Source organism: Centropristis striata, chromosome 6 (genome assembly GCF_030273125.1).
Source record: "Centropristis striata isolate RG_2023a ecotype Rhode Island chromosome 6, C.striata_1.0, whole genome shotgun sequence".
NCBI lineage: Eukaryota > Metazoa > Chordata > Actinopteri > Perciformes > Serranidae > Centropristis > Centropristis striata.
The window spans coordinates 4,606,080-4,750,258 of NC_081522.1; the positions used below are offsets into that span (position 1 = coordinate 4,606,080).

The window sequence follows — 144,179 nt, forward strand, 5'->3', positions numbered from 1 at the left end:
ATGGAAAATAAATAATTTATTAATGTTTAACTAACTACATCATTTATAAATGGCTAATAGATGATACATTAATGTAAGTTTATAGTTACTTTACCATTAACAAACAATTAAATTATAATTAATAGATTATTAATAGTTTTAGTTTCACTCATTACATTTTTAACACCATATTTAGTATGATAATGATTTTGAAATGATTCATAAACCTTTAAGAAATTGGTTGAAACCATTTAAAGATTAAATATGTATAGCACTTTGTAAATGGTTAATAATTGGTTTATAAACCATCTATAAACATTACTTAGATGGTTATTGTAAAGTGTTACCAAGTAAAGCCTTAATATTACATTTTTAGACATTTGTCCCTCATTGAAAGTCAGTTTTCTCATGATTTTAAGGTCAGAATGTCACGATGTGATGTATAAAAACTTTGAATCAATAAGTAAATGTGAGCTGAATCCCTGGTGTGAGCGCTTTTCTCTGCTCTGCTGAGCATGATATAAACTCTTGATTAATTTGCTAATTAGAGCTGAATAATGAGATCGTTTTCTTAATGACCCTCTCCATTAGAGACGTTACTGCTGATGAATAGGCAGCTCGCACAGACAGAAGGGAAATCTGCCGTCAAACATTCCTGGCTGCTGCAGATTGAAAACCAAACAGTAATGAGCATGTTTGTTTCTGAGCATGTTTGTTTCTCTTCACAGTTTCATCTCGTGTGGAACCAGATAAAGTCATAATGCACGGCTGTCAGTGAGAATATCATTTTGCAGCCGTGTTTTCACCTGATAGCGGTGATGTTTTCATGCACACGCCATCCAGAGACAGATGGGTTTAATTCCAGGATGCTTCCCAGCATCCTCGTCTCAGCACGCTCGCTACTCGCTGCAGCTTATTACCAGCACTGCCTGCAGCGGTAATGAGCAAAAAACAAACATAAAAGCAGAGCATCTGCAAGTTCCAGCAAGATAAAACTCTGGAAAATCTTGTTATTCGCTGAAGGAAATGTAAAAATAGCTGATGAAGTAAAAAAACAAAACAAAAAAACAAGAAATTCTTCACTTAGTGGAATCAAACTTGCTTTAAACATTTGCATCTGCAGCTGTAATTAACACTTAAACATGAAGCAACATGTCATGGTTTCAGACAGTTCACTGTAATGTGAACTTCTGATCACTGATCAGACTAGAGCAGCATAGACTACCATCTAGTGGACGAACAGAGAACAGCATACACGACTGAAATATAATATTTACAACCCTGATTGTGTAAAATGTAAATAAAATCAAAATTTATCAAATGCAGAATTCAGATTTTATACTTACAAACACAAAAGTATGTTGTAAGTTTAAACATTAACTGGACTGGACTGGATCAATAACAATAAACTGATCTTGAATGTGTCTAAAACAAATTGTATCATAATCGGTACAAATCATTCTTTAACCCATAAGAACCCAGAGCCAGTTATCCTTAAAAAGGAAAATTATGGGGGATATACCATAGACCAAGTGGACCTTATGATATATCTCATTTTTAAATGAATAAACTAGACAACTTTTCTGCTTAAAGAAACACAATTTTGCCTTTTTCTTTGCATCTCCACCACATATATCAAAATTGTGACATTAATAGTGCTGTTAGACAACAAATTCCATTTCAGATTTGTTTTTAAGTAACAAAATAATAATAAATTGAGAATAAATAAATATAAATAACACTGCCTTACTGTATTGGACGGCTTCTCAACAAGCTACTGTAGCTGTAGAACACTAAAAAACACACTTATGTACTTGAGAAAACATACATGAACATTACTAGAACATTTAAAATGTTTGTGACACCCATGTCACCATGGGTTCTTATGGGTTAAGTTCAAAACCAAAGCTTAATCTCACAATAAATAAAACGGTGATGAAGCAACTAGAAGAAGTTAAACTTCTAGGAGTCATCATTGGCAATAAGTTATCATGGGATAAACATAAAAGAAGGTTGTGACTAAATGGTAAACGGCATATCCATAATCAAAAAAATGTGGTAAATATTTAACGCACCAACTTGTTATGCAAGTGATAGTCTTTGGTTTTGTCTAATTTAGATTACTGCTCTATAGTCTGCTCCACTACTTCATTGAATAATATAAGGAAGTTGCAGTTGGTCCAGAATAAAGCAGCAAGAGGAGTTCTTTATGTGGATGGAGAACTAATGTTATTAAATGCACAAATCATTAGGTTGGTTAGATGTAAAAACTAGATTTTTGTCATTACTGATGGTTTTTAATAAGAATGTCATAATAACAAAACCACCTCTTATTTATAGAAATTTCTCTTTCAGTTCAGAGGCACATAATTATTCAACAAGTCATGCAGTTGGAGGTATTCTGATGCATTTCATTGGCCAAGAGACCGAAAATAGGTGGAAAAAATGACAAATACTACAAAACAACATATCTGCTTTCTCGGCTTTAATGGTAGAATAACGCAACAGTGCCCCGGTTTTAATGGTAGAAATGCGGTGATGCTTTCCCGGCTTAAATGGGTTAAAGGAGTACTTTTTTATTGTGGTACTGTGACTTTTACTTAAAGGATCTAAGTATTTGTTACACTACTGGCAAGTAGTATCCAGGTAAGGATGCCTCTGCTGTGCCAGTATGAACAGTTCTTTCATTTTTCTCTACATTTTGTGCTTCCCAAAACTTTCCAGAAGTGCATCAATGAATCACTGCTGATGGTACAGACAGTTTGCTACTTTTCCTACCTGAATCAGCAGGTTTCAGGGGAGTGTTTAAGTGTGCTCAAACAGTCAAACAGTGCAGTGATGTGTATAAACCATGCCTCCATGGTTGAAAAAGGGCACTAAAGTGCCCTCTAGAGTGGTGAAAACGGGAGAAAGTGCCTTATTGGCTGCCCTTTACACATGAAAAAAATGATTGGGTGCCCTGTAGGGTGCCCCTTCATACAATAAATTATTATGATGTGCCCTCTAGTGCAAAAAAAAAAACGATTATGTGCTTTAATGAGTGCCCTTCTGGTGCCATGTTTCCTCTCTTTGGTAGCCGACGAATGGGAAATGCGAAAGATGTTGCTTTCATGTGACGAACAGCTACATCGAGTGGTACTAAAATCCGCAATGGATAACAAAGCAAAAAGCGGATTAATAGTATTAATAGTCTGCCTGTACCCGTAGTAGAAAAGTGCAATTAGATGCCAAGTTAGAAAACATGATAAAGTGGTGTTGCAATAGTGCGAAAAAGAATCTCAGTGAAGAAAATGATCTGCAGTGATACAAAAATGTCACAGTAGGATATCAATAAAGATTCTATAATACAGTATCACCCAACTGTGAAAAATGTTATGTGAGGTTTTTGCTCTCATTTAACTCTCAAAGTGCACAAGATTGATGTATTTTACTTAAAAATGTACACATTTTCTGCCCCGGACTCCCTTACATGGTTCGGTTTGATGCTTTTAATTGTCAGTAACATATCATTAATTACTTTGAACTGGATCTCCTTTTAACTTAATGCTAATTGTAATCAAGGATGAGGACTATTCCATCAAACATGATGCATCAGAGCTTTTTGCGTGCTGGTGGGGCCCCATGTGGTGCAGAATGGGCCCTTTTTATTTTTTCCCCCCTGCCCTTCAAACAGTCTGAGTCCGCCACTGAGTCAGTGTGCATATAAAAACGAGGATGTTGGTGAAGAAGCTCGAGGAACATCTCCAAAAACAAAAACTAACAAAAAAAAAAAAAAGTAATTATAATTTAAAAGGCGCATAGATTTGCAGCATTTGATGAAAGCGACTGCTAAACAGAAAGATAGAAATGGTCTTATGTAATTTCTTACAGTGTGACTATATCATACTGGGAATATTTTGGACAGTAAATCTACAGTTTTTAATTTGTCTTTGACATTTATTAAAAGAGAAACAGATTATATTCATTATTTTGTGAGAAGAAAATTATTGGATTTTAATTCATCTCCACAGAAGATAGGTTAGAAAAGACAAAGAGTTTTTATAAATAGGTGATGTGCATTGGCAGTATTTCAGTTATCGGTCCTGGTCTCCTCATGAGAGATGCTGAATGACACACGTCAGTCAGCCAGTCAGTCAGCCAGTCAGTCAGTCAGTCAGTCAGTGAGTCAGTGAGTCAGTGAGTCAGTGAGTCAGTCAGTCAGTGAGTCAGTCAGTCAGTGAGTCAGTGAGTCAGTCAGTCAGTGAGTCAGTCAGTCAGTGAGTCAGTGAGTCAATGAGTCAGTCAGTCAGTCAGTCAGTCAGTGAGTCAGTGAGTCAATGAGTCAGTCAGTCAGTCAGTCAGTCAGTCAATCAGTGAGTCAGTCAATGAGTCAGTGAGTCAGTGAGTCAATGAGTCAATGAGTCAGTCAGTCAGTCAGTCAGTCAGTCAGTCAGTCAGTCAGCCAGTGAGTCAGTCAATCAGTCAATCAGTCAGTCAGTCAGTAAATTTTACAGTGGATTTTCAAAAAGAAAATGTAAAAAATACTGTTTTGGCTGATACATACATGTATGGTGTTTCATTGTTACTGAAATTGAATTAAAGCATTTATCATTTTAAATAAATGCGTTATCAATTTATGGTCACTAAAAGTCTTGATTTTCTGCAGCTGACAGGCTCAGATTTTATTAAAAGCGTCTGACAGTCAATCAGACAGTCAGTCAGTCAGTCAATCAGTGATTCAGTCAGCCAGTCACTCAGTGAGTTAGTCAGTGAGTCAGTCAGTGAGTGAGTGAGTCAGTCAGGCAGTCAGCCAGCCAGTCAGTCAGTCATTAGTGAAGCAGTCAGTCTAGTGATCATCTGGCCAGCCGGTCGCTCAGGTAGCTGGAGGTCTTGGCGTCCTGCAGCAGCGTCTTGGTGACATCATACAGCTGGTGCTGGTAGGCCAGCCTGTAGCGGCTGTACAGGTCATCACAGTGCGTCAGCAGGCGCTTCACGTTGGGAGTGACGCTGCTGGGAGCGCCGTCCAGTCTGCAACAACAACACACACATGAAATGAGTTCAAACTTTCATGATGCGGTTTCAGGTTTTCCCCTGATGGATAAGCAGCGTTTTTTACTGACTTACTTCTTAAAAATGTCCTCAAACAGGCTGGAGGTCAACGGGCGGTGCCGTTTCAGCTCCTCCAGGTAAGAAAAGTCTCCGTTCAGGATCACCTTCTGGTACAAAATCTCTGCCCAGTCTGGACTGTAGCTGTATGCCTCCGATACCACAAACACCTGAGACAGAACACATGGGATGTAATCTGCTGTGGGTATGAAGGTAGGTCAGTTGTAAAGCAACACGTTTTACAATGGTGCTCATATAGAATCAATAAAATACAATCCATAGCTGTCTTTAGTTGTCTTAATCTTTAATTTATGCGGCATTTATAAAGTATTTTCTTGTCAATTATATGGCAGAACAGTGTTTCTTTTGATGGAAAAACTTAATTTTTTAAGGTAAAATATGGAAAAAATTGGCAATCTTAAATGTGAAATCAACAGTGCTAATATCATTTTACCATAATATTAAAAAAAGTTGCACCGTATTTATTACGGTAAACTTCTGGCAACCACAAACAACAGTTTTTTTTTTTTTACAGTGTAGACAAAGCACTGAATAGGACAAATTACTTTGTTTTGAATGAGTGCGGGTAGTTTAACACAGCTACTCCCAACCTTGGGGTCCCGACCCCAATTGGGGTCGCGAGATGATTTCTGGGGGTCGCCAAATTATTTTGGAAGTCAGCTCTGTCTCCACTGTATTAAAGTGTTCATGTGTTAATGTGTTTTAGTCTTTTTGGTCACTTAATGTCTTTTTCTGGTCATGTTGTGTCTTTTTTTTTTGGTAATTTTGTGTCTTTTCTGGTCAATTTGTGTCTTTTTTGGTAATTTTGTGTCTTTTTTTGGTCATTTTGTGTCTTTTTTGGTCATTTTGTGTCTTCTTTGGTCATTTTGTGTCTTTTTTAGACAATTTGTCTCTTTTTTTGGTCATTTTGTTTCTTTTTCGGATAATTTTGTGTCTTTTTTGCGTCATTTTGTTTCTTTTTTGGGTCATATTGCGTCTTATTTTGGTCTTTTGTGTCTTTTTGGTCAATTTGTATATTTTTGGGGTCATTTTGTGTCTTTTTTTGATCTGAACTGTGCACATGAAATTCTGTTCAGTGAGCGGGGGTCCCAGACAACATGCATGTTAAATTGGGGGTCGCGACTCAAAAAGGTTGAGAACTACTGGTTTAACAGACCTGGTAGCATCGTGGCAGCGCTGTGATGGCGCTCAGCAGCTCTGCAGGTTTCAGGTTGATGACACGCAGCTCTGAGCCCTGGTTCAGGAAGTGCAGCTGCAGAGCAACCAGCTTGGCTGTCCGAACACACCGACTCGCCTGACGCACGCACGAGTCCTAAAACACACTCAGGGTTAATGTCTTATCAGGGTGTTAAAGGTGAAAGCGGCTAGAGGAGCTCAGGTACCTTGGTGAAGCTCTCTGCAGCGTCCTTCAGCAGCGCCAACACTTTGTCCAGTGAACTCTTCAGATCAGGAGTGACGACTGAAACAAACACAGTACGGATGAGACAGGGATCACACCAGATAGAGAAGTGCACTGAGTTTGTTGTATATAGGGTTGTCAAAAGTATTGATACCCAAAAAAGTATCGATACTAAAACGTTGTATCCGGATCAAGAGGCAATCTCCGTGCCTGAGCATGGAGGCCACCAGGAAGTGCAGAAAGCCTGCAATTCACCGAAAATTCCAGTAGGGGGTGCTAAGTTTGGCTGCAAAAGAAATCTGCCCATTCATTTCAGTGCTAAATTTGAAAACTTCTCACTTGATTTATTACCTCAGAAAATTTTTTCAGGGACAACATTATGGTCTCAATCACTAGTAAAAAATCTTCTTCAAGACAATTTGATGTTAATAGTTCTAATAATGGCCCCATTTAGAAGAAAATAGAAGATAAAGAATCGTATGATTTGGGGCATGGCTACCTTTGATTGACAGGTCACTGACGAGGCGAGCCGTCACCAGGAGAGAAGCAGAGCAATGCGTATCCATGGAAACGTGTCAATAAAGTTATATATAACGTTATATAGATAGAAAAGAGGACGTTTACCGATTTGGTCTCATAACTTTGACCCTTTCACTGTATTTTCACTTAATGACAGTTTATTTGAACGTTTTGTTCAGTAAAAATGTCTTGTTCAGCGTTTGGTTGGACTAACAGACACTCCAAGGAGTCGCTGCTCAGTTTTCTGAGGTAAGAAAGATACATTTTGTTTTTCTTTTTTGCCAAAACTAACATCCCAGTTAATGCTCCAGTTAATGCTAACATGAATTAGCAGCAGCTTCTCTCAGTCAGGTTGAGGTGTAGAGAGGCTGTAGTCAGTGATCAGATCCCTCTCCTCCTCCACAGTCCAAATATGGTCTGTTTCCTGTATCAGAAACAAGATGGTGACGCAAGATGGCGACGAGTATAACGCTGAACTCGATGCTTCCAACGGGTCACAAACCAATGGGTGACGCCACGGTGACTACGTCCATTATTTATATACAGTCTATGATCCGGATACAATACTCATTTTCAAAAGTATCGATACCCCCCCGACCTTTCGTTTCAAACTGACCTATTACTGATGTTATCGTGGCCGGTGGCTCGCATTAATGTTGGCCGTGTTATTATTAGCCATTAGCCGCAGCTAGCAATTAAAGGCTAAAGTCACGTTAATGACTAAAAACAATGTAAATAAATAAATCAATAAATGAGGCACATAGTATGCCCATATAACGTTTATTGACACAGTGTCAGTATACATAAGCATAGAGTTAATAAGTTTATTTCAATGTTGGTGACTGAAAAGTGTTATTTTCTCTCTTGAAGTCCCAGAATGAAGCAGAGAAAAGTCGACTTATCAAGCTTGCCTAATATTGTGCACAGCATACAACCTCAAAATATTGTTCTAATTGTTATTGTTTATTGTATTTATTCATTTTTTGCACTACCTCAGACCTGAAGCTTGTTATCATAGTTGCAGTTTCTGTTTTTTATTATTAATATTTAACCCGTGGTTCTGTTCATTTTTACATGTTGCGTTTTTCTTGTTAATCATTTTAGGGTCTTTGTTTTTATCCTGGTGGTATTGAAAATGGTATCGAGTATCGAATATTTTCCTGAGTATCGGAAATCGAGTTTGAGTTGAAAATGTTACTATGGTGACAACCCTATATTCTTGTGTTGTGCTAGCTGTTAGCCACCAGCTGGCTCACCCCAGGCCTGAGACTCAATGATCTTCAGCTGCGTTCTGGCAGCCATCTCGTGGTTTTCTCCGATCTCCCTCCTCATGCTGAAGCACAGCGCCACCATGTTGTGTTTCTCGCTGTCTGCGGGGAGGCAGCGCTTTATGTAGTCCAGCAGAGCCGTCTTCAGACTGGAGCTCTGCAACAACAGAGAAGGACAGGGATGAGAACACATTAATACAGAGGAAAGACATGTTAAAATGTGTCTAAACTTCATCAACGTACACTACCGGTCAAAAGTTTTAGAACACCCCTATTTTTCCAGTTTTTTAATGAAAATCAAGCAGTTCAAGTCAAATGAACAGCTTGAATTGTACAAGTAGGCCTGTTTCAGGGAACAAGAAATAGGTTAACAACTTAACTCTATGGAGTCTTGGGCTATTTTGTCCATTTTTTAATTCTTTTCAAGTCTTTGTAAGTCATTTTGTGTCTTTTTTTGGTCATTTTGTGTCTTTTTTTTAGTCATTTTGTGCCTTTGGGGTCTTTTTTGTCATTTTGTGTCTTTTTTTGTCATTTTGTGTCTTTTTTTAGTCCTTTAGTCCAACATAAAATGTGATTTTGAATCTTTTTTTTACTTTCAAAACAATATCATGCTCAATAAAGAATTTTAAATGTTGAAAATGTGCATCAATTTCAGAGTACACTGAGACATTAAACTGCATCATTTTCAATTAAATTCTGGAAAAGTTGGTGTGTTCTAAAACTTTTGACCAGTAGTGTAAATCTCACACATTTATTTAAATGGCTCACATTGTTAGGTTATCATAATAACACTGGAATAATTTCATTAATAGGTTCGCCAATCATTTTCTCTACTTTTAATAATTCGGGCTCGGTACACAATCGCAGATAGAATGGAGATAATCTGCACAAAAGTTTTTAAAACTTTATTAGACTGACAGTACAAAGAAAGTTTTGGGGCATTAAGATATGAAAACTGTCGGTCATTCCCACCTGTCTTCTATCAGTGTCCACCTTCTTCCTCAGCAGCATCTCAAAGCGATGGTTTTGATGCAGCAGGTCAAATATGTATGTCATCTCATTATACCTGCCGATACCTGTCAGCAGACGCACCTGCACACACACACACACACACACACACACACACACACACACACAAAAGTTTTGTTACTTTATTGTCATTATTTTTTAAGTGTTTGTTTCAATTAAGGGGGAAACACATTGGTACAGACACCTCTTAGCATCATTCAGTTAATATCAGATTTATGTCTAATTAACAAAAAACAAGGACATTTATGTACAATTTAAGAGCTGGAGACAAACATCAATGAGTGAGTCAGAGGGCGGGGCTTACCAGCAGGCTGTAGTGCTCTCCCGGGGCGAGGTAGGCGTGGCTCAGGTGACGGGCGGCTTGGAGCACTCGGACAATCCCCTCCATGTTACAGGTGAGACTGAAGCAGTCGTGAGCCACGATCAGCAGCTCCACAACTACAGGAGTCAGAGAAGAGAATCTTTTTTAGCTCAATTTAGATATTTTTTAGCTCAGAGCCCACAGCCATAGAGGACGCCGTCACAGAGACCACCAGGACCCGGGGAGACCGGGGCGGACTCAGCACATGGTGCAGAGCCGCCTAGTCCCCCGGGCCCAGGGAGTCCCCAAGACCACATCCCCATGGGCAGACCCAACACACCCCCCAGTGAGGAGGCCCCCATGAGGGAACACTGGAGCTAAAAACTAAAAGACTAAAAGACAACAGGACAGGATAAAAACTAAAAGACTAAAAGACAACAGGACAGGATAAAAACTAAAAGACTAAAAGACAACAGGACAGGATAAAAACTAAAAGACTAAAAGACAACAGGACAGGATAAAAACTAAAAGACTAAAAGACAACAGGACAGGGTAAAAACTAAAAGACTAAAAGACAACAGGACAGGATAAAAACTAAAAGACTAAAAGACAACAGGACAGGATAAAAACTAAAAGACTAAAAGACAACAGGACAGGGTAAAAACTAAAAGACTAAAAGACAACAGGACAGGATAAAAACTAAAAGACTAAAAGACAACAGGATAGGGTAAAAACTAAAAGACTAAAAGACAACAGGATAGGGTAAAAACTAAAAGACTAAAAAACAACAGGACAGGATAAGATGTGTATTTGCTTTGGTGCAGTTCACAAAAAAAAACCCTCCTCTAGAATCACTGACACCTTCTACACTAACAATTGTCGGCTGCAACAGAAAATACATCATAAAAAAGTCACCACATCAGTCACTGCCAAATAGTGAGTGAGTGTGTGTGTGTGTGTGTGTGTGTGTGTGTGTGTGTGTGTCTGTCATACTGCAGTTCAGGTCTCTCAGTGGAACAGTGTTGAGGTTTTCCAGTAGTTTGACTCCCACCAGGTTCGGATCATCACACAGTTTAATGAGCTGCACCAGCGAGTCCCGGCCCTCCGACGGCCTGTACACCTGCCTCTCTGTGGACAAACAAAGTGAAATCTGATTTAAGGAACATACAGGTACATCTCAAAAAATGTGAATATCATGAAATAGTTCAATATCTTTTGTCAATCATTTCAGAAAGTGAAACTCATACATTATATAGATTCATTACTCATAGAGCGAAATATTTCAAGCCTGTTTTTCTCGTAAGTTTGATGATTCTGGCTTAGAGATAATAAAAACACAAAACTCAGTGTCTCATAAAATTAGAATATTGTGAAGAAGTTCAATAAGTGAGTCCTGGGTCAGTGGTGGTTTGGGTCCATGTCCTCTGCTGCTGTTGGTCCACTGTGTTTTCTGAAGTCCACAGTCAACATAGCAGCCATCTAGCAGGACATTTTAGAGTCTTCATGCTTCCACAAGCTCTTTGGAGATGCTGAATTAATTTTCCAGCAGGACTTGGCACCTGCCCACACTGGAAAGGTACCAAAAGCTGCTTCAATGACCCCATAGGAGTCTATGGGCTGGACTGGCCAGCAAACTCTGCTGACCTCAACCCCATAGGAGTCTATGGGCTGTTGTCAAGAGGAAGGTGAGAGACACTAGACGACCTGAAGGCTGCTATAAAAGCAACATGGTGCTGTAGGCTGATCTCCTCCATGCCACCAAGTATTAATGCAGTAATTCATGCAAAAGGAGCCCAACCTAGTATTGAGTGTATAGAAACTTTTCAGAAGCATGACATTTGTGTTTAAAATATCTTATGTAATATTCTATTTTCTGAGACACTGAGTTTTGGGTTTTTCCAGATTCATCAAAATTACAAGAAATACAGGCTTGAAATATTTCACTGTGTAATGAATCTATATAATATGAGTTTAACTTTCTGAAATAATTGACAAAAAATATTGAACTTTTTCAAGATATTCTAATTTTTTGAGATGTACCTGTATTATAGTTCTGATGCCACAGAATAACTCTTCATATATTTTTATTAGCTGATGCTGTTGACTTTAACATTAATAAAATGAAAAAACTGAGGCTAGCAGCTTATCTCATTATTACTTTATAGCATTGTAAAAAATGTTTTTTATTTACTTACTGTGTATTTTATAGTGAAGCGCAAGGACCAGTGCCACAAACGACTGCATTTATAGCCTAATCAAGTTAGCAATGCCTGTCCCTAAATGGGCTTTTATAAACATGAACAAAACTCAACTTTATTTTAAGATTTTTGACTGTTGGTTGGACAAAAGCTTTTTAAAGTTAGGAACATGTGACCAGCAGTCATCTATCTCCAAAGTAGAGATGGGCTAGTCTGGCTATGTAAACATCAATTTCTGTCGCTCTACATACGTCATCTGGTATAACTGATACGATTGGCTAACAGCTACATACAGACGCTTATGATAGACATTCATAGCGCCCAATAAACGGCTCTGGAGGATTGTAAACCACGCCTTTTCGTAAAAATGAATTGGTAGTATCTAGACTATATCTCATTTGTGATATAGTCTGGTGTTAGCCAGGCTAGCAGTCATCACTATTTTCTGATATTTTATAGTCTAAACAAACAAAAAGATGTGAGATCAGAGAGCAAGTGCTTGCAGAAATAAGCTTTTTTACAATTGTATTTATCGTCCACATAAATAATTCCTACGGTTGCTTGAAAGTCAAGCATTCCAGCAGAGAGCATGATGACTGAATTGTCAGAGATCATTTCAAGAAGTCTGGTAACTAAGAGGAAGCCAAAAAATGTCAGTTTGTACAGAAAGCTCTCAGACAATCCACTGTCTTTCCATAATACGATTCAAAGCATTTGAATCTCACCGGGCTGCAGCTCCTGGGTGGAGGCGAGCAGCGCCTGCACCACAGCGGAGGACACCAGCTCGGCCACAGTGTCTGCAGAGAGACCCTGAGCCTTGATGAAAGCCTGAGCCTTCCTGAAGCGCTCCGGCTGCTCCGACAGCAGCAGCTTCTCCAGCACCAAGCGAGGCTCCTCGCCGTAGATTTCACCGAAGGAACACTGCAGCTCCTGGATAGGACAGACGGACACGGATAGAAGAACATGTATTACCGACAGTACAGTTTATCCTGTCCATTGTGAGTTTTTAATGGGTTACAGCGTTCAATATGGTCGGGGGACACATGTTCCTTATAATGGTGCAATATTAACCCATAAGACCCCACGGTGACACCTGTGTAACAAACACTTTAAATCTTCTAGAATCTCCCATATTCAGCTTTATGCTTCACATTAACTCATTAAATCCCTAAGTGACGTATACTCAACATCCTGGTGAGGTGGTCATGTGACTGTGACAAGAAGTGACTTCTCCAAAATGTGGGTGTGACTTCAAACAAATGTGAAAAAGTAGCTGATATCAAAAAGCTTATTTTTTGTTACGAGGCCAAGTTTAACAATTCTAATCCGTTAATAGAATGTCCGGTATTGCATTTTACTTCTTCTGACCATATTTCCTAAACAAATTAAAGTCACAATTTTGATAAATGCAAAAGAAAAAGGCAATTTTGTGTCTCTGTAAGCAGAAAATGTGTCTATTTTTTATTTTATTTTAAAATAAGAAATATTATAAACATAAATACCATGAACGCCCATTGTAACATCACAGATCTTTGACATTTAGGGGTAGTTTTTTTTTTTTTTTTTAAACATCAGAAATGTGTTCTATGTGGTCCACCTATAGAACACACCCTTTAAGGATAACTGGGTCTGGGTTCTTATGGGTTAAGGTGGACTGGCTGGTACCTTGGACAGCTGGTAGAGGCTGAGGACTTGTTTGCAGTAGTTGCTGCCATGGCGACACTGGTTGACCAGTTTCTGGAGGTGGACGGCGACATCGTCATCAGGGAGGGGGAGCATCACGAAGGACGAGAGGCTGCTGAACGAGGTAGCTGGAAGAGATAGAGAGGGTTGTTGCATCCATTGTTGCATTTGTTTGAATTCTTGTTTGAATTTTACTTTAATTCTATCTGTACTGTTTGGCTTAACCCATTTAAGGCGGGAAAGCATTATCACATTTCTACCATTAAAACCGGGAGCGATATTGCGTTACTCTACCATTAAAGCCGGGACAGTGGATACGTCGTTTTGTAGTATTTGTAGTTTTTTCCACCTATTTTCAGTCTATTGGCCAATGAAATGCATCAGAATACATGTGGGAGTGTCACAATGCAACATTGGACTTTTCCAGAACTTTAAATCACGGAGGAAGGCGACTATAGCGGAGGAGCTCAGCAGTAAGTGACGGAAGAGATCTTGATGAAAACAGCACCGATGATTTTATTGCTGATCTGGACTTTGAACCCTCGGAACCAATCGACCGGGATTTATGGATGAGGAATATGTTTTTAGACAACATATTTTCACCGAAGAACGGACAGATTTGTGGCCATCTGGACCTAATAACAATAATAATACTAATTATTATATATAGTGATGATGATATAAGAAATCATGACTGTTTATCTCTTATATTACTTTATGCGTCATTGAGGACCCTAAAAAGTGCAATTTAGATAAAATGTTTTATTATTATTTATTATTATTATTATGATAATTCTTTTTTTTATTAGAGTAGGCTAATGAGAACTATGTCTATTTCTTCCAGTGGTCATATCATGTTTGCATCTTGCTAATGGGCATGTATTAGTATTATGCATAGGATTTTTTATTCAGTCAAATGTAACATTTGCTGAGTTTGTTGATTTTTAAAAAGATTTTATTGAAGGTTTGGACAAATAAACTCAATCTCATGAAAGCCACGGGTATAAGTTCTCAAATACTTTTTGAATTTAATTTCAATCTGCTACAGAGGCTGAAAAATCTTCTGTTGAATTTCCAGAAAAACTTTTTTTTAGGTTTTAGGGGGTTCTTTCAAAATCGGCCAGAGGTTTTCCAGGCATTTTGTCCAGGCGTTTTAGGCCTTAATGGTAGCCTGGGTATACCCAGACTGCCTTGCGCGCTCGATTTCATTTCGAACTGCCAAGGGGTCTGGAAACCAGAGAGGTTTCTTAGCCCTGTTTTAGGGATCCAATCACAGAGCGGGGAGGGACGACAAGACGATGACGCGTACTACTCGGCAGGCGGAAGCTTGTAGTTTTCTTACGGATCCAACATGGCTGCTGCAGACGCGAAACTCTCTTTAGCTGTAGATGGTGTTTTAAATAGTTTAGAGCGAAAGTTGAAAGGCGAAAGGTCTCTCGCCGGCTCCGCTGTCCCCCGGCTCGTAGCCAGATCACCGGCGTTATGGTACCGGGGCTAATAGCGGTAGCGCTACGCTACCGTTACAGCGTTAGCGGTAGCTATTGCCCCCGCTATTGTAACGGTGGTGATCTCGCTACCAGCTGGGGGACAGCGGAGCTGCCCAGAGACCCGCAGCAGCTTGTTTATTGCCTATAAAATCAGTGGATGTGTGTGGCTGAATGACATGAGGGGGAATAAAGCGTGAAAATAAATAATCTTGCAGAAAGCGAGAACTGGAGAAGCAAAGCAGCAAGCAACACTCTCTCACAGACACACACACAACAAACATCCATTTCTGTTGCTCTACTACGTCATCTGGTATAACTGATCTGATTGGCTAAGAGCTACCTACAGACGCTTTTGATAGACATTCTAAGCGCCCAATAAACGGCTCCGGAGGATCGTAAACCACACCTCCTCTACGGAGAAATGAACGGTTGGTTCCCAGACCAGATCTCATTTGAGATTAGTCTGGTGTTAGCCAGGCTACCTAAATGGGTAAATAACGAAATAAATAATGTATTATTATAAGTCAAAAATTCAGAGGGAAGCTTACAGCTGGCAATCCTCTTCAGAGCCTCTGAGTCCTCCTCTTGTGGTTCAGGGTTCAGCTCTCCAGAGGCCAGCCCTCGGCAGCGCAGCACCACCCACATGTCCGGGTGATACAGGGAGAAATACCGGCAGACCCGGCTGGCTTCATGGATGCTGCCTTCATTTAATAACTGACTAATCAGTGCAGCCAGAGCGCTTCTCTCCTCTGGACTAAACGGTGAGTCTGTGTTCAGCTGGTCCTTCTCCTCAGAGGGACCTGGGAGTCCCTCCAGACTGAGACACTTCTCCGTGTTCAGGTCTGATATGTTGGAGAAGGAGAACTCCTTCATGAGGACTTCGTACGTGTTCATTTCAGGCGCGATGGCGGGCGGCGGCAGGTTGAAAACGCTTTCCTTTTCTATGGCTACAGCGAGGACATGCTGTCGCACCCGGCTCTTCCACAGCCGTTTCTCCAGGCTCTCCAGAGTGTCCCCAGGAGCCGGGCTGAGCAGGGAGAGCCAGTGAGCGGCGAGGCAGAGCAGCAGGCAGCGTTCCTGGACGTCCAGCAGCTCGTCCTGAGCCCCCGAGGCTGCGGAGGAGTCTGGGGTCTCAGTTCCAGCCTGTGACAGGAAGAACTGGGAGGCTGATTCTGGATCAGAGCTGTCAACCTTTAACTGCTCATGACATTTCCTCCAGAGACTGACTCGGGTCTCCAGCCTTCTCCACTGCCGCTTGGACTTCTGGGACTTTACTTCCTGGAGAAGCTGTATGGAAGACAGAAATGTACATCTCATAAAACAACATACACTATTGGTCAAAAGTTTTAGAACACCCCAATTTTTCCAGTTTTTTATTGAAATTCAAGCAGTTCAAGTCAAATGAACAGCCTGAAAGGGTACGAAGGTAAGTGATGAACTGCCAGAGGTAAATAAAAAAAGGTAAGCTTAACCAAAACTGAAAAATAATGTATATTTCAGAATTATACAAGTAGGCCTTTTTTCAGGGAACAAGAAATAGGTTAACAACTTAACTCTATAGAGTCTCGGGCTATTTTGTCCATTTTTTAATTCTTTTCATGTCTTTGTAAGTCATTTTGTGTCTTTTTTTGTCATTTTGTGTCTTTTGGTGTCTTTTTTGTCATTTTGTGTCTTTTTTTGTCATTTTGTGTCTTTTTTTAGTCCTTTAGTCCAACATAAAATGTGATTTTGAATCTTTTTTTTATTTTCAAAACACTATCATGCTCAATAAAGAATTTTAAATGTTGCAAATGTGCATTAATTTCAGAGTACACTGAGACATTAAACTGCATCATTTTCAATTAAATTCTGGGAAAGTTGGTGTGTTCTAAAACTTTTGACCAGTAGTGTATGTTTTGGATTTTTGGGTTAAAGTATAGGCCAATATATGTAGGCTTTTTTGTTTCTTTTGTAAAACTTGATGGTGGATCAGACCTGGTTGAGCAGCAGGCGGTGGATGGGAAGGCCAGCCAGCAGGGCGACCTGCCTGGCCTGGCTGAAGCGCCCCCTGGCCTGCAGAGCATCAACTGCAGCCTGGAACTCCTCCTGCTGGACGGACGGAGAACTGCACTGCAGCAGCCTGGGAGACAAGCTGACCTCTGACCCCTGCAGCAACTGACTGAGCTGACTCAATTTCCTGAAGTCTGGACCTACATGCATGCACAAAAACAATTAATCTTGTATCACATTCAAAATCATTTTAAAAAACGGGATGTTTTGGTGTGATGTACAGTACAGGCCAAAAGTTTGGACACACCTTCTCATTCAATGTTTTACCTTTATTTTCATGACTATTGACATTGTAAATTCATCAAAACTATTAATGAACACATGTGGAATTATGTACTTAACAAAAAAGTGTGAAATAACTGAAAACATGTCTTATATTCTAGTAAGCAAAGGGTGGTTACTTTGAGGAATCTAAAATACAAGACATGTTTTCAGTTGTTTCACACTTTTTTGTTAAGTACATAATTCCATATGTGTTCATTCATAGTTTTGATGCCTTCAGTGAGAATCTACAATGTAAATAGTCATGAAAATAAAGAAAAACGCATTGAATGAGATGGGTGTGTCCAAACTTTTGGCCTGTACTGTAGCTGAATGAAATTGGTTTGTCAAGGTGGTAATCAAGAGGTGGGCTCCTGAGCTGTATCTGACAGATTCTGACAATTTTTTGAAAAGACTCCAGATCTCACCGTTTGATTTGAGGAGTTTGTCGACATCAGCCAGCAGCTGCAGCAGCCGGTGGAGGTCGTACTGTGAGGAGCAGCGCTGCAGCATCGTGAGGAGCAGCACTGATGCCTGGCTCTCCACCCACTGCAGCGGGAGGCCACCGGAAGGTGCTGGGCCTCCGTTTCTCAGCTATATCAGTAAAGAAGAGAAGATGCAGATTAGAGAGATGAATGCTGCTTTCATACTTAAGACCTACCTGCATTATCTTAACCCTTTGATGCACAACATGGGTCTAAAGTGACCCGACAGAGTTTTTATGTTCTATATCTTTACAATGAATTATTTTCATCATTCAGTATTCCAGGTTTCCCTCAATTAGTTTGTTTTTGATCATCAAACATCCTAATTTTTTTTTTTTTTATAAAATCCCTCTTTGTGTCACTACTCTTCTAATGTAACCTGGCTAACACCAGACCAAATCTCATTGGAGATTAGGTCTGGACACCTTCAATGCTTTTCTCCGTAGAGGAGGCGTGGTTTACGATCCTCCGGAGCCGTTTATTGGGCGCTTAGAATGTCTATCAAAAGCGTCTGTAGGTAGCTCTTAGCCAATCAGATCAGTTATACCAGATGACGTAGTAGAGCAACAGAAATGGATGTTTGTTGTGTGTGTGTCTGTGAGAGAGTGTTGTTTGCTGCGTTGCTCCTCCAGTTCTCGCTTTCTGCAAGATTATTTATTTTTTATTTATTTTTTTTACTTTATTCCCCCTCATGTCATTCTGCTAATAGCCCCGCTACCAGTGATCTCGCTACCAGCCGGGGGACAGCGGAGCCGCCGAGAGACCTTTCGCCTTTCAACTTTCGCTCTAAACTATTTAAAACACCATCTACAGCTAAAGAGAGTTTCGCGTCTGCAGCAGCCATGTTGGATCCGGAAGAAAACTACAAGCTTCCAAGTGCCGAGTAGTACGCGTCATCGTCTTGCCGTCCCTCCCCGCTCTGTGATTGGATCCCTAAAACAGGGCTAAGAATCCTTGCTAGTTTCCAGACCCCGCCACAGTTCGAAATTAAATTCGAGCGCGCAAGGCAGTCTGGGTATACCCAGGCTACATCTAATGCACAACATGGGTGAAAAATGACCCATATCCATTTTTTAGCTAAGTAGCTTGCTAAGCTAACTGCTTAGCTAACTTCTTGGCTAAGTAGCTTGCTATGCTAACTACTTAGCTAACTTCTTGGTTAAGTAGTTAGCTTAGCAAGCTACTTAGCCAAGTAGTTAGCTATGTAATAATACAAAAACGTTTTTCTTCATAAAGTATGAGAAGCAAAATGGAAATAATGATCTGTTGTTCTCAAAAACAAGATATTTAAAGAATACTTGGAATATTAATTTTTTATTTATTATAAAATAAGTTGATATCAAAAGATCACAAGAGCACAGAAACACACAGCAGCATTAAATAACATGAGATATTAATGCGGGTAATTTGTGACCCATGTTGTGCATTAGAAGGGGGGGTCAATATGTTGTGCATCAAAGGGTTAAGCAGGTTTTAAGCCTCTGCAAACTGATTTTTGGAAAAGTGCTGTTCAGTTTTTAATACTGTTGTTGACTTACAGTGATGAGGGTCCTCTGAAAGTCCAACAACTTTGCTTTGGCCTCAGAGAAGTTCCTGTAGTCACAACACAACTCAAACATCCGTAACACCAACACCAGAGGACAGTCCTGAGAGACAAACAGAAGATATCGGTTATTGATTTATCAATCAAGCAAAATCATCTTTAATCTCTTTCCTTTTATGCAATAATCATCTGACCTTAATGAAAATTAGGTAGAATACATTCAAAAATCTGAATATAAAACTTGAAAGAATCCACCAAGACAAGCCAGATATTATGTTTGACTTTCAACATTCAAGTGGGAAAAAAAGATAAATCCCTGAAGGTCCAGTCAAGGAGCTAATATGATTTTTCTTATGCAATATACTGCATATTAACAGTGTTTCCAAAATAAAAAATGTAATATATTCTGTGAGAAAAGCTGTTTCTTCCTGGCAAGACTGCAGTGTGGAAATATACTGTCCTAATATAGTATGAAGGAAGCAGCTCTGATATAGTGTGTATCATCCTTTCTGAACTCTTCCATACAGCCCCTCATCTGAATGAGTAAGGCCTTCAAACATCTAATGCTCCTCAAAAAAACAACAACACTGTGGTGCACTGATATATTCAAAACTCTCTCTCTAGTATAATTTTCAATATCTTGTTTTTTTCACATCATCTCAGGTTTTTACCCTCTGGAAGAGTTCAAAGCCTCGGAGCAGGGGCCTGACCTGGCCCCGCCCCAGCAGTGTCCTCCAGATGATTGACAGGTCATGCAGGGTCCACTCATGGTGCTGGGGAGCTTCGACCAGGTGGGAGGTGCCTTCCCCAGCTGTGACATCATCAACGGAGGTCAACACCCACACACAGAGGCATGGCAGCAGCTCCGCCCCCTGTTGGTGTGACAGTGATAGTTAGTGATTAGCATTTCTAACATCATTGTGCAGAATCTGTTTCTTTACAGACTTACCTGTTGACAGGCAGCCATAACAGCTAATGTTGGGCAGCGTTGCAGAAGCGCCTCCTGCAGCAGGTACCTGCAGGGAGCCGCTTCCTCCTGGCTCTGCAGGAGGACCTGGAACAGATCCCTGGGGTTCTCCCGGCTCCCAGGGGCCACCTCCTTGTTCAGAGACCCTGACTGCTCCTCAGAGCCACAGAGCCACCTTCTCTGACTGTACACCTGAAGGTCCTGAAATGCCAGACTCAGGTGGGCCTGTAGGGCAGGACCAAACTGAGCTGCCAACGACCTCACCTGGAAGAAAACCCAAATATCACATCAAATCAAAATTACTTTGTTATCCCCAAGGGGAAATTCAGTTAGTCTGTTAGCTCTTCTGTAAATTATTGATGAATTAGACAGCATGATTGGTTTTAGGAGTGAAGGATCTTTTAAATCCTAAAGCTCTGAGGTCTGCAAATGAGTCCTACCTGGATGTGCCTAAATGCAGGCTAAAAACTAGTGAAAGACTGCAGTAACAATGGTGGTGCTAATGAGTGTTGGTGATGCTCTGACAGAGCTTTAATGTAAGGATGTTGTACAGTCGATGCTGTATTCACCTGCTGTGGTGGGAAGTTGTGCAGCTGGACAAACAACAGGAAATGGATGAACTGTCCGTCATCAGTGCAGTGGGCGGGGTAAACAGAGCTGAGCTTCAGACTGTGGAGCTGACAGAACTGAACAGGCAACGCCCACTCCTGAGACGCCTCGTAGGACGACCTAACACACACACACGCAGATTCTTATATATATACACTACTGGTCAAAAGTTTTAGAACACACCAACTTTTCCAGAATTTAATTGAAAATGATGCAGTTTAATGTCTCAGTGTACTCTGAAATTAATGCACATTTGCAACATTTAAAATTCTTTATTGAGCATGATAGTGTTTTGAAAGTAAAAAAAAAAAAGATTCAAAATCACATTTTATGTTGGACTAAAGGACTAAAAAAAGACACAAAATGACCAAAAAAAGACACAAAATGACTTACAAAGACATGAAAAGAATTCAAAAATGGACAAAATAGCCCAAGACTCCATAGAGTTAAGTTGTTAACCCATTTCTTGTTCCCTGAAAAAAGGCCTACTTGTATAATTCTGAAATGTACGTTATATTTTACCTTTTTTTATTTACCTCTGGCCGTTCACCACTTACCTTTGTACCCTTTCAAGCTGTTGATTTGACTTGAACTGCTTGATTTTCAATAAAAAACTGGAAAAAATGGGGTGTTCTAAAACTTTTGACCGGTAGTGTACATGTTTGGTTAAATTAGTTTGTATTAAAAATGTTTTAATAGTAAATAAAAATAGGAGCAAAACAATAAAAACACAGAAACGTATTTTTAAGATATGATGAAATACACAAATAAAACAGGATCATTTCAGAATAAAGGCCTATCTCAAATATAAGCCAGGTCAAAAGAAAGGTCTGGTTTTCGCTGTGGTAGATAATATTTTAAAATTAAGAGTAGCTTGATAAAAGATTAAACAAAGATAAATAATGAATTTGCAATTCTGATATCTAGTAGATCTAGTATCTAACAAGATACTAGAATGACAGAAAAGACTAAAATGTAAAGGCTTATGATGACATCATCGCGTGCAGAGAGGGCTAACCTGCTGATGCCCTTCTGCTCCAGGCTGTCTGTCACTGCAGCTTCCAGGTAGCCAATCAGCTCCTCTGCTGCTGCAGGCTCCGCCTCTGCCAGCTTCAGACCTTTAGACAACAGTTAGATGTTAACCCAGAGTGTGTCGATGCTGTGTTGCAGTAGAGTGTGTGTTGTGTTTACTAGGGGTGTGCATTGGCACTGCCCTCACAATTCGATTCGATTATGATTCACCAGGTAACGATTCGATTCAATTCGATTCTACGATCACAATTATACTGCACACAACAAGGGACATTTTTTGTCAGTCATGAGGCAATACAAGCAGTCAGATAGGCCTAATAACAATAGATTTTATTGGCTATATCTAGAAAAGATGGCAAAATGAATCTCTTGCCTGAGTTCATCTAAAAGTAAGGAAAGAGAAATGCCTCCTCCTGCCATAAAAAAGGAACCTGCTGAGGTGAAATTTACATTAGCTAAATGTCGAGGTAGGGAGGACGTTATCGCTATCCCACCTAGCTAGCTATCGCTAGTTTTCATGACGCAAAAATGTAACGTTAACGAGTCGACTATAAATAGGCTAATACAATGGTAATTACCTATCAATAGTACTTTCTATAAAAACGTAAATGTTAAGTTCTGTCAAATACTACCACATACTTCAGTCACAACATATCAAAACAGCTTGTCCCGCTAGCTTACCTGTGCTGCATCAACACATGGCTCATTAGAATATTCAAATGAGCCATGTGTTGATGCGCACACTTCTCGAAGGACGGGGAGTGGGTCGGGTTAGCGTTGTGTTTACTGGAACTTTGACAGGGGCGCAAAGGCCACCTTGGCCATAAATTGAACATTTTTTCACAGGGCATAAAGGCCAGAGTGTGGGGAATTCCCACCCTGTCCCCCACAACTTTCCAATGGAGGACAGGAAATAAACATAATCGATTATGGCACTTTGCCGCATCGATGCTGAATCGTGCATGCCCCGCATTGCGATGCATCGCCGAATCGATTATTGTTGACACCACTGGTGTTTACCCAGAGTCTGTAGATGCTGTGTCGGAGAGGTGTGTGCGTTGTGTTGGTTCCAGTGCTGCAGGATGGTGTTCATGACTCTGATATCGACTCTCAGCTTGAGGCTGCAGACTCCCAGGAGCTCAAAGAAACAAACGGCCGCTGATGACACGGATGGCACATTAAACCACTGCAGGGCCAACCTGCACACCTGCTGACAGGCCTGCTGCAGTCTGAAACATGCACAAACACAAACACAAACACAAATTACACACGTGTAGCAGAAATCTCCAGTTTCGTGATCTGAATCAGTGTAGTTAAGTGTCTCCTACTCACACCAGTGTGACGTCACTACAGCCACCCAGCTGCTGGATGAGGAAGGTGGCGTATGCAAAGGATGGTCGGCCATGACGGAGGTAATATAAATAGTCCAGGTTCTCCACCAGCGCAAACCTGTTGACCAGGTGAGGGCTGGAGAAATGAGGCAGCTCTGACGTTTCTGTGGAAGACAATCAGAATAAGATTAACGCACACACCTGTAGACCAGTAGTTCTCAACCTTTTTGAGTCGCGACCCCCAATTTAACATGAATGTTGTCACTGAACAGAATCTCACACACACAGTTCAGATCATACAAACTCAGTTGATACGATGAATTTTGGACAAATAATGAAGCAGACAACAACTAAAACATCTCTCTGTCTGTGCATTTATATATTTTTTTATTATATTTTTATTGTTACTTTTAATCTAAGTCCTTTGCTATAAGTTTAAAGGTCCATTCTGACCTCCTGAGTGTGTAAAGACACAAAGATAAAAAAAAAGACACAAAATGGCCCAAAAAAGACCTTAACACATGAACACTTTAACACAGTGGAGACAGAGCTGACTTCCAAAATGATTTGGCGACCCCCAGAAATCATCTTGCAACCCCAGTTGGGGTCGAGGCCCAAAGGTTGAGAATAGCTGCTGTAGACCACGGGTCCTTGAGCTTTGTTTTTGTGCTCTTATTTATCATTTTGTGAGAAAAGTCAACTAAGTGCAACTGCCACTAAGATACAACAATAAAAATGTTTCACGTAGTATACTATTGAAACAAGAACAGAATCTGAATACACATCAGATAAAAGCATGTCAAAGCAATTCCATTAAAATAATTAACAAGTCTAGTAGTCTACAACAATGCTAGCAGCTCTGAGAGGCTGTACTCAGACACATTGGTGCTTTAAGCTAAATGCTAATGTCAGCATACTAATATGCTTGTGCTTTGACTATAAAGAGTATAGCATTAATAAGCTATAAGCTGCAGGTGAGTGATTTCATAACCGAACCATTGCTAAGAATATAAAACCCTTGATTGTGTCATATTGTTAGGATATTGAGCTATTGAATGCGGATACGCTCCTTAGCACAAAGTATTGGTCACATTAAAATGTTGACCTCAAAATTTCACTGGAAGAAAAGTCAGAGGATCACCAAAGTTTTTACAATTCACCCTGAGGAAACATGAATGTCTGAACTGAATCACATGGTTATCCTTCCAACAGTTGTTGAGACATTTCTCTCAAGACCATGGCTACGTTTACATGAGGACGGTCTGAACAGAAGACGCAAAAGTGGTGTCACGTCTTTACTTTTTATTCCGCGTTTAGACGAGCGTTTTTGGGAGGAAATCTGCGTGCATACGGTGACGCAAAAGTGTGTGGATTTGGATTGTATGCAGCCAGGCAGCATCACTTAAAGCGATAAGAGCATCTTTGGGCATGCAGAAGTTTTCACGCCACACATTTTCATCAGCTACTCCTTCCACAAAGTTCTCCACCATCACTAGATCTCCCAGGTCTCGTTCACAGCCGTCTGGCTCGCCTCCGACCAATTGCTGCATCCAAAATGGTAAATGGACCTGCACTTATATAGCGCTTTTCTAGTTGCTTTGCGACCACTCAAATCGCTTTACACTACAGACTGCGCTCATTCACCCGTTCACACACACATTCATACTGGTGGCAGAGGCTACCCTAAACGGTCCCACCTGCCACCATTGGGAATTCATTCACACACTGATGAACACAGCACATCGAGAGCAATTTGGGGTTCAGTATCTTGCTCAAGGATACTTCGACATGTAGGCTGCGATGGTCAGGGATCGAACCACCAACCCTTCGGTTAGGGGCCAACCTAACCGATCGCTTTAAGTGATGCCGCCTGGCTGCATACAATCGACTTTCACACACTTTTGCGTCACCGTATGCAGCAGATTTCCTCCCGAAAATGCTCGTCTAAATGAGGAATAAAAAGTGAAGACGCGACGCCACTTTTGCGTCTTCTGTTCAGACCGTCCTCGTGTGAACGGGGCCTAAGAAGGCGTTTTTTCATCTGAGCGTGATGCTGGTTTTCAGAGCTTACCGGTGGAGCTGAGAGTGTTTGCCACCTGCCAGCCGAACAGCCTGGATGGGTCCAGAGGATGGAGCGCCTGGAAACACACCAACAACAGAATGTGCTTTTTAACTTGACTTCCAAAATGACAGGCTAAAATGTGATTGTATTTCACCAGAGGACTGTTCTCATCAGCAACAAGCAGAATGACAGAATGTTAGAGGGCTCATTAAGACCAGCTTTGCGGGAGAAGAGCAGCATGATGACAGGATGAACAGGGTGCTTACCGGCTCCTGTTAGTGGAGTATTTTAATGAGGAGCACAGCTGATAGGTGTGAGCTCACCTGCAGGAGGTGGTAGACGGAGATGTCAGAGGACGGGCTGTTTCCTCGGGGCCCGGCGGGGAACAGGGCTGCCCTCAGTTTGGGGTGAGCAGCCAGCGCCATCTTCAGGACCTGGGGGTCAACTACCCTCTCTGACCTGCCCGACCTTTCACCCTGAACCACCACCTGCACACAGGGAGCACATAGAGGACTGTTCAAGAACAAAGCTAACAAAGACTGATGTTAACAGGGATTAACATCTTCCCTTTGTTGTTATTTCTTCATATTTTTCTCCATAATTTGACAGTACTGAAAAAATCATTAAAAAGGTATATTTTTCAAAGGAAATTGGTTACCAGTGATGGTAATTAATTACAACAATAAAAGTCAAGCTGATCGAACACATCTCCTTTTTCACCCTGAAATATCCACATATATATACAAACACTTATAAATACAAAGTACACACACACTTTCACACACACTCACACACACACACTCACACACACACATACGCATCTGTAGCATTTACATAAAATTCCCCCATTGGTCTGTCTGTCTGTCTGTCTGTCTGTCTGTCTGTCTGTCTGTCTGTCTGCTGATTTGCTTATCAGCATATATTTATGGCCACACAATAACCCTCCTCATACCTATTAACTATCAGAAATCAACGTAAACAACAACTGGTGTTGTTAATATCTACTCTTTATTTTTATCTTTTAAATTTTTTACCTTATTTTCTGTTTAAGTTGTTTGACCTTTTCTTGTTATGTAAATAAAAATAAAGTTGTCCTCCAAAAGTGGGGGGATGGTGGTGGGCCAAAAAAAAAAAAAAAGTCAAGCTGATCAATATCAATAATTTCAACCTGTGACTGATTATTCCACTTGCTACTACTCTATAAATATCCACATGTCCTGCTGGGATCAGACTTTTTTACCTGGTCTATTCCTCCAGGGGCGAACATGATGGCAGCCAGAGCCAGCAGACTGTGTCCTTCCAGCAGCAGACTGCTGAGAGACGCCTGGCTGCCTGGTAACAGCACTTGAGAACTGGTTAAACTGGCCTGGAAGACCAGACCTGGATCTGGTACAGAGACACAGACAGTTTACAGTTATGCAGAACTCAGCAGGTGTAAAGCTTCCTTTAACATTGAATGTACTTCAGGAAATGAAACGAAATATATTGAGAAATCTTCAATAGCAAAAATGGCATTCAGTACAGCGTGTTATGTTTGTCTTTTATTAGATTAAAATTAAATGAAAGTAGCTAAATTGAAGTCAGCATAAAACCACAATTCATGATTTACTTATGATCATCAATTAATCTAAAAACTATATTTTTTCAAATACTCAGAAAATTCAGAATCAGAAGAGATTCAATTTACAATAATATATATCTATAAAAGCAAGAAGTATCTGTGTGTGTGTGTGTGTGTGTGTGTGTCTAGGGTATATCTCTCTGACCGTTAGTCAGACTGACCTAAAATTTCGTATGTGGCTTGTGCATGGCACGAAGGTGTGCATCCTCGATTTTGAAGATTTTTTAATTCACTTTTCAAAATATCATCATTATTTACGTAGGATCTGTTTCGGCATTGCACTGTTTCTGATCAGACGCCTTTTAGTGGAGCTCCGCCCCATTGTGTGATAGGCCTACACCTGGTCAGTAACACAATTCACTCTGGATTTACACCCTGACTCATCTCATCTGGAAGTCTATTTAGCCTACCTATGTTTCAGAGTTTTAAAGTGCGCTACAAGGTTCAATTTTCCCATAATATTAAAATAGTTTCCAGCGAATATCAATGTTCAATGTGTATGTGCTGGATGGTGTCGTACCTTATGAAAAGTAAGTGTGTTATGGAGTTGCAGACGTTGTAGTGGTCTGCATGTAATGTGCAAATTCTGTTATTCACGATTAGCATGCTAAGCGGAGATTTAGCTTTATTCACTTCTTATGTTGCATTACTATGTAATTCAGGGATGACATTCATGTTGCTTAGCGTAATGCCCATAATCATTTGATATGAGATACTTACATGCAATATAGTACGCATATCAGCTAATTGGGTTCATGTTTATGTACTTTTAGTGCAGCATACTGCATAATGTGCTATCTCACGATTAGCATGCTAACAATACATACTTCCTACGGGCGCTGCACTAGTAAAGACAAAAGCATCAAAGTGTTACATCTTAATAGCTGGAAATAGTTTGTTTTTGTCATTCTTGTTTGTTTTAGTTTGACCAAAATAATTAATTGGCTATCAGAAAAACTTGTCCTAACACGAACCAGCGCTGTAGAAGCAGAGTAGAGGTTTCTGACATAATTTCACCCTTTTCTAAAGAGGAGATTAAAACTCTGAAGAGGTCAATCTCCAGAAACACTGAACTATATTGCACTGAACTATATATAGAACTAATTAACTGTCAGAAAAAATGTAATTCGGCCCGTGGCTTTCTTCAGGGTCATCCAAACTGAGAGTCCTGCAGTAGTCTGGTACCTGACAGATCTCTGGTGATCTCCTGGATCTTCACCAGCATCTCAAACCACGGCTGGCTCTCAGACAGGCTCTGATTGGTCAAGGGGGGGCAGTTTCTGGGTGTTAACCTGTTGAGGACAGACACAGAGTTCAGATCTTCAGATGCTAATCTACTCTGGAACTCCTCCCTACTCACATCTGCAATTCAGACTCACTCCACGCCTTCAAAAATAAACTCAAAACCACCTTTTCAAAATAGCTTACAAGACCTGAACTCATAATGTCTCATCTCATCTTTGTTTTCTCTGCATTTTGTGTTTGTGTGTGTCATGATTCTGTTATGTTAAGCACCTTTGAGTACCTTTTAAAAACGCTATAAAAAATAAATGTAGCCCTTTTTTTAAATTTTATTTATTTATTTATTTATTATTATTATTATTTTTTGGAATACAGAACCAGATCAAATATGTGTAATACCCTTTACAGTGCCATTTGTGTGACAGATGAGACCCAATCTCAAGATGTTTTGATTTGTTTTCCTTTGTGATGTTAATTGTCTGTAAATGTGCGTAAAGGCAATCAAGTTAATAAATAAATAAATAAATAAATAAATAAATGTATTATTTGTTTTTTTACTCAGAATATTATTGGTGGCCTGTAAGAAATCAATAACAAAGAAATGGCTGAAGAGGGAGGCACCTAGTGCAGATGAATGGATTGATATTGTGTACAGTATCTTTGTAATGGAAAGAATTACTTTCAATTTAAGAACACAAAAAGAGGTATTTATTGAAAATTGGCAAAAATGGATTACATACATCTCTACCATAAAACCGGATTTCAGGTAATCTCAGATTGGACGATCAGAATACTTTCATTTCTTTGTACCTTTCCCCTTTTTATTTTATTTTATTTATTCATTTATTTATTTTGGGGTGTTTTCCAATCCCCTTTTGTACACTTTTACTTTATTCTTTGATATTTTCTGTATTTGTCTATAGGTCTTGATGTTGATTGTTTGTTTGTTCATTTCAAAAACCAATAAAAAGTAAATTACAAAAAAAAAAAAAAGTATTATTTGTTATTATCAGCATCTTATTAACTTTAATGAAAAACAACCTTAAAAAACATGACAAACACTGACCTGTAGTGCTCCAGGTAGGTATACAGCAGGTACTGCAGGCTGTGGTCCAAGCAGAAGGTGATGAAGAGGCTGTGGAGGTCCAGGCCCAGCGGGGAGCGGTACTGAGGGACAGGTGGAGCCAAAGACATCACCCCTCCACCCTGAGCCAGCCTCCACAGCAGCTGCTCCAAGTCTGCCAGCTCCTCCGGGATGAACAGGCCTCTCCTGGAGGAACACCACAGACATAAGGCCAGATGAAAAATGTGGGAAGCTTGAAAACTAAAAGGCAAAGTCAACAGCTTATTTAAAGTTTTGTTAGGAGCTCCGAATGGGAGGTAGAGGTGCACTGCAAAAAAGCCAACTTGTATTTTTTGGCCTAAAACAGTGATTTAAGTTGGTAAAACTTGAAAATATAAATTACTGACATTAAGGGCAATAATGTAAGTTAGCACAACAAAGGAAGCCAGTTGTCTGCTCAAAAACAAGTTAGTTGTTGTTACTTATATATTTAAGTTGGGGTTCACAACAAGGGACAATAGTTCTGCTAACTCTTATTTCTTTGTTGTGAAATTTGGTCATTAGCCAAAGCTAGTGGCTAACTGATGCTTGCGGCTAACTGATGCTAGCGGCTAACTGACGCTAGCGGCTAACTGATGCTTGCGGCTAACTGATGCTAGCGGCGCTGCTTGTTACAGCTACAAGAGTAGCCATTAGCGTATCAATGCTAACTCAAAATTGTGGTCACAACATTAGCTGACATTCATAGCGGCGTTACAATCGTGCCAGAGAAATTCAGAGTTGAGCAAACTCAAAAACAAAACTTAAAATATTTAGTTTAATTGTCCAAAATTTTATCGAAGTTTGTTGCCTTGAAATTTTGAGTTCACCCAACTTTTCTTTTTTTTGCAGTGTGACTGGAACCCATAAAATATATCTTTTTGGGATGTTAATGAATCCAACATTTCCAATAATTTATTTGAATAAAAAAAATGTATTATAAAAGCTTGCCCCTACAACCAGATGTTATATATAATATAACAAGAAGGCTGTTTCCTTACACAAATAACGTTATTAAAGAATAAAATACATTATGTTTTATTTTATAAACAATTTTTGAAATAACCAAGAAAATCACATAATATTAAATCAGAATAAATCAACATCAGTACTGTATGTTCAGTATCAGTCAATTTATAACCATAAAGAATAAATTAAAAAATACATAAGATCTATATGACATGATTTCTAAAATGCCCCACGCATCATTTTCTGCATCATATGTTCTGTAAAAAAGTTTATAAATTGGGGCATATGTTAAAACATATACACCAATATTGATGGATACCAATATGTCTATGTCAGGCGAATATCGGACGATTTATTATTCAGGCTCGAATCTTGTAATAATGATATTATTCCTTAGAAAAGAGGATGGTGTAATATTTTAGATTTACCTCAAAGTGCTGTTTATGTTTTTATTGATACTGTCAAATTGTCAATTAACTGTTCAATGTTTATAAGACAGATTCTTGGACATTTATTGTATTTTTCAAAACTTCAAAGATCACTATCTGTGGAGTTATGAACAGTCACAGTGGTGTAAATGTGCTGCTGTACCTGGCCAGCAGGTCCAGGATGTTCTCCCTCATGTAGCTGCTGCAGACTGTGTTGTTGTTCACCAGCTCAGGGATTAACTCGGGCCACCGAGACTCTCCGGAGGTCTCCTCGTTCTGGATCCAGCCGATCACCCGGCGCTGGTCGTGCAGAGCGGTCAGGTAATGCCAAAACAACGCTGAGTCACAGGAAGTCAGCACTGATGGGTCAAAAACACAGGAAGAAAGACAACTGAGGGCATGAAATCTTCCAATAATTATAAGAATAATATTTGTACTTTGCGTAAACCCAGCAGCCTGTTTTCTCTATAAGTACCAACCAAGATCAAATGCACTGAAAAGAACTGTATTGTACAGAGCTATTGTATACTGGAATGGACTTCCGTATTGCTTTATCCTTAAGTGTAAGAAATCAGGATTTAGAAGGGAATCGAAAAAAGCTGTTTTGAGTCAAGAAATTAGGTTAAATTCAGTTGACTGATGTCTGTAAAGCTGCAGAGTGCCTTATTTTTTGTTTTTTTGTTTAAACTTGTACAGAGACAGCTCTTAATGAACTGATCTCTGAATGTATCTGTGTATACACTACTGGTCAAAAGTTTTAGAACACACCAACTTTTTCCAGAACTTAATTGAAAATGATGCAGTTTAATGTATCAGTGTACTCTGAAATGAATGCACATTTGCAACATTAAAAAAAGTGTTTTGAAAGTAAAAAAAGATTCAAAATCACATTTTATTTTGGGCTAAAGGACTAAAAAAAGACACAAAATGACCAAAAAAAGACACCAAAAGACACAAAATGACTAAAAAAAGACAAAAATTACCAAAAAAGACACAAAATGACTTACAAAGACATGAAAATAATTCAAAAATGGACAAGACCCCATAGAGTTAAGTTGTTAACCCATTTCTTGTTCCCTGAAAAAGGCCTACCGGTACTTGTATAATTCTGAAATGTACATTATTTTTCAGTTTTGGTTAACCTTACCTTTTTTTATTTACCTCTGGCAGTTCACCACTTACCTTTGTACCCTTTCAAGCTGTTCATTTGACGTGAACTGCTTGAATTTCAATAAAAAACTGGTATAATGATGCATGTGAATGTTACTGTTATGTGTCTTGCTTTTTAGGGACCCCAGGAAGAATAGTTGTCACCATGGTGACAAAATCCAATAAACAATAAACAATAAACAAACAAAGAACAACTAGGGGATCTCTGCTGTGTTGCTGCTTTGATGATCAGAAAGTTGTTGGAGTCTACCTGTGTGTTGCAGTCTGGACAGGAGGATGGCGGTCTGGCAGCTCTGGTCCCAGTTCCTCACCCAGTCCAGTCTGAGGTTGCTCCAGAGTCCCCCCTCCTCTTCAGACCTCTTCTGTCCCACCAGCTCCTCTAAGAGCTCACCTCCTCCCTCCTCCCTACGGAGCATCTGAACCACCCTGTGGAGAAAGAGCCAGGTGAGCCAGTGCTTTTATGAGATCAACACAGAGATTAGACCTTGTTAAAACATCTCAAAAAAGACATAAAAAAAGGAGACATCCGGGATTAATTCAAAAGAGGAGGCTCAGATGAGTGGAAGTGGAGGTTCAAAGGAGAAGAAAGAGAGGACTTAGAGGAGTTAAAGAAGAGGCCAGGGGGAGTTAGATGCAGAGAAAGATTTTAAAGAGTAACAAGGAAGGTTGAGAGGAGGAATCTATATTATTTAAAGAAGATGGCATAGATCAGGGGTGTCACACTCAAATACACAATGGGCCAAAATTTTAAACTTGAATAAAATCGCGGGCCAACATTGAACAAATAAACCTTTTAATATATTCCAAACATGTTTTGCTTTAACATTAAATATAAAACCAGCAACGCTTATAAACATACAATATATAACTAAATAGTGTAGACATGCAAAATCAAATTTCAAATAAAAAACACATCAATGTCATTCATTTATTAAATAAAAATTAAATAAAAATCATATGCCTCTTTTCTATTTGCATCCTTCTGATTTAAATATCAAAATATAGTTTTTCAACAGGTTAATACATTTAAAAATAAAATAACAATAATAAATCTAGTATTAGCGGTAAATGCGCCGTATAATACCGGCGGGTCAGCTTTTATAGTACAATAATAAGATAATAATTTGGTATTGCCTCGCGGGCCAAATAAAATTACACTGTGGGCCAAATTTGGCCCGCGGGCCAGAGTTTGACACCCCTGGCATAGATGTTCAGATAGCCCACAGTATAATCCATTACCTCAAACTGAGATTTTGACAGGATTAAATTTATGTTGTGAGTATAAAGTGCAATCTGTCTGACTCCATTGACACTTCTGTTGTTCGGTTGTTATGGTTACATTGGTCAACTTTTTTTGCAGGACAAAACCAGATCTACAATTTATTTGATCCCAAAAGACACAGATCGCTATGATAAATCCAGCAATAAGACTCCAGCAATAAGACCAGCAACAGCAACATTCTACAAATAAAACACTGATATTTTCATTTTTTTTTTTTCATTTTATTAATTCTTCTTTTCGAACCGAAAAAAAAATAAACAAGATAAACTAAAACAGCGTAGGCTAGATGCATATACATATTCATACACATACTCACATTGACACCATTAAACAGATGTACATAAACATATAAACATTTACACACATACAGTACATAAAGCCCTATACATATACATGCATCTGCCCCGTTTAAGTAATAAGATAGAAATAAGAACCAGTTAACTTAATATTCAATATGCATTTCCTTATATCATTTTGGTTCGAAAAAAAAAAATTCTTTGTCATGTTAGCTGTGTTTGGTTAGTTACCGGTTAGTTGCTAAAACAAACAAGCATTGAAATCAAAATCCTCTAGTTTCTCATGAAATAAACTCCACTTTTAATGCCATTTATGGCAGGCACTTTCTCTGCCATTCAATGTATTCACCTTCTGTTATTATCTCACTATATACTGTAGATGTTTTCATTGTTAGTGGCGGAGTCCACCATTCCCAATTTTCGTTGCATGAACAAGGCAGCAAGAAATCCAGACTAATCTCACTGATATCAGCCTAACTGTTCACTACAGTTGTATCAGAGCTGTTTTAATTTACATTTGCATTACAACATTTTCTGTTGCTGCTGCACATTAAAAGCGTTTGCCAGCTAGTTTTCTGACCAGCCCTTGAGATGATAAAATAACTATTTTAACATTAATTTACAGCCTAATACAGAACATATTAAACATACAGACACACAAGCAGAAACACTGCACTGATGATGAAAACCAGAACTTTTACCTTTTCGATGTGGTATTAGCAGGGCAGCGGGTTGCAGGCAAAGATCCCAACTTCTCCATTTCCCTTATGAACGCCACACTCTGCATCTCCTCCTCTGGAAAGTAACTCTGCCCTGACAGCTCCTCCACCTGACCAACCAAACAATCAGAGGCCTTAAAGACTTGTAATGATGTACACAGTGAAGATGTATGACTTCATCTAACACACTTTTTCTCCCTGGCTTTTAATCAAGTTTAAGTGGACATCTTGCAAAAACAAAATTTTATTTAAATTTTTAATTTATTTTATTATATTTTTAATTTATTTTATTCTATTGTTGCACTGTGTTTATGTATTTTAGTATTTTAGTTTTTACCGTATTTCCTGCAACTGTGATATCTGTACAGCACTTTGGTCAACCCCGGTTGTTTTAAATGTGCTCTATAAATAAAGTTTGACTTGACTTGACTTCTGACAGGTAAGATACTGTCAACCACAAAGAAACATGTATTTAAAACAAAGGCAATTTTTTTTTTTTTTAAAGATTATTTTTTTGCCATTTTTAATGCTTTATTATATAGACAGATAGAAAGGGGGAGACAGAGGGGAAGACATGCAGCAAAGGGACCTCAGGCCGGATTCGAACCCGGGTCCGCTGCAGCAAGGCCTTCGTGGTAAGCGCTCTACCAGTGTGAGCCACTGGGACGCCCCAAAGGCAATTTTTTTTTAAAAATTCTATAATCTGTTTAAATGTATTTACTTATTTATTTTATTTATTCTTATTTATTTTCTCTTTTTCTTTCCTCTTCCCTCTCTTCTCGCATTAGTGCTTCTTGTTTTGTTTGCCTATTTATTTTCATTGTGTTATACATATATGTGAGCCATGTTATATATATTTATATACATGTTATATCATCTGCCTCTCATCCACATACACACACACACACACACACACACACACACACCTGTGATGCCTCTGTGCACATTGTTGTTCATTTGTGTTTTTCTTTGTTGTTGTCTGTGCTGTATGTCTGCTGTCTCTACTTGTGGTCCACATGGTGTAATCCAGAGGTGTCAAACTCTGGCCCGTGGGCCAAATTTGGCCCGCAGTATAATTATATTTGGCCCGCGAGGAAATACCAAAATATAATACTACAAGTCCCAGAATGCTCTGCTTGTGTTTTGGCTTGAACACAGTAGATCAGTGTGGAGCAAACTGAGCAACAATTAAAGTTGTCTTTATGCACTTTTTCTTGCTAGTCCAAGGCTTGAATGGTTGCACATTCATTGAAGGATATTATTATTAGTCATTTGGTTTATTATTGTTATTTTATTCTTACATTTATTTTTAGCCTGTGGAAAAAGATCTCTGTTAAATTTAAATTTAAAGAAGGCCGCATATAAAATAAAGGGACATACGATTTTTATTTAAATTTTATTTAAGAAATGAATGCCATTGATGTGTTTGTTTGTTTTATTTGATATTCGATTTTGCATGTTTGCAATATTAAGTTATATCAAGCTTTGCTTGTTCCATTTCGTTTGAACTTGTTTAGGTCCATTTTTTCAATAAATATCAATGTTGGCCCGCGACTTTGTCCAAGTTTAAAATTTTGGCCCACTGTGTATTTGAGTTTGACACCCCTGGTGTAATGTATTTGTCCCTCATGTCACCTTGTTTGTTACGTCATTTCACCAATATAAAAAAAAACTGTTCACTGTAAACTCACCACAAACTCCCTGAGGTCCTTGTCGTCGGTGTACAGGCAGATACTGTGGAGCTGCTTCTTCACACTGAAACCCTGAAAACAATCAGTTGAGAATTTGCATGTAGCATAAAAGAAAAGAGGAACTTTGATTGGTTGATTGATTGAGTGTTCTCACCATGTTGATGAGGAGCTTGTTGGCCGTCTGCAGGTCTCGGCCCTGCAGGCAGGAGAACGCCTGATGCAGACCCTCCATCCTCAGAGCCGACAGGTGCTGCTCCGGGCGGCTCTGCCTCCTCAGCACAGCCTGAGCTCTGGGGATCTGATTGGTCAGGATGGACTGACGGACCACTTCCTGCGGAAAGACACACTTAAAGTAATGAGACACGAGGGAACACAAAAACGAGACGTTTTTCTGTCTTGTGGCAAAATTTCATCGGGAAATGTCACCTCTGTCGGCAGCTGCTCCCACTCATCTCTCTCAACCTCTACCAGAACAGAATCTGCAGAGTTTGTGCTGGAGGTGTCGCCCCCTGCAGTCCACGGGAACTTCTTCATATAGGTCCTCAGTTCGGTGACGTACCGGTCCAGAACATCCACACAGCTCTGCACGCCTGGGTCCATGTCTGCAGACACAACAGAGCAGCTTTAACTCTCAGAAAATACGATTAAATGAACTTAACACATACAGCTGTGGACAAAGGTGTGTTTGTGTTGTTTCCAGGCGGCAAACTCCAGGTCTGAGCAGGGAGGCAAACCAGGAAGTGCCTTAAGCTGCATTCTACCGAAAATTCCAGCAGGGGGCGCTAAGTTTGGCTGCAAAAAAATTCTGTCCATTCATATCAGTGCAAAATGAGAAAACTTCTCACTTGATTTATTACCTCAGAATTTTTTTTAGGACAACACTATGGTCTCAATCACTAGTAAAAAATCTTCTTCAAGACAATTTGATGTCAATAGTTCTAATAATGGCCCCATTTAGAAGAAAATAGAAGATAAAGAATCATATGATTTGGGGCGTGGCTACCTTTGATTGACAGGTCACTAACAAGGTGAGCCGTCATCAGGAGAGAAGCAAAGTAATGCGTATCCACGGCAACGTGTCAATAAAGTTATATATAACATTATATAGATATAAAAGAAGACGTTTACGGTTTGGTCTCATAACTTTGACCCTTTCACACATGTGAAATAATGAAGGTTTATTTGAACGTCTTGTTCAGTAAAAATGTCTTGTTCAGTGTTTGGTTGGACTAACAGACACTCCAAGGAGTCGCTGTTCAGTTTTCTGAGGTAAGTAACAAACATTTTGTTTTTGTTTTGTGCTAGCCAAAACTAACATCCCAGCTAACGCTAACATGAATTAGCAGCAGCTTCTCTCAGTCAGGTTGAGGTGTAGAGAGGCTGTAGTCAGTGATCAGATCCCTCTCCTCCTCCACAGTCCAGATATGGTCTGTTCTCCGTATCAGAAACAAGGTGGTGACGAGTGTAACGATGAACTCGATGCTTCCAACGGGCCACAAACCAATCCATTATTTATATACTTATATATATTTATATTCAGCCAGCATCTTCACAAGGTCTTTTGCTTTTGTTCTTGGGTTGATATGCACATTTTGGACCAAAGCACGTTCATCTCTGGGACACATACACTCTATGGTTGTTTCATGATTTGTGTTGAGCAGGAGTGAGGAGTGAGGGTGGGTGTGTGTGTGTGTGTGTGTGTGTGTGTAGCCTTACAGTTTGTGTTGGACAGGACTGAGCGGATCTGTGTGTTGACGAAGGTCATGGTGATGTTGAGCAGCTGTTCAGAGAACTGTCGGCTCTGAGCTTCACTGTTTGAATCTCTGACAGCTGAACACAGCAGGTCCAACGCAGGACACAACTCCTGGACACCTGCACACACACACACACACACACACACACACACACACACAATACAGGTCATCACCTAATCTACGCACGGCTGGTATCACAACAAATACAATACAAACAGCTTAATATACAAGAACATGTGTGGAACAAATACTTCAGCAGAAATATGTAAAAAGAAAGATTACAAACGTCAAGGCAGTAATATGTCTCTGAGCTGTTTCCAGGCTTAAATAATTCACTATATCTGCATTTTAATGAACAGTCTGTGTACATACTGTCAGTTAGGCTCTGTGTGGGGGCTGCTGACTGATCGACAGCAGGGCTCAGGATGTTTTCTTTACTCTTCAGGTAGAAATCCACTGTGTCCAACTGGCGGTTCTTCAGCCCAGCCTGCAAAACAAAAAAACGCTTTAGAGAGAAAGAAACCGTAGAGGGACTGTTTTGATCCAAATTACTTCCAGCAAGGAGGGCATGTTATCAGCTCAGTCTGCTTGTCTGTTTGTCAGCAGGAATACAGAAAACTGGGCTGATGTTCAAGAAACATGGTGGATGATAGGAAGTGTGTCCTGGCTACATGTACATCATAACATTGACAGAAGATCTTGATAAAAATGTCCACTCTACGAGGAAAAATATGTAATTAAAATGTTTTTCTGTAGACATTGTCAATTCAGTGCAATAAATAAAACAGACTACAGAATAGTAAAAGCTATTATTTTGATAGTTAATACATGTATTACTTTGCAAAACCTTTGCAAAATATTTAAAAAGTTGTTATCTTTAAAAAAAAAATGTATTTCGTGAAGTCAAAGTCTGCCTTCCCTGAATGCCAGTGAGCTCCTGCAGCCAGCGGCACACTTCCTATCAGGGGTAACTGCATGAAACTAGCTGCAGAGTTCTGCTCTGAGCTGCCATGTATGCATGGTCAGAATATAAATGTGTGTGTGGGCAGGAGTGGGATTAAGAAAAAGTTTTAAAAAATAAGTCCCGTCACAACAGTCTCCTCTGTCAGTAATGAAAGGACGGTAACACTTTCTCTGAAGACTACATCTATAGTGCATTATGAGCGCATTCATAGTGAATTATAATGCTCATTATAATCAATCATAATGCATTATGACTGCATTCATAAACACATATAAAGCTTCATGATGCACTATATCAACAGTTATAAATATAGCTTATAATGACTTATAAATCCAAGTGTCTTATGAGTGCTCTTGACTGGTTATAAACTACAGGCTGACTGATGAGGCTTATAATACATTACAACTACTCATACCCCTCTATACACACACCTCAACAATCAATTGTTTAAGCTAATCATGATGTTTCATTGTTGGCGTTAAGTAAAGTGTAACACATTTTCATGCATTTAAATTAGCTATACTGCATTATAGATGCGTCTATATGAACCTCACTTTACTTAAAGCATACATTGATCATTTATTTATACTTATGGCATCCTATGAGTCCTTATAACAATTGATTGTTGAGGTGTGTGTATAGAGGGGTATGAGTAGTTGTAATGTATTATAAGCCTCATCAGTCAGCCTGTAGTTTATAACCAGTCAAGAGCACTCATAAGACACTTGGACTTATAAGTCATTATAAGCTATATTTATAACTGTTGATATAGTGCATCATGAAGCTTTATATGTGTTTATGAGTGCAGTCATAATGCATTATGATTGATTATAACGAGCATTATAATTCACTATGAATGCGCTCATAATGCACTATAGATGTAGTCTTCATAGAAAGTGTTACCGAAAGGACTGTTGCCTCCTACCTGCAGAGCGTGGATGGGGATGGAGCAGCGCCCCCAGCTGTTCAAGTGACAGACTGCGTCCACTGTCGCTGCACTGCCAAACAGCATCAGCCTGCTGAGTAAGTCCTGCTGGGAAACTGAGAACAAGACCTGGAACACACCAGCCTCTGGAGACAGACAGAAAGACAGACAAACAGAGTCAATTTGTTTTAAGTTCGTTTTTATTCCTTGTTTTGGTAAATTGATTTAAAGAAAATGGAATCCCTGCAGGCTTTTAGTTTCCTTTCAAACAAAGCCAACACTTTTTTAAAGAGATAAATACACTTAAAAATCAGACAATTACAACCTAACAAACGTCCGATTTCAGTTTGTTTTTAGTTCAGATGTTTCTCATATTTCTGCACAGTTTGATAGCTGAGTGAAGCTTTATTTCTGTAGATCACACAGAAAATGATTAATTATGTTGTCCTGTCACTTACTCTTCAGCAGCAGTCTGTGCGGTCTTTCTCCACACCACTGAACCGGAGCCGCTTGGCCCTCTGCCTGGTGGTGGATCACACTCCCAGACTCTAAATCCCATAAGGCCACTGTGGTCTGACTGTTGCCAGGGGAAACGAAAGTCATCTGGGCGGAAAACTCAGACACAGTGAGCAGAGATGGAGCGGACGACTCTGGGACAGAAAAAGTGACGGTCGCCCCACCGTGAGGGACTCTGCTGTGGGCCGAGGACGAGGCCTGGTGGGACTTCAGGTGGTGGAGGGAGGAGGACCAAGAGGTCCCGGCAGGCTGAGAGGAGGAGGAGGAGGAGGAGGGAGCTGCAGCCTGCTGGGCTCTGCTGTACATGGAGGCCAGGCGAGCTTCCCAAGAGCTAGAAAGGAGTAAACGTTTGAGGTCAGAGGTCACGATTAAAGGTTAAAAGTGCACAAACAAAAATTAAGGACACGGTATTGGGGAACTAAAAGTCATGTTGTCCATTCACCATTTGTGTTAGTGTGAAATTATTTAAATCGTTTGACCATCAAATACTTTACATGGAACCAGGGATTTTTTGGCATTTTTGCTTGAAAAATGGCTAAAACTACTGATCAATTATAAAGTTGCAAATTATATTTATGAATAATTAAGTCATCATTGCAGCTCTTAAATACTTCACTGTCTACAAAAATCATTATTAATTTAAATGTTATGTTATATACTGAAAACATTTATTTTGTGTAGTAACAATTAAAATACCATAAAAATTGCATTTCCTCACAAAATGTGGAAAAAACTTAATGTCTTAATATAATATATATATATATATATATATATATATATATATATATATATATAGAGAGAGAGAGAGAGAGAGAGAGAGAGAGAGAGAGAGAGAGAGAGAGAGAGAGAGAGAGAGAGAGCAATGCCCACAAGTGTTATCAATATTGGAAAAAGAAGGGGGGAGGGGGGGTGTCCTCTCCCCTCTGCTCTGTGTAAATAGCCAGCAGTACAGGCAAAGTAAATTTCTGTCATGTGGCTGTTACAGAACTTAATGATTTTACAAGATCTGGTTTATTTATGATTTAATTTTAAATGAGACGTTTAGAATAAAGTGCTTTTGATGAAATATCACAATTTTAAGCTTCTATTTAATTATTTAATTCCTGATGGAATTATTTGTCACACATGATCAGTTCAAGGACCGTTGGAAATGTGAAAAAATATGATAATTTCTGTTCATACAATCTCTGGCTATGATAAATGTTGTTGATTAAAAAAAAAAAAGCCTTTCAAACCTGCTGGCGTGTTCATCATCTATGATTTCAACAAGTGAAGTCTGAGTGTTGGTCAGTAGTTTACCGGTCAGTGCTGAAGGTTGATCCGAGGGTGGCGGCGCTGCAGTTGGAGCTGGACAGGCTGTCCTGGTCTCTGGGGTGCTGGGGCAGCAGAGGGGGGCGGGAGGGGGGAACAGCACACAGCAGGTGGTCTGGATACAGACTGGAAGACAGAACTTTGTTTTGTTTCATCTCTGAACAAAGTCTCTCTCTGGAACTGTGCATGATCATTTAAATCAGGAACATTCACAGCAGAACATTTGGAGATAAATTTGGCAGAAAAGAGCAACAGGCAGCGGGCCATGCCTCTGCAGAGCTCTCTCCAGCCAGAACTGTTCAATGGACACACAAATCCACATTTTTATCGTATTCGGTTGTATCTGATAGTCCTTTCACTCTGTGCCCGCAATTACTGCTTTTATCTAGCCTGGGTATACCCAGACTGCCTTGCGCACTCAAATTTAATTTTGAACCTCCATCCAGTCTGGCAACCAGGGCAGTTTCTTAGCCCTGTTTTAGGGATCCAATCACAGAGCGGGGAGGGACGACAAGACGATGAGGCGTACTACTCGGCACTTGGAAGCTTGTAGTTTTCTTACGGATCCAACATGGCTGCTGCAGACGCGAAACTCTCTTTAGCTGTAGATGGTGTTTTAAATAGTTTAGAGCGAAAGTTGAAAGGCGAAAGGTCTCTGGGCGGCTCCGCTGTCCCCCGACTCATAGCGAGATCACCGCTAGTGGCGCTAATCACCGGCGCAACCGTAACGCCGGTGATTTGGCTACGAGCCGGGGGACAGCGGAGCCGCCCAGAGACCCCGCAGCAGCTTGTTTATTGCCCATAAAATCAGTGGATGTGTGAGGCTGAATGACATGAGGGGGAATAAAGCGTGAAAATAAATAATCTTGCAGAAAGCGAGAACTGGAGAAGCAAAGCAGCAAGCACCACTCTCTCACAGACACACACACAACAAACATCCATTTCTGTTGCTCTACTACGTCATCTGGTATATCTGATCTGATTGGCTAAGAGCTACCAACAGACGCTTTTGATAGACATTCTAAGCGCCCAATAAACGGCTCCGGAGGATTGTAAACCACGCCTCCTCTACAGAGAAGTGAATGGCTGGTTTCCAGACCTAATCTCATTTGAGATTAGTCTGGCGTTAGCCAGGCTAGCTTTTATCCACAATTTCCGAAGCATTTGTGTGTTTGATTCCTGCTGATATTTTGATTAAAATGAAACTAAGCATAAAAAACAGAAAAGGAAAAAAAAGAAAACTTCCCCAAAACTTTTCCTGCTGCTGTACCTGAAGTAGTGGTTGAGGTCGACAGCGACGGCGGTGTGAGACTGAGTCACAGCAACGGCTGTACTGAGATCAGCTGACACCTGAAGGAGGCAGAAGGAGCAAGAGGAGGAGAAGGAGGGAGAATAGGCGACGAGGTCGTCCTCTGCCTGGACAGAAGTCAGGTAAGCAGGGAGGTCAACGCTGGCCAGCAGACTGCCATCAGTGATGTTATACACAGCTGGAGGTCAATGTTAAAGAAGACACTGAGGGAATGGACAGAGTTTACAAAGACAATATAAAAAATATATCGATATATTTTTAAATGTGATATGGAATTAGTCCATATATCATATATCCATATAGTTCAAATATACTTTCTTTCATTATAAATTAATGCTGCCCTTACTAGGGTTTGTCATATTTAGTTCTTTTGTAATGTTGGTTACTCTTTTCTCATATAAAAATATTTATTTCAGAGAAAGATTGGCCTATTTTATTTCATAGGCTACTTTTATTCAAGATATTTTTTTATATAAATGTACACTTCATGGAGCTTTGATTTTTAAAAAAAGAAAAAGGTAGTCCTGTTGTTATTCAGTATTTATGTTCACTTAAATAAACAGTTTCAATAAAACCACTTGTGACATGTCATATTTGGCTTTGGTGATAAAAATATCGGGATATATATCATATATCGATATTGAGCCTAAATACATCGGGATATGACTTTTGGTCCATATCGCCCAGCCCTACATCAGTCTGAGTACAAAAGGCAGCAGCAGAAGAAAATGTATTTGAGTTACTGAATTAGCATCAGAATAAATTTGGTTGTGAAGCCTCCGTCAGTTGAGGATACATATGAGCATATATTGATATTGTTAAAAAAAATGTCTTTCTTTATATATAAATGCTGTCCTTACTAGCACTTATCATATTTAGTTCTTTTGTAATGTTCATTATTCTTTTCTCATATAAATATATTTATTTCAGAGAAAGATTGGCCTATTTTATTTCATAGGCTATTTTTATTTAAGATATTTTTTTATTTAAATGTACACTTCATGGAGCTCTGTTGTATTCAGTATTTATGTTCACTTAAATAACAAGTGAGTCTCAATAAAACTATTTGTGACATGTCATATTTGGCTTTGGCGATATAAATATCGGGATATATATATCGATATTCAGCCTAAAGATTATTACGGCTATTCCTGAGTAACCACCCTGATTGTCTACTAGTTGTGAGTTTTTCTTGTGTGATTTTCTAGCATGCTGGGAATGTTTTTTATTTATCTCTGCTTAAGTGAACATATTATTAGACTTTTATTTAGCAGTGGGTGACCTATTTGTGTTTTTGTTTTGTTCTGTGTATTTGTTGTTCGCTTCCATTTTTATTTATTTAATTATTTATTTTATTTTATTTTATTTTTGGTAATTCTTCTTACTATTAGTTATTCCTTATCTGATTTCATTTTATTTTATGTATTATTTTTATTATTATTATTATTATTATTATTATTATTTTACTTGTTACACTTGACACTGTTTTGACTCTCATAATGCCATCTCTTGATTTTGTTATGTCACTGAAAAATCAATAAACAAATGTTTAAAAAAAAAAAAAAAAAAGATATTCAGCCTAAATACATCGGGATATGACTTTTGGTCCATATTGCCCAGCCCTACATAAGTCTTAGTACAAAAGGCATCAGCAGAAGTACATGTATTTGAGTTACTGAATTAGCATCAGAATAAATTAGGTTGTGAAGCCTCCGTCAGTTGAGGATACATATGAGTCCAGCGGAGCTGAGGATGAACAGGGTGTCTCTGCGGACACAGTGGTGGACGGCAGTGTGTCTGAGGCCGTCAGTCAGCTGGATGCTGCAGCAGGATAAAGTCTGCGGCTCCTCCTCCGTCTGCTGCCACTTCAGCTGCAGCAGCCAATCACAGTTCAGCAGCACGCAGCTGCAGCCGTCAGCGAACGACAACACACGCAGCGACTGCAGCTCACTCACACCTGAAAACAAAGACACAATCAGTAATATTATTACACTTTTATGCTTCAGTGCTGCTGTACTGCAGTTTCAGAGCCAGATGACAGAGGCTAGTCTGTATAAAAAAAAAAATTGAAAAAAAAATTCGTATTCTTTTCTCTTCTTTTCTTCTTTAACCCATTGAGGCCTGAAAAATCGCTGGGCGATTTTAAAATAAGCCTCTAATTTTCTGGAAATTCTGGAAAAATTCTGGAAAAAAAAGTGTCAACTCTTCTACTAAATAATAGATTTTTCAGCCTCTGTAGCAGATAGAAATGAAATTCAAAAAGTATTTGAGAGCTTATACACATACTACAAAACGACGTAAACGCTTTCCAGGCTTCAATGGGTTAACATATAGCACTCCTTTAGCGATGACAGTTAGCTCTTAAAGTTCTGTACTTACTCGATTCCTATGGTCTATGTCTAGTACCATCAGGTTGAATGCACTTATTGTAAGTTGCTTTGGACAAAAGCGTCTGCTAAATGACATGTAATGTAATGTAATGCAATGTAGTCCTGGTTCTCACCGTCATCCTGCTCTCTGACAGTCTGTAACAGGCGACCTGCAGGACATTCACACACACTGAGCACAGAGATGGAGGCCGATCGTTCTGCTTCCACCTCCAGCAGCTTCAGGTCGCACTGAGATCCAACAGCCAGCAGTCTGAAGCTGCTGACCGCACGGCCGTGGACCGACACCTCCTCCCAGGAGAAACTAGAAAGAGATTTGAAAGTGTTTATTGTTTATTGTTAAAAAGATCCCCATTAGCTGTCACCAAAAGTGGGACGAGCTAGTCTTCCTGGGGTCCAGAAGACAAAACAAAAATCACTTAACAATTAAACATTGTAGACATTATTATATACGTCATCAGAAATCATTCCGAATAAGTTATTACATTCAAATCTATTACATTAATTCTCACTTTCATACAGTAAATATGTTAATTCACTACTCACATATTTAAATAGTGCATTCCCAAGTAATAATTAAAAGATACTTTACTATTCAGTTCACGTATATTCAGTGGGCAATTATTCCAATAACTGATAGCACGATAAATAACTGTTCTCTTTAAGGCATTTGATTTTGGACATGGTAACATCATCTGACCACCATTAGCTGACCTTGTCACATAAGAATGAACCTGATCACATCTGACAATTTGGTTATATAGGAAAAGTGTGATTTGTTTCTTTGACTGTTAATGATGAATAAGCTATTTATTACGCAAAAATGCCCTTGGTCAACACATTTCTTTTGAGGAAGTGCTGTAGTTCTGTATTTTGATTTCGGTAAACTGAATATTTTTGGATTTTTTTTTTTTTACATGGGGTGAAATGTAGTAAAAGGACTGCAAGTATTGTACTTTTACTCCACTATATTTATCTGAAAGGTAGAGTTACTTTACTTTGGATTGGACTGAAGGATCCTTTATCTGTTTGGAGAAAATTCCCCCTACTTCTTAAGCTAAAAAACTCTAAACACTGGAAATGCAATCACAAAGCAGAAAACAGCTGCTTTTCTGACTTTTTAGAGTTATGTGGTTCTCACAGGACAGTGAAGCTAAAAACATATGATGATCTTATAGAACTTGATGCATTTCTGCAGATTAAACAAGACCTGAAATAATCATGAGGGAAGTGACTCATAAGATGACTTTTTAATATTCTAAACATTTATGTTTTGGTCATGCATTCAGATTTTTTGGGCGTTAAATATAATATAAATATATCAGACAGTGTATTCTGCACACAGGAAGGAGGACTCACTCTGTGTAACAGCCGTCCACTGCGGCCGGAGAAGCCTCTCTGTCCGCCGGGTCCCAGACCACCAGCTGCTCCCGGACCCCCAGGCATCCGAGCAGGGAGCCTCCCGGAGCCAGTTCAGCTTTCTGGATGTCCGCTACCTCTCCACAGTGCTGGTTCTCCGGGACCACGGACACCTCTATGGAGTTACTCTCCAGCTGCTGAGCCGCCTCCAACATCTTCACGCGTTAAATAGATAAATTATTACATATATATTATTAACAGGGAGTTCAGGGAGACATTTCTGAAGAAGACAACCAGTTAAACGCCTCAAAAAAGCGAGTAAAATGACGATAACAGACAAGTTTTAACATTTCTTCCTGTCATGTAAACAGCAGTTGGGTCGGGTAGTCACATGTCCTGTCAGCTGACCAAACCTGACCAATAGAGGAACGGTAAAATTAAGTCAAACTAATAGAAAGACGATGTGTTCGATGTCAATTCTAGTTATTCTTTTTTTTTTTTTTTTTTTTTAAACAGGATTTTGAATTAAGGTTATAATATTTTTAGTTTTAATTTCGTTGTGATTTTTTGTTTTCAAATTCAGTTAGTTTTATTGAGTATTTAGAGTGAGTTTGCTAGTTTTAATTCGTTTTTATTTTTTGGAAAATGCTTAGTTTTAGTTTAGTTTTTATAGTTAGTTTTAGTTTTTTTGTAATGGGGTATTTTTGGGTGCCAGATTAAAAAAAAGTCACAAAAATGTTGCCTTTATTTCCTTTGTCTGATCCATCTCAGCCCCAATAAGTTTATTAAGTCATGAAACCAAATAGATGAAATAGATTTCATATCAACCAGAAATGTTTACGTATGAAAAAAATTGACAAAGACGAAAACGAAGGAAGGACATTTTCACCATAATTTTAGTTAGTTTTGTAACCACACAATACAATTTCAGTCAGTTATCGTTTTTTTTAAAAGGATCACAAAAAGAAGGATGATTATGCATATTTTCAAATTTAATTTTTCACAACTGCAAATTTTCAAGTAAAAAACCAAATTTATTTTTGTTGAAGTCAGAGTTTGAACAGTATATGTCAACTCTCTCCTGTTTGCAAAACAAAAAAGCTGTGAAGACTGCCAACATATGCACTGCGTTTAATGTCTTTAACATGTAATCTTGCGTCTCTTTATTTTATTATTATTTACTTGTTTTTTTTTATTATTTTCCATTTAATTACTCTTCTATTTTTATTTATTATTATTATTATTATTAATAAATATTATTTATTTATATTTAATCTTTTACATTGTTTATTTTTCTGTAACTCATTTCTTCTTCTTTGTAACTGTGCAATGTACTGCTGTTTGAAATAATAATACAAAAAAATGTAAAAAACAGTCTATAATCATAACATAATATGTGAAAGATAACAATATATCCTGATCATTTATCGATTGCTTTTCCCTAACAACAAACTAGAGGAAGCGGAAGTGAGACAGCTACGCTCATTGGCTGAAATACAGCCCGCTGATCTCCATACAATACTCTATAGAGAGAGTGAACGTTAACTGTAGTTCCTGATAAGATGGAGATCTGTTAAAACTGAGCTACTGCTGCTGTCCTCTCTAACGGCAGACAGTCTGTTTTCCTGTCAAAGTCGAGTCGGTCCCGTTTATTATGGCGTTTTCTAAAAAATGGAAATAGTGTTCAGTCTTGTGTCGTCAACTGCCACGAAGGTGTTACAGTTTTCTGGACTGGTGGACAACAGGAATGCCCTGAAGACTAGAAAGATGGAGGAGAAAGCGTTAGAAGTTTACGGTGAGTGGAGCCCAGCGGCCTATTGTAACTGCTGTAATGTCTACTTTATGAGGTAGTTAGCGGGTTAGGACATAATGTCACCAGATAACGATAAACAGACGATTTGTTGAACGGAGTTTGGTGTCATTGTAGTCAAAAGCACGTATGAACAGCGCTGGATATAGAACTTAAACAGGCGAATATGGAGTTTGGTGGAATAAAAAGCACATACTGGGATTAACGTTATTGAAACAGAACTGAAACAAATGTTTTTTCTGAATAAAGTTTGGTTTAACTGGCGCGAGTGACACATTTTAAACGTCATACTCTACGTCATTTTTCAATTCTTAACCCTCCTGTCGTCCTTCCGGGTCAAATTGACCCAATCTGTTTTGACTATTCCTTCTTTCCTCCCTCCTCCTGCCTTCCTCTCTTCTTTCCTCCTTCCTTCTTTCCTCCCTCCTCTATCCTCCTTCCTTATTTCCTTCCCTCGCCCCTCCTTTCTTTCTTTCCTTCCTTTCCTCCCTCCTTCCCTTCTTTTCTTTCCTCCTTCCGCTATCTCCTTTCCTTTCTCTCTTCTTTCCTTCCTCCTGATTTCCTCTCCTTTCCTCCTTCCTTCCTTCTTTCATCCCTCCCGCCTCCATCCCTTCCTCTATCCTCCTTCCTTCTTCCCTTCCCTCGCCCCCCTTTCCTTCCCTCCTTTCTTTCCTTCCTCCTTCCTTTCTGCCCTCTTTTCTTCCTTCCTCCTTCCTTTCTGCCCTCTTTCCTTCCTGCCTCCCTCCTTTTCTCCCTCCTTCCTTCTTTATTTTTTCCTTCCTTTCTTCTCCTCCTCCCCTTCCTTTCCTCCATCCTCCTTCCTTTCTCTCTCCTTTCCATTCTTTCTCCCTTTCCTCCTCTCTTCTTTCCTTATTCCATCCTTCTTTCTTTCCTTCCTTCTTTCCTCCATCCTTTTTTACTTCCCTTTGCGTCCTTCCCTCTTCTTCCTTCCTCGACCCGAGGACAACAGGAGGGTTAAATAGAGTTTGGTAAGTTGAGTGAAAGGCACATCCAACAGATCTTATATAAAACTTAACTTGTCTGGTTGGTTTGTTGTGATCGGCACATATTGGAATAAGTACTGAAACATAATTTAAATAAAAGGTTTTCTGAATGGAGTTAGGTTTGTTAGAAGCGAGTGGCACGTGTTGGGACTACATGGTGCATATTAGCTGATTTCTTGACTAAAGTTTGGTGAAGTTGTAGTAAAAGTCTATGAGTACTGCTACTGCTGCTACTACTACTGCTAAATAATGGCTTTAAAGGATAGTAATTACCATAACACCCTGTTGCTACTCTTATACTTTGTCATCAAACCATTCATTATTTTTCCTGAGAACCCTGAAACAGCTCTTCAAAAATTTTTAGTTTTACCACCCAAAGAGGATATAGTTTAAGTAATTATTGACATGTTAGAGGTTAAACGATACAGTGTTATAGCAATCTGATGCATAAATCGTACAGTATTCTAAACTTTAAACTTATCATCAATGCAATTATCTAAAGTTTATCATTTCTTCTATATACTTTGTAAATATTTTTGGTTCATTTTGGATTATTTTAAAGTATAGAAGCAAAAAAAGATGGTTTCAGCTCAGTTTTATGTTTTTTTTTCTGGTATGTAAACTTTGTTTGGGTAAGGATCAAGTCAAGTCATGTCAGGTCAAGTATAGTTTTGTTGTCCCAACTTGGGCAATTTGGTTGCAGTCTAGGTGTATTAAAGACATAAAAAACAATACATTCCAACACACACACATACATACAACAGACCACAGCCTCGATATCTATAAATATATATATACACTACTGGTCAAAAGTTTTAGAACACACCAACTTTTCCAGAATTTAATTGAAAATGATGCAGTTTAATGTCTCAGTGTACTCTGAAATTAATGCACATTTGCAACATTTAAAATTCTTTATTGAGCATGATAGTGTTTTGAAAGTAAAATAAAGATTCAAAATCACATTTTATGTTGGACTAAAGGACTAAAAAAAGACACAAAATGACAAAAAAAGACACCAAAAGACACAAAATGACTAAAAAGACACAAATGACTTACAAAGACATGAAAATAATTCAAAAATGGACAAAATAGCCCAAGACTCCATAGAGTTAAGTTGTTTATCCACTTCTTGTTCCCTGAAAAAGGCCTACTTGTATAATTCTGAAATGTACATTATTTTCCAGTTTTGGTTAACCTTACCTTTTTTATTTATCTCTGGAAGTTCACCACTTACCTTTGTACCCTTTCAAGCTGTTCATTTGACTTGAACTGCTTGAATTTCAATAAAAAACTGGAAAAATTGGGGTGTTCTAAAACTTTTGACCGGTAGTGTATATGACTTATTTTTTCCATTGTTCTGTTGCTGTTTTTTTTTCTTATCTTTGTCTGGTCCTTCCTTTTTCCATTCTTGTTATTTTAATTGCCCTATCTTTTCAAAAACTGCCTATGGACAAGTGTTGCGAATTAGCACTTGTGCTAACACACTTGCAACAATGCATCCGGTCTGTCCAATGTAATTGTTATGTCCATATCAAATAAACACTTAATAAAATAAATATCTAAAAACATAACAAAACAAAACAGAAAACAATAGTGCAACAGAAGACAATTCCAGGTCAAGTGTCGACCACATAGGTCCCCATCATCATCATCATCATCATCATCATCATCGTCAATATCAAAACCATCGTCATCATCATTTATAACTACATACCGTCTAGCTTTAGCCTTAATGTTAGTGTCAGTAAAAAAATGTCTCATCTTGTTTCCTGCACTCTATCAGATGTGATTCGAACGATCCGGGACCCGGAGAAGCCCAACACGCTGGAGGAGTTGGACGTGGTGACGGAGAAATGTGTGGAGGTCCAGGAGCTCGGAGAGGACGAGTACCTCATCATCATCAAGTTCTCTCCAACCGTCCCTCACTGCTCTCTGGCTACTCTGATCGGTGAGGCACTCTGCTGATTACACAAAGGACACGAACCAGAAAAAGGCAACCAGGACTCAATGAACTAAGCTAGAAGGCTGATACTGAAACTCTTTGATTTCATATTAATAATAGTAATAGTAATACACTAATGGTTAAAAGTTTTAGAACACACCAACTTTTCCAGAATTTAATTGAAAATAATGCAGTTTAATGTCTCAGTGTACTCTGAAATTAATGCACATTTGCAACATTTAAAATTCTTTATTGAGCATGATAGTGTTTTGAAAGTAAAAAAAAGATTCAAAATCATATTTTATGTTGGACTAAAGAAAAAAAGACACAAAATTACCAAAAAAGACACAAAATGACTAAAAAAAGACACAAAATGACTAAAAAAGACACAAAAGACACAAATGACTTACAAAGACATGAAAAGAATTCAAAAATGGACAAAATAGCCCAAGACTCCATAGAGTTAAGTTGTTAATCCATTTCTTGTTCCCTGAAAAAGGCCTACTTGTATAATTCTGAAATGTACATTATTTTTCAGTTTTGGTTAAGCTTACCTTTTTTTATTTACCTCTGGCAGTTCACCACTTACCTTTGTACCCTTTCAAGCTGTTCATTTGACTTGAACTGCTTGAATTTCAATAAAAAACTGGAAAAATTGGGGTGTTCTAAAACTTTTGACCGGTAGTGTACATTAGATTTTTATAGCACTTTTAAAAGCTACTCAAAGTCGCTTGACATAACAGAATTGAGACACATACAAACACAAAATGCAGAAGAAAAAAAACTAGATGAGTTATTATGAGTTCAGGTCTTGTAATTGCTATTTTGAAAATGTGGGCTTTGAGTAGGGTTGTTACAAGATTTTCAGCTCAATACCAATACTCAGGAAAATATTTGATACTCAATACCATTTTCGATACCACAAGGATAAAAACAAAGACTCCAAAATTAAACAGAAATATTTTTATTTGTAAAACTTAACAGAACCACAGGTTAAATATTTAGAATAAAAAACAGTTGTGCAACTATGATAACAAGCTTCAGTTCTGAGGTAGTGCAAAAAATAAATAAATACAATAAACAATAACAATTAGAACAATATTTTGAGGTTGTATGGTTTAGCTGCTTAATAAGTTGTTGGAACCCAGGGTTCTCCACGGTGTAAATAGGAACCTGATCCATACATATGTACTCTGCCACAGCTCTGTTTATTTTCATAGCTTCTGGGGACTATCGACACTTTTGAAAATGAGTATCCCAAAATTTTGCATTGAAATGAATGGGACGGCCGAAAAAAAATGAGCGAAAAAGAACAATATTTGGAGATTTTTAAACGTCTACTTCTCCGGCATAATTTCACCTAGAGACTCCATTTAAACTTTAAACAGTAGACACAAGTCTTGTGTATCGGTGTATTAATCCACATTTCGATAGGTCATATAGTTTTTTATCAATCCCTGTTCAATGACCATGATAATCCGGATACAATGTTTTAGTATCGATACTTTTTTGAGTATCGATACTTTTGACAACCCTAATTTTGAGTAAATTTTTTTTTTTTTTGGGACGAAGGTTGGTGGAGGGGAGGCTGTAGAGAATGCTGTTGCAATAGTCCAGTGTGGAGGTTATGAAAGCATGAATGAGTGTTATTGTCATATTTCAAAAGGCTGTCACACACCCAGATTTCAACAGACATGTCATGTCTGCTTCTATTTTGAATCCATTTAGGTTCACTCACATCACTACAGATTATGTGAGAAGCAGTAGATCACTGAGGCTTTGGTGACAGCAAAGTTAACAAGGAAAAGCTCTTTGTTATATTTTTGGAGTTTCACTGTTGTGCCTCTTTTTAAACCAAACCAGTGCAATAGTATTAAGTTTCATAATTCAACGTATTAACCCTCTTATAACATACACCAAACTGCTGTCACTGTGAGTAAGACAGGAAAAAGATCGTATATGCTGCAAATTAGGGTTGTCACGATACAAAAAATTTCAACTTGATACCGATACTCAGGAAAATATTCGATACTCGATACCGTTTTCGATACCACAAGGATAAAAACAAAAACCCCAAAATTTAACAGAAATATTTTTATTAACAAGAAAAATGCAACATGTTAAATATTTATAATAAAAAAACAGTTGTGCAAAAAGAAACTGCAACTATGATAACAAGCTTCAGGTCTGAGGAAGTGCAAAAAATGAATAAATACAATAAGCAATAACAATTAGAACAATATTTTGAGGTTGTATGCTGTGCACAATATTAGGCAACCTTGATTTAAAAAAACAAAAACAAAAAAAACAACAACAACAACAACAGCAACAACCCACTAACTTAACTTAAGTATTCCTTCCTTGGCTAGGTATCGATACTTTTGAAATTGAGTATCGTATCCGGATACAACATTTTAGTATCGATACTTTTTTAAGTATTGATTTTTTTGTGGCAATTTGTGGCAATATTAAATTAATAAAAGCTGTGAGTTCTTCAAAACATCCTCACTACAAAACATTAGGAAAAAACATTATTATATTATATTAAAATATCCCAGAGCCTAAAAGTACTTCATCAAATGTCGTTTTTTTTCCCAAACCCCCAAAATATTAAATCTACTATAATGTGAGACCAGAGAAGGGAGAAAATCCTCACATTTGATAAACCTGGAAATATCACATTTTTGCAGTTAATTATCAAAACTGTCCATTAACTGACTCATCATTTGCCGTTTTAAAGACATTTTTAACCAGTTTTGCCATAATTTTGAAACTCGTTTACAGAGTTTTTTCATGAAAAAGCAGTTTTACACTGTAAAATGCAGAGTCTTTATGTATCTTGACCACAATAATAAATAAATAAATTGACTCTAATCAAGATAGTTTAGCTTGTGTGTCGGTTTATAAATCAATATCACATTTTTCACACTCAAGTATTGCCATAAAAAAAATCAGATATTTTATGTTCCAGTGGTTGGTCTTTTATTATGTTTGTATTTATTATTTTCTTTTCTTTATTATTACACAAGTGACCACTGTGGCCTTTAATTTTCTGCACTGCTGCACGCAATTTAGCTTCTGTAAAAAAAAAAAAAATAGAGATTAGAAGTTCTGGCTGGTGAGCTGTTCTGTTTTTATCTCTTCAGTTTAACTGGAGCTGCAACAGAAAGTTTGACTCTTCACCTCATTACTGTTGGTGCTTGGTGGCGATTAATCTAATCTGAGAGCAGCAGTGCCAGAAATAAAAAAAGAGTGCATAAAAGAGTGTGTTTGGGTCTTGTATACAAAGCTGGACATTGGAAAAGCAGCCTGTGATATCATGGAAACGCACAAAGAAAATAATACATCTTTGTATTCATATTGGGTGCTGGATAGGGAGAAAATAATTAAAATAATTCCAATGCATACATAATACATCTTTGTATTCATATTGGGTGCTGGTGTTAGAAAAATTGCATGAGGAAACCTTGAAAATTGATAATCTGTCACCAACAGAAAAAACCTCACCATTTTTCTGCGCAGATCGTTGATGGGGAAATGAAGAGCTGGAGACGTCCAAGTTCTCAGTTTTACTCAAGTTTTATTACAATACGTCAAAAAATGTGCACTTTACAGAGAATCTCCGGGTTCAAAAACTCATGTCCCTGAATACAAACAGACGGGTTTCAGTTCATGAAGTCTGAACCACGTCTCTCTCCCTGAACCCATTAAAATACTAGCATTTGTTTACAAAACATGTTGGTCGATTTCCTCCAGGAAGTCCCGCCCCCCTCACTCGCCGATTCGCCAGTCCCAATTAACACAACGGCACGTCATGCCACCTGGGCATACGATCTTGCTGCCCCGGACAAGGCCATCCTGACCTGGCTTCTTCTCCAGAACATTCAACAAAAACCTCCTGCCTTGTTATGTCTTCCAAAGATATCATGTCTTACAGAGCCAAAGGATTTTCACTTTCTCACATAGATTCTAAAAGTCTAAAAAATATGAAACAGACAATGAAATATATGTAATCAAAGTTTCTAAACCAACATTAACACACAAACATAATAATTGACCTATGGCTAAGCCACACCCCCAAACGCGATGAGCCAATCACAGTGCTCATAGCTAACTCAATACACTCGGACATTCTCTGCTTCCACATCCATTGAAATGCATTGGAGTTAGTCCGTTTTCAGTCGTTTTTATGTGTTTTTTGTTGAGATTTTAAGTTTAAAAAGGTCAAACGGTGTGCATGGGGTACATGCAACTCTGACACAAGGTATAGCCCAATAATATGGGAGCAGTAACCCGGTTCCCTATGGCAGTGATTCCCAACCGCTGTTCCGCGGCACACAAGTGTGCCGTAAGAAATCAATATCTATCAATATCAAATCCAGCGACTCCGTCTTAAAGAGCGCTAACGAGGTCGGCCGGCTCGTTAACAAGAGCCTCTTGTTAACGAGCCGGCCGACCTCGTGGCAGTTAGCTCTGTAGCAGTACAGTGTGTATGTGCTAACAGGCTAACAGTTAGCTCTGTAGCATCTCTGTTTGTTTTCAACAAGCACCAGAATGAGCGGTGTCAGTGGGGTGAAAAGACGAGTGAAAACCTCTAACCTGTTAATGAAGGCCCTTTTGGTGACTTCCAGATGATATTTCATTTTTCTGTCTCCAAAAATGATTAATTGCCTCCTGTGAAATTTCTCTGACTGTCACAGCTGCCATAGCGCCCGTCACCGAATGTTGACAGTTTGTCCGAGTGAGTGGAGGGGGCGGGGCTTAGCCATAGGTGAATTGTATTAAATCATATTGCCTGATTTAATATAAATGCACAGAGATATTTATTACACTCAAGGTTTGACCTTTGATAGTGACCTGCGTCACTCACAGAGAACAGAGACAGACAACAGAGGAGCAGAAATCAAGCATCAAATCATTTACCAATATAGAAAATAATCAATTATTTTAACACTGGATAGGGAGAAAATAATTAAAATAATTCCAATGCATACATAATACATCTTTGTATTCATTTATTAATGTCGGTGTAACTTGTTCCTTATGTTCTCAGTTATTTTCATTACTCGTGGCTGCGAAGACAAAATCTTTTGGGGAAACAAATGAAAAGTGAAGCCTGACAAACCGGAGCAGTTTTCCCTCTCAGCCCTGTTAAACGAACTGCATGAGGATAAATGTAATGCCTGGCTCGTGTTCATACACATGCACTCAGTAAATTGGATTCAGGAGTTCATTAATGGCAAGATATTAAGTGGGACCATGTCCAGCGCTGGAGCAGACCACTGACTGCAGCCAGGCTGGTAAACACATTGTTCTCTTGTCACTCAAAGAAGAAATGAGACACTTTAATTACTCGCATTTTCTGACTCTGGCATGTAGGCAACAGTTCTCCAGAAAGTTTTAGAATCATGAGCAGGATACCACTAACTATGGTGACCTTATTAAGGATTTCAAAAGTTGCCCTTTAACGGCTTGGTACACAATTCAGAGGTACATAGATTTTGTTTTCCACACAGTTTTATAATCAGTGACTTTGACTTACTTACTTGACTTAGGCCTTTGTGTTCCTTTCGGAACATAGGCCATTGATGAATCGTTTCCAACCCCGTCTGTCTTGTGCCATCCTCTCCGGCTGTTTCCACGTCAGTCCCTTCTTTTTCACATCTAGCTCTGTGCTCCTTCTCCAGTGCTGTGTTCCAATACCCGTACTTCCCATACTCACTATACTTAGCTTGAGTACGCAGGGTGTTCCGATTCCGATCGCGGTGAAAAGAAGTGTACTTAAAGAACCTGGATGTTGCACTCATAACGGTCAAAACGTTGAGTGTGGAACGATGTACACTACATGCACTCAACGGCCGCCATCTTGTCTACGTAGCGGAAGAGGCGGAGCCAGGCAGAGCCGCTCAGCTCGGAAAAAATGTTTGTAATGGCGGCCGACGACGCCGGCGCATTCTCCACATTTGCTGCGTTAATGGAGCCATATTGCCGGATTGTAGAAGTAAAGATTAAACAACACAAAGGATAATTTTTTCGCCGTTTAAAGCCGGAAGTTTTTCGCGGGTGAGCAGCTGCTGACATTGTGCACAGTTAGCGACGGCGGCCACAGTTGCATCTCCCGTGTTTAATCCTTCGCAACGATCAAAAACCATACATCACCTCCGAGTCTTGTAAATCCCTCTGGGGGCCTTCTTGTAATGGACACACGCAGAGTTAGCAGATTTTTGAGAGGGTGTGGCCTGAGACTTTCCTGGTGGCCGCTCTTCCCCCTAAAGGAAACACGGCTATTATCACAAAATCAATAAAATAATGTTGCCGTGGGGAATATAATCAAAGCACCATCTGGCTTGAATATGTAGTGGTGATCAGAGCTGATTAGAGAAGTCAATTTATTGATTAGTCAGCAGAAAAAATGACTAACAACTATGATGATTCATTAAATGTTTTATTGTCATTTTTTTGAGCAAAACTATTAAAAATGTGAACACATTCTTAGGTTGACATTCATCATGCTTCAGTTCAGTGGAAATATTGTAAGAAGTCGAGCTGAATTACCATCAGCCCAAACTGTAGAACACAGACAGATTGACTCACTTGTTATTCAGTTCGCTCTCAGCAGACGGTATTCAGGTTGAGTATGAATTAACTGACAGCTTCCCCTTCAGGAGGTTTTTTTCATAGGATAAAGAGGTGAGATATAATTGACGGGTCTCCTGCAGTGATCCTGGCCTCTGTTCACTCCTATTATGTGCCGTGGGGAAGCTTTTTGTGCAGCAGATGATTTCCTGACTAGAGGCTGCACTCTCCTCTCTCAGATGCCCCGTAGCTTCACTGAACGAGCCTGCTGGCACAGACTATTTAACACAGCTGCACTGGCTCCACTTTGGAGCCTATTTCCTGCAGCTATTATACAGTTTGATCAAAGAAAATATCTTTGACTTGACATCAGAAGCAAACAATAGGGCCTGGGGTCAGGCCCTCGCGTTGTTTTTTAAGACGGGCACAATTTTCAGTCAGAGGCACAGTGAAACAAATAAATACTTTAACAAGGGTAAGATATTACTCCTGTGGATGCACCTGTAAAGTTTGTGTAGTCATTAGGGCTGTTTCCACTACCGGCAATACCCGGAATGAGGCGAGTCTCACTCGCCGAAACGCCCCTAATTTGAATACGAGCCGTCTGGAGAGGTCTTTTGTTGGGCTTTCGAAGAGCAGGGTCTTTTTTTCTCCCCTGAAAAAAGTCAGGTTACTGATTGGTTAAATCGCTAAACAGAATGTGATGTAGTACTCAACACAACAACACAAGCCATTTGTAAAAGCCAGCGAAGCAGTGTTGCCAACTAAGTGCTATAATAAGCAACTTTTCGGCTCTTCTTAACGAGCTGCGGGGGCCGGCGGCTCGCTGTGCATAATTAGCCATGCTGCTTTGTTTATGATCAGCTGAGATGCTGTGCATAATTAGCCATGCTGCTTTGTTTATGAGCAGCTGCTGACATTGTGCACAGTTTGCGACGGCGGCCACAGTTGCATCTCCCGTGTTTAATCCTTCGCAACAATCAAAAACCATACATCACCCCCGAGTCTTGTAAATCCCTCTGGGGGCCTTCTTGTAATGGACACACACAGAGTTAGCAGATTTTTCAGAGGGTGTGGCCTGAGACTTTCCCGGTGGCCACTCTTCCCCCTAAAGGAAACACGGCTATTATCACAAAGTCAATAAAATAATGTTGCCCTGGGGAATATAATCAAAGCACCATCTGGCTTGAATATGTAGTGGTGATCAGAGCTGATTAGAGAAGACAATTTATTGATTAGTCAACAGAAAAAACAATGACCAACAACTATGATGATTAATTTAATTGTTTTATTGTCATTTTTTGAGCAAAACTATTAAAAATGTGAACACATTCTCAGGTTCCAGCCTCTCAAATGAGGACTTTCTGCTTTTCTTCATTATGTACAATGTCACCTTGGATACTGTGCATGTATTATCACAATTATCTGGACAATTCTTACACCAAAAAATTAATTGAAATGAATGAGAAATACCTTTCAGATTAAACTATAATGAATGTAATCATGAGTTACATTCCAAACAGTGACATCAGTGATTAAGTACAGTCAGTAGATAATGCCTATAACAAGCTGGAATTAAATGTGTTGCTTTAGTGAAGCTGTTCTGCAAACTTCACAATAAAACAGAAGGTCAGTCGATGGGTTAGCTCAGCTGAACATATTATAGACTAAAACTCACAGTTTCAACCTATTAGATCGAACCACTGTCCAACCCAGTTGCACTGCTGGGGTTCAGTAATGATCGGGGGTCACTGATGCTTTTCTGGACTGAAAAACAAATTGGACTCCCCTGTCATGCAGCTCTTTGGGGGCATCATTTATCTCTGTTAAAATAGCTGCTTGTTATGGAAGGAAAGAAGGAAAACACCATTATAACAGCTGACTCTTTAGTGGTGGTGTATCTCCTGCTGAAGGCGTTAAGCCCTTGCATCCATTCACTTGTGTTTTTACACACCAGGCAGCCCCCCCTGCCCTTATAAGTAGTGATGCATCATGTTATTGACAGAATAAAAGAGGCAATGCTTCTGCAAACTTATTCTGAGTTTTGGAAGACAAGAGTTGTGATTCTTAACCCTTTGATGCACAACATGGGTCTAAAGTAACCCGACAGAGATTTTATGTTCTATATCTTTGCAATAAATTATTTTCATCATTCAGTATCCCAGGTTTTCCTTGATTATTTTGTTTTTGATCATCATACATCTTTTCCTTTATTATTTCTTTTTTTAAATAAAATCCCTTTTTGTGTCACTACCCTTGTACTGCACTGGGTGAAAAATGACCCAAATGCATTTTTTTTAACCATTTTTTTATGCTAAGTTGTTAGCTAAGTACCTTGTTAAGCTAAATACTTAGCTAACTTATTGGCTAAGTAGTTAGCTAAGTAGCTTGTTCAGCTAAATACTTAGCTAACTTATTGGCTAAGTAGTTAGCTAAGTAGCTTGTTAAGCTAAATACTTAGCTAACTTATTGGCTATGTAGTTAGCTAAGTAGCTTGTTCAGCTAAATACTTAGCTAACTTATTGGCTAAGTAGTAGATTAGCAAGCTACTTAGCCAAGTAGTCAGCTATGTAATAATACAGAAATTTTGTATTTTGTCTTCATAAAGTATGAGAAGCAAAATGGAAATAGTGATCTGTTGTTATCAAAAACCAGATATTTAAAGAATACTTGGAATATTCAATCATAAAATAAGTTGATATCAAAAGATAGGGCACAGAAACACACAGCAGCATTAAATAACATGGGGGATGAATGTGGGTCATTTTTCATAACCTCTGAACTAGAACTGCAACAATTATTTGATTAATTGAACAATAATCGATTATTAAATGAATTGTCAACTATTTTAATTATCAAATAATTGGTTTGAGCAGTTTTTTTTAAAGACAATAAGTCCAAATTCTCTGATTTCAGCTTCTTCGATGTGAATATTTCTGGTTTCTTTGTTCCTTTATGACAATAAACTGAATATCTCTTTGGTTTGTGGGGAAAAAAAGGGATTTGAGGACGTCATCTTGTGGTTTTGGAAACACTGATTGATGTTTTTCAACATTTTATTGACCAAACAACTAATCGATTAATTGTTTAAATAATCGACAGATTAATCGATAATGAAAATAATCTTTAGTTGCAGCCCTACTCTGGACCTCAGATTTTAGATATTTCATTCATATTTTATACTGGGGTTCATATTCCCATGCTGTGTAGAAACAAGATTTATAAACAGTATCATGGCTATACTGTATACACAGTTGCAAATTAGTTTTAATCACTCAGATTGTCCGTTTGACATTGACCCTCCCACTTCCTGTTCTCTGCTTGTTTGTTCTGCTTTTACTGCAGCAGCATCGTTTCCCAGCAGACACCAATATTCTTCCCTAATCTGTTATTTTTCTAGTGCTAACATATTGCTGTTTGTGAGGTTTTTGATCAGCGTTTCTTTTTTGATGTGTGTCTGCAGGTCTGTGCTTACAAGTGAAGCTGCAGCGATGTTTGCCATTCAAACACAAGGTGAGTACCAGAACACTGACTTCTTGCTAAAGGGTCTATGCACCAAAATCCTCACTTCTCACACATGATATACACTACCGGTCAAAAGTTTTAGAACACCCCAATTTTTCCATTTTTTATTGAAATTCAAGCAGTTCAAGTCAAATGAACAGCTTGAAAGGGTACAAAGGTAAGTGTTGAACTGCCAGAGGTAAATAAAAAAAGGTTAGGTTAACCAAAACTGAAAAATAATGTACATTTCAGAATTATACAAGTAGGCCTTTTTTCAGGGAACAAGAAATGGGTTAACAACTTAACTCTATGGAGTCTTGGGCTATTTTGTCCAATTTTTAATTCTTTTCATGTCTTTGTAAGTCATTTTGTGTCTTTTTTAAGTCATTTTGTGTCTTTTGGTGTCTTTTTTTGGTCATTTTGTGTCTTTTCTTAGTCCTTTAGTTCAACATAAAATGTGATTTTGAATCTTTTTTTTATTTTCAAAACACTATCATGCTCAATAAAGAATTTTAAATGTTGCAAATGTGCATTAAATTCAGAGTAGACTGAGACATTAAACTGCATCATTTTCAATGAAATTCTGGAAAAGTTGGTGTGTTCTAAAACTTTTGACCAGTAGTGTATAGCCATGCAGATAATTTAGTTTTTACGTGCTGTTGAGACTAGGGTTGTCACCATACTAAAATTTTCAACTCGATACCATTTTCGATACCACCAGGATAAAAACAAAGACCCCAAAATTTAACAGAAATATTTTCATTAACAAGAAAAATGCAACATGTAAAAATTAACAGAACCACAGGTTAAATATTTATAATAAAAAACACTTGTGCAAAAAGAAACTGCAACTATGGCTACGTTTACACGAGGACGGTCTGAACAGAAGACGCAAAAGTGGCGTCGCGTCTTCACTTTTTATTCCTCGTTTAGACGAGCATTTTGGGGAGGAAATCTGCTGCATACGGTGACGCAAAAGTGTGTGAAATTCGATTGTATGCAGCCAGGCGGCATCACTTAAAGCCATAAGAGCATCTTTGGGCATGCAGAAGTTTTCACACCACATATTTTCATCAGCTACTCCTTCCACAAAGTTCTCCACCATCACTAGATCTCCCAGGTCTCGTTCACAGCCGTCTGGCTCGCCTCCGACGAATTGCTGCATCCAAAATGTGATGGAGGTAATTCCAGATCCTTCTCTGTTCACTAATACTATCTGTACATATCCTGTACATTTGGTGGAAAGACTCCTGTAAGTTTATTAGAGCTGCCAGAGCAGCTTGAAGGTCCGACACATGGAAATAATCCCACATTTGTTTATTTTCCTGTACTGGAGCATGTATGTGACGTAAACACATACGTGACGTGAGCAGATCAGATCAGAGTTTTGTGTCTTGTCAGTGTAGACGACACGCTACGGAGGAGCGTATTTAACTTTTCCACTTTGGAAGGTGGTTTCAAATTTTTTCGTTTTTAAGCCCCAAAAACGCCGTCACCGTCTAAACGAAAGGCACTTCCGATAAAATATTTTGTCGTTTTTACCCGCGAGCGTCCTCGTGTAAACGGGGCCTATGATAAGAAGCTTCATGTCTGAGGTAGTGCAAAAAATAAATAAATACAATAAAAAATAACAATTAGAACAATATTTTTGAGGTTGTATGCTGTGAACAATATTAGGAAAGCTTGATAAAAAACAGGTAGAGTCGGCTGTGTGTGTTGCTGTTTGGTTCCAGGTCGACTTTTCTCTGCTTCATTCTGGGACTTCAAGAGAGAAAATAACACTTTTCAGTCTCCAATATTTATGTAAACTTATGATATATCGATACTTTTGAAAATGAGTATCGTATCCGGATATAACATTTTAGTATTGATACTTTTTTGAGTATCAATACATTTGACAACCCTAATTGAGACATCTGCCTCCACCCCCAATTCAGAAGCTGAATGTAAAAGTATAAAACTATCTCCATTTCTCTAGACCAGCTATTCTCAACCTTATTTTTTGGTCATTTTGTTTCCTTTTTTTGGTAATTTTGTGTCTTTTTTGGTAATTTTGTGTCATTTTTTGGTCATTTTGTTTCTTTTCTGGTCATTTTTTTGGGCTTTTTTGATCATTTTTGTGCTCAATTTGTCTTTTTTGGTCATTTTGTTTCCTTTTTTGGGTAATTGTGTTTCTTTTTTGGGTGAGCGGGGGTCGCGGACAACATGCATGTTAAATTGGGGGTCGCGACTCAAAAAGGTTGAGAACTTCTGCTCTAGACGACTAGTTTTCAAACTTCACTGGTTATTATATGAAATCGTGACAACTGCTTCCCCCAAACACAGCACCCCCTCCCAAAGTGGATGGTACATTCGCCTCTCTGTCAAAAATGGTAAAATGTCAACAATAAAAGTATGCTGATTTAGATATCAGCAGCTCCTACTTGCAGTGTAATAAGGATATACTAAGAACATATATGAATGACTTTGATGCTGAAGAAAATGTGAAAAAAACATCATTATTCTCAGGCAAGTTCTGAGAAATGCCTTTTTTTCCATTTTTTAAAGTGATTTATGGTCATTTATTCACAACGGACGGAGGAGATAATGATGTCCTCCGAGAGTGTAGGTCACCCTGGCTTTCAAAATATGCAAATCATCTCTGTGAGTCCAGATTAGACTGAATTATACCTCTGTGAGGGAGTGTCTTTTTTAAAAACAAATTTTGGCAAATGGTGCCACGGGATAAGTGCTTTAAGTGCCTTAACCTCCTCCATGAGCTGGGTGTCACAGCCGATATTTAAGGTGTTTACTGTGTTGATTAGTGGCTAAATCAGCAGCCACACTGCAATCATGTTGTTTTTAGAACACAGAAAGGAGGTTCAGTGAAAATCGTGTGGTTCAGGGTTAAACGTGGTCAAAAAGGAAATTTGATTGAGAATTTATTTGAACACAAAATAAAAGATGAACATTTAAAAACAAACGAACAACAATAAATACAAGACAAGAACACAAATGAAACAACAACAAGACTCAACACTTATTTGTGTTCAAAAGGAGTGGGAAGAAGCCAAAGCTTATTAAATCCCTTCTCCCTATGTTAATTTACTATATTCAGTTATATAACAATAATATTTATATATATATGTATGTATAACACATAGTAATGTAGTTTATAAACTCATTATTACCATTATTAACACACATAACTTGTTATTAACTTACAAACACATAAGTACACATACACCCATGTAGTCATAATGAGACAACAATGAACAAACAAACAACAACAATAACACACAAAAAAGAAAAAATAGTAACACATTTAAAAAATAAAACGTCAACAATAACCACCTACTGTCATTTTACACACCCGTTTTCATCCCTATATCATGTGAAGACATGCTTTTTATATTTGAAATTAACCAGCGAGCGGTAATATCATTCATATAATTTAGGAACTTTATACCGTGTAAAACAAAAGTTTTAGTCAAACTCAAACATTAAAAAAACAATTTGAACACTTCCCAATACATTAATTAGATTTCTGGAGCTCAGTTCAGTAAGGAAATGGCTGTTATTTCATTAACTACAGTCAGAGAGGCAGAACAGTCAATTCGTTTGTTTACAACCCAGTTTTTTTTAGATAAATGGAGGGAGTTCTTGGATAGCCATCAAACAGACAGCAGTGTGTGGAGGCTGACGGAGAGCCGTGTGCTCCTCTACACCATTAACGCAGCTTCAAAAAAGCGCTGAGTAGCCTCTTGAATAGAGCAGTGTTTTCTGTCAGGAAGCTGCTGAACATCTGCTCAGCGCCAAGAACGTAACGAGCATGATGCAGCATCACACTCGGCCCTGTGGGAGGTAAAGTACCAGTATTTCAATACAAACAAGATTATTTAAATCAAGCCCACACTGTAGGCTTATTCAAGATGCGATAATCAATATTTTTCATATGGTATATCGAAGTACTTTTGCTCCTAGTTTTGGTTTGGTGGCACAATTATTGCATGGCTCCGTCTCAGTGTTTCCTGCAGCAGCAGCAGGTGTTCAGCTGCTGTAATGAACAAGCTCTGATAAAGCAGCTGTACACAAGCTGCTTGGAGCGTCTGTTAGTCCAACCAAACACTGAATAAGACTTTTTTACTGAACAAAACGTTCAAATAAACTGTCATTAAGTGAAAATACAGTGTGAAAGGGTCAAAGTTATGAGACCAAACCGGTAAACGTCCTTTTTTTAAAAATCTATACGTTATATATAACTTTATTGACACGTTGCCGTGGATACACATTGTTCTGCTTCTCTCCTGATTACGGCTCGCCTTGTTAGTGACCTGTCAATCAAAGGTAGCCACGCCGCAAATCATACAATTCTTTATCTTCTATTTTCTTCTAAATGGGGCCATTATTTGAACTATTAACATGAAATTGTCTCGAAGAAGATTTTTAATGACATGTAATATTTGACTTTGACTGAACATTTGCTCTCACTTTGCAATAAAAATATTGGGATATATATCGTATATTGACATTCAGCCTAAATATATCAGGATATGACTTTTGGTCCATACCGCCCAGCCCTATTACAGTCTCATACATGTGTTGAAATAGTCGTCCTGGCCCCCAATAAATAGGAAATAAGTGTGCCTTGATTTCCTCCTGGGCTCTAATATCAGTGAATTGTGATCTAAAGCATCAGAACTGAAAGATTAAGCGCAATATTTATGTTGGCCGCTGATGTTGGCTGATGAGGTTCGTGCTGGATTGTGTTGAGGTTAAAACGTTCAAGTTCTTCCACAACAAACTACGAAAATATTTCTTTCTGGAGCTGGCTTTGTGTTCTCTTTAAACAGGAAAGGGACAAACACAAACTGTTTACTGCAGCATGAACATTTCCCTTCACTGGAATTAATGTGCCCCCCAAAAAACCTTCAAACTGCTGCATACATGCTGTGTCATAATATACAACATATTTGTTTCTTCTTTGTACTCTGTTGTTTTGTATTGTCACTGCTTTAGTCTTTTATCTGCCTTTGTTCTCTTCGCTGCATGTGTCCCACTCCTCTGTTGTGTTATTTCCAATGTTTTATTCTAAGTTTTTTTTCCTTTAACTCTTTTACACCAAACTCACATTTAGATTGCTTTTTTACTTTGGTGTTAATTGAGTTTCCTGAGCACTTCACACAAAAGACATGCAGCGTGCAACTCTGCATTTTAACATTGGTGCTGTTTCTTTCTCTTCTCAGTTGGAAATTTACATTTCAGAGGGAACCCATTCTACTGAAGAAGATAGTAAGTCTGTCATATTTTGTTTTTAATTTGAAAGGGCAAATGGTTTTCTTTAGCTTAAGCAACCTCCTACTGAGGTAATTCTCTGTCAGTCGTGTAGGATGAACTTTGTTCCAAAAGTCAACATTACTATCTCGGAGTATACTAGCTTTTCCTTGTACAAAACAGCTACTTTATATAAAATAACATATTTATAAAAAGAGTTTCTACAATCTAAAAGCATCAAAGACCATTCAAACATACAGAGCAGTCCTTTCAGGTATCTGACTGGACACAATCAAGTTTTATGGCAGCAGAATACAACTTTACAGTATATATGCCAGTGTTTCTCCTACCATTAAATTAGACCCGCCCCCCCAACGGCACCCACCGCCCCCATCGACGATCAAGTTAATTTTATTTTCTATAATTCGCCAGATCACAACATAAGTCATTTAAGGCTACCTTTCCAATATATCTTGTCCTTTTGTTTAACTAACTAAAAAGGCTTATGTTATTTATCCTATTTACACGACGGCATGTCATTGCTGTTTACATGGTTGCGTGTTTTACGTTTCTCGCCTGCTCTCTGTAGTGTGCGCAAACACACGTGGGTCAGGGTTTCCTGTTAATTGCCGAGACTGTTTCGGCCTCCTCCGGGACATGCGTGTTTCATGCGTGCATTCACATGCGTGCGCATTCACACACGCAATGAATTTACGGAGCTGCCCACCCTGCTTCTCCGCTGCGAAACACCCTACATCATAGGTCGCCAACAGGCGGCCCGCGGGCCAGATGTGGCCCGCAAGCATGAAACATCTGGCCCGTGAGGTTGTTTGAACTATATTGAACGATAAAGAAAAATAATGAAAATAAAAATATAAAATCGGACTGACAGTCTCAAAAATGCTCTTTATTTACAAACTTCATTTTCCAAAACAGAAAAAATTCCTCAGTCTAATAATAATGCTTCATCTGGATACGAGGGTGAATACACACATTAGCGATGTGCAGCGTGAACACTCAACATGCAAAAACAAATGAAGTCATTGGACAGCGCGTGGTGCTGAAATTAGCTGAAACTAGTCCACAGGTTGTCTTTCAAACAAAGCACATAGCTAAAACACGACTTCTTTCAAACATGCCAGACATCAAACAGACTGTGAAAAGTAAAACACAAGTTTCAAACATAACGTTCTCAAGTTATTTAGGCCTGTCTGTGGTGGCACCAAAAATGTAAACTGATAACAATACAATTGCCCGGTCAAATTGGAGCAAATCCAAATGGGCCCCCCCAAAAAAAGCTGTAAACCTAGGGGAAACACTGTATGCATATCATTAACGTTTGTTTATTTAACGGCCCTCCAGATTAGTTTATAATAATGTAGCGGTGAAACAGGGAAGGTGCTGCAGTGTTTGTGACGTCTCATTATAACTCAGTGACTCACTGATTTTTGTGTCTCCAGTTAACAAGCAGATCAACGATAAGGAGCGAGTGGCAGCCGCCATGGAAAACCCGAACCTGAGGGAGATCGTGGAGCAATGTGTTACCGAACCAGACGACTGATGAAGGAGCTCCACCTACTGAAGCAAACGCCTCAGAGTTGCAGTGTGTGTGTGTGTGTGTGAGTGTGTGTGAGTGTGTATGTGCACTGTGCCTGAGGATATTTTTCAGAGGATTCCTGAGAGTCTGTCTGATTGCAGAGCTCCTGGGAGTTTTCTGGCGTTTGGAGGATTTCCTGGAGAGTCTCAAGTGAGGGGCTTTGAATACTGAGAGGTGAATAAAAAGCCAGGATGGAAGCTGGAATAAAGCCACACGTTGATGTGCTGACTTTGCAATCATTCCCTGCTGGATGGCCGCGCGGCACACGGCAGCAGGTCTTTGTTGTTGTCTGAATCAGACGCTGCAGAGGAAGTGGGCCAGAGTTCTCTTCTTTTCCTGTGCTAACTATTTTTAGAAGTCTGTACTTTTTTAAATGTAATCTTGCTGTGAATCAACTATTACAATATTTTAGTTGATTATTTTTTAAATAAATGTAATATACAAAAGAATCAAGTATTAAAAACATCCATAAGAAGCTGCTTTTGAGTCGTTTATGTTGCATGTGTGTCTCTGAATCATGAGATCAGTCAAATTTAGCAGATTTAACCCATTGAAGCCTGGAAAGCGGATACGTCGTTTTGTAGTATTTGTATAAGCTCTCAAATACTTTTTGAATTTCATTTCTATCTGCTACAGAGGCTGAAAAATCTATTATTTAGTAGGAAAAGTTGACACTTTTGTTGAATTTCCAGAAAAACTTCAGGTTTTAGGGGCTTATTTTAAAATCGCCCAGAGGTTTTACAGGCGTTTTAGGCGTCAATGGGTTAACTGCTTATTTAAATGCCACTTCTCAACACAAATACACACATTATTTTTACCCGGACAAATCTTAAAAGGGCACTCTACAGATTTAACACCTTAAGTGAGCAATAATACAGGATAGAAAATACAAGATGCAATAATAATTTGTTTTTTAGATGTTTTAGATGTTGAATGCACATCTCAAACAATGCATACATCTCAGAAGTCAAAGCACTGCTTAGTTGTAGTAATGTTGCAGCTCCACCCGTTGGGGGCGCTGTTGGACCTAATCAAAGATCCTGAGAGGAATAAGTGACAGATCTATGAAGCATGAAGTTTGCTGCTTGTATTCACATCAGTTACAATTTATGAAACTCAAACTATAAATGACATTATATTAAATTATTAAACTATACTATGAAATAAATCAGATCTGAGAGTGATCCACTGTTTGCACCTGAGGCACCCTTTGCATATACCTGTTCAGATTTAGGACTAAAGTTGGTTTTATGCACAAAAGCATTGATGGCGTCTAGAGCAGCAGTTCCCAAACTTTTTTAGCTGCGCACCCCCTTCTATGTCCAAACCGGGTTGATGCACCCCAACACCTTCAAAAAAACCCAAAATGCAATAAGCTTTTTTATCGCCATATTAAAGGCGGCATGTTTAATCATGTTCAAATGACCAGAACACACATATAATAAAATAATCACAATCACAACAATGCGATCTCACATTTGAATTCATCTGAAACACCGTTTCAAAATAATGCAACAAAGGCAGAAAGCAGATGCGTTCGGGTAAATGTTATATTTTGAGCCACATTGAACAAAAATTGCAGCAAATTTAAATGAGCGTGGACCTAACACAACCCGTCATCATAACACGAGTTGGAAAAATGGAATTATTTACACGTCTTTATTGTGTGGGCAAAAAATGTAATTGTGTAATTATCAGACCGCCATTACATTTTTCATCTCGCGCACCCCCTAGCAGCAGCCCGTGCACCCCTGGGGGTCCACGCACCACACTTTGGGAATCCCTGGTCTAGAGCATTCAAGTTCTCCATACCAATACCAACCCCCTAAGTATGGTTCTGCAAAAGACAAATGTTACACATATGACAAGAAAACAAGAATTTAGTGTAAATGTACATTTTATTCATGAATAGTTACAATTGTGATATATGTTCAGACATGAAATTTCTCAAAAAGGCCACCATACAAAGGATAAATAATTATACATAGTTAGCAGTGTGGCCTTCCTCTGTTAGCAGGTTTAGAGGGTGTTTCCAGTTTGCAGCTTGCATCAACCTTTTGGTGCTTGTTGCAGCTCAGATTCCACAGAGACTTCATGCAGTGCCATCAGCAGTTACTTTGAGCCTCGTAAAAACTAACAGGTTCTAATAGGTGCAGATTTAAATCAATATATCTAAAAGAAATGGTTACTTACAGTTAAGGGGGATGCAGATACCAGCTGTCTGTCTTAATACAGGTGTGTGTATGAAAGAAACTAATGCAGTACAGCTGATAAGTATTATATTTGAACCTCTTCAGCTCACACACAAAAACAGCACAAAGTATGAAAAACAGTGCAAAGTGCATATCTAATGTGTTGTTTGTCCAAGCTACTTCGAATGTTTTTTCTATAAGTTAAGTTATGTTTAGAAAGCACCTTGTACCAGCAGTATAATACATTTTATTCTGATAATACTGAACTTTAGTATCAGGGCTTAATGGCTCTTCATTTATTTATTTATTTATTTGGCACTGATGAACCATTATGGTTCATTATAGTGACCACGATGTATAATTTATAGTTTGCAAGAGCTTGTTGAAGAACCTTTTGTTTGCTTGTCTGGAAAGACCCAACAACACACATATGCATATTTTTCATGCTTTAATTATTTCAGCATCCTTTTTGTTCTGTTTATTGCACTTTTTACTGCAATAGAAAGTGCAAAGAAACAACACAAATGCTAATATTGTGAGTTACATTCAAAGCTAAAATTTGTAAATATTCCCCTAAAACATGTGCATGCATGTAATGTGTGAATTGCTGTAAGATGCAGCCATTACTGCGGTGGCAAGATTAAGCAAAAGACTTGACTCATGCCACAGTTCTGTAGCCAAAATAACAGAAATTATACAATATTCTGCAACAAAGGGCAATAATTAAAGAAAAACCTGAAAAAATATACAGATGCTGCTTAATAGCATTGATGCTTTAATGTTAATAATCCACTAACACAACATTCACATATCTGTCACAGACATTTTACTGCATAACTTCTTCTGCCACTGAAAAAAAGAGCCGGAAATTCTTGCTTTTCTGTGTTGGAAAGCAGAGAAAGCAAAGTGGTATGTAATGACCTCAGCCTGACTCACAGTTTGTGATCAAAGCCACAGGACAAATGCCGAGTAACAATGAGGCCTCACAACAGTGGCACATCCAGCAGTTCAGGGTCGGGACAGAGTGAACATCTCAAAATAAACTACGGCTCTTCTGACAGGGGAGGCTGAGACTCTTGTGAGAAAGCCTTTGATTAGAGACAGAAGAAGGAGAAGAGGTGATTTGCATTCAGTATCAAAACATTTTTTTTTCAGCACTCCAGAAATAAAATGAAGAGTAGGGAGAGTATAAAGACTGCTCTACTGGTTCTAATGTGGGGAGAAATTGTATTTTTTGTTTGAGTGAGTGTGTTTGTGTTTCAGTAGGGTCTCTGTCTCATTAATTTTCATAGGACACTGGCAGGAGACAGCAAAGAATCCTCTGTCAGTGTTTACAGACATCTTAAGATCTCTTTTGAGACATGCCATGTCCCAGTCTGCACCAATGCCTCCATCATCACCGCTGTCCTCCAAAAAACACAAGACTTAATGACAACTAGCCTGACAAACTGGATATGGACTGTTGCTATAAACCTGCATTGTGTCTCTCGCTTGTACCATTTCCTTTCTGTTCCGTTGTTTGTGCAATCTATCTTGCAGGAGCACCGTTGCTGCATCCGGGACCCAAGGTTTATGGCTTCTACCCTCTCCATCAGGCCTCATCATCAAGGACAGGGACCTCCTTGACACAGGCTCTTACAAGCATAGTCCTCCAATAGACACCAAATGTTACATTTGCGCCCTTTTCCAAATCCGTGCATTTCATTAAAGCATCTCATGTTAGCCTGGCTAATGCCAGACTATATCACAAATGAGATCTAGTCTGGATACTACCAATTCATTTTTCCGTAGAGGAGGCGTGGTTTATGATCCTCCGGAGCCGTTTATTGGGCGCTATGAATGTCTATCATAAGCGTCTGTAGGTAGCTCTTAGCCAATCAGATCAGTTATACCAGATGACGTATGTAGAGCGACAGAAATTGATGTTTGCATAGCCAGACTAGCCCATCTCTACTTTGGGACTAAAATGCTCAATTCTGCTTCTGCAACGTTTTTCTGCAGCATGTTCTGGCTCTGGCTGCTCACAGTCTACTTGCAGTGTTGGTGTGTGTGTGTGTGTGTGTGTGTGTGTGTGTATGTGAGAGAGTGTTGCTTGCTGCTTTGCTTCTCCAGTTCTCACTTTCTGCAAGATTATTTATTTTTACGCCTTATTTCCCCTCATGTCATTCAGCCACACACATCCACTGATTTTATGGTCAAAAGACGAGCTGCTGGGGGTCTCTCGGCGGCTCCACTGTCCCCCGGCTCGTAGCCAGATCACCGGCGTTACAGCAGTGAGTGGTGAGCCTGAAGCAAGGCTAAAACATCCTTTTTCATGGTGAAACCATAGACTGTATAAATGGGTGAAACAGGAGTGTAAAGTCAAACGTTGTTCTTCTTTTGAAATAAACTTTGGCTCTAAACTATTTAAAACGGCATCTACAGCTAGATCAAAAGAGAGCTTTGCATCTGCTGCAGCCATGTTGGATCTGTAAGGAAACTACAAGCTTCCGTCTGTCGAGTTGTACGCGTCATCGTCTTGCCGTCCTTCCCCGTTCTGTGATTGGATCCCTAAAATTGGGCTAAGAAACGGCCTCAGACACCAGACTGTCTTGCAGTTCAAAATGAAATTGAGCATGCAAGGCAGTATGGGTATGTATGTGCTGTTATTTCATTGCATTTTACACATTTTTGTATTTCATATATTTACCTTTGTAATGTTGTAATATAATATTTTCAGATTTGCTGCTGTTTTTTGTATTTCTATTTTATTTTTTGACATTTTAACTTAATTTATTTTCTTTATTTTTGTAAAGAGTGTGATGAGGACCCAATTGCAGCACACAAGACAGCAGGAGTAGTTTATAACAACTTTTATTTGCTGGATTTTTATTAGCAGGCAAAATTCAGCAAAAGGTACGTGATAGTAATGATAATTCAAAGCAATGAAGCACGTTAAAGTATCTGTGTGTTTGGGGAGGACTCAGAAAACCGAGAGAGGAGAACCGAGAACATAGAAAAGCACACACAAAAGTTCACAGAAGGGCTGGGAGTGTAGCCACTGATGAAGCAGTTGAGTAGACAGGAGCCCGACTTTGGATCCTGGAGCAAGCAGAACAAACCACAGAGGAGGACTCACTCAGTGCCATCGAGGAAGGCTGATGCGTTTACTAGGGAATCGTCAAAGCAGGGGAGTCAAAGACAAGCAGTGTCGGCACAGGAAATAAGTCCAAAAAGAAATGCTGGAAAGTCTGGCATTAATGCAATGAACAATCTGGGGCCACGTTTATACATAGCAGGGTATTTAGAGAAACTAATATTCCCCCCCTCCGTTTTCAAAAATAACATCGTACACACAACATCGCTTTCAAAAAAGTTGTCATTTACATCAACCCGCATAAATACGCCGTCAAACGCCATTATAACTATGCCAAACCTATGGGCGCCAGTGTAGGGAGAAAGATAAAGCCATGCAAGCCAATCAGAATCCCCAGAATCAACAACAACGAATAACACGAGCGACTTCCTGTTCCTTTCCAAACAACTAATATGGCGCGAGGTTCGTTTGTGTGGACAGACAGCGGCGCATAGAACGAGTGTGAGAACCTAAAACCCAGTTTCTCGCAGTTGACACGACAACACATAACCAGAGTTTTCCAAATTCTCCACTTTGCCCAGAGTTTTTAGAAATAATCGTTTTCTGTGATAAAAATGTTTTTTTTGTGCAAATGAGAGGCCAAACCGCATGGAAATATCTGCGTTTTCCCTTCGTGTAAACGGGGCCTGGCAGTGACTGTGTGTGAGGCAGGAGTCCTTATACTGGCTTAGTGATCTGAAGCAGCTGAGTGAACAGGTGAGTGGAGTTGGGCTCATGAGGTTGGAGTGGCTGCCAGGTAGAATGGAAAGTAATTGGGAGACACATGAAGTTGAACATTTTGAGCTTGTGTTACAATTTACATTTGATTCGGGTCATTTTGCATTGCAGCTTTGATCACAAAGCCACTGTGCCACCCGCACATTGACATAGCTGTAATTACACATACTTGTGTTAATGTTGAAAATGTGGTGATGTTTAAATGTAAAAAAGTCAAGTCAGTCATCGACATTAAATGCTAAACAGATAAACCCGGCTAGAGGGAAACTGGGCACATGGTGAAAGTTTCAGCACTGAGCTAGGCTCCTGTGAGACAGTAAACATGATTAACTTTAATACATAGTCTCCATGGCGGGAAAAAAAAGTATTGCAGTGATTTTGCTCTTCCATAAAGTTGGGACATTTGCAAGACATAAAAAACAAGACTCATCTGTATTACTCTTCATCATTTATCACAATTACTGCAGAAAAGCTGTATAATTTCAATGTAGAGAAACACAATGTACGATTGAGAAAACTTACAAACCTGACTTTCAAAGACAATTTCTGCAAAGAAACTTACCGTCTGTGGCTCTCAGCGCCAAAACCACTGTTTCTTACTGAAAACTTTAATCTTTTGTGTTTGATTGCTTTTTGTATCACTTTTTTAAAAGAAATCTGAATTCCCATCTAATTTGGTGTGAGGACAATAGCTTTGGCAAACAATGGAGCTCTCCGGCACAGAGAATACTCTGATACACACACAATACTTGTCTGTAGATACATTCAATGCTGCAGAGTTTTCAGAGGGTATTTGTTGATGGTGAAGGACACACCACCAACTTTACTCTTTCCAACTTTATGTGAATCAATTCTGTATGTTCTTAATAATAAATGGCATCCTTCTTTGTAGTTTTTCTTAGAGACCTCAGCTCCACCTTCTACCAACCCAGCCTAGGACTTGGATTGTGGCTCAGTGGCCTCCTGCAGGAGCTCTGCTGGGATCTGCTCAGACTCCTCATGAGCTGTGAAGTCTGAGCCAAAAGATTCATGAAAATCACTTGGGGCTGGGGCTGAGACGAAGCACAACTTGCAAGCTGAACAGATGGATGAAAAGCTAAAATTACTTTGTTAAAAAACAGCAGGCAGGGCTCGATAACAAGCAAGTTTAAAGGAGCAATAATACACAGGCAAGAAGATTAAAAACCAGAGGAGGGCTCCACAGACCCTCCCTCTGGTTTCCCCTAATATACCTACTGGTTGATTAGGGAATGAGAAGCAAGTGCACAGGTGAGTGCGGGGCTCAGGTGACAGTAATTGGTAGATTGGGAATGGCGAGATCTGAAACAGCTCATGAGCAGAGTTGGAGAAGGTACTCAGATATTTCACTAAAGTAAAACAAGTACCACAATGTAGAAATACTCTGTTTCAAGTAAAAGTTCTGCATTTTGTTAGAAGTACAAAAAGTAGAAGTTAAAAGAAAAGAAAAAAAGCTCCAGGCTTTTCCTGGGTCTTTGCACTTCAGGTGGGCTGCTGGGCCCTGGTACAGACAAAAGGTGCGGACGCTGGCGATGGAAGGGAAAGAGCTCGAGCTGACAGCCAGCTGCCTTTTTATCCAGCAGGTCCAGGTGCTCCAGATCAGGTTGATGGCACCAGATGATCACCTCGGGAACAACAATTACATCACCAGAGTGAAATAGGCGGGGCCGTCACACTCAAAATACACACAAACCAAAGGCCTCGTTCAGACTGCCAGCCAAAATCTGATTTTTAGCCCATCCAGATTGGAACTGGATGGCTTTTTTGAAGTCTGAACAGTCACAAATCACATGAAATCCGATTTTTGCAGACCGGATCGAAACCACCTTCGGGAGGTAGTTTCAGATCGCATTTGGACAGATGCGTCTCAGTCTGAACCTCCAAACACTCAGATCGGTTTTGACTGTCCGTGACGTCACTCTACGCGGCACGTGTAGCGCTGGCAGCGCGGAGACGAGGTGTCCACCGGCAGCCGCGCCCGACTCATGCGGGCCCAACGGGGGCGTCCATCTGCCCGGTTTCTCCCCTGGTGCGTCTGAGATGTTCTGCTCCTCTACTGGACAGTGATAAGGCCAATATACTGAGGTGACCTGCCTCCATCATGTTTGTTGTTGTTGTTCTTATTGCAATTATATGACGTCTGACGTTGTCAGACGCTCTGACGCCGTTACTATGGCAACCTGTCAGATCAGTCAATAATGTGGCCCAGTCTGAACAGAGCCATATCTGATTTGGAAACTTGCTAAAAACAGTGTGGACAGTCAGCCCTAAAAATCGGATTTGAGTAGGAATCTGATTTGAATCAGATTCGCCTGCAGTCTGAACGCGGCCTAAGTATCAGGTGTGCTGACTTTACCAATGCATGCTGTGGAGAATTACTAAGAATTGCAAAACCACTTCCAGACTTTTCTCTGTCTTGGCTCCCAAATGGTGGAATGAGCTCCCCACCGACATCAGGACCTCAGACAGCCTGTACATCTTCCGCCGCAGGCTGAAGACCTATCTCTTCCAACAATAACTTGGTTAAGTCATGGTCACCTAACATATATATATGTATTTTTCTTTTCTCTTCTTTTCTTCTTTAACATATAGCACTCCTGTAGCGATGACAGTTAGCTCTTAAAGTTCTGTACTTACTTGATTCCTATGGTCTATGTCTAGTACCTTCAGGTTGAATGCACTTATTGTAAGGCGCTTTGGACAAAAGCGTCTGCTAAATGACATGTAATGTAATGTAATGTAATGTAACAACGTGACTCTTTCTATTATACATGTTATGACTGTTGATTTTAACCCTAACCTGGTTGCAAGTAGGTTTTCTTCAACAAACTCTGAGTTTCTCTCTGTCTCCGCCCTCTTTCAGCGACAGACACATTTTTTATTTCCTCACTGTTCAGCAGCTGCACAACAACTGCGGCCACCTTCGTTAACTTGGTACATCGTCCACCGCTGATCGTAAACAAACCGCCGTCGCTAACTGTGCACAGAGTGTCCGGTGCTTGTTGTAAACAAATAGAGGTCGCTAAGTGAACACTTATTGCTCTGTACAGAACATACATACTGTACTGCTAAAGAGCTAACTGTGTAGCCTATTAGCACTGTGCTGCTGCTCTGTCACACGTCACTATCATCTCATTACATTACATGTCATTTAGCAGACGCTTTTGTCCAAAGCGCCTTACAATAAGTGCATTCAACCTGAAGGTACTAGACACAGACCATAGGAATCAAGTAAGTACATAACTTCAAGAGCTAACTGTCATTGCTAAAGGAGTGCTATATGTTAAAGAAGAAAAGAAGAGAAAAGAATAAGAGCTTTTTTTTTTTTTTTTTAAATATATATCTCCTCCCACCTCTTTCCGATACGCCAGACTGCTCTATGAAAGGGATTGTATACATATACATTACTTTGTTTAATATTTTAGTGTATGCACATTTGATTTCTACCTAAGGTACAACAAGTATATTTATATACATACCAACGTGCAGTTACAGTGCAGTACAAGGTGCCATCTTGCACAATTTTCCCATTTATTTTTATTTATTTATATTATTTTAATGTTTATGCCACATTACTTTGTTAAATGGTGGTGTTGCTTTCATATGCATATTTGATTTCTACTTTAGGTACATACAACATCTAGTCTTGAGCAATGAATGTAAAGAAAAGTATTATTTTTTAAAAGAAAAAGTTTCAAAAAGAAACTCTACTAAGGCTAATGCATGAAGTATCACTGCGGAGGGCACCAGGCCTAATTTGTGGAGCAGGGAAGGGTCTCTGTGGAAAGAGCAGTGTGGATTTAGTTTCTATAAGTCTTGTAATTACATTTTTCTGCTACTGCTTTCAGAGTTCAATACTTCCACTTTTCCCCTCATCTTTTGGCGCCTTCCGGCACCATCACAAAAGTGGGATATTCCTCCATGTATTTTGCTGTACAGAGAGAACAAAGATGTGATGAACATAGCATGACAAACCTCCACACACCTGCACTGTAAACAATTGTCTTGTAAATTAACAGTAAAATACTGGCAGCAGGGTTGCCAGCATTCTACTGTTAATTCTACAGTTCCCTAACTGTTATCTACTTTAAAAACCACATAGTGAATTACAGAAAAATGCTGCATTTCATTGATTCAGTATAGTGCTGAAGCTAGTTGAAATATTGTTGCAGTATACAATGCAGTCTTTTTTTGTAAATAGAGCATATTACTGTCTGAAAGCCAATTATTATGAATTAAGCGCTGTCTTCACTGTCACCTCAGTCATTTTAATAAACCATATACTGAATGAGCTAGTTAAGTTAAATACAGCCATTACAAATGTGGACAAAAAGAGACTTAAAAAATATCATATATGTATATCATATATTTTATGGGAAATAGCAAGCTAGCTACAATTATTGCCCAGAATGCATTGTTTTCTACAGCAGTAGTTCTCAACCTTTTTGAGTCGCGACCCCCAATTTAACATGCATGTTGTCCGCGACCCCCGCTCACTGAACACAATCTCACATGCACAGTTCGGATCACCCAAAAAAGACACAAATTGACCACAAAATGATAAAAAAAAGACACAAAATGATAAAAAAAAAGACACAAAATGGCCTAAAAAGACACATAATGACCAAAAAAAGACACAAAATGACAAAAAAACAAACAAAAAATGACAAAAAAAAGACATTAAGTGACCAAAAACACATTAACACATGAACACTTTAACACAGTGGAGACAGAGCTGACTTCCAAAATGATTTGGTGACCCCCAGAAATCATCTCGCGACCCCAATTGGGGTCCCGAGCCCAAGGTTGAGAATAGCTGTTCTACAGTATAATACCTTTTTAATTGAAAACAGTATGTTACTGTCACAATTTGGCTGTTTTCTTACAGCAATCTGTAACAGTGTGCACATGTTTAGACCGGAACACAGGACAATCAGCCTTCCAATGGCTCTGCTCACGACAGTAGTTAAAGCTTCCACTGCTGTCAAATTCGCGAGTCTAAACAGGCTTCACAGAATGTGCCTGGTCAGGCGCCGCGGGAGTAAGTGACCATCACAAAAAAGATGAACAAACAGAACGTTTTTCTTTTACTTCAGTGTTTCTGTATTTTCTAGTAATGGGAAAGTGTTGTTCACTTGCCTCACACAGTAAATTATAAGTATTTGAACACACTGTGCTGTATCCTGCTGCTGTAAACGTTTTTCGCTCCATTACTTCCATTACTCAGGCAGCAGGAGGACATTATGTGCAGACCGCCTCCGCAGCTTTTCTTACACACAAACTGCATCTCCACTCCCAACTACAAAGATGGTGTTTAGTGATGTTTGATTTGATCCTACTAAAAGGAAGAGTTCAACAGCTAGATGTTCAAACTGAGACCAATCTCTTGTCTGTGTGCTAAGTATGAAGTTACAGCTAGCAGCTGGCTAACGTAGCTTAGCCCAAAGACCAAAAACTGGGGAAAGGTGTTGAAATTCACCTGCAAGTTTTCTGATTAACACCTCATCTGACTTTGTTTGTCTGGTGTTTGCTGCCGAGCAGATAGCCTACAGTGGGTTTATCAGAAAAACAGCTGGGCCCTAAGCCCTCCCAACATAAGGCTGATGTCTACAGAGATTTGCTCTCCGTCACCATATCATCCGTCACATTTGGTCGGCTAAGTTCTGTGACATGCTGACATTTCTGTATGAAAGCTGAAGTTTAAACATGGTGGCTTACAGGCCATCACAGCATCCACAGCATGCTAAGCTCTGCCAGCTGTCCACACCACGTGTTACGGCTGTGGACTGTCTCTAAGGCCCCGTTCACACGAGGACTGTCTCAACAGAAGACGCAAAAGTGGCGTCGTGTCTTCACTTTTTATTCCTCGTTTAGACGAGCGTTTTCGGGAGGAAATCTGCTGCATACGGTGATGCAAAAGTGTGTGAAATTCGATTGTATGCAGCCAGGCGGCATCACTTAAAGCGATAAGAGCATCTTTGGGCATGCAGAAGTTTTCACGCCACACATTTTCATCAGCTACTCCTTCCACAAAGTTCTCCACCATCACTAGATCTCCCAGGTCTCGTTCACAGCCGTCTGGCTCGCCTCCGACGAATCGCTGCATCCAAAATGTGATGGAGGTAATCACAGATCCTTCTCTGTTCACTAATACTATCTGTACATATCCTGTACATTTGGTGGAAAGACTCCTGTAAGTTTATTAGAGCTGCCAGAGCAGCTTGAAGGTCCGACGCATGGAAATAATCCCACGTTTGTTTATTTTCCTGTACTGGAGCATGTATGTGACGTAAACACATACGTGACGTGAGCAGATCAGATCAGAGTTTTGTGTCTTGTCAGTGTAGACGACACGCTACGGCGGAGCGTATTTAACTTTTCCACTTTGGAAGGTGGTTTCAGATTTTCACGTCTTTAAGCCCCCAAAACGCCATCACCGTCTAAACGAAAGGCACTTCCGATAAAATATTTTGTCGTTTTTACCCGCGAGCGTCCTCGTGTAAACGGGGCCTAAGCCTCTTTCTGGAGGACAGGTGTGTTCTCCTCTCTCTGTGTGTTTCAGGTCCTGCCACGCCCCTCTCTGCATACCTGGTTCACTCACACCTGAGTGTGATCTGCTCGTCAGGAGAGCTGTTATCTACCTCCAGATCCACTGATCTCCCCTCTCTCTTGCCACTGACCTGCTCTGGTTGACTGCATATAGTTTGTGTTGTAGCTGCTCTGTGTTTTTGTCTCACAGCTACATATAGAGTCAACTTGTTAGAGTGTCTGGAAGCCTGCTAGTTCTCTGCCATTTCTGTTAACCTGTTTTCTCCTGTTTTTGCTTATTTAGGGAGCTTAGCATTGTCTGTTTTGTTTGGTAGGTTTAGCTGAATCTTATTTTCCAGATAGTGATTGACTTTTGTTTCTTATTTTGGCCTTGGAGACCCTGAAGATTTAGCTGCTTCCTTTTTCTGTGCTACTTAGTTGGTTTATCTCTGTTTATTCCATTTGCCTATTAATAAATATTATAATTGTTCAACTTTGAGTCCATGCAGCCATTTTTCTGCATAGTTTTATGTTTACCAAATATGTTACTTCCAGTGACCCCTAGACCTCAAACTAAGGTCGTAAATGGTAAATGGACCTGTACTTATATAGCGCTTTTCTAGTCGCTTTTGCGACCACTCAAAGCGCTTTACACTACAGACTGCGCTCATTCACCCTTTCACACACACATTCATATTGGTGGCAGAGGCTACCCTAAACGGTGCCACCTGCCACCGTTGGGAATTCATTCACACACCGATGAACACAGCACATCGGGAGCAATTTGGGGTTCAGTATCTTGCTCAAGGATACTTCGACATGTAGGCTGCGATGGTCAGGGATCAAACCACCAACCCTTCGGTTGGGGGCCAACCAACTCTCCCAACTGAGCCACAGCCGCCCATGTAACACCACGGATACATTGAACATGCATGCGCCATACTTACAAGTAAATTAAAACAAGACAACGGGATACTTATACAGCAACAAAACAAACTTCCCTCTGTTCTGTAGGAAACGGATCATCCAGGCTGTCTTTTTATCACTTCTGGATTATTCAGATGTTATCTATAGACATGCCTCTGCCTCCACTCTCACCTCACTGGACACTGTTTATCACTCTGCACTCCGATTCATCACTGGTGACAGTTACTCCACCCATCACTGCTTTCTAACAAACAAGGTGGGATGGGCACCTTTATCCGTGAGACGAGACATGCATTGGTTCCTCTTCATTTATAAAGTCTTGATAGGCGACATGCCACCATACCTCAGTACTTTATTAAACTAGCCACATAGTAATTATCCAACACGCTGTGATTGCTTAATGCTCAATGTTCCCAGGACAAACGCTGAATTTCATACATTCATCACATCATGCCTAGACTATTGTAATTCTTTGCTTGTTGGTCTTGACCAGTCAGCAGTGTGCCAGTCAGCAGTTGTCCAAGATGCAGCCGTCCGCCTGCTGACTGGAAAGAAATGGCGTGAGCATATTATCACAAACTGCCTCACCGACATAAAAACCTGGATGAACAGCAACTTTCTCAAACTAAACTACAACAAATCAGAAATCACCGTCATTGGCCCCAAATCCCGCCTCCCCTCTTCCCAGGACTTCTCACTGAACATTGATGGACACACAGTCACCCCCCCCACAGAGCCTTCTCCACTGCTGCCCCAACCCTCTGGAGCTCCTCCCTACTCACATCCGCAATTCAGACTCACTCCACGCCTTCAAAAACCAACTCAAAACCACCTTTTCAAAATAGCTTACAAGACCTGAACTCATAATCTCTCATCATCGTTTAGTTGTTTTCAGTTAACGAAAATGTTTTTTCAATTCTAGTTTTCGTTATTTCGTTAGTTCTCGTTAACTATAATAACGTTGGTTTGCTACAGAGCTTATTTTCTGGAATGATCCCAAATCCAATGCAGAAATCCCATAGAAGAATTCTCAATAGACGCCATGGCGATGCTTCCTGGTTGGCTTACAATAATACGTCATTTTGTTCCCGTCTATAATGGAAAAATGTTACTTAGAATCCACTGTTGTCATTTCAAAGTCTTCACATGTGGATGCATGGTCGCCGTTTTGAACATGTGGTTAATGTTGTGAATTTAAACTAAATTATTAGTTTAGGCCAGGGGTGTCAAACTCTGGCCCGCGAGGCAATACCAAATTATCATCTTATTATTGTACTATAAAAGCTGACCCACTGGTATTATACGGCGCATTTACCGCTAATACTAGATTTATTATTGTTATTTTATTTTTAAATGTATTAACCTGTTGAAAAACTATATTTTGATATTTAAATCTGAAGGATGCAAATAGAAAAGAGGTATACAATTTTTATTTAATTTTTATTTAATAAATTAATGACACTGATGTGTTTTTATTTGAAATTTGATTTTTGTCTGCACTATTTAGTTATATATTGTATGTTTATAAGCGTTGCTGGTTCCATATTTAATGTTAAAGCAAAACATGTTTGGTATATATTAAAAGGTTTATTTGTTCAATGTTGGCCCGCGATTTTATTCAAGTTTTAAATTTTGGCCCATTGTGTATTTGAGTTTGACACCCCTGGTTTAGGCAATAAAACTACTTGGTTAGGTTTAGGAAAAGATCACTAATTTGGTTACACAATGTATGCACTTTTTCTTTATCCGGTTCTTTAATCCTGTTGAGACCAACAAATATCAAATCAAATGTCATCTCTAGACAACACATAGTCTTGGAAATAATAATTTGTCTTATCTTAATCCGCCATCTGTGGTTCCAGAAGCTGCCAGTGATCTCTGCACAAATCCTTCAGTTCAGGTTTCACAGCGATAAAACACAGAAGCTGAGGCCCAATTATACAAACACACAGAGCAACCAACAGTGTGACAATCAAACTTCTTTTGTGACATTTTCTTGACATGCATGACCAGGCATCAGGGGAACAAAGAGAACCCTGCACTCGTCAGACGTACTGAATAAAAAACATGACAGCCTATAGAAAATGCATGATCACAACCCATTCGACAGGCTGCAGTTACTCACTCATCTTGCTGAAGCTCTGCAGCACCAGCAAAAAGTTGTGATGGATGTTCAGAAAGTTTTCAGCCCGACTCCTGTGCCAAATATTAATTTGTTTTCTCGCTCAGTTGAGCAGCTTCCCTTGTATCAGACATTCCACAGTCAGAGCCGTGATGACAACCTACCAAGTGAGTGCAGGTCCAGAGACAACCAGAAAGTTTGTTGCTTAAAAATTACAGCGTGAGATGTTTTTAGAAAGATCCATTCATCATGAGGAGCCCTGCAGACACCTGGCAGCAGTTTGAAGTAACAATGATTTCAGCCAGTTTCTACCCAGGAAACAACACGAGGGAGACAGACGAGTGTTGTTTTGTGAGTGCTGCACAGAGACAACATGAACGCATGAATCTGTGATGTCAGCCAAAGTTTCTGATGAGAAAGACCAGACCCTTACTGTTAGTGACCAGCTGAGCTGGTTGTTTATGCACCGTTCATGTTCCAGGGTTGTTGTTTTTTTTGGTCTCTTTCTTTGGGTTATGTTTTATTCATGTTCTTGGTCTCACCACATACCCTGGAGTGTGGATAAGTAGGGTTAATTGCCACACACCTGTGATTGCCACTTTCACCTGGGCTGCCACACAAAGAGCAGGTCAGGTAGAGCAGAGAAGCTGAATGCAGTTTGGTTGGTGTACCTGTTGCCATTCGTTTTGGAGGAAAGTTTGCACCCTTGGTAGGCGAAGCGAGGTATGTGGCATTAAAACAAGAGTGGCATGTGTTTTGTTTGGTTTCATATGTTATGTTATATTCATATATTGTCATATATTTGTTTGGTTTCATATGTTATTTTCATATATTGTCATATATTTATTTGGTTTCATATGTTATGTTATATTCATATATTGTCATATATTTGTTTGGTTTCATATGTTCATATATTGTCTTATATTTATTTGGTTTCATATGTTATGTTATATTCATATATTGTCATATATTTGTTTGGTTTCATATGTTATATTCATATATTGTCATATATTTATTTGGTTTCATATGTTATGTTATATTCATATATTGTCATATATTTGTTTGGTTTCATATGTTCATATATTGTCATATATTTATTTGGTTTCATATGTTATGTTATATTCATATATTGTCATATATTTGTTTGGTTTCATATGTTATATTCATATATTGTCATATATTTATTTGGTTTCATATGTTATGTTATATTCATACATTGTTATATATTTGTTTGGTTTAATATATTATGTGTGATTTTGGAGTTTTATGGTTGACTGTGGGTAGAGTGTGGGTTTTAAAGAAAACATAAACTATCTAATGAAGTAAAATGTGTGAAAATTTAATATGTGCAAATATTGATATTTTGTTATGTGTTTTAGTTTCACGGTGCTCGGCGAGGGAATAAAATTTTGTACCAGTTGAACTCTACGCTGTCTCATTGATGCCAAGGGCTGTAACACTCACTAACCGTGTTTCCATTAAAGTCAAGACGAATTTCGAAGTGACACATTAAAGAAAATGCAAAATAGGTTCGTCAACTGGTTTGGAGTGAATAAGCAAAGCTGCATCAACGTACTTTCATGAGAAGATGGCAGTGAAATGTATTGCTGTAATCCATCAGTAAACAGGAGAAGAAGCAGAGATTACACAAGAGAGAAAAAACAACAAAAAAGACGTTGCTAATGGGACGAATGGGGAGAAAATGGAGAGACGTCTTCAGGAATTTGATTCAATTTGGAAAAAGTGTTCTCAAAAAAGTTACTGCGCTAATCAGGGTGATAACAAGCGTGATGACTTTTATGTGCATTTTCAGAAGTTTAATCAAATTTTGGTGTTTCCTTCAAGCTTTTTTTTATGCAAATCTTCAAAATGTGCACTGGAGTTTAATGTCAGCTCTCAGTCTTGGTGGCTGCTGATTGATTGTAACATATTTGATGCTGCCCAAGGCTAACACCTTAATGGGAAACTACTTAGACCTTAGATTTCCCTTAAAATGCCACGACCTTCAGGCAACATCATCTAGTGGCAGCACTTTAAAGTCATTAAGTATTTAAGAGCACTTTTAACTTTACTACTTCAGCCCAAGTTTTTTTTTTATCATGTATCTGAGTAAAATACGATCCTCACTTTCATCTCTATCAACCTAAATAACCGACACCTGAATGCAAAAGCCTCAACCCTATCTCCCTCTCTAATATCCAACTTCTTGAAGATAAGTTGTAGAAATAGCTGCAGATGGAGGATCTATCTATTGGGGTGGAGCAAAGTGAAAACCTGAGAGCCTGTTCCGCTTAGGTGACAGTTTAATCTCAGGGAGTGAATGAAGAAAAATGGCCTCAAAAGTTTCAGGATTGCAAAGAAGAAGAGAATTCTTGGGGGCTGAAGGCTCGCTGGGTGCATGAGCAGAAAAATAAAGTGAGAGAAAATGTCAAATCAACTTTTAAATGGTAAATTTGTTTGATTGTATCATTTTTGGCTGTGTCTTCTACGCTTTATCACATTTTGGAGCACATACAAACCAATCTAATGCATAAAATACTTGGTGGTGGTTGCACAATCATGTCCTGTGGATGAACACAAAATATGACCCTACGACCTCTATCATCCAGTAGCAACATGGGCTCACAGGAATCGATTTCGCTACAATGCAAGTTAATGACAGTCATATCCCGTGGCTATTCCAACATACAAAGTGATTATGTACATTCACTGAGTGAATATTTAGAAAATAAAACATATATTTCTTTCTAGAAATGTGATCAAATCCATTTTTATGCAGAAACTAAGTCAAAATATTGATTTTTTTCACTAAAAATTAGAGAATGTCCGCCATGTTTTTTGTTCTGACCGCCGGGACCTTGAAAGTCACGTGACTTTGAACAAACCAATAGGAAACAATATCCATGGAATAGCCACGGGATATGACTGTCATTAACTTCCGTCAGTTTCACGAAAATTTGAGTGATTCCGTGGCTATTCCATGGATTTTGAGTTAAGCCAGGGGTGTCAAACTCAAATACACAATGGGCCAAAATTTAAAACTTGAATAAAATCGCGGGCCAACATTGAACAAATAAACCTTTTAATATATATCAAACATGTTTTGCTTTAACATTAAATATGGAACCAGCAACGCTTATAAACATACAATATATAACTAAATAGTGCAGACATGCAAAATCAAATAAAAAAAAAATAAAAATTTAATAAAAATCGTATTCCTCTTTTCTATTTGCATCCTTCTGATTTAAATATCAAAATAAAGTTTTTCAACAGGTTAATACGTTTAAAAATAAAATAATAATAAATCTAGAATTAGTGGAAAATGCGCCGTATAATACCGGCGGGTCAGCTTTTATAGTACAATAATAATATAACAATTTGATATTGGCTCACGGGCCAAATAAAATTACACTGCGGGCCAAATTTGGCTCGCGGGCCAGAGTTTGACACCCTTGAGTTAAGCGAATCCGTGGCTATTTCACGGATTCCTGTGAGACCAGGTTCCAACAGTTGGGTGGTGAACGATAAACCGATGCGACAGGATATTCGGTGTAAAAAGTGAGAGATACAGCTGTGTCGGTAGCAGCCTCCTCAATCGGTACAAATTAGTCATGAATTCCTAGATGAATGGGTTGTAGAGTCATGGATCGGGTATCGCCAGACTTGGAATCGTTTGGCGGTTTCACACACTTACAGATTGTGTCAGCGTCTCTAAAACAAAGCGACAGCTGAAGCTTCCCGCGAAACAGTTCTCGTGCAGCTCCATGGGTCTCTCCAGTCTCTCCATAGTCTCTTAGGCCCCGTTTACACGAGGACGCTCGCGGGTAAAAATGACAAAATATTTTATTATTTAAAAGACGCAAAAATCTGAAACCACCCTCCAAAGTGGAAAAGTTAAATACGCTCCTCCGTAGCGTGTCGTTTACACTGACAAGACACAAAACTCTGATCTGATCTGCTCACGTCACATACATGCTCCAGTACAGGAAAATAAACAAACGTGGGATTATTTCCATGCGTCGGACCTTCAAGCTGCTCTGGCAGCTCTAATAAACTTACAGGAGTCTTTCCACCAAATGTACAGGATATGTACAGATAGTATTAGTGAACAGAGAAGGATCTGTAATTACCTCCATCACATTTTGGATGCAGCAATTGGTCGGAGGCGAGCCAGACGGCTGTGAACGAGACCTGGGAGATCTAGTGATGGTGGAGAACTTTGTGGAAGGAGTAGCTGATGAAAATGTGTGGCGTGAAAACTTCTGCATGCCAAAAGATGCTCTTATCGCTTTAAGTGATGCTGCCTGGCTGCATACAATCGAATTTCAAAAACTTTTGCGTCACCGTATGCAGCAGATTTCCTCCCGAAAATGCTCGTCTAAACGAGGAATAAAAAGTGAAGACGCGACGCCACTTTTGCGTCTTCTGTTCAGACCGTCCTCGTGTGAACGTAGCCTTATTTTGCGTCCCCGCTTCCCTCACTTGGATGGAAATGACAAACGATGTCAAAGTGTTTCTTGCTGACAAACAGACTCTCTACTGTTTTTTTACTTTAATAGTATCCACAATGAATCTGAATGGGTGAAGTAACTGATCATGAAAGGAAAAAAAAACGTTTTCAGAGACATGAGACGTCCTTCCCTCCGAAGTCTGTTTCTTACAAGCTGCGTTCTGTATTTATAGTATGAACTGTGTCCTGTTCAGGGACATGGGAATGCCTTTATATTATATTATTTATTTATTATTTTGTTTGCCTATTATTTACGTCTGTATATAGAGATCCTGGTGATAAAATTCATTATTTAGTATCCCATAATATGATTGTGTTGTGTTTTATTAGGTTAGACGATGAAGGGAAACTGTAAATGATGTCACTCAGATCAAACCATAGACTCAGGAATGATCAGCCTCATGTGGGACTGAATGGAAATGACAAATGATGTAAAAGTGTTTCTTGCTGACAGACAGAATCTCTACTGTTTTTTTTTATTTAAAATTTTTTTTTTACTTTAATAGTATCCATAATAAATCTGAATGGGGGAAGTAACTGATCATGAAAGAAAAAAAAAAGCTTCTAGAACGATTTTTCTTTACATTATTATAAAAAAGATGTTTGTGGTATTTTTGTTGTTCAGACCCACAATAAAACAGATTTTTATCTCTATGGCGAATCAGAAGATAAATAAAATATAAAACTTGTGAGTGACATAAATATAAAATATCAACAACAAACATTAACCGTAGAATAAAAATCAAATCATATCGTTTTTATACAGCAGGGGTGTCAAACTCAAATACACAATGGGCCAAAATTTAAAACTTGAATAAAATCGCGGGCCAACATTGAACAAATAAACCTTTTAATATATACCAAACATGTTTTGCTTTAACATTAAATATGGAACCAGCAACGCTTATAAACATACAATCTATAACTAAATAGTGCAGACATGCAAAATCTAATTTCAAATAAAAAACACATCAGTGTCATCAATTTAGTAAATAAAAATTAAATAAAAACTGTATGCCTCTTTTCTATTTGCATCCTTCTGATTTAAATATCAAAATAAAATTTTTCAACAGGTTAATAAATTCTGCCTTTCTTTTCGCCATTTTTGGGAAGGGGTAGCTCGGAGACAGCTCTAGCTTGAGGTTGCTATGACGACTGTCACAGAGGAGCGTTTCTGGGTCCTGTCCTGATTGACGCGCCAAAACAACAGCAGGGCATTGTGGGATTTGTAGTATTAGCGGTAAATGCGCCGTATAATACCGGCGGGTCAGCTTTTATAGTACAATAATAGTATAATAATTTGGTATTGCCTCGTGGGCCAAATAAAATTATACTGCGGGCCAAATTTGGCCCGCGGGCCAGAGTTTGACACCCCTGTTATACTGTATTGATTTGAATCAAATCGGTCTCTAATAAAAGTATGTCGTTTTTGAATCGTATGGTAACCTGTGTATCTAGATGCGTATCAAATCGTTTATCACAGAGAGATGTGCAACCTTATCATCCAGTCTTTCAGTCAGATGTATGAATCAAAATGTCTCCCAAATATATTTTACTATAGAGCTACCATTTAAAAACACTGCTATGATTATTAATCATGGAGTTTAAATAAGATGGAGAGAAAAACAATCTGAAGACATCTTTTCTGCAAACTGTGATAATTATTCGTGATTGTAGCCCAAAGAGCAATCAGTGTCCAAGTTTAATTTTGTTATTAGTCCTGAAATGTTTTTCATTTGGAACAGAAGATTGACTGAATCACAGTGACCCTGCAGAGTGACTAATGAGTTGAGCTGTAAGATGATTGGCATTTTATTTCAGTGAAAGCCTGCTATTTGTACAGAATGAATATTGATTTTCTCAAATGACACAAATGTGTAAGATTTAGCTTTTTATGAGTTACTAAGGGTCTCTGAAGACACAGCAAGACGGCATCAATTAATTCTGAAACGCTTTTCAGTTAAGTAACTAAAATCCTGATAATGAGGGTTATGGGTACCACAATTCAAAGGACGACAAATGTCTGAAATGAACTTTACAATGACTGGTTGATGAAATCTGAAATCTGAGAAAGTGATGAAGTGATTGATTTTCTGAGGGCAACAGAGACTATTAAAATAACCTTGATATTTCACCAGTTTGTTATCTACATTAAGACAATTTTTTTTTGCATTACTAGTTTTTTTTAAATGTTATGCTTAGATATACAAATGAGGTGTGTACTCGTTAAATAAGTGCTAATTTGCATATATTACCAGGACATAAAACTGATCATTGTATAAACGATAAATAGACACCGTCAGAGTATTCAATAATTAATATCCCATACTTACCCGCACTTGGCTGGAGCCGATCCCAGCTGGCATTGGGTGAGACGGGGTACACCACTTACCAGCAATTAATAGTCAGCATTTAAACCATGTTGCATGTTTTCAGACTGTGGGAGAATACAGTTACAGAAGAAAACTGGTCAGTTTGGTGAATGTAAGTGGAGCTGAAGTTAAGATTTATGTCTCAGATCATGAGAAAAAACTCATCCTGAGAAACGGATTTCATACATTCTTAATGAAAATGACTATTTGAATACAAATTATTAAATATATTTTATAGCAACAACAATATAGAACATGTGAAAGACATAATATTGTGCAGGAGAGTGAGAGCTTCTAACAATGCCTGTGATGACGAGGTTTAGACTACGACACGCTGCAACTACTTTTAGCGAATTTAGGAAAAAATCTACGGGTGCAAATAGTAAAATATACACCAAAATGTTTGTTTTAGATGTTTTCTTTCCACTATTCTGAAAGGAAGACATGTTATGGGTGAAAAAAAGCTTCAAAAAACAGCCAATACAATTAAAAGCACTATTAAAATCTATCTTACAACAAAAGATACTGTTTAAAAGTTTACCCCCATTAATCCATAATGCAGGATCATGTTGAAAGCAATGCTTAACAAGACAGATAAATGATTTTCTCAGAGGTAGCTCTTGCTGCGGCTCTGAGAAGGAAACCACAAAGCAATAAAAATTGTTTTAAAGATGGATGTCTCTTCTGTCAGGAGAGAAATCATTCAGAATGTATTTAAAATGAGGACGATCATTCTGTCGAGTGGGGAAAATAAATAAAGGTTTCAAACTGGACTGCCAGTGAAGTTTAAATGAAAATGTTTCATTCTGTCAGCTGAGAAAAACAACAATAGAGGAGTGTAAAACAGCTAATTACATTTTTAACAGCTGTTTAACCACCTGACAGAATGAGCTGTCCATGTCTGCTGCATGTTAGAGTGAATGGCTTTTCAATGAGACTTCTTTCTGGGGCTGTATTCTCAAAAGCTTGCCTGTAACTATCATGATAAGAATGATGTATAAAACTATAACAACATTAACCTATTACCACCACCCCGTCCACCTTACGAGTTTGTACAATTTATTACACACATTTGGCTCTAAATGTTTCCTTTGTTTTACTAGAGAATTGATAAAATTGGTTAGAAATCCCTCCAACATACCACCAAGACCTAAAGGAACGCCACAGAAAGATCCATGCTGTGCTATCAAAATAGTCTGACTATTTCTGCAAGAATTGCATTTTCTGCAATTAGATGGGGAGCACTACTGTTTTTGGAAACTGCTGATAAACCCTTTTTTAATATACCTATGAAAGTGCCCATTATTGCTTCCATTATGCATACTACAAAAAAGGATAGTTAGCAAGTCAAATGCATTGGACATTATGGATCTAGTAGCATATAAGAGAGCACATGTAATATGCAAAGCAAGGAATAATTTACTACCAGGCAATATAGGTTATAATTTGAAAGAATTGTTACATTTTCCATCTTAATCATTAGTTTCAAGCTGTCTTCAATACTGCATGATGCTCATTTTTGTCATTTACGGCCCCATTTAGAGTAAAAAAGATGAAAAAGTAGAGCATGGTTTTGAGGCGAAGCAACTATTGATAAGCAGCTACAGGTGCATGTTTTTTGGATTGAAACATTTCCATTTTACAGTATTTTCACTTAATCAAAGTTAACTTAACTTACTTAACTAACATTTTGGTCGCTTGAAAAAAGTTCTTGTTGCTAATCACAACGTAGCATCATTCCAGCTATGAATCTGTGTTGCTCATGTACCAGTTGCAACAAACAACATGGCGACAGTCAGAAAACAAGATGGCTACGACAAAAATGCAGAGTTGGAGGCTTGAGGAATCAATGGGTGACGTGGTGATGACTATACCACTATTATTATAGTGCAAATGGTAAATGGAGTGCACTTATATAGCGCTTTTATCCTAAAGCTACACACTACGCTCATTCACCCATTCACACACACATTCATACTGGTGGCCGAGGCTACCAGGGCACACTGGTGCCACCTGCCACCATTGGGAATTCATTCACACACCGATGAACGCAACATCGGGAGAAATTTGGGGTTCAGTATCTTGCTCAAGCCTCCAACTCTGCATTTTTCAAGGATACTTTGACATGCAGGCTGCCATTCAATTCAAACAACTTTATTAATCCCACAAGGGGCAATTCATTTTGAGCAGCAGGTTGTTGTGGTTCATACGGCCCACATGGCCAGCAACAAATAGTCAATACATAAATAGTCGACACAACACACATCAGACAACATGGAGCTTAGAATGGACATTGGAAAATAAATAAATAGATAAAAAAGGATAAAAGAAAAATAGATAAAAGGTAACCCCATGGTAAGGGATCGAACCACCAACATTCTGTTAAGTAGGTGACCACTCTACCAACACCAACTGAGCCACAGCCAATGGCTGTAATGGTAATCAAGGCCAGGAATAAACAATTGTGCACATTCTGCATCAGAAAACACAAGCACGCATCTCATGAGCTTGTTAGAGGCTCTTCAGTATTCACAAGTTAATACGAATAATAAAAGAAGAAAAGAAGTGCACTTCCTCCAGCGTGCATTCATAAACTCTCATTAAATGTGAAGTATTTCACTTCCAGAATGTCAGCCTCATTGCTGTGGTGATAACAGCTGGTTTTCATTGTTGTGCCTCTTTTAACAGAAGATTTATCGCGTGATGTTTGAATCCTCTGGGAGACACTTGGCTCCGTTCCGTTTCTTCTCTTCTACAGACGCTGAAAGGTTTAATCAGATTTATTTAGATGTATTCACAAACTGCTGCGGCTCGGTCCTTAACCTTTATTCTGAAAGCGACAGCCTCCTTCCTCTTCTGCCATCCCCTCAGGGCTGGACCTGCTGGTTGTTTCAAATGACATCTAAGGCTAGAGAGACTGGTTTTTCTGTCAAATCCTGTAAATCCATCCTTCTCGCTCCCTCACAAACAAACAATGACATACCTCCTGGTGGCTTCATGACTCACCTGCAAGTCATCTTGTTGCTGTTTGTCTCCGTCTGCAGCATCAGCAGGAGTGACAGCACCCACACAAAATGATAAAATCCACCATGCAGATGATTTCTCCTCTCTGCTCTCAATCTTCATGCCACCTGAAGAGACGACAATTCATCTTGTGTTTATGTGTCACACCGCGGTAAGGTGGTGTTTTATTTTGTGTTCTGGTCTTGTTATTTCCTGTTTTGTTTTGAAATATTAACTCTCCTCTCGTTTCAGGTCATTTGCCCTTCCCTGTGTGTGTCGTCTGTCTGATTGTCTCCCTAATTACCGATTGTGTTCACCTGGTGCTCCCTTCCCTCCATGTGTTCCAATAGTTTGTGTTCACCTGGTGCTCCCTTCTCTCCATTTGTTCCAATAGTCTGTGTTTCCTTGTCTTGGTCCAGTGTGTTTGACTCCGTCACCATACCAGCCACTTATCTCCTTCTAGCCACAGCTTGTCTTGTTTTCGTCCTTTTGGATTCTTCGCAAGAGTGATTTTTCTTCGTAATTTATTAGTTAAGCGCAGTTCTTAGTTTATAGCTTTTTGAGTCAGCCGTTTTGCATTTCCTCATTTTGGAGTGATTTTGTGTTCTTTATTATTTCCCCCCCTTTAGTCCTTATCCAGATATTAATAGTGGTTTTGTACCTCCCTTTTTGTAGGAGTTTTTATTTTATTGTTTTCCCCTTGAGAGTTTTCCCCTTAAATTAGGATTATTTATTTAGTTTCTTAGTGTAGATAGGTTTCAGTGTTTCTCCTCCTTTGGAGCGACTTTTCTTTGTTAGATTTCTTCTCAGAGTCCGGAGTTTCATAACCCTTTTCTTTCACTCTGTGCGGTTTTCCTTGCTGCTTTTTTTTGAATAAAGAGATTTTAAATTCACCTGCTCTGCATATTCGAATGGTAGATTTCTACTGGGAAGTCCTGAATAACTTGCAGTCAAGAAGTACTGTACATGTGGATCTGATTCCAATACCAATACCTGTGCCAGCGTGATCAGTTGTTGATAGATTCAGAGGTGATAAACAGACGAGCAGTTGGACGTGAAAATGTTGATATTAGTGTGACCAGGTTAAATGTGCTAGTAGACCATTTCTGTCTCTGCAGGCTGATTTGCCCACCTAAAGGGATCTTTTTAGATATGTAAACATTTATTTCTTGAGCATTAGTAGAACACTATTTTACAGAGAGCAATGAAGTATCCACTGTACTTCTACAGTACTGTTTGTTCTTTCATTTTTCCCCCCGCAGGCCTATTATCTTGCTTTGTTGTGCTGCATGTTATTGCATTTATATTAAAAAGCGAAAGTTATCCATTCTGACGTCCTGTGTGTATGTAGTGTAGTGCGGAGTGATATAGTTCAGATATCTACATGGTTAGGAGAGCACTAAGATACTTGGTGAGTTATCAGTTGTTGTGGGCAGGTCGGTGCAAAAATGCCAAGGCTGTTTTTTTGTCCCAGTCCAGCCCTGGCAGAAGCTGGCAGCTTCCAGCTGATTTCTTCAGAAAATGCATGTTTCTAGTCAGATGCTTTATAATAACATAACGTAGCAGTCATAAATACACGAGTGGCATTATCAAGAAGTTAAATTGTGATAAATTATGTTAAATACCCTTTATGGTGTTTTTTTTTTTCAGAAAATATCTGTGACTAAATGAATACATAGTCTATTAATGAGGCGAATGTTTATGCTCTCATCTCCTAACCAAATTACTTAAATTAATCATCATATGAGATACATCAGCTCAGCAGGTGACAATGAATAATAGGTTGCTCATATTGCACAATCATATGGTAATAAATCAAAGCGGACCAACACAAGCAGGATCCTCGTATAATCTGAAATCCTCACAGGACATTTACACACTGACTGTAAAAGAGCGAAGTGGCAGACGTGCCACACCATTAGATTAGAGTAATAATGGATCGTAAATGTAATTCAGTGTTTGATGTTAGGAGCTGAAAATGTCTCACAGAATCCCTGAGAGTGATGGCTGTGATTGATCACACAGGAGGCTGCAGCGGGGAAACGCAGCCTCAGTGTGTAAGCACGATAAGCTGCTGAGTAATGCAGAGACACACAGACTGTAGCGGCGGAGAGAAATCACTCAGAAGTTTACTGAAGTAAACAGACTGATTGTTTAGAAGCACAGTGGGACAGCAGACTCCTCCCCCATACTAAACCTACAGCAAGTTTGTCTTCTCAAAACTGTTATAAAAAAAACACCCACAGCAGCCTCCAACTTTTGGAGTTAATTTAAGGCTGGACAAGCACACAGGCCTGGTTATCTGCCCTGCAGCCCCTCCACAACTCCATCGGTCTCACATAACCCAGGTTCACTAGGTGCCATCTGGTTGGAGATGATCAAACCATTTTCATTTCCCGGTCGTCAAATTGCTTGGTCATGACCCTTGGTATCGAAAGCCAACACACAAGGCAACTCTTATGCTGTGTTCCAATACCCATACTTCCATGAGTACACTTAAACGCAGTACACTATCCGCACTTACTAAGTATACAGATTTCAGCAGGTGAGTGTTGTTCCAAATCTAATACTCCGTGGTGCACTTACCGGAAATGACGCTCGCGACAGCCGCCACGGCTCGTCACCCGCGAAAAACTTCCGGCTTTGAACGCCGAAAAAATGATCCTTTGTGTTGTTTAATCTTTACTTCTACAAGCCTGCCTGGCTCCGCCTCTTCCGATACGTAGACAAGATGGCGGCCGTTGAGTGCGTATAGTGTACATCGTTCCACACTCAACGTTTTGACCGTTATGAGGGCAACCTCCGGGTCCTTTAGGTACACTTCTTTTTGCCGCGATCGGAATCGGAACACCCTGCGTACTCAAACTAAGTATAGTAAGTACGGGAATTATGGGTATTGGAACACAGCAATAGTGTCTTTTTGAGACGAGACTGGCCTCCCCCAGCTTCATTGCCACCTTCAACTTAACCCTAACCCCAACCCTAACCCTAAAAACTACCTACAATAAACCAAAGTAAACAGGAATCAAAAGATATCAAACACAGTTTACAATAAGCTGGGAAGTAAAACGTAAAGCACCTGTCTGATATAAAAAACGACTAACAATAAACCGTTTAGACGAAATTAAAGCACCCACTAGTGTTATAAACTTCCAGCTGGAATTGCAACAATTATTGGAAAACTCCAGAAGCAATGGAGCATCAAAGCTCAGAGAGGTAATGTCTATAAAAGTCTGTGGGGAGCGTCTGAAAAATGAGCGCCGGCCTGTTCACTGCCTTTGGCTCACCATTTCAACTGCAGAGTGATTAGACCAGGTGGGGTGAGTCATGGAGATAATACTTATAAATCCGAACCATTCCACCTACAGTCAGAGCTCCGGTGCAAGGCATCAGATTTCCAACAGGAATGAGTTGAGACTGGCCTCCCCAGCTTCATTGCCACCTTCAACTTAACCCTAACCCCAACTGCCCTGTGAACTCAAGTGATGCCAAAGGGTCCTGACCACAGTTTGTATAAAGATAGATAACATGGCTCAATTTTCCTCCCACTTGACAAAAATAAGCCAAATGTAGGAGTTGCCATCTCACACATTTAGAGCAGGTGACAACCTCCGGGTCTGAGCAGAGAGGCAAACCAGAAAGTGTCTTAAGCTGCATTCTACCAAAAATTCCAGCAGGGGATGCTAAGTTTGGCTGTAGAAAGATTTCTGTTCATTCATTTCAATGCAAATGAGAAAACTTGTCACTTGATTTATTACCGAATATTTTTTTTTAGGGCAACACTATGGTCTCAATCACTATTAAAAAACCTATCCAAGACAATTTGATGTTAATAGTTCAAATAATGGCCCCATTTAGAAGAAAATAGAAGACAAAGAGTTGTATGATTTGGGGCGTGGCTACCTTTGATTGACAGGTGGCAAACAAGGCAAGCCGTCATCAGGAGAGAAGCAGAACAATGCGTTAGAAAAAGTTAAAAAGTTACATATAACGTTATATAGATATAGAAAAGGACGTTTACCGGTTTGGTCTCATAACTTTGACCCTTTCACTGTATTTTCACTTACTGAAATTGAAATTGAAATCAGGTTGGACTAACAGACACTCCCAAGGAATCGCTGTTCAGTTTTTTGAGGTAAGTAACAGACATTTACTTTTTGTTTGTTGCTAGCCAAAATGAACATCCCAGTTAATGCTCCAATTAATGCTAACATGAATTAGCAGCAGCTTCTTTCAGTCAGGTTGAGGTGTAGAGAGGCTGTAGTCAGTGATCAGATCCCTCTCCTCCTCCACAGTCCAAATATGGTCTGCTCCCCGTATCGGAAACAAGATGGCGACGAGTGTAACGCTGAACTCTATGCTTCCAACGGGCCACAAACCAATGGGTGACGTCACGGTGACTACGTCCGTTATTTATATACAGTCTATGATTTAGAGTCAGAGTCTGTACAGTGATCGTCTGTGGAGCCATAATTTCAACTTCCCAACCATACATCCACCCAAACAAATTGCAATCACAATCAGAAGTCAATCACAGCCTTCAGTCATGATGTCAGAACCCCATTTTACAGCATCAAATAACTAAATAAAACCAACCTCATCAAACAAATAAACACTTAAACAACTGCATTATGAGAACAACTTCAAATGACAGAAACCTTTTTTTTTTTGCTTCGTTTCCAGGAGCTGTCAGTCTGTGGTCTTGACCAAATATCTGTGTCATGTTTGGAAAGCAAACATGTTGGTTACACATTAAGTTTCAGTTCAAAACCCTCTCTGTCTTACCTCTAAATCAAAGGTTACCTCCATATTTCCTCGGCTCTCCTGCTGACAGCTTCTTTTCTCTAACCTTTAATCTTTCCTCTCCTTTAGCTACAGCATTTCCGCTTCATTCCCTCTGCCTGTCTACTTTTACCTCTCCAACCACCAAACGCTTTCCTCTGTTCTGTGCGTTGGGGGTTTATCATAGAACCCCAAAAGCTGTCAAAACAGTTTCTCAGTATTAACATGATGAAACACTCAAAAAGACTTGAGGCAGAGCCTGTCTCACCAACATCTCGACAGATAACAATGTCTTTCAAGAAAAACAAGGACAGCTGTTTGTCTAATCACAGTGCTCTTAAGTGATTAGTGCAGTGCTTCATTTACATTTTTACATCAAATCTTCATTACTTAAGAGACAACAGCTTGTGTTACTTAACCATTATTATCCATGATGTTGTGCAGTCCCACTGAATGGCTTCGAACGGCTTCTGACGTCACTGCATATATTAATAAAGCTTGTAAATGTCAGGCCGGGCTCAAGTCAGGATTCTCTTTATTAAAAAATTGCAGCAAGAGTAATCCTCACAAAGTGAAACCAAAGTGGCTACAAAACTCCTGAAGCTGAGCTAAAATTAAAATAAAGACAAGGTGCTCCAAAGGAGGAAAAACACTGTAACACTATCTACTCTAATAAATAAAACTAATAAGTCCTAAACTGAGATACAGGGAAAACGATCTAATGTTACAAACGAACTGACAAATGAAAACTAAAACAAACAAAAGGCACCCCAAAAGGGAGGGACCAAACCTGGTAGAGAAAATAAAAGAATCTAAAAAAACACTACGATAAACCTGGAACTGGGCTTGAGGGGAAAATAAAAATGAACACAAAATCACTCCTAAAGGAGGAAAAAACAAAACGGCTGAAAAGAAAGCCTATGAAACAAAATCCTAGGGCTACGCTATAAAATTACAAAGAAAAATCACTCTTGCGAGGAAACTCGAAAGGATGAAGCAAGGCAAGCTTTGGCTGTGGCATGAAGGAGAAAATGGCTGGTATGGTGACAGGGTATAATATACTGGACCAGTGCTGTGTTCCAATACCCATACTTCCCATACTTACTATACTTAGTTTGAGTACGCAGGGTGTTCCGATTCCGATCACGGCGAAAAGAAGTGTACCTAAAGGACCCGGATGTTGCACTCATAACGGTCAAAATGTTGAGTGTGGAACGATGTACACTATACGCACTCAATGGGTGCCATCTTGGCTACGTAGCGGAAGAGGCGAAGCCAGGCAGAGTCGCTCAGCTCGAAAAAAATGTTTGTAATGGCGGCCGACGACGGCGGTGCATTCTCCACATTTGCTACGTTAATGGAGCCATATTGCCGGATTGTAGAAGTAAAGATTAAACAACAGGCCGGAAGTTTTTCGCGGGTGACGAGCCGCGGCGGCCGTCGCGAGCGTCATTTCCGGTAAGTGCACCACGGAGTATTAGATTTAGAACAACACTCACCTGCTGAAATCTGCATACTTAGTAAGTGCGGATAGTGTACTGCGTTTAAGTGTACTCATGGAAGTATGGGTATTGGAACACAGCAACAGACTATTGGAACACATGGAGGGAAGGGAGCACCAGGTGAAACAATCAGACAGATGACACACGGGGAAGGGCAAGTGACCTGAAACGAGAGGAGAGTTACTATTTAAAAAATAAAACAGGAAATAACAGGACCAGAACACAAAATAAAACACAACCTCACCACATTGTGACAGTAAGTTAATGACTGCACAGAACAATTAAAGCTGCTCTGTTGGTATAAGCTGCATGTATTGATTTTCAGCATGCTAATGTGGCGAGGATAGGATGAAAAGAGAAAAAAATTAAACCAAATAGGGGAAGGGAGTTTCACCCAGGGAATTAATTTGGTAGAACACAAAGCACACAGGTAAGTTTCCTCATTAAGAGGCATGAGATGTGGCTCAGGTAATTATAAGAAAATGCATTTATTTTTAAGGAGTCATTTTAAAAAGCTTTGGTCACTTGCACAAAACCAAAATCAAACAAGGGAGTTGGACCAGAGTGGATGGACAGGAGCTAGTGCAGAGGGGATCCACCAAAATAAAGATAATTAAGTCAATGCACCCAGCATACGTGACACACACACACACACACACACACACACACACACACACACACACACACACTTGGTGAAGTGCAGACCCAACCAGAGCACCGCACCGCCACCAAAAGTCTCCAACAACTGAAAAGAGAAAAACAAATCAGTGGGCAAATAAACCAACAAAATCAATGATAAAATATGATTTTGTTTCTCTTTAAACAAAATTATCAAAAATTAACAAAGACATCAATGCCTGCCCCACCATACAATAATGAAGAAATAGAGAAATCAAAAACAAAAATAATCTAACACCTTAACACAGTCATTCACACATGGTGGGGGGGGGGGGGGCAAGGTCCCGGTTAAAATGCACAGAGGTGATCAGAGTCTTTGGTATGCCAGGTAGCGATAAGCAAAGCACCGCATGGAATATCCCACCACTACAAATAGAAGTGTGGAGACAAAGCAGCCTGGGGACAAAGCAGCGACGACCCCAATGAGCTGATTGCAGTTACTCCTAATGATAGCCAAACAAACACACCCACACACACCGGAGGAGAAAAAGAAGAAGAAGAAGAAGAAGAAGAAGACAGACATGAAGTAAATATTAAACAGAACACAGTATGGGCCATTGCACTGTTACGAGGCAGGAAACCTCAATCAGGTGCTGTGGTCATGTGAAGCATCTATTCAACATTATAAGGTATAAGTTGCTTTGGACAATATTTTGTGTCAAATTATTGATTCTGGGCGTGTCTGTCTGTCTGTCTGTCTGTCTGTCTGTTTCAGGCCAAAACAATTCTCCAGGCCATTATTGTGAAGACAAGATTAAAATCCTCCATAATTCTGTTGGGGTTCTTTTTGCAGTTATGACTGCTTGCTGCATATTTTCCCAGAAATAAAGGATACCACCTCTGCATGTGTTGCTAATTGGAAGTCATGGATCGAAGAGGTCAAAGGCATGTAGAGGATTAAGATAGAAGAGGAAGACTGAGGAAGAAGAGTTTGCACGTGTTTGTTTCCAGGAGGAATCCCTGATAGTATTTATGGTGATGAGTGGATCAGTCTGATGGGACGTGGGTGCACTTGTGGGTTGGGCGGATTTGAGGTTTATACAGTCTGGGGTTTATGCAGAGTAATATATCAGTTCTGGTGGGCAAAGCAGCCCTCGGAATACATTATGAATTACTGACAGAAACATGATGTACAATCATACGTCTTCACTTTCTGTCTTTTTTCTCACACAAAAACACACAGTGGCTCAGCCTCCTTTTATTATCTCAAACGTACAGTCACACACACACATGCACTCTATCATTTTTCTCTCTCTCAAACACACACACACCACCACGATGCCGCTCAATACTCTGCGTCTCAACCGGGGTCCTGTGCTCTCACTGTAGCTCCCTGACAGAGCCAGATATTAAGCATGCTAGATATCTGTATCTGTGTCAGCGAGCCCCTTGACTCACGTCTTTGAACAGTTCACACATGGAGATAGTCACTTTTTGTTTTTTTAATCTTTTGTCGGGAGCCCAAAAAATGGCCAAGTAAAAATCAGTTTTTCAGAATGAGAGCTTTGCACCGCCCCGTTCACAGAAAAAAAATGTGTCTTCAGTATGCATTTGCTTCATCAATCATGTTTCGACATGCATTTTGCATTTACTGTATAGAACCCACAGACTGCCACACACTGCTGGGAGGGGAACAATGGCTGCTATTGAAAATACGACTAGACTGTGTGATCTCTAGGCAGCAACTCAGGGAGCGATTAGAAATATCAACACTGAGTTTGGCTCCTATTGATCGAGTCCTCACACAAAACCATGTGGGCATGAAGCAGCTGTGCAGAGTTCATTACAAAGACATCGAGGCAAGACTCCAGAATGTCAGGTCAGGATTTGTTATTGTAATGCCTTGTTGCATATGGATGAAGCCTGTTAACCTCTCCAATGTGGGAAGGTGCAGGAGGAACATTTTTGGGCAAGGGCCCATGTTACAGATCAGAGGGCCGCAAATATCACCATGTGGGCTGCCATCTCCAATCCTTGGGTCTTTTGCCACTGGAATGTGTAGTTGTTGTGTGTCTCTTTATCGTTGTTTGTCTCTGTAGTTGTTTTGTATTTCTTTGCAGTTTCCTGTAGGGGTTTTGTGTCTTGTTGCACTTGTGTTGTGTCTCTTTGTGATTGTTTTGCATCTCTATTAGTTGGTTTGTGTCTCTTTGTGCGTGTTTTGCGTCCCTTTGTAGTTGTTTTAAATCTTGTTGCACTTATGTTGTGTCTCTTCGTAGTTGTTTTGTGCCTCTTTGTAGTTGTTTTGTAGTTGTTTTGTGTTGTCTTGTTGCACTTATGTCTCTTTGTGGTTGTTTTGCATCCCTTTGTATTTGTTTTGTGTCTTGTTGCACTTGTGTTGTGTCTCTTTGTGATTGCTTTGCATCTCTATTAGTTGGTTTGTGTCTCTTAGTGTGTTTTGCGTCCCTTTGTAGTTGTTTTGTGTCCTTTGCCGTTTTTTGAGTCTTGTACTTGTGTTGTTTCTCTTTGTAATTGTTTTGCATCCCTTTGCTGTTGTTTTGAATCTTGTTGCACTTATGTTTTGTCTCTTTGCAGTTGTTTTGTGTTTCTCTGCAGTTGTTGTGTGTCTCTTTGTCGTTGTTTTGTCTCTGTAGTTGTTTTGTGCCTCTTTGTAGTTGTTTTGTATTCCTTCTCAGTTTCCTGTAGTTGTTTTGTGTTGTCTTGTTGCACTTATGTCTCTTTGTGGTTGTTTTGCATCCCTTTGTAGTTGTTTTGTGTCTTGTTGCACTTGTGTTGTGTCTCTTTGTGATTGTTTTGCATCTCTATTAGTTGGTTTGTGTCTCTTTGTGTGTGTTTTGCGTCCCTTTGCAGTTGTTTTGAATCTTGTTGCACTTATGTTGTCTCTTTGCAGTTGTTTTGTCTCTCTTTGCAGTTGTTGTGTGTCTCTTTGTCGTTGTTTTGTCTCTAGTTGTTTTGTGCCTCTTTGTAGTTGTTTTGTATTTCTTCTCAGTTTCCTGTAGTTGTTTTGTGTTGTCTTGTTGCACTTATGTCTCTTTGTGGTTGTTTTGCATCCCTTTGTAGTTGTTTTGTGTCTTGTTGCACTTGTGTTGTGTCTCTTTGTGATTGTTTTGCATCTCTATTAGTTGGTTTGTGTCTCTTTGTGTGTGTTTTGCGTCCCTTTGTAGTTGTTTTGAATCTTGTTGCACTTATGTTGTGTCTCTTTGCAGTTTGTGTGTGTCTCTTTGCAGTTGTTTTTAATTTTGTTGCACTTATGTTGTGTCTCTTTGTAGTTGTTTTGTGTCTCTTTGTATTTTTCTGTCTCCTTTGAAGTTGTGTTGTGAATCTTTGCAGTTATTTTGTACCCTTTGCTGTTTTGTGTCTCTGTGTTGTTGTCTTGTGCCAGTTATCTTACATTATATAAGCATGAGGGCTCTGTGTACTCAGTCTGACACCACTGACTCTGAACAACACCATCTGTATTCATCAAAAGGCTGGTTGAAGTATCAGCTCTCTGAAAAGCCTCTTTCCTTTAATGTGACTCTGTTGTTATTTTAAAGGCACCAGTGCACATCTCTATCAGCGAGATGATGCTTCATACAGTATGACAGACTGTGAATGATCAAGAGGCTCATGAGAGGAAATAAGTTATCTTGTCTCTGTTGTTTCAGTGTTTTTCCCAGGTGCTGCTGAGAGTCCTCGAGGCGTCTACTGAATGAAAGTGAATGATTTCACACTACATGTAATCATCAGGCACCATATACCACGGCTCCCCCTTCATCCTGCAACCCAAAATAACAAGGACAAGATAGAGGAGGCACTCGAGTGTCGAACAGTAATTACACTGTGTTCCTGTGACAGAGATAATGTCCCATCCATACGTCACTAATTAGTAATGATCCGAATGGCTTTGATGTGTGTGTCTGCGTGCTGTGCATACATTAATGCTCCTAATTATAGAACTTAAACATGTCCTACTTATTCAGGCCTCTCTGCAGGAGGGAACACTTCAGTTCAGCTTGTAAAGATGAGTTGGATGTTCTTACAGTTGACAACTTCATGTAATGTTTTCTTAAAGATAACTTTTCATTTTTCATGATCGTATTTTTTACATAATGCACTTTGAGAAAAAAGTTGAATTGTCCAGAATAAAGTCAACTTTTTGTTTTTGGTTAAAGAGACTGCGATACGTCTAATAAATGTCTAAAATCTCATATAAATCACATAAAAGCAGGTTTTCCCAAAACAATAGCTGTAGTAGCCAACTACTAAAAATAGCTAATTTATGTGTAGGAGGATTTTAGTGCTACTATAGCCTTAAATATTGTGGTTACTGTTCATTTCAATCAGGTTGTAGTTTGCAGTCTATCAAACTGTTCAGATAGAAAACAATGTTCCTCTGATGATATAGTTGAATTACTACCTCTCTTGAGTGAGAAAATAAATCAAAGAGCATGTCGATGTTCCTTTTCGTTTTCTTTATTAACAGACGTTAAATTACACTGCCTAGGTACAGGGGGGAGAACACTTTATCAGTCTTAAGGGCTGCCAAAAAAAGAGGTGTCCCGTCTTCAATAAAGCCCTGAGTTCTCTCCTCCTTTCTCTCTGTGTCAGGGCGTATTCAAACATTCTGTAAACCAGAATTGTAACAACACACAGCTCGATGTACACTACCGGTCAAAGGTTTTAGAACACCCCAATTTTTCCATTTTTTATTGAAATTCAAGCAGTTCAAGTCAAATGAACAGCTTGAAAGGGTACAAAGGTAAGTGGTGAACTGCCAGAGGTAAATAAAAAAAGGTAAGCTTAACCAAAACTGAAAGATAATGTACATTTCAGAATTATACAAGTAGGCCTTTTTCAGGGAACAAGAAATGGGTTAACAACTTAACTCTATGGAGTCTTGGGCTATTTTGTCCATTTTTGAATTCTTTTCATGTAAGTCATTTTGTGTCTTTTGGTGTCTTTTTTGTCATTTTGTGTCTTTTTTTGGTCATTTTGTGTCTTTTTTTAGTCCTTTAGTTCAACATAAAATGTGATTTTGAATCTTTTTTTATTTTCAAAACACTATCATGCTCAATAAAGAATTTTAAATGTTGCAAATGTGCATTAATTTCAGAGTACACTGAGACAATAAACTGCATCATTTTCAATTAAATTCTGGAAAAGTTGGTGTGTTCTAAAACTTTTGACCAGTAGTGTATGTTGCACGTTTTCCGTGCACGCACATGCTTCTAGGTCTACTTTTAACCTTAACTCATACTGTTTATATTCTGCTCCCAAACGCCTCTAATATCTGACAAATCCCACAACGCTATAGCACATTATTTCTGGTTTGAACTGGCTGTTACACCATCAGGAGGTCAGGATGTGGAATTTAACTAAAGCAGAAGACTTACATTAAAAGTAACAATAAAACATACCACTTGTAACATAAAATACTACTATGACTTATTAGCAGTGTTTCCATTAGGGTAAACAGTGGCCGCTGGGAAAGACTCAGGCCTTTGTCTCGCTAAGCGACAGTTTCGACAGCATGCACAACAACTGCGGCCACCATCGCTAACTGTGCACATCGTCCGCTGCTTATTGTAAACAAATGGGCATGCTAACTGTACACATACTGCTGCAGCACACACTGTACTGCGACAGAGCTAACTGTGTTGCATATTAGCACTGTGCCTCTGTGCACCTCATTCTGTGACGCCGGACTACACTATGAAAGGGCAGAATATCACACCTTCACGGGATCACTATGAACGCCCTAAGGCAAAAAGCCGGCACAGATAGCTAAAAATGGAAAGTGTTGTTGTGGCGACTTATCCAATCAGCAACCAGGCTTTTTTCAGGGGGAAAAAATTGGCATATCCTTATTTATAAAACCATCCTCAGTGTTCTTCCTACATACCTGCAGAAGTATGTAATTCAGAAAAGCACAGGAAAGTATCAGTTCCGCTCTGAGGACTTGTTTTTACTTACTGTGCCTAGAGTCCATACTGAACTGGGGAAAAGGGCATTTAGTTATGCTGCTCCTTTTTCATGAAACCAGCTGCAAAATGCACTAAAACTTAAGGAGCTGGTTTCTCTAAACATGTTTAAATCCTTACTTCATGATGTTGAAGCTGGCTCTTCTGTCTGTACATGCTTTGTTTGATGATGTTCTGACTGTGACTCTATTTTTATGTTCTCTGTTGTTTTTAAATGATTGTCTGTAACTAACTGTGCTGCTGCCTGTCTTGGCCAGGACTCTTTTGTAAAAGAGATTTTTAATCTCAAAAAGACTTTCCTGGTTAAATAAAGGTTAAATAAATAAAATAAAAATAAAAATTGAGGGTATTCGCAATAGTGGAAATGCACCTATTGACTTGGGAACAACAAATCTGTGAATATCTAACTTTACCAAACAATTTTTTCTCAAAACCATATTTCAACTTCATTCTCAACATTTCGATTTATTTTCTTTCTCAAACTACATGATGTTCTCACAAGTTTTTTCTCCTACTTGGCCCCAACGTCTTCAATGTGTTGAAAAAAGCTCTCGCCACATGTCACATTTTGTAGGGTACAGTAGGATTTGCACTGCAAAAGGTTACATAGATATTCATAGGAATGTTGCATAATTATCAACTTGTAACACATGACACAGGCTAGACAACACACAACTGATCCTGAGAAAAAAGGGTGTATTTTAGTGCTTCAGATGAACATGCAATAAGAAAATAAGGTTTCCCTTTATTTTTATCTCTTACATTTACTGACAATTACTTCATAATCATAATGATTATTAATGATTCTCTGTTTGCAAAGTGTTTTGCATCTTCATTAACATAATTATATTTCATCTGCCAAAAGCTTTTCAAGTGTGCATTAGCAAAGTTAAATAGTTGTTTCAGCTTTGTCCATGAAATTCACTCAAACAGTATAATAATAATTTAATATGCAAATTTATTTTTTCGGCAAACAGCGAGGCTCAGTTCAGCTCAGTTATTGTTTAGTAATTTCACTCAGATCTGTTTGCTGATTATGAAATAATTTCATCTGAATTACAAAGTCAGTGTGAAAAAGAAGGAAAGGCACTGAACTGATTTGTCAGAAAACAAAAGTGTGTGTACATGTGTGGGGAACACAGGATGTGTACACCTGATGTTTTAATATGCTCAACTTATTAAGCACATCTTGCCTCTGAGTGTTTCTCCCACTGACGTCTCCACCCTCCCTGTTATTCCTCACACTGATCATTAATACTTCTCTGCAGAATTCTGCCCTCCCTGGTGTGTTCGTCTACTTGTTTCCTGCAGGAAATGTTGCACTTTTAACACAGTTTTTATTAGACTGTTTGCAGATCTGTAATTAACCGCCCACATAACAGATGTTTTCACAAAATCATTTGTTGATGAGCTCGTCGACGGCTGTTTCCTCACTGGAAACGCACAAAGCTAAGGCTTTGTGTGCAGAATTAAGATTGGCAGTAGACTGTAAAAATGTTTGTAGAAATAACAGTAAAACACTGTCAAATACATCAGAAATGGGGTGTAAAATGAAAAATTGTATATCACTGTATTAGACACTTTTAATTGCCTTTAATCAAAGAATAGCACCAAACTTTTTCCTTTTTTCTGTCATAAACTGGAAGAAGAACCGTTTTGCTGTTAAAAAATAACATTTTCATGTAAAGTTAATAGAGAAATATCATGATGTGTTTGTGAATGACACAATTACCATAAAAATAGCAGAAATATTCAGTCTAGATTACAGTTTTTGCTGATATTTACATTTGAATTTACAGCAGAAAACCATTCACTTTATTTATTACGGTGAAGTTCTGGCAACCAGAGCTGCCGGTATTTTACCGTAAATTATTTAGTTAGATTATTTTTTACAGTGTAGTTGAAGTAGCTCAATTACTCCACTTATGTAGACGTATGAATATTTGTACTGTACTTGAGTATTCCATGATATTCTTGATAGATTTGAACTACTATATCTGACAGGAAAATATTCTTCAGTTTTTAAATTAAGATTTAACTCATGATCATTTTATTAATTCTAAAGCATTGCTATAACCTAAAATACAAATTATGAAGTAAATAAAAATGAGCTCCACCTTTACCATATACGACATTAAAGTATTGATTACATGTTTATTCATCAATTATAATTAGGGCCGGGGCTCGATTAAAAAAAATAATCTAATTAATTAGAGGCTTTGTAATTAATTAATCGAAATTAATCGCATTTTAAATCGCATATAAATATTTGACCTGAGAACAGTGAGAAGTAATTTTTTTCACATGGATTTTTAGTATACCATTGAATAATGACAAAAATATTGTTTATTTTTGTTCAAGTCCAACAGACCAGTGCAATTTTTGCCATTAAGTGTAGCAATAGCATATTTAGAAATATAATTCATTTCAGAAATTCAGGTAGCCTATAGGTAGGTAGACCTTCTGTAAACTAGAATAGGTTTTTAAAAAAAAGTAAAACACAATACTTTCAAGTGCTTGCAAAAATAAGTGTGATTAAAATGCATCAATTTTTTTTAACACGTTAATTTTTGTGAAATTAATTAATCTTAATTAACGCGTTAAAGTTCCGGCCCTAATTATAATGGTTCAATAGTACAACACTGATAGGTGTTACTCTGCAGAATGAGTACTTCTATTTAGATTAGATTATACTTTATTGATACCACAATTGCATGTTCGAAATAAAGACAATCAATCAATCAAAAAGTTCACAATGAGTATTTGAATTTACAAAAGATTTTTTTTCTCAGTTTGAGCGTATTTTCCATATTTTAAGTCTAGGACATTTCTGACCCTAGCTGTCCAGTAAATAAATAGAAATACAATACTTCCCTCTGAAATACATCAATGTTGCCCTTAAATAAATATTACTTTTCACTCCTGCAGCTTTCAAAGGTCACAGAAGACAGCTGACACGAGTCAAAATGAATAGTTGATATTCTAAGGATATCTGTGTACGTAAAACTTTTGGGTTGTTTTTTTTTTTTACAGTAAGGGCTGGTCCAAACTGCTAACATGCTGATTCTAATGCACAGTAATATTCCTGGCTGCTTGTGTTTTAGTATGCAGTCCTGAGGCTTCATGAGTCTCTTTAGAGATACAGTTCAGCGAAACGCTCATGGGTTCACTGAGAACAAAGGATATTAACAGAAAAAAAATCATAAAACAGATGCAAGCATCCACATGTGTCCTTCACTCCCTGCTGATGTGTCCTCCAGCAACAATCTCAAATCCCTCGGTGTGTGGAAAGAACTGGCGTTGCACTTTTTCAGTTTTTGCTTGATGAAATGTATTTGTTCAGTCATGAAAGCCATACTAACTATGTGGTAATCTTACTGCTGGTCTACAAAGCTCTGAATGGTCTCGGACCAAATTACATGCTTGATCTGCTCCCTCTCTACGAAGCATCCAGACCCCTTTGGTCATCTGGAACTGGCTTGTTGCGTGTCCCAAAATCAGGACTAAGCGAGGTGAGGCAGCTTTCAGTTATTCTGCTCCTCACCTGTGGAACAAACTAGCTGTAGATCTGAGGTCAGCTCCTTTAAATCAGGACTAAAAACACTATAGTTTACTGCAGCGTACTCTTAACTTTAACACTTATCTGCTCTACTCTACTGCCCTTACTTTTTAACTACACGTTTGACTTGTGCTTTTTATTATTTTATCTCTTTTTTTATCCTGCTGTATCTTATTTTATCCTATTTATACTTTTATTTCTATTTCCCTGTTTTAATTGACTGTTTTTACTGTTTTCAATTGTGTCTTGCTGTTTTTAATGTGTATGTAAAGCACTTGTGTTGAATTGTGCTATACAAATAAACTTGCCTTGCCTTGCCTTGCCTTGGGAAAATTGTCATTATAATATACGATCATCTACTTTGCATTTCTGTCACTGATAATTTAGGTGTTAATGAGCAGCACCAGTGCAGTCTGCAGGATGATGAAACAGGACTGGTGCCTCTCTGAGCACACTGTGGGCTGCTGGATCTTTCTATTGATGCCCTGAGCCGCCCACCGTCTCTGCAGAGCAAATGTACTTATACAAGTCCAACTTTTATGCCTCATGCTGTGCTTTGGCGAAGATGAACCTAATGATGAAAAAATAGAAATCTAAGAACTCAGAGAGCTTCAGTTCTTTGACAAACTCCCTCTTCTTGCCCTTTCCTCCAGCAGTAAAGGAGGGAATGATGTTTCTTTGATTTACTATCAAACCCCAGTAATTAAAAGAGACACACACAAACTTGGGCTTCGATCAGAAAGTGAATCAACACAGAGACAAACAGGGGGACTTTAAAAGTTTAATCAGAAATGGGTATACATATGCAACTTGTTTTGTATTGAACTGTGGGTAAATTAGCACTCTATCCAATCAGCAACCAGGCTTTTAAAGCCAAAAATTGGCCCCGCGTCATTGTGGGTATTCACCTATAGTGGAAACGCACCTATTGACTTGGGTACAACAAATCGTATTCAACTTTACCAAACATTTATTTTATTTTTTAGCTCGACTTTTTTCTCAAAATCATATTTCAACTTTATTCTCGACAATTACTTCATAATCATAATGATGATTATTAATGATTCTCTGTTTGCAAAGTGTTTTGCAGATCTTCATTAACATAATTATATTTCATCTGCTAAAAGCTTTCCAAGTGTGCCGTAACAAAGATAAATAGTTGTTTCAGCTTTGTCCATGAAATTCACTCAAACAGTATAATAATAATTCAATATGCAAATGTATTTTTCAGCAAACAGCGAGGCTCAGTTCAGCTCAGTTATTGTTTAGTAATTTCACTCAGATCTGTTTGCTGATTATGAAATAATTTCACCCAAATTACAAAGTCAGTGTGAAACAGAAGGAAGGGCACTCAACTGATTTGTCAGAAAACAAAAGTGTGTGTACATGTGTGGGGAACACAGGATGTGTACACCTGATATTTTAATATGCTCAACTTATTAAGCACTTCTTGCCTCTGAGTGTTTCTCCCACTGACGTCTGCAGACTGCACTGTGAAAACTATATGCACTATTATGTTGTATATTAAGCTTGCTTACAAGTAACTTGTCCTCCCTGATAGACACAAGGTGCTGCAATAAAGCTTTGACATGCCTAAGTCCTAATTTCTAAGCTAGAATTTTGCCTTTTATTACTGTTTCAGCCATTGACTGTATGACAATAATAGCCATAGTCACTGTGCATGTACTGCTGCTTTCAAGCCCTGAGGTTTGTGACCATCACGATATTGTTTTTTTGCAAACATGCAGAGAGCAAATCAGGATTAGGAATTATGCTACACTATTAGCATATGCCACCACTAGCTGGCTAGCTTGATTAGCAAGGGACAATTGCTCTTCAAAATGAACAGCTGGCTCCTTAAAGTGTCTTTCAGTCCAATAGAATACCAAACAAGGCGTGAGGCAAGAGATGTTTAGTGAGGTAATAAATCAAGTGAGAAGTAGGATTATAAGTTTCCACTATCGGCCAATAACCGGAATGAGACGGACTTTTTTCGTTCCTGTAAAAGAGCAGGGTCTTTTTTCTCCCCTGAAAGAAGCCTGGTTACTGATTGGATAGATTGATAAGCGGGATGTGACGTAGTACTCGACGACACAACAACACGCGCCATTTGTAAAAGCCGGCGAAGCAGTGTCGACAACTTAGCAACTTTTCGGACCCCCTTACTGGGGATTTCCACACCGCGGAACGGCTTCACCGCAGTTTTGCTCCATCTTCTGCCTGGCGTCAATTCACACCGGGCGCGTTACGGCCGCATAGCGAGCCAGCCGTATACACGCAAGATAACGAAAACACGCGATAATCCTGAACATACGGGAGATCGCGAGATCCCGTGATAAACTCTTATTTATACAGTCTATGGATAAACTGTGTGTATAAAGTAAAAAACAACAACAAACAGCTTACTTTGCTTCTCTGACGTGGAAGATCTGTTGATCTGACCATCTATCCTTATAAAAACAATATGTTATGTCATAAATGATTGTATGGTGTTCCACTTCAATCAGTCTCTCGTTGTCCGTGTCGCCGATCCTCTGAGACCCTTTGATTGATTGATTGATTGCTGATCTGGTGCCGGGGTCATAACATAATGTTGATGTGAAGAAGTTTTAGGCTGCATGAACTGCCTATTGCGTTTTATTTTGAAAGGGGGCGGAAGTGTATTACGTTGATTCTGAGTCGGACTTCCTGTCTGGTGCGATCTGCTCTGTTGAGATTTACGCGGTTTAGCAGCGGCTGGCGGAGAAAATAGAAATGCTACCTAATGCTCGCGGAGAGCCGCGGCTGAGACGTTGCTGTATCGTTTCGCATCGCGCCCGATGGAAATGCTCTCATTGATTAGAGTGGTAGCGATAAGCAACGGCGACCGCAGCGCAGCCGTTCCGCGGCTATAACGCGCCCGGTGGAAATCAGGCTTTAGGGACTGTTTTTCAAGAAAGCAAATGCCGACAAATCCAGCGACTTTTTCTGGTGTTATTGGAAGCGGCACAGTCCTCCTGCAGCAGTACAGTGTGTATGTGCTAACAGGCTAACAGTTAGCTCTGTAGCAGTACAGTGTGTATGTGCTAACAGGCTAACAGTTAGCTCTGTTGCAGTACAGTGTGTATGTGCTGCTGCTGCAGGAGGTGTTCACTTAGCGATCTCTGTTTGTTTACAACAAGCACCGGACACTCTGTGCACAGTTAGTGATGCTGGTTAATTCATGAACACAATGTTTACGATCATTGGAAACGCGGTGCATAATTAGCCATGCTGCTTTCTTTATGATCAGCTGCTGACGTTGTGCACAGTTAGCGACGGTGGCCACAGTTGAGACTCACGGTCATACTGTCGCTAATCGATTACACGACGGTCGAAAACCATACGTCACCTCCGGAGTTTCTAAATCCTTCTGGAGGATAACTTGTAATGGAGACACGCAGAGTGAGCGGATATTTGAGAGGGCGTGGCCTGAGACTTCCTAGTGAAAACACCGCTTTATAAATACAAATGGAGTTATTTCTGCAACCTGTGGTGTCGCCTCCTGCTGGCCCTTGGATAGAATGCAGGTTAAAAGCACTTATGCATCTGCTTCTCTCGTTATATAAAACATGATAAACATCTATGTAACTGAAAACAGGCATAATGATATTATTGTTAATTTAATTGTGATGAAAAAACTGAAAATTTTAGTATTTTGCAGGTATTTGAACAGGACACCTAGAAACCAGAGCTATCTGTTAAAGGCAGTTCACAGAAGGACTGGACCCAAAAGCAGACAGATGGTAGCAAAAAACAAAAATAAGTTTTATTCTCTCAACAACAAACAGAAACAGGGTAAGAACACGAGAGGGAATCCAGGGAGAGGGAAGCTGGGGCGAGGAAACGGGTGGAGACTAACAGGCACGGGAACGAGGAATCTCCTGGGAAGAAAAACAGAAAAAAAATCGGAGACAGGGAGATTAATCAGAGGAGCCACGGCCGAGAATACCAGCCGGGTAGATATGCCACGCCCCTTTACACACACACACACACACACACACACACACACAGGATAAAAAACAAGGGAGTGAACAGAGCCAACTGGAGGGCCTTAACACTATCCTGGACAAACTGTGACGTCTGGTCACCGTATTCTATCCTTCACTTGGTTATTTACCTGTTAAGTGATAGAGTCCATCCAAACCTTGAAAATCAGATGACAAACGTAAGCCACTTTCAGAGGGACGCTGAGGGACTGAAGCTAAAAGCACAGATCAACAGACACCACTTAGCTTTTAGAGTGATGAAGACGAGCTGAAGGAAGGCAACCTTCAGAGATGTAAACAGGTTTTTGCTCGGAGGTCGTCCTGGCCAGACCCTTGTTCTCCAGAGGACAGGAACCTCTCCTTATGATAGACATAAGGTTCATTGCTTGTATGCTAATTTTGCTTCTTCTGGCATAAGTTGCTTCACCGCCCTCTGTTCCAATGCCTGATCTGGAAAGAGTGAGATCCTGGTAAATTAAAGCATAAAAAAATGAGATGAACAAATTATAAGCAACCCCATTGAGAGATTAATGCAACAGCAGTGACACAGTAAAAGAGCCTGATTCACCAGCTGCATTAAACAGGATATCAGTTTATAGCTATCTGTTGTTTCACTCTCTCTCTCTCTCTCTCTCTCTCTCTCTCTCTCTCTCTCTTTATTTGCTCATTCAACAAAAGACTATTTAGCTTCATTTCACTGAGAATTTTTCTGGGAAGAATCCACAATCCACACTAAATCAAGATGTAATTCTACATAAAAAGCCTTTTTAAACATATGCCGCTAAATCGCTTCAACATAATCCATCATTACCATACTCACATAACGCCCTCAGAACTGAGAAGTGCTTCACACTAGAATATAAGGTGGTCATACTCTTCACTCACCATCTGCTCGTATACATATCTTTTTAAAAAGAAAAAGCATCTATCCCACATAGGCTATTTTTGTGAGTTAACAAATACATTTCTATACACAAATAGAGAAACGTTTGTGAATAACGGCTATAAACAAACTGCGTTTCCTTACATCTGAAGACCTTCTTTTGTAGTTTTTCTATTTTTCTTGCCAATACACTTGCCAATACACTGCACAGCTTTTACAGGATAAGCCGCAATAATAAGATGCATTTTGATTACATATATTGCCTTTACTTCTCCTTTCAGGAAACTCCTTTTCCTGTCTGGTGCGATCTGCTCTGTTGAGATTCACGTGATTTGGCAGCGTCTCGCAGAGAAATAGAAGTCCTACCTAATGCTCGCGTAGAGACGCTGCTGAGACGCTGCTGTAACGTTACGCTACGCACCCGGTGGAAATGCTCTCATTAATTAGAGTGTTACCTATTTGCAACGTCATACGCGACGCTGACGTTACGCTGCAGTAACGCGCCCGGTGGAAATCAGGCTTTAGATAATATCAAACACGTTTGATATGATCCAAACCCAAGACTAGGAAAAGACTGATATGAAACAGAGCAGATTACTGCCTTAAACTTAACGATGGAGATGACGGGAGCGCCGTGACTCCAATAAGACTCCTAGATTTACTAAAGACTTTCAGTTTTTAGTCTGGGACTGGGGAAATCTATTTTGTAAGCCCAGCATTAGCTGACTCTCTGCGAATGCTGCTGACTGTCCAAATCCACAATTTATACAGTCCACCAGCAGGCTTTCTACAGACTTCCAGACAACCCTGGTCCAGACATTTGGGTTCAGCCGAAGTGTACCTTTTGATTTAAGGTACAAAAAACACCATGTACTAACAAGAAAGAGTATGTTTCTGCACTTTGATTCTTCTGTGAGAGTTTTGCAAACTGAACTTGAATGCAGAGTCATGAGGAAGAGCTTGGGGGCAAAAACATCATCATTACCAAGGAGGAATTGCACTGGGACTACACATATATTCTGGGAATGATGACTAATAGAAAGCAGGTGTGCAGACAGGTGGCAGGTCAGGTGGGAAACACACTGAGGACACCTGGTGAGCAGATCTGAAATGGCAGATTCAATGGAACCAAATTTGAAAGAGTTAAATTTGATGAAACTGTCAAAGATATGTGATTTGTGATGTTTCTATGTTTCTAGTCCTTTATGACTCATGAAATTTCTAGACTTCATGTCATAAGCATCTTAATCATGTGTGAGACTGCTGATGGAATCTGCCTCCGGCTGTTTTTTTTTTCCTTTTAGTTGCCTTGCATGCCAAATGATGCTGGACTGAGTTTAGAGTAAAAACAAACAGATAAATGTGGTTTTTGCCAGCTATAATCAGCTGGAAGCTGAAATTACACTAATAACTAGATATTTGTGAAACAAAACACTGAAAATGAGGACACTAAAAGACATTTTATGGATCTGTTTTTGTGCATAATGATCAGGATCAGGACATCTTTTTTGTTTGACTGACAGCTCAACCTTTCAATGCAGCTGCACACTGTAATTTCACTGCTGGAAAAAACAAGTGGTTGAATTGATGAATATAATTTCAAAGACTATGAGTCAGTGCTATTTTGGATTTTTTTTGCAGCATGCAGACCTGAATACTTCCCAAACATCCTTTAATGTTCTTTTGTTACTTTGCAATCAAATAACTTTCTTCAAGTTTTTACAAACTTGATAACAAATCTGAATATCTTCTAACATCCACCAAACTTCAGGCAGGCGCCGGCCACATACTGTACATCTCTGCAGTTTAATGAAGCACACAAACAGGAAAATGCACCAAGAATGGCCTCCTTTGAATCACTCAGCTAAACTGTGTGGACGTCAAGTTAATTGGCTTTGGGGCAGCATTGCCTCCCTCACCACAGCTCCTCATTACGGCTCCCTCCCTTTCTGATCTCAAGACAGCTGTAAAAACAAATATCCCAAACTATTTGTTTATTGTTTATTTGTTTATTGAATGGATCCCCATTAGCTGACGCCTTGGCGACTGCTAGTCTTCCTGGGGTCCCTAAAAAGACATAGAACATGACATACAAACAACATAAACAAAAACAGTACATACAAGAAAAACAATAACAAACTCAATTAATACATACATGCAATACTGTTAAAAAAAATCCCACATTCATATTTACCCGACAAATGTTATACTGTAAAAATCATTAATTTAGATGTCTATAGTGTCAATATCAGCTGTATACACTTATAATTTGTAATTTCATTAGAGAACATTTAAAAGGAAGACTATTGATGCTTGAATTAATGCTCCATTATTGGCGATATTTAAAAAAACAAAAAAAAAACAGTTCACACCACCAACATACTTTCTAAAGAGAATAAAGTTTCAGAATATCTTGTGGTTTTTTTTTTTTTTTTTTTTTTTTTACTTTCCCAAACCAACTTTGGACTGTTTCTAAGGTCTTTACTTTAAGCTAAAAGCTTCCTGAGAGTATTGGCAGAGAGCTTGTGAATCCAGCCCCAGGTGCATCTTCAGATGGGCTTTTAACAGGGTCGTCCAAGGTTAGAGTTGTACGAAGGTTTTCTCATTTGTTTCAAGACACTTGCTGCCTGTTTTTTATTCTATTGCAAACCTCTTTTTCAGCATCTTCTCTTCGCATTGAAACATTCTATTGTTCAAAGTTAAATTGCTTTTTGCCCCAGCTGTGATGTGTGAAATTTCTAATGAAGGGGTCTCAGTGGTACATTTACTTCAGTACAATTTTAAGGTACGTGTACTTTACTTGAGTTTTTCCATTTTAAGTAACTTTATAATTCTACTTCACTACATTTTGAGGCAAATATTGTACTTTTTACTCCACTACATTTAGCTAACAGCAGCTTTAGTTACTTTCCAGGTTGGTATTTTACATAAAAAAACAAGATCAATTTAAAGTGATTAGATTATTAGTGATTATTATTTTTATTTTTTTTAACTTAAACCATATGACAGTATATTAAGTACTTAAAATGAGTCACACCCTGACAAAATTAAAACACAGCTTACATAAATGCATCTATAATAAGAATTTATAAAACAATCTGAGTGAGGTCATTCTGCATAACAAGTACTTTTACTTTTGATACTTTAAGTACATTTTGATGCTGATACTTTTTGTACTTTTACTTCAGTAAGTTTTGCAGGACTTTGCAGGACTTTTACTTTTAGTCGAGTCATTTCACAGTGTGATATTTGTCACATCTTCATAATGAACAGAACTCAGAATCGGAGGCAAAGCCAATGGGAAATTTATACAGTCCAAAGAAACACAAAAATGAGGGTGTTTAGTGGAGATGGAGGAACAGGCAGCCAGCATGCGAGGAGGAGGGTGTTTTAAGAGAGAGGCTCCAAAGGCTGGCAGGAGGAATCAGAGACTGAGGTACTGTACCACATGGGTACACTGTAAACAATTGTCTTGTAAATTAACAGTAGAATACTGGCAGCAGGGTTGCCAGTATTTTACTGTTCCCTGACTGTTATTTACATTACAGTATGTTACTTTGATAAAACCACATACTGAATTACAGTACAATCCTGTATCTCCTTGATTTGACAGTAAAATACTGATACTTCAAACATCATCTAACAAATAAAACATAGTTCAACTTACGCTGTGATTTGCTCAAGAAATGCAGGATTAAAATGGATGTTCCAAGAAAGTAAAGACCAGAGTTGGCTGAATGTTTCCTCCAGAAATACAGCAGCTTTCCGTATTTTCTCAGCCTCACCGCTGTTGATTCTACCATAACTCCCAGAATGCAATGCTATTTACGGTATATTCCAGTATTTTATGGGAAACCGCAAACTACCTACAAATATTGCCCAGAATACATTGTTTTCTACAGTATAATACCTTTTTAATGGAAAACAGTATGTTACTGTCACAATTTGGCTGTTTTCTTACAGCAATTTGTTACAGTGTAGATAACAATCTGGCGCTGAGTTGTGGAAGGACCAGGCTTCTTAGGCGGCGTTCAGACTGCAGGCAAATCTGATTCAAATCAGATTCCTCGTCAAATCAGATTTTTAGGGCTGACTGTCCACACTGTTTTTAGCAAGTGTCCAAATCGGATATGGCTCTGTTCAGACTGGGCCACATTATCGACTGATCTGACAGGTTGCTGTAGTAACGGCGTCAGAGCGTCTGACGTCATATAATTGCGACAGCGACAAGAACAACAACAAACATGATGGAGGCAGGTCACCTCAGTATATTGGCCTTATCACTGTCCAGTAGAGGTGCAGAACATCTCAGATCACCAGGGGAGAAACCGGGCGGATGGACGCCCCCGTCGGGCCGCATGAGTCGGGCGCAGCTGCCGGTGGACACCTCGTCTCCGCGCTGCCGGCGCTACGCGTAGAATGACGTCACAGACAGTCAAAACCGATCTGAGTGTTTGGAGGTTCAGACTGAGGCGCATCTGTCCAAATGCGATGTGAAACTACCTCCCGAAGGTGGTTTCGATCCGGTTTGCAAAAATCGAATTTCATGTGATTTGTGACTGTTCAGACTTCAAAAGAGCCATCCAGTTCCAGTCTGGATGGGCTAAAAATCTGATTTTGGCTGGCAGTCTGAACGAGGCCTTATAGCGCAGGTAGGTGATTGCCAGATGAGAGGCAGGTGCGGCTCAGAATTGGAAGGAATACAGAAAAGGGGAAGCCTGACCCTATGAGAGCTTCTTGCACCTACGTAAAAATGTTTGCAGCATGATTCAAATGATATCCTATGAAATGTGGCAACACATTGGTGATACATGGCCACAACTGTTGAACCTTGAGTCACGATCGTGGTATAAAATGTGTTGTTAATGCTGTAAAGTTGAGGATTAAAAACCAAAAACCAGGGCGTCCCGGTGGCTCACACTGGTAGAGCGTTTACCATGAAGGCCGTGTGCTTGTTGCAGCGGACCTGGGTTCGAATCCGGCCTGAGGTCCCTTTGCTGCATGTCTTCCCCTCTGTCTCCCCCTTTCTATCTGTCTCTATCTAATAAAGCAGTAAAATGCCAAAAAAATAATCTTAAAAAAAAACAACCAAAAACCACATCATTATGGTTACTTCTGGACATAAATGAGCAGGTTTGACCCATCTGTCACCCCTCCTGCTCACCCAAGAGACAATTTTTTTTTTTTTTTAAATATTTTTAACATTATGTTGCTGAACAAAACTCCATGTAATACCGACGAAATCCAGTGCATTTTTTTTGTTAGGAAATTACACAAACCGTTCATGGGTACAGTGATGTTTGATCTTTGACCTGCAGAGCAGAGTCCATCTCTGCAGAAGACCAGCTGCATCTGTGTCCCATATCAACTGCTCCGCTCGTGTCCTCCATCTTCTCGTTGTGTTTGATGTTTTCTTGTACAGTGTTCAGAAGCTGCTTTGAAATATTAACCTTGGATAACATCGTTTACCAAGAGGATTAACTCCTGGGGAGGTCTGGCAGAGTGTGATCGCTGTTGGATTTCTGGTGTTTTGATCCGTTATGGCAACAAACACTGAGTTCTGCCTCGATGAGATTAACTAACCGAGCTCACAAACACGTGTCCTGCCCTATCAGGCTGTTATTTGGCTTGTTGGTTCAGAGCTCTATGTCTGCCCTCAGTCATTTCTTGCTCCAAAAGAGTTGTTTTGTGGCGCTTTAGGGCGCCTCTTGAAACATTTTTTTAAAAGTTTAACTTTTTGTAAAGTATTTTGTAATCTCTGCTTTTAATGATTGCTATGTACAGTAAATACATGTTAAATCTTAAATTGGTTAAGAATATAGTTTACTGACTGAATGTTTGAGCAACATGATCTACTTAAAAATAAAAACGTCTGAAGTGAACGAGATAATGAAAAAGTCAGATGTTACGGCCCCTTTCATTGAGAATTGGGGTTATAGCACTGGGTGATTTTATTTTTTATATTTAACCTTTATTTAACCAGGGAATATCCCATTGAGATTAAGAACCTCTTTTTCAAAGGAGCCCTGGCCAAGAGGCAGCAAACACAGAATGCAGTTACATATTTATATCAGACACAGACCTTAAACACGTCATGAGAAACAAGTGCATGTTATGGAATTGGCCTCAATAACTCTTAGTTTGGATTTAAAAGTGCTCAAAGAAACAAATTCAGTTAATTTCCAGTCTTTCTGTAGCATATTCCAGCATAAGGTGCAGAGTAAACAAATGCCCTTTTACCCAACTCCGTACGAGCATGAGGGACAGAAAGCAACAATTGATCTTGTGAACGAAGAGAATAAGATCCTGCATTTCTCACAGTAATTAAGCTGCAAATGTACGAAGGCAGCAGTCCCAATATTGCCTTATAAATGAAAGTATACCAATGACTAGCCCTTCGAGTGGCCAGAGCAGGCCATCCTACCCGAGAGTATAATTCACAATGGTGAGTGGACATCTTACAGTTAGATTAGTGGCAGACAGTTGGTCAACAATGAATATCACATGAAAGTGTTGGACATCATCTGAAAGCTGGAACCAGAAGAATAATATGAGCACTTTGTCAAGTTGTTCTTGATTTATCAATCAATTATTAAATTAATTAAACCTATTAAGGTGTATGAGAGTTCAGAACATTAATATCTCCTTCTGAAGTCTATTTCCATGATGAACTATGTTCCATAACTTGTTTCTGCAATTTTTTTTACACACATTTGGTGCCAAATTATGCATTTTTTAATGATGATGTTTGGAACAACATAGAAGAATCCCTGCTGTGATTTGGGTTAAAAAGCTTTGGTCATTTTGGAGATTTCTGTATTTTCAGCGATTGGACTTGAAACTGCTGAACCCCTTATTGTTAAAGTCAATATATCTAAGAAAGCTGCATATCCTCTGAATGTCTAGTTTGTGGTTGTAAAGTTTCATGAGGCTGTGATTATCCTAGAGGTCACAGCAGCTCATTTTATACAGTGAGGACGAGACTCAAGAAATGCCCTAACTGTAATGAACTGGCTACTACTGATGACTAACATCATCCCACATGAAGAAAACTGGCCTCATTAAATCCACAAGAGTCTCAACTTTCCAGTGATACCCAGTTTATGTCATTCAAAGCCTGTTTAGGGACCCCAGTACGCATAAATATTAAAATACAGTAACCGGACATAGTACATTTGTATTACATGAGAAAAACTATGTGGAGTGCTGTTGGAAAAATGTTTAAAGACAAAAATACATTATGTCAACAGAAATTATTCCTGTTATGATCGAATTTTATGACCGCAAGTTAACTTGCAATGTGGGCACATGAATAACACAGTGGAATAAGTAGAAGTTCTCTCTTTTATAAAAAGTTTTTTTATTGCATAAGTTTGCTTTGGTGTTACTTCATATATTACTAAGTGGAGAGAAATAAAACACTTGGACACAGCTCTTTATTAAACCTCCTAAATCCTGTCCTAATGTTGGCTTTAATTTAATCAGTGTTCCAGTATTCCAGTATAAAGTAGCTATTTACAGTACAGACAGCGTTTTAAATTATTTTCCTAATCTCTGGTGGTTCAATTTGTCTGTCAACTTGTGACACGCAGAGAGAACATTGCCTGCATGTCCCTGAAACCGACCACAACAACTTGCACCTTCTCCCCCAGAGATAAAAGTATAAGACCTTTCCTCCCTGAAAGTCAATACTCAGTAAGTTTGAAATTCTGGCCTCAGGTGGACCTTTTCAGCTAACGTTATTTCATGCAATACAGCACTAAAAAAACATTTTTTGAAGGAATAAAACTGAATTTATGATGCTGGAGAAAATGTAAACTGCTACTTGTTTGTCTTTCTCTGTAACGCAGCTGTTTCAAGGCCTTTAGCTCTTTGATGTGGAAGTTTCTTGCATCAGTTGTGAGGTTTGATCTGGACATCTGGACTTCAGAGGTGGTAGAAATGTGTAAACCTGGCCCTAACAGTGTTTCCCATGTTCTCTTATATATAGTAGATAGCTACTTCAAACGCGGCTTTGAAATATTAACCTCACACGGCTTTGACGCATCGTTTACCCAGAGGGTAAACTTCTGGGGAGGTCTGCTAGAGTTTGATCACTGTTGGACGTCTGGTGTTTTGATCTATAACAACATACACACTGGCAGCCCGGGCATCTTATATTAATGAAGGATAGCCATAGCGTTAGAGTGACGACACTGGGAAATCCCAATTCCCTTATTCGATCGAAAAAAGTTCCAGTCCACCGTAACGAAGGTGTTCCCAGGGTTTTTTTGGGGGTTTTTTTCTGAAGAAAAAAATGTATTAGCATTTAATGTCCTCTAAAAGATCTTTTTTTTTTTTAAAAAAAACAATTTATTTATTATCATTTTTTCATACAGTTTACAGCATCAGTAATGGCAGTAGAACTTCAAATTCCACCCAAACCCACCCCCCTCCCAAATCAGGCCCCAAAGGCCAACTCTTGCCTTAATCCCTAATAATAATAATAATAATGAAAAATAAATAAATAAAATAATAATAACAATAAAAAGGATAATAATAACAGTAATAGTAAAGTAGATGATATATAAATACAATACAGAAGTAAATAATAGAAAAATAAATTAAAACCATAAAAAATATAAAGAAAGTTCAAAGTTCAGAGCACAGTAAATTACATTCAACAAAGGTCATGATATTGGCTTGGTCTTACAGGTGTGGTAACAACCAACAACTACCGCTACACACTGTAAAAAATATTCTGTTTAATTTACGGTAAAATACCGGCAGCTGTGGTTGCCAGAACTTTACCGTAAAAAGTACAGTGAGTGGGTTTTCTACTGTAAATTTAAATGTAAATATCAGCTAAATCTGTCATTTAGACTGAAAAATCACTTGCCATTTTATCCCTATTGTGTCTCTTTTTGGTAATTTTGTGTCTCATTTGATAATTTTACGTATTTTTTGGGTCATTTTGTGTCTTTTTTTGATAATTTCATGTCTCTTTTGGTCGTTTTCTGTCTTTTCTTTGGTCATTTTCTGTCTTTTTAGATAGTTTTGTGTCTCTTTTGGTCATTTTGTGTCTTTTTTGATGGTTTTGTGTCTCTTGGTCGTTTTCTGTCTTTTTTTTTTGGTCGTTTTGTGGTCGTTTTGTGACTCTTTTGGTAATTTTAGGTCCTTTGTTAGGTCCTTTGGTCTGCTATTATTTTTAGGGTAGTTATGTCCTTGTGACGTTATGGTATTTCTCCATTCATTTTAAATGAAAAATCTAATATGTTTTCTAAAGTTTATGACAGAAAAAAGTAAAAGTTTCGTGCTATTCTTTGATTTACGGTAATTAAAAGTGTCTACTACGGTGATATTACATTTTTAATTTCACGCCCTATTTCTGATATAATTTGACAGTGTTTTACTGTAATTTCTACAAAAAATTTTTACAGTGCACCATTGACAGTACTCAACTAGTTAACTCCAGATATGAAAGTCTGGAGAAAGCTGGAGAAAGTCACTCCAGCATTTTTCAAAAAGATGTTTCCAGGGTTTTTAATGCTGCTCTTAGGAGCAAGGAAGGATCCATGAGGAGACAAGAGACACAAGAGCAACCTTCACTTCAGTCTTTTACCCTGATTGGATGCTGCAGCTGATTGGACTGATCTGATACCACATCACATCGCTTAAGTTTTATTATGAAATAGACAGAGACAACTAAACAGATTTTGAACTTTCTTTATTCCTTAGTTTTTCTTTACGATCAAGGCCGGATTAACCATATGGGCAACTGGACAATTGGCCAGGGGCCCACGACCTCTTAAGGGCCCAGGGCAGTGTGGGCACAAGCAAAATATCTGGTTATCTCTCGCTCATATGTTAAACTGTCCATCGGAGCCGTCGGTCAAAAATGAATTTTGAGGTGATTTCAGGGTGATTTCTGTTTAAAATAAGCTGAGGACCAAATGTTACTTGATTCTAGATTCTTGATTTTTGTTTGTGTCTTGTCTTCTTCTGTGATGGCTCTATCAATTCAATACATTTGTGCTGCTTGGAATAGGTGTTGTTAAATACATACTGGATGCTTTGAAAATGGTTGCTTACTTATTTTTTTGTGAAAATTGACACTTCCTTCCCTCTCTTTTTCTGTCTTTTTGTACGGTGTTCTTGAGTGCCAAGAAAGGCGCCTTTCTTCTTCTTCTTCTTCTTCTTCTTCTTCTTCTTCTTATTAATAATGTAGTGGATAAATTTTGCCAGATTATAGTGATGCTGATGTGTTTTGTTTTCATAACATCATATGTGAGTGAGTGGCCTTGACAAGAGGACATTGTGGTGCATTTTTAGTTCTATGAGCGTTTGCACATCTGTACATGAAAATGCAGACAGTTAGTTATTGATGTATTGAATATATAAACTGTATATTACTGTAATTTATTCTGTATTCTGGGGTCGTGATGATGGGGCCCTTGAATATTGTTGCTCAGGATACAGCGTGTGTTAATCTGGCCCTGTTTATGATCTGTTATTTTCCCATTTACTCTACATCATGTTTAATGTTTCAGTCACAGTTAAGTAATTAGCTTTTTGTTACTTTTTGTCCAAAGAAAAACAAAGGACATTTAGTCTAATTATTGCCTAATTTTTTTCCTGCGTTTTCAATTTTTATGTCTTAAGCAGATGAACTCTCCTGGAGTTTCCTCTCCCAGGAAAAGCCAGCTGCTGTTGGGAAATAGGATTGAGGAAACTTTTAAAATTAATTTATCTGACTCCAACACAAAAACCTATTTTCCGCACCAATTATTTGATGGGGAAGGATGAGCAGGAGACATCAGAGTTCTCAGTTTAACTTCACTTTATTACAATATGTAAAGAAATGTGCAGTTACGGAGTCTCTGGGTTCAATTTACGTTTCCCTGACAACACATGGGCTGGTCAGTTCGCAAAGTCTGGACACAGTCTGTTTCCCTAAACCCAGTTTTATGTTTTATAGACTAACAAAAGTTTACTAAGGATGTAGGTTGATCTTATGTAGACGTCGCTTCCTTTAGATCTGCTGATTTGTCAGTTTATACAATACGTGTACACGAGTCATGTCACTGGGCAGAACTGTTGTATTATTACTATTATTATATTATATTGTATATTATATATCATATTATTTTATTTTATTTATAATTATTTTATTTATTTATTTTATTTTATACTGTTACTATTTATTATTATATTATATATTACATACTGTACTATTATATAACCATAATCTTGCCAACCTACCAACTGATCTTCTTTCTTTAACTTCTTAAGTGTCCTTATTCTATTCTGTGTTTTTTTTTTCTATTGTTGTTTTTATGTATTCTACCTCAGTATTTTATTCTATTGTATTTTATATATCGGACTACTGTGACAACCAAATTTCCCTTCGGGGATGAAAAAAGTAATCTCTCTCTCTCTCTCTCTCTCTCTCTCTCTCTCTCTCTCTCTCTCTCTCTCTCTCTCTCTCTCTCTGCTAAGCAGACTTTGGTTTGCAACTAACTGTCAAATCACCAACTCCTGCCTTGAGCTAAACCACCTGCAGAGAAGACATCTGGAGACACAGATTTCACAACAAACACATCCATACAAAATATATATTTTTGTGGTAATAGAATACTCTAAAAAAAGGGCAGAGTAATTTTCTCACACAGTACTTACATTTTTCATGCAGTAAGCAGATGGAGTAAATGTATTTTTATTCCTTCTTAAACTACCATAGTTTAACAACTCATTTTAATATTAGCACATATAACATTGTAGCAAAGCAGCTTACATGATTAATCTATCAATGCACACAGAGAGAGAGTACACACGTACAGAGAGAGGGAACTTACACACCCACACACACACATTCTTGTACTCCTGTCTTCGTGAGGGCCATTATTGGAACAGTGAATTCCAATGGGAATTCAAATGGGATTTTTCATTAGTTTTAGTTTTAATTTTGTTTTGATTTTTTGTTTTCAAATTCAGTTAGTTTTAATGAATTTTTGAGTGAGTTTGCTAGTTTTAGTTTAGTATTTTTTTAATGCTTTAGTTTTAGTTTAGTTTTTATTAGTTTTAGTTTTTTGTAATGGGGTATTTGTTGGGTGGGAGATTAAAAGAGGTCACAGTAAATTTTGCTTTCATTTCCTTTGTCTTATCCATCTTCATTATGTATGAAAAAAGTTGACAAAGACGAAAATGAAGGACATTTTCACTATAATTTTAGTTAGTTTTGTAACCACACAATACAGTTTCAGTTAATTATCATTATCATGTGACCTTTAACCCTTAAAACAAAGTCTGAAATCTCAAAAAAGCCTTTAAAGAAGTGAGGACCGGCCGAAATGTCCTCACTTTGCAAAAATGTCCTCACTCTGTTGGTTAAAAACGTGTTCTGGTCCTCACAATGTAGGAAGGACAAGAACACGCACACACACACACACACACACACACACACACACACACACACACAGACAGACCGAGACGCACACAGAGACACATGAAGACATACAGAGACACACTCACAGACATTCACACACAGAGACAAACGCACACAGAGACAGACACACATGATCAACACTGCCAGTCAACTTCCAGACACTGGGAGTCCCCCAGCTTGCTGTCGGTGGGCCTAGATTCCACTGCAAACAAGGCTTTTCACTGAATTTCAGTGTGTCACCAAGAGATGGAGGTTTGTTTTTTTTGTTTTTTACAAAAACACATAAAAAAGCAGTGTTAGTTTCAGTGTGAGCATTATCAGGGTGCAGCTATTGCTATATTGGTTGGTCCTAGTTGTCATGGCTCCAGTTTGTTCAAGGTCCCTGTGAAGGAAAGAGAACAGACTGACTCAGTAAATCGAGCTGTGTTTCTACCCACAAGCCTGTTGTTGGTGTCCTGTGAGTCAATGTTGTTATTTGGAGTCCAACTGTGTAACTGTTTCCAACCCTGTCCTTTTAAACTAACCTTAGTCAAGTGGTTTTATTGTGAAAAGTTAAGCATTTCCTGTGAAAAGCTACTTTGAATTTTAAGAGCAGAAAGTGATACACTGTCCCTGACCTGTCCAAAACCAAGGCAACGGGTTCCATGCACTGTAACAAATTGCTGTAAGAAAACAGCCAAATTGTGACAGTAACATACTGTTTTCCATTAAACAGGTATTATACTGTAGAAAACAATGTATTCTGGGCAATATTTGTAGGTAGCTTGCCGTTTCCCATAAAATATATGATATATATATCTATGATATTTTCTAAGTCTCTTCTTGTCCACATTTTTAATGGCTGTATTTTATTTAACTAACTCATTCAGTATATGGTTTATTAAAATTACTGAGGTTACAGTGAAGACAGCGCTTAATTCGTAGTAATTCAGACAGTAATATGCTCTATTTACAAAAAATGACTGCATTGTATACTGCAACTATACTGTGTTTTAGTGTACTGTAAAAATCAATGAAATGCAGGATTTTACTGTAATTAAGTATGTGGTTTTTATCACAGTAACATACTGTAAAGTAGATAACAGTAAAGGAACTGTAAAATTAACAGTAGAATGCTGGCAACCCTACTGCCAGTATTTTACTGTTAATTTACAAGACTTTTTTTTACAGTGTGTGCATCACACGCCGAGGCAAAGCACTAGTAATGGGACACTGAGGGCCGGTATGTGACACGCTGGAAGAGAATGTGTTGGTAAGTCCAGAGTTCATTATAAACTCTGAATCATTGTCTCACTGATGTTCTTGCTCACTCAGCATTAACATTAGCACAGCTACATGTTCTTTACACTGCAGAGCATTCATTCAAAAGCTGATTCACTCACTTGTACACTGCAAGAAAGCCAGCTTGTATTTTTTGGCCTAAAACAGTGATTTAAGTTGGTAAAACTTGGAAATATAAATTATTGACATTTAGGGCAATAATGTTAGTTAGCACAACAAAGGAAGCCAGTTGTCTGCTCAAAAACAAGTTGGTGAGTTGTTGTTACTTATATCTTTAAGTTGGGGTTCACAACAAGGGACAATAGTTCTGATAACTCTTATTTCTTTGTTGTGAAATGCGGGAAAGCGGTAAAATTCGGTCATTAGCGAAAGCTAGCGGCTAACTGATGCTAGCGGCTAACTGATGCTAGCGGCTAATTGATGCTAGCGGCGCTGCTTGTTACAGCGACAAGAGTAGCCATTAGCGTATCAATGCTAACTCAAAATTGTGGTCACAATATTAGCTGACAAGTTATTACAATGTAAATTATAAGTTAGTGCAACTTACAGTTGAGTTGATAAAACTCAGAATTCAGACTTGAGAAAACTAAAAAACTAAACTTAAAATATTTAGTTTAATTGTCCAACTTAAAATTTTATCGAAGTTTGTTGCCTTGAAATTTTGAGTTCACCCAACTTTTCTTTTTTTGCAGTGTACTGAACTCCTCTTTACGGTCACAGTCTAGCATGATGTTTCTTTCGTGAACTTCTAGAGGACAAGTTAGATGTTTTACTGCCCCCACTGAGGCCTTCATGTTAGAAAGAAACACAGCAATAGTTTATAATTAATAAAACATGATGCAGCGCCATAGGCTGCCCTACATGTCACAAAACTTTCTGTGTGCTGGTGCACTTTTATTTTGGTTTGTCTCTTCCTCTCATAGAGCCTTAGTCCAATACTGGCAGTGACTTTTCCGTAACTTCCAAAGCAACAATGCTTCATCATTATTTCCCTTCACTGATATACAAAATCAATATGAACAACAAAAAACGTTGATACTGACTGGACCAGAGCACCAACGATGGATCAAGCTGTGCAGCTACAGCAGTGATCAAACAGAAAACTCCAGAAGCTTTTTCTCCTCAATATGTCAAACTATGTGTGTGTGTGTGTGTGTGTGTGTGTGTGTGTGTACTTCCTACATAGTGAGGACCGGAACACGTTTTTAACCAACAGAGTGAGGACATTTTTGCAAAGTGAGGACATTTTGGCCGGTCCTCACTTCTTTAAAGGCTTTTTTGAGATTTCAGACTTTGTTTTAAGGGTTAAAGGTTACATGATAATGATTATTAACTGAAACTGTATTGTGAGGTTACAAAACTAACTAAAATTACAGTAAAAATGTCCTTCATTTAAGTCTTTGTCAAATTTTTCCATACATAATGAAGATGGATAAGACAAAGGAAATAAATGCCTCTTTTAATCTCCCACCCAACAAATACCCCATTACAAAAAAAATAAAACTAATACAAACTAAAGCATTTCAAAAAAATAAATACTAAACTAAAACCAGCAAACTCACTCTAAACACTAATTAAAACTAACTGAATTTGAAAACAAAAATTCACAACAAAATTAAAACTAAAACTAATGAGAAATCCAAAATTAGTATAACATTGGTAGGGAATTCAGTGTTCCAATGAGGGTCCTCACAAAGATAGAAGTGCAAGAATGTGTGTGTGTGTGTGTGAATAGCATCTGAGAACCTCACTTATCTTCTGAAACAAACAAAAGTGAAATCACATTCATGTTAAACGGGGAAACAAGCCTTTCAATGTGAGTTCCGGGTCTTGCATGGATTTTGTGCTTTAGTCCTGTAATTAACCTCTTCTGATGAACCCATTTATCCAAAAATAAAGTAAAGAGTGAATATGAGCTGTGACTCAGCGGGGAGAGCAAGTTATTTACTTATCACATAGCTAGTGTTTTGATCTGAAATTACTCCTGTCTGCACCCCCTTGGCATCAGTTTGTGCAAGAGTGGACCATTGTAATTATATAAATTATTTACTTTTGAAAGTGCAGCTTTTTAACATGTTTACCATCTGAATCTTTTCGGTTCAGTTTCAGGGGCATGTTTTGCCCTATTTTTCACTGCAATAAATAAGTCCTGCACCTCATTGCTAGAAGCTGCAATAATTTAAAAATGTCTTTTGTGCAGCAACAGTTATAATGACATAAATTATAATAAAAAAAGGTCCTCATTTGGAAAATTCAGAAAGTGATTTAGCTGCTTGACTGGTTGCAAATAAGCTTTTAAAGTTAACTATGATTCATCTGCCACAAATCTTTTTAAGTTTACTTTGTTATACTGTTGTCGCCATTGTTCATGTTTTAGCTAAAATACATGCAGTTCTGTACAAAAGTGTTATTGGTGTGAAAAAAAAGCCTAGAAGAATTGATGCTAGTTTGAAGGCAAAGGGTAATCACATCAAATTTGATATAGATTTTTCTTCTGCTCACTCACTTTGCATTTTGTTAAGTGATAGAAATCAACAATAAACTATGGCCGGGACTCGATTAAAAAATATTATCTAATTAGAGGCTTTGTAATTAATTAATCGAAATTAATCGCATTTTAATCGCACATACATTTTTGACCTGAGAACAGTGAGAAGTAATTTTTTCACATGGATTTTTAGTATACCATTGAATAATGACTGAATACATAAGCTTAAGCAACAAAAATATTGTTTATTTTTTTACAAGTCCAACAGACCAGTGCAATTTTTGCCATTAGGTGTAGCAATAGCATATTTATAAATATAGTACATTTCATAAATCCAGGTAGCCCATAGGTAGGTAGACCTTCTGTAAACCATAATACTTTGGTTTTTTAAGTAAAACACAATCCACGCTAGCTACTACACTAGCCGCTAGCTGCTATATGTTTAGCATTGAGGTGATACTTGAGGCTGGATGTGCTGCTATGGTGATATGTGAATTCCTTGTTGCATAGCAACACAACCATGCTCTTATCGACGCTTCCATCCGTTGGTTTTTAGTAACTAAATGTCCCATCATCCACGGGGCCAACCAAAGCGTCTCATCAGCTTCTTCCTTCATGTTCACTGTGGTTTGTTGTTGTCTGAACTCATCAACGCTAGTTGGTGCTCCAGTATAATCGGTCCGCCTGAAACTCATCCAGTGAGAAACGTTCCGCGGTGCAAAAATAAGTGTGATTAAAATGGGTCAATTTTTAATGCGTTAACTTTTGTGTAATTAATTAATCTTAATTAACGCGTTAAAGTCCCGGCCCTACGATAAACATTTCTATTTTTGAAAGCATTCTTATTTTACAATATTTTTTCACACCAAAAAAAGAACATCTGCTTAACCCATAAGAACCCACGGTGACACCCATGTAACAAACACTTTAAATATTCTAGAACAGGGTTCTCAAACTAAAATTACCTGGGGGCCGCTGGAGGCAGTATGAAAATGACCAAAAAATCTAAATTACTTAAAAAAGACACAAAAAAGACAGACAAAATGACTTAAAAAGACACAAAATTACAAAAAAAAAGGACACAAAATGACAGAAAAAAACTAAATTACTTGAAAAAGACACAAAATTACTAAAAAAGAGACACAAAATGACCAAAAAAGACACAAAATGACTGAAAAAACACTAAATTACTTAAAAAAGACACAAAATGACCAAAAAAACCCACAAAAATACAGAAAAAAACTAAATTACTTAAAAAAGACACAAAAAACCCCACAAAATTACTAAAAAAAGACACAGAATGACCAAAAAAAAACCCACATCATAAATATGTTCTGCATGGTTCACTTGGTCTGTGATATATCCCCCATAACTTTCCTTTATGGATAACTGGGTCTGGGTTCTTATGGGTTAAAGTTTGTGGTTTGTAGAGTTGAGAAAAGTGTCACCTTTTCTTCCAGACTTCACCTGTGAAGCTGCTTCTTGAGCTGTAAAGTGTTGTTGCCACTGCCACACAGACGCACGGTCACAAGGTTGTCTTGGGCTGAACTTGAGGCCGTCGTTGACACCGTCACAGCCGAGGTTCACAGCTGACAGAGTGACAAACGTGGGTCGACTCAGCCTCAGGAGCGGAAAACACAGAGAGAGGAGCGGGAGAGGAGAAGTGTCATTTAAAAGTTAACGTGTGGGCACGAAGTGGGGCACGTCAATCAAATTTATCTAAAATAAAGTTAAAGATGCGCTTTAATGTTTAAGGCTTTGCTTGTGTTCTGAAATACTGCTGAAATGTCCCCAAAACGCCACTTTAAATTAACTTTATTGTTTAGCACTGATTGTTCTAATATTATTCCATGAATTCTATTCTTGGTCCACTCGTTTGAAATGTCTCTGTGATGTAACAGAAACACAGTGTAGGCATGGGTCAGTCTGCAGACTTCATAGAGTTTCTAGATCTTTTGCTCACAAAGACGGACTGCAACAAAGGATATTCTCCTTTCTTACGAGCCTTCGTTGCTTTGTACCCCCAGTGTGACAAGCGGGTTTGTGACCAGCGCAGGCGAGCAGCCATCCTTTCCTGCAGCCTTGGCGGCTAGCTCCATTCATCCACCCCCTCTCCTATTGCAAGTCACATGTTTTTCATGTTGTAAAGTGTAGAGTATGTGCTTATGTTGCTCCCCTATCCTCATGCTATGCTGTATTTCTTCCATTCCTGTCTTCCTATCCTGTCCACCCCTTTGTCATATTGTATGTATGTTTATGTATATGTACGGACGGGTTGATGGTCATTTCGTTGTCCTAGTACTTGTTACTCTGTTCAATGCCAATAAAGTCGAATCTCATCTCATTCTCTTCATCATTGATGATGACATGAATTGTTATTTCTCAGTTCCTGATGGTGAGGATCGTTAACACTCTTTACGGTCTAAAAAAAGAAGTCCAAAAGTCAGCCACATTGGCAACAAATTTGAAATGACACTTTTCACTTTCTGCATAATATGTAACACAGATTAACCCTCTGAAGTCACTTAAGACGCCGGTGTCATGAATACACATGACTTCTTTAAGACCTCACAATGTAAAAACAAAGCAACGTCGAGCCTTGGTCAACCTCCCTTTAAAGTACCGGCTTGACACTCCAGGTTTGGTTTGATGATAATAGGCCAAATGAAACCGGAGATAAGGTCAAATATATGTGTAATATATGTTTTCACATTTGCAACGTTTACATATCTACGCTTACCATGATGTGTTTTGAAAGTAAAATAAAAACATAATTTTCAAAATCGGAATTTATGTTTTTTGTGTGTATGTTTTGTGTTAAAATGTTGATCCATTAATTAGTCAAAAAAATTAGTCATATAGTTGTGTTGAAAAAAAATGATACCAGTGTTATATACAGGCAGAATGAAAAGTCGACACACTCGCACAAAACTCTGTAAGTAATCAAACATATGATATATATATATAATAAAAATGCTTTCTAAAATAGAGAGGTAATTTTTTTTTAATCAATTAAAAAAAATGTAAATTGAGTGAACAGAAGAAAAATCTAAAGCAAATCAATATTTGGTATAACCACCATTTGCCTTCAAACCAGCATAATTTCTTCTAGGCAAAATAGTTTTGCCAAGTGCTGTATATATCAGGTTTTTCTTGACTTTTCTAAAGAATCACTGTCTGTGAGACCTCAATGATTGGTGGCTGGGTGCTAGACAGTTAGCGCAGTTCTACTGGAAAAAAATATAGCTGGGAGCAGCTCATTTAGAAAATGAGGTATAAGTGTTGGAGTGTTGAGACAAAGTGTAATGAGACTGCAGTACACAGAGTCAGTATTCAACCGGTGTCACAAACATTCGACATGTGACAGTGTGACGGTCCTCAGTGTCAACTCGCTGACGAGAGGGCGGACAGGAACTGACACCTAAAGGTTAAAGTGTCAATTAAAAAGGTGACCATCACACAGTCCCAGAACACTTATACACACACTGACCAGAATATAGAGCAGAAGCTGTGTGTGTGTATGAGTGTGGATGGACAGTAAGTGGTTATATAATTGAATGTTTCTGTGTATGCATATGTTCAGCCCCCACATCATTGCCTATAACATTTGTTGCAACAGAATGATGCATATGAGTTGGCATTAGATAGCAGTATGGGCAAAGGAAACACCATTCAGTGTTTTCTATCAGCAGCTCAGGTTCTGAAAGGTCCTTGCAGGCCACATCCACCCACGCTGCAGCCCAGTCAGCCATATTCTGACTCAAATAAATACAGCTGAATATCCAAGTCAGCCAAGATGCTGTACAATTTGATCTGATTTTAATGAGGATACCCATTAGTGGGCCTGATGTCCAGAACCTCCTCAGTCTGTGCACTTTTATCTTAGGATGCAATGTTTGTGGTTCTGTGTAACAAGGCTAATTGTACAGACATGTTGCAAATAAGAGAGTAAATATTTAGTTGTGATTTCTTGAATTATAATTACCCAAAATCTGTATATATTGTTCTTACCTGACATGTTATCCTACTTAGTCTGCTTGTGGAATGTTTTACATTAAGCTACTGTAACCCATGTAATTTTTGTGTGTCCGTCTACTGTAGATAGATAGATAGATAGATAGATAGATAGATAGATAGATAGATAGATAGATAGATAGATAGATAGATAGATAGATAGATAGATAGATAGATAGATAGATAGATAGATAGATAGATAGATAGATAGATATTTATCCCAAGCTGGGAAATTATAGTGTAGCAGCAGCATTACACACAGAGACAATAACAACACAATTAAATAAAAAAAGAACAACCTAGGCATACTTCAACCAATAAAATATAAAAATACAATAAAATATAATGTAAAAATAAAAATAAAGTGTCTAAAGAAGGAGTATGTATTAAGAAGTAGAATTCCAGTGCAGAATAAATATGAATATGCAGTAAAAATAAATAAAGTATGTATATTTGGCTGTCACGTTGACCTATCCCCTTTCGTCACTGTTAATGGGAGAGGTAAGCTGCATTTTTCCCTGTGTATGTTCGTTAACCTTAAATCGACCGTTACACTTCAATGTTCTATAATATACTTTTGTACATTTGCATACACAGCAAAATCTGTAGTGTTGTTTTTTCAGTGTTAATAATTTTGAGTTGGTGGGTGTTGATTTTAGAGTTGTTTTAACACTTGTATGATCAAAAAGCTCTGCCAGCATTGTTACATGTTAACACCTGAGTTAGATTCACTTCAGGTGGAGTTGATTTTCACATTTAGTGACTTGTATGTTCGGCTAAAGACAGAATGCACTTTGAATGTATCGTAAAACAAAACAATGAATGTTAATTATCACATTAGTGAAAGGAAATAACGTGATTTTAGGGTTAAAAATACACTTTAATGTGTCGAAGTAACACAATGTATGTTAAAAATTGACACTCAAAGTGAAAAGAAAAAACACGATTTGGAGTTAAAAGTGCACTTATGTGGTGTCATAAAACAACACCAAGGGTGTCAAATATTTAACACTATTAAAGAGTTAAAATATTTACACTTTTCAAAGTGTAATTTTAACTCAGATCCATGAGAATTATATAAACTCAGAAAAAGTGTTTCATTTAACACTCTGTGAGTTGAATTAACACTCCGGATTTTGCTGTGTAGGAGCTGAAGTTGAGGGCAGAACTGACTGGAGATTGTTTTGTTTCCTGTATCTGTCAGAATAAACAGAGATCACCTCCAAAAGGATATCTGGTCTGAGCTTCGTCAAATCACATAACGCAGAGTAGCCTACATCGGTTACATCTATAAGGAGCTAGTTTGCAATACAAGAGAACAACAACATTATTTATATGCACTCTGTTGATGTAGTTTAATAAAACAAGCTTCAGGAACAAAGATCATGCCTCAAACACATCCCACTTCCGCACAAGTAGGCTACTTAATCAGAATCAGAATCAGCTTTATTGGCCTTTATTGGTGTGCATACTAGGAATTTGACTCAGTTTTTCCTCCCTCTCTCTTGAATATTGAAAATAGGGGAAAAAAGACATTACAAAAAATATGTACACCCCATTCTCACAATCTACCCACTTTTTTCTTTTTTCCTTTAGCTCTCCATTCTCTCTCTTTGTTTGATTACAGCAACCAGTTGGGGGCAGGATCCATATCAATGCACAAAGTGACTGCCTCGCTCTTCTCTACTGTACTCTCCACTCCCCTGGTTCCCTTTTGTCTTCCTGCCTTGAGGCGACACAATGAATCACCTTCTTCGATCTCTACCATCCATCCATCCATGAACTCGACGTCTCCCGACATCCCTTTATCGCCTCATCTTCCCGTCCCACATCGACCCCTCATCCCTTTATCCTTCGACCCTCATACTGTCATCCAGTGCCTTGATCCTCCCTTTCTCCATCATCTCGGCTCTCCATATGAATTAAAACTTTCTGAACTCAAATCTATATTGGTGTGGTCATTGTAGGTGAATCTTCTTTGCTTCAAAGAACTGTCACATCAAGTGATGCAGCTGAACGGACTGGTCTACACTGAAAAATATTAATAAAGGTTGTATGTACAGGCAGCAAAATACAAGCTATATTTACGTATTACACCGTCCTCTGCAATGTGTCCCCCATCATCTTGTTGACGTAAAAGTGATTGATGACTATTAAACCGTGGAATTTCACCAATTTCACGTCCCCTGTGAAAACAAAAGTAAACGTTTTAACTAGGGCCGGGACGCATTTTAATCACATATTTTTGCACCGTGGAACGTTTCTCACTGGATGAGTTTCAGGCGGACCGATTATACTGGAGCACCAACTAGCGTTGATGAGTTCAGACAACAACAAACCACAGTGAACATGAAGGAAGAAGTTGATGAGACCTTTGGTTGGCCCCGTGGATGATGGGACATTTAGTTACTAAAAACCAACGGATGGAAGGATCAGATAAGAGCATGGTTGTGTTGCTATGAAACAAGGAATTCACATATCACCGCAGCACATCCAGCCTCATCACCTCAATGCTAAACATATAGCAGCTAGCGGCTAGTGTGGTAGCTAGCGTGGATTGTGTTTTACTTAAAAAAACAAAGTATTCTAGTTTACAGAAGGTCTACCTACCTATAGGCTACCTGAATTTCTGAAATGTATATTTCTAAATATGCTATTGCTACACTTAATGACAAAAATTGCACTGGTCTGTTGGACTTGAACAAAAATAAACAATATTTTTGTTGCTTAAGCTTATGTATTCAGTCATTATTCAATGGTATACTAAAAATCAATGTGAAAATAATTACTTCTCACTGTTCTCAGGTCAAATATTTATGTGCGATTAAAATGCGATTAATTTCGATTAATTAATTACAAAGCCTCTAATTAATTAGTTTAATTTTTTTAGTTAGTTTTAACGTAAGTTACGTGAATCCCGTTCTTCAACGTGGGTTACGTTCATTTAAAAGGTTTTTTTATGTAGCTTATGGTAGTCACGCCAGCATTTATGTACATTCATTTACTTTTTAAACTGTCTTTTATAATGCATTACCAGGAAGTTCTTTGCTCTAAACCTAGATCAGTGGTTTTGTAGCCTAAATTCACAGAAACTGCAGCCTTTTTCACAACCGTGAACCGTATGTGTATGCATAATGACGTGTGCTATTTTTAGAATTTTTACGTGGTACGTACATACGTGTCCTAATGGCTGGTACTGAAACATGACCTATTCTGAGATCTTGCTGCACTGAATGCAGGAAGATTTTAAAGCCTACCTACCTGAACGCCCTGATTCAGACATAAGCTACCTCACGACCGTTGCGCTCTTCCAATGAACGGCGCCTGGCTCTGCCCCCCGTTGGTCCAAGGCAATCCAGACTCTTTGCATTTCTTGTTCCCCGCTGGTGGAACACACTACCAGTTCCTACCAGAGCAGGGGCGTCCCTCTCTACCTTTAAAAACCTCCTGAAGACCCAGCTCTTCAGAGAGCATCTTCTCTCCTAGCACCACACGATAATTCTACTCCTTATAGAATTGTCACTAGCACTTATTGATGTACTAATAGCTCTTATTGTTTTAGCTTCACTGCACTGGCTGCCCGTTCATTTTAGGATTCATTTTAAAATTATCTTATTTGCTTTTAAAGCTTTAAATGGTCTTGCTCCTCCTTACCTCTCTGAGCTGCTGCACCCCTACTCTGCTACCCGCTCTCTCAGGTCAGCTGACCAGCTTCTCCTCAGAGTACCAGAGCTCGGCTGAAGCTCAGAGGGGAACCAGCTTTTGCCATCGCAGCTCCAAAACTTTGGAATGAATTGCCGCTGCACATCAGACAGGCCTCCTCACTGTCTCATTTTAAATCTCTTCTTAAAACCCACCTCTTCCCGTTGGCTTTTAACACCATGTAGAGTGTTGATTTTATGTTGATTTTATGATTTTATGATTTTTTGTTTTTATTGTATTCATGCATATTTTATTTTGTGCGGGCAGTACATTTTACATTTTATTTTATTTATTTTTATCCCATTTTTAATTTATTTTATCTTATTGCATCTTACTGATCTATTGTTTACTACATCTCTTTGTATTGTGTTATGTATTTATTGTTTGTGCAGCACTTTGGAAACCTTGTGTTTGCTAAAATTGTGCTATATAAATAAAGGGGATTGGATTGGATTGGATTACTGCACTATACCTTGATTGTTTGCTTTTTTTCTTCCTGTAAGTCGCTTTGGATAAAAGCGTCTGCTAAATGACTAAATGTAACTGTAAATGTAAATCTGAAAGCTCATCTGACAAATCAATTGACTACAGCAACCATCAACATGGGTTGGACAAACACAGAAAAGGTGGTGAAGTTTTGAAAAATAGAAACATACAGGTCACATGGTAGCTCACTGGTAGAGCCCATACCACTCAGGCTGAGTCCTTGCTCCGGCGGACTCTGGTTTGGATCCGGCCAGAGGTCCCTTTGCTGCATGTCTTCCCCTCTGTCTGACGCCTCCATTCTCTCTGTCACTGTCTAACAAAGCTGACAAAATGCAAGAAGAAATCTACAACTTAAGAAAAACAGGCAATCTAGACTTGATTATGTGTTTCTGCAGCCCAAGAATTGAATTATTTGAAAGAATAATTCTCAAACACCATTTCCTAAGAGTCCCTGCAGCTATAATATTGCTGTCACTGGTTACATTGTTCACATCCTCCTGTAAAACAGAACTAGTCAAACCATTTTAGCTCAGACAGATAATAGGACTCTTATCTTAATGGGGATTTAGCTTCTTAGCTTCCATTCAGAACATCAGAGACACATCTGAAACCACTTACAGAAAGGAGCAAAGAGTCTTTAATGTTTCCAGCCTTGAGACAGGTGTCCTTTCTATGTTTTACTGCTGAAAAGCAGCAGAATTAATTAGATAGATAGATAGATAGATATTTTACTTTTTAGATGAATATGGTTATAACATATATATATATATATATATATATATATATATATATATATATATATATATATATATATATATGTCAAAAATTAAAAGAAGGTTCACAGTAAATAACAGTGTTACATTTCAATATGGAAATGAGAAATATATATCCTTTATTTAACCAGGTAAAAGTCTTGTTGAGATTAAAAAATCTCTGTTCCAAGAGAGACCTGGTCATTAAAGTAGCATAAAAAGAGACAATTTACTACATTTAAACACAATTATCATAAACAATTAAATACAAATACAGCCATCATTACAACATTGAAGGAGCCTCAATAGCCGACTTATAAGGAGCAGTCACACCAACCAAGGGAAATGATTTCTTTATCCTTTAGAATCAATTTAAATTCACTGATTATGATCAATTCAGACAATTTCAATTTATTAGGCAAATTATTCCATGATAAAGGGGCGTAACTAAAAACTTTCTTACCTAACTCAGTTCTCACTTTTTGCACCAGCATCTGTATAGTATTTTGTGATTGAGACCATGTTTAGTTCTGTTTCGACACATGTAGCCTATACACACAGGTAAGAGGGAAGCAGCCCAAGAATACATTTATAGATGAAAACTAACCAATGAGAGAGCCTGCGAACATACAAAGATGGCATCTCAGCCGTGGCATACAGAGTACAATAATGTGTACGATTTCCCAAACTAGTAATGAAACGCAGAGCACAAACAAAGTTTGCTGGCTCGTCTGTGAATCACTTGCTGCCACTCCAGATGTCTCCTTGGTCTGGAGCCGGTAACATGCAATTATTTTTAGAGGCAGGTAGAAAGAATTGAAGGGGGAAAAAACTCAAAAGAAAAATCTGAACTCTGTCAGGGGTTTTTCGTTTTGTCCATGAAGCCAATTATCCTTGACCACTTATCCGCACTCGGGTCGCAGGGGGCTGCAGCTGATCCCAGCTGACATTGAGCGACATCCTGGACAGGTCGCCAGACCATCGCAGGGCTGACACTTAGGTCTTAACCCATAAGAACCCATGGTGACACCAGTGTAACAGACACATCTTCTATAATCTCCCATATTCAGCTTTATGCTTCACCTTAACTCATTAAATCCCTAAGTGACGTATTCTCAACACCCTGGTGAGGTGGTCATGTGACTGTGACAAGAAGTGACTTCTCCAAAATGTGGCTGTGACTGGAAACACAAATGTGGAAAAAGTAGCTAATTTCAAAAAGCTTATTTTTTTTTGTTTTTTTTTTAGGCTAAGTTTAAACCCATTTAACTATTTTAATCTATTAATAGGGAACTGAACAAATTGAAGACACAATTTTGATTTATGTTATGGAGATGCAAACAAAAAGGCAAAGGGGTATTTTTTTTTTTATTAATTATTGATTTTATTCTTATTTTGTTTCGTATACCAAATCTGAACAATAATTTGTTGTTAAACAACATTATTAATGTCACAAGTTTGATATATGTTGTGGAGATGCAAAGAAAAAGTAAAATTTTTGTTTCTGTAAGCAGAAAATGTGTCTATTTTTTTTATTTATTTTAAAATAAGAAATATAAACATTAATACAATAAACACCCAATGTATCGTATGTATGATATGCTTTCAAACAAGACTGGTTACACTTAGGGCCGGGACTCGATTGAAAAAGGCTTTGTAATTAATTCATCGAATTTAATCGCATATAAATATTTGACCTGAGAACAGTGAGAAGTAATTTTTTTCACATGGATTTTTAGTATACCATTGAATAATGACTGAATACAAAAGCTTAAGCAACAAGAATATTGTTTATTTTTGTTCAAGTCCAACAGACCAGTGCAATTTTTGCCATTAAGTGTAGCAATACCATATTTAGAAATATACATTTCATAAATCCAGGTAGCCTATAGGTAGGTAGACCTTCTGTAAACTAGAATACTTTGGTTTTTTTAAGTAAAACACAATCCACGCTAGCTACCACACTAGCCGCTAGCTGCTATATGTTTAGCATTGAGGTGATACGTGAGGCTGGATGTGCTGCGGTGATATGTGAATTCCTTGTTGCATAGCAACACAACCATGCTCTTATCGACGCTTCCATCCGTTGGTTTTTAGTAACTAAATGTCCCATCATCCACGGGGCCAACCAAAGGTCTCATCAGCTTCTTCCTTCATGTTCACTGTGGTTTGTTGTTGTCTCAACTCATCAACGCTAGTTGGTGCTCCAGTATAATCGGTCCGCCTGAAACTCATCCAGTGAGAAATGTTCCGCGGTGCAAAAATAAGTGCGATTAAAATGCATCAATTTTTTTAACGCGTTAATTTTTGTGTAATTAATTAATCTTAATTACGCGTTAAAGTCCCGGCCCTAGTTACAATACAACCACTCAAGTTTAGCTTACCAGAAGTTTCCACACAAATACTTCTAGTAAAGTCTAAAACCTCATTCTCCTCCCACTGACTACCTCCTGTATTCACTGCGTCAGAGTGGGTAAAAGTCACATGACTGAGGTCGCATTGGTAAACATCAGACCTGTATCCAATATAGGACCACATATGAAAGAGGCCCAATAATGATTTAAAACAAGTCAAATTTCATGTTATTTATGCTGCACACACTCTGAGTCACATATGAGCAAAAAAAAAAAATCAGATTTGGGACTTTTGCCTACAGCCAACCATTCATGCTCCCATTCACTCCTACGGGTAATTAAGGTTACCAATTAAACCTAAGCTGCATGTCTATGGACTGTAGGAGGAAGCCGGAGGCCCCGGAGAGAACCCACGCTGACATGAGAACATGCAAACACCACACAGAAGAGCTGCAAGATGCTAAATCAGTAGCTTGTTCTTTTCCAAATGTTTGCACACATTTGTTATTTTATCACCCACCTGCTGGGAACTCCATTCACAAAGTGCCTCAAGAAAGTTGTTCACATGCGTCTTCTCCTATCAGCCTCAAATATGAGTCACTCAGACATGAACCAACAGGGCCAGAATGGTCAGACTGGATTGCATCTCTGATTTCTTCATAAGTGGAGGAAAGTAATCATGCTTATGAAATGATGCAGGGTCAGCTGCCAGTCAAACCCTGCTGAGGTAATGTGACTAAATGAACACTAAGTTTGTGATTGTGAGGAGTGGGTGTTTTAATAGATGGCTGTGAGTGGCGTTGTGCTTCCTGTTCCTCCTACGCCTTCATCTCACAGAGTTAAACAGCACTCATTCTCTGATTCTGTTGATTGTTTATCCTCTACTGTGAAGAGTTATTAAAGGTATCAGAGAAGCAGAGGAACACTCTGTTGCTGAAGTTTGTTTTTTTAAATTTGTCTGTAGGTGTCATTTCGATGTTCTATCTAAAAATCCAATAAACAAAATCAGACAAAGCTTTGGAAATACTTTCTAAAACATTTTTTTGTTGCTGCAGTTTTTCTCAGTTGCTTTGGTACATTTCCCAGATCAGAATGAAATTCTTAGATCTATTATTCAAACTCTACCTCATCTCGTCACTTGTACACATCATAAACGTTATTTATTATTCTTTTGAACAATTTGCACATACTTGGGCCCATATCTGCAAATTATTCTGTTCCATAGTCTGCTGGTTCTGCAGTATTAATTGGAGTCTTTACATGCAAACTGGTTGAATCAGTTGACATAATCTGTCAAGTGTATTTCATCAGCCCATTCTCCTGAATCTGTTAAACCTTTTTAGTAGTTTAACTCTAGTAGATTAACTTTTTTGTCGAACGCATTTTTATGCAAGTGCGTTTGCATGCACGCAAATATGTAAAATCGCCTTCAAAATAAAAGCACTGCATTTGTATTGATTTCTAATTTCCGGTTCGCTTCATGCCCAGGTCCGACCTAAGGGATGTTTCCAGATTTTTTAATTTTGTACATTATTCCGTTGTGCTTTCCTTTGTAACAGTTGCTGTGGCATTTTGACAATTGCACTAAATTAATGGGTGAGCTGGCCAAACAAGAAGCACATATACTCAGTTCTCCAGGTTTTATTAACACATCCATACTCCAATACACCACTCAGTGCTGGATGGTTATTGAACAAAGCAACAAAGTTCCTTACACCGCTCGACTTTTGGTTGTTGCACCTTCCAGCATCGGCTCTTCAGCAACAGGCAATGTGG

General features: G+C 38.7%; 2 protein-coding genes across 2 annotated transcripts; one reads left to right on the forward strand and one right to left on the reverse strand.

Annotated features, from left to right (window-relative positions):
- Positions 1-4,307: 4,307 nt before the first annotated feature.
- spg11 (SPG11 vesicle trafficking associated, spatacsin) lies at positions 4,308-46,758 on the reverse strand. The gene is made up of 40 exons (XM_059334891.1): positions 46,354-46,758; positions 45,111-45,298; positions 44,337-44,564; positions 42,569-42,785; positions 41,287-41,424; positions 39,930-40,318; positions 39,472-39,617; positions 37,955-38,069; positions 37,545-37,700; positions 36,255-36,430; positions 35,983-36,159; positions 35,829-35,900; positions 34,120-34,247; positions 32,091-32,266; positions 30,834-31,029; positions 29,238-29,441; positions 28,115-28,221; positions 26,549-26,694; positions 25,632-25,796; positions 25,318-25,384; positions 23,248-23,410; positions 22,936-23,144; positions 21,902-22,001; positions 20,844-21,003; positions 20,257-20,538; positions 19,979-20,179; positions 19,303-19,410; positions 17,708-17,873; positions 16,944-17,158; positions 15,518-16,256; positions 13,465-13,610; positions 12,525-12,729; positions 10,595-10,729; positions 9,605-9,738; positions 9,244-9,363; positions 8,260-8,428; positions 6,468-6,544; positions 6,242-6,397; positions 5,083-5,234; positions 4,308-4,986 (listed from the first exon to the last, which is right to left on the reverse strand). Exons 1-40 carry the CDS (start codon positions 46,566-46,568, stop codon positions 4,812-4,814), a joined length of 7,218 nt encoding a protein of 2,405 aa, XP_059190874.1. The 5' UTR covers positions 46,569-46,758; the 3' UTR covers positions 4,308-4,811.
- A 1,109-nt stretch (positions 46,759-47,867) lies between these two features.
- ciao2a (cytosolic iron-sulfur assembly component 2A) lies at positions 47,868-68,517 on the forward strand. The gene is made up of 5 exons (XM_059334921.1): positions 47,868-48,148; positions 50,954-51,118; positions 61,152-61,201; positions 66,418-66,463; positions 67,906-68,517. Exons 1-5 carry the CDS (start codon positions 48,025-48,027, stop codon positions 68,004-68,006), a joined length of 486 nt encoding a protein of 161 aa, XP_059190904.1. The 5' UTR covers positions 47,868-48,024; the 3' UTR covers positions 68,007-68,517.
- Positions 68,518-144,179: the final 75,662 nt, after the last annotated feature.

Bases quoted from the DNA above. Each gene is read 5' to 3' on its own strand.
- spg11 (XM_059334891.1), bottom strand. From the start codon at position 46,568: ATGTTGGAGGCGGCTCAGCAGCTGGAGAGTAACTCCATAGAGGTGTCC. The intron at 44,565-45,110 runs GTGAGAACCAGG...CTTTGTTTTCAG, and splicing joins TGTCAGAGAGCAGGATGACG to GTGTGAGTGAGCTGCAGTCG. The intron at 9,739-10,594 runs GTATGACAGACA...TGACTCCTGTAG, and splicing joins ACTGAGAGACCTGAACTGCA to TTGTGGAGCTGCTGATCGTG.
- ciao2a (XM_059334921.1), top strand. From the start codon at position 48,025: ATGGAAATAGTGTTCAGTCTTGTGTCGTCAACTGCCACGAAGGTGTTA. The intron at 51,119-61,151 runs GTGAGGCACTCT...GTGTGTCTGCAG, and splicing joins CTCTCTGGCTACTCTGATCG to GTCTGTGCTTACAAGTGAAG. The intron at 61,202-66,417 runs GTGAGTACCAGA...TTCTCTTCTCAG, and splicing joins GTTTGCCATTCAAACACAAG to TTGGAAATTTACATTTCAGA.